At 39.0% G+C, this 144,179-nt stretch overlaps 1 protein-coding gene across 1 annotated transcript; it reads right to left on the reverse strand.

Annotated features, from left to right (window-relative positions):
- Positions 1–8,475: 8,475 nt before the first annotated feature.
- Positions 8,476–107,138, reverse strand: sfrp5 (secreted frizzled-related protein 5). Its single transcript, XM_028795657.2, has 3 exons — positions 106,336–107,138; positions 81,200–81,277; positions 8,476–10,031 (listed from the first exon to the last, which is right to left on the reverse strand). Exons 1-3 carry the CDS (start codon positions 106,868–106,870, stop codon positions 9,703–9,705), a joined length of 942 nt encoding a protein of 313 aa, XP_028651490.1. The 5' UTR covers positions 106,871–107,138; the 3' UTR covers positions 8,476–9,702.
- Between the last annotated feature and the right edge of the window lie 37,041 nt (positions 107,139–144,179).

Here is a 144,179-nt window from a genome sequence, read left to right on the forward strand (position 1 = left end):
CTCTTACATGATTATGATGTCACAGAGTAGATAATTTAGTCAGGGGTCAAAAGAGCTCTGAAGGAATACACTGGTGAGGGTGTGGATGTGAACATTTAGAGACCCGTACATTAAAGCTGTAGAGTTTCCATTGACTAAGCACTCCTCCCTTAACACCAAACTGTGATGTTTTGTTTTAAACATTCTACTGAAAGAGCATATATCATATGGAGTAGTATGTTTACATGCTGGTCCTCCCAAAATATGTCCAGTGTAAAACAATTTCCATTACTGCTTTCAGAGTCATGCATATCCATAGAAGATTATCACGGCAGCAAAAACAAGGCAGGGATTCAATCCGGGAGGGCAGCATGCAAATTCATCACACACAATCCTACTTTAGGTCATTCAAAGTCACCAAGTAACTTTACCTCAGAGGAGATCAATATGAAAAGAAAAGCAAATGTGATTGTCTCATAAAAGACCTTGCCTTATATCATGGTCTGCCCTTGTGACCAAAAAAACATGATAACAATGAATACTGTTGAGAGGAAGAATATAAAGACAAGCTGGTGCATCATCACAGGATTCAAATGAGGAGAGCACTAATCCAATGTTCAATGATGTAATGATGCTATTTTTAATATAACAAACTGGCTTAACTTTCTTTGGCCATGGTGTTTCTTTATACTTCCTTCTGAACATTCATTCATTTTCCATTGCTCATCTGAACAGTCTTAGCAGTGAGGCCTACACATCCTTTTCCCCCAGCCACACTTGCCAACTGTGGAATCCCAAGGTGTTCCCAGGCCATGTGGAAGACATAATCCTCCCAGCAAGCCCTGGGTCTTCCCTAGCGTCTCTTCCCAACTGGTTTTGCCCATAAAACCTCCAAATGGAGAGGTCCGGGAGACATCCATATCAGATGCCTGAACCTCAATTGGCTCTTCTTAATGGAGAGGGTCAGTTGCTCTACTTAGAGACTCTCCCAAATGTCAGCGCTTCTCACTCTATCTCTAAAGGAGAGTCCAGCAACCCTGCAGGGAAAGCTCATTTCGGCCACATGTACCCGTGATCTCATTCTTGCAGTCATTACCCAAAGCTCATGCCAATAGATGAGGGTAGGGAGGTAGATCAACTCGTAAATTGAGAGCTTCACCTTCTGACTCGGCTCCTTCTTCACCAGTACAGATCAGTACAGCAACTGTATAACTGTGCAACCAGGCCTTGCTCAAAAATATAAACTATTATGACAACTGAATTTATCTATTTAGTCAAGGGTTGAATTAAACTGGGATGAAAATCATTGAGGGCCAATGAATAACAGGACTAAGAATGGAAAAGCTCTTCTAATGAGAAACAACACTTGCCCTAAAGATATAATAAGAGTTACAATAATTAAAATAAACTAAAATAATAAAACAAATATCAAAATCTACCCATTCATTTTGTGTTTCTATTCATGTTGTGTTTAATTTGGAAATTAATTTTGAGATTATTATGTGATGTGCTAAGAGACGTATGGAGTGTAATATGGAAAATATCCTTTACGTCCAGTGTAGTGTAAGGTTTCACTGCCCTGACAGTGTCGAGTATGAGGAAGGACTTGCGTCAAAAGGAATGTTGGACTATCACAGGACACATACTTTGCAGAACAGGTTTTTAAATGATTTGGCATGGGAACCTAGCATCACTAGAATTAAGTGACATGTCAGAACACTGACTTAATGAATGGAGGATGATACGAAAAAATAAATAATACACCCACACGGTATATTTACTCAGAAAGAGAAACAACTAAAAGTGATTGAGCATGCAAGACAAGACTGTGCTCACATACAGTAAAAATTATCACATTTCTCAGAAAGTTGCAAGGAGCTTTAATTAAAGGTGATGGAAGGTGAGAAAATCAAATCAGAAAATTAGCCAAACAAAATAAATCATGAAAATAAAAACATATATAAAAGTACACATTTTACAGAATATTTTTCAGTTACATTTACATGTGAAACTGAAACCTCTAAAAACTTGTGTCTACAAGTGGATTCCAAAAACACTATTTTTATCATTTTCGTGTATTTAAGTTGTGGCATGTGGTGAGTAAACACACCCCAATAAGTCTTAAAATGGTTGTTTTACTGCAGATCTGCAGTTTTTTCATGCATGGTTTTAATTTAACAATGACAAATGTAAGCAAAGTATTATTAATCTATTTTTGTTTTCTAGTTTTAAGGTGTTATTTTTTCATCAACACATAATATGCAATGTTTGTACAAATGCAGACATGTTCAGGATTGCTTATTCTGCTGTTTGTTTATGCATTCTTTAAGATGTCATCCATCAATCTACTTTCAATAGTCTCAAGAAACTATTTTTCTAACTTGATATATGATATGATCTTGTAATGGTAATTTTAATAGATTGGTTTTCATTGATTTAATATGCTTTTAAATTCTTTATGCATTGTCATGTGAGAAACGTAACATGCTTACAGTGTATATTCATTCAGCCATGTTTAGGACAGCATTTCCATTACAGACTCCTGGGAAGCTGGAGTTTCCTGGTACCACGGGGTGAAAGTCAGCTGTAAATGTAAGGCCAGTACATTGCTGTGTACTCTGAGTTATCTATTTGTGCAACTGGAGATCCTGAAGAAAACACAAGTGGATATGAAGAGAAGGTACTCCATCCACGCAAACAGTCAACAGTTCATCACTTGAACCCCGGTCAGTGGGGCTATGAGGCCACAGTACTAAGCACTGAGCCAAGATCTTGTCCTCCTGAGTAAATGTTAGAAAAATATTAACAACATTGATCAGTGCTGTTTGATTGAAAAAAGGTTTTTATTAACTTTCCAGCCAGTCAGAAAGATCTTAGATTCAGTTTGTCTTTGGTGAGAAGAAACAACAGTAGCTACTGCCTTGTCTTTCATTTAAAAATAGTTTAACAAGTAAATTTTAATGCATGACAAATCAGAACTCTAGACAAGCAGGCTGAATAATTCTAGTTACAATGCAGATCAAAGGAAACTGAAAATTTTTTCCCATGAAGCAAATCAGGAGAAGAGTTTTCTGTGTCTTCTGTAGCAGGTCATGCTTGTATGCAACAACTTGTGTGAATGAGTTTTTGTTACATTTTCTTCTAATATTTTTTATAAACGTAAGTTAGTGCTTCATGTAGACACATTTATGCAAGAAAACCTGATTAGTCCAACTTCATTGTCAGGATGTAGACTGAACATTTTACTTGTTAAGAAGTTGTCTGTCAAGAGAATAGTTCCAGGCAGTGATATTAAAATAATATCAAGAAGGACATAAATATTCCATTTGTAAGCCATATTTTTACAACATGATGCAAAGAGTTCAAATTAACTTTACCAACTTAGACTAGATTCCTAAACACCTGAAAAGTTTCTTTCTCTGAAAGTTGTTTCCTTTCAAGATGGGTACTGCATCCTCTGGATGAATTGTGACAAAAAAATTGTGTAGGGTGGCAGCAGTCAAGTAAGCCATGGAAAAGTGGCCGGCCCCGAGTGAGCAGAATGGCGGCAGCAGCAGCAGCAGCAGCATGTGTGAAGCTGACCTACCATTTACTTCATGAGATTGTCACATCTCTGGCATCATTTGAAAACATTGAAGTTCATAATAGCAGTGTGGCATGTCACCTTCTTTTCACTTTTTTCTTGTTGGGCCATTCCAAGAAGCCAGTTTCCATTCTTAACCACAGCTTAGTAGCTACAATGCGCTGTGCTGCACAGATAAACACCAGTGGACACTAGACATGCCTTTAATGCCAAGTGTAAATATAATCTGGCTAAATTATATACATGTACTATACATATAAAGCATAGATCTACAGTATATGTATATAATTTATGTATGGATACTTTATACAGTATATATATGCATCGCACGTTAAAGGGGTGTTTGAAGACACTAATCATCACAACCAGTAGGTATCATGTTTTGAATATTGATAAAGCAGAACACTTTAAAAAGGTTTGAGATATGCTATTGATGCAGTCATAACATAGTGAGCAGCTTTACATATTAAAATGTATACACAGATTACTGCCCTGTCAAGGACAGCTGCCCAATCCAAGGGTTGTTCCTGCTTTGCAGTTGATACTTTTGTGATGGGACCACAATGCTGATTTGGATTACGCAAGTTAAATAATAAATGGATGGATTGGCTATTCTACAGTATGTTAAGGCACAACTGCATCTTCGTCTGTGATGTCATCCTTTGTAGATAAGATTCAGATGTATACACCAGGATATTGCTTTGTTAATTGTTTAGGAAAGTAGTAAAATTCCCTAATGCACATTTTTATTGGGGACTATCTTGACTCCATTATTGAGAACATTGGGAGTATAGAAGGTACATAAGAGGTCAGTGACCACCAACATTGGAATAGTTTTTGATATCTGTTTATAATCCAGCTTCATTTTTCACTCTCCTCCCCTTAACTAGGTCCTTTGTAATTTACTTACACATTACATTTCTTCCACTTGGATGCAGACCAGATATGCAATTTCAGAGTTTATCCAATTTACATTTATTTTTTTAAGGTGACTAAACAAACAGTTTTTAAATTATACCCTTACTTGAAAATGTTAAAGTTAATTGCAGACTTGTCTGTTGATTGACTGAAATTAATATGACTGTCTGTCCTGTGTACTTTCACTGGTAATTGTATGTCTTTTGACTAATAGCAGAAGTTAGCTTCTTGGCTAGGCTGCCAGTTGAGGTTCTCCTTTATTCTTTTGGAGTGGATGAAGTAGCACATCAACATTGACCTTGTGCTTCACCCAAAGTGCTAATCCTATGTTATTTGTCATTCCACCTAGTTTAGTATTATTAGCAAACGTAACTAGCTTGTTTATATTGTTATCAAGATTATGAATGCACACCTGTTTACCAGATGTTAGTAGAGGTAGCAGGGTTACAGGTAGTGGGAGAATCGAAACAGAAGTAAGGAGTACATCAGGTAAGCTGATTCTGTTAATTACACTGAAGTTCATTATTTTAATGCATCTTGTTAATTTGCACAACATACATTTTTATTTATTCATTTATCAAATGATTTATTAATTGGCTGTGGTATTTTCCTGTGAGTATGCATCCTTGTTTTTTATGTTTCTGTTTTTGTTAGCTGCTATATACATCCTTCATAATTAATAAAGTTTATCTAAACTAATCATTTTGCTGAGGAGTGGTGAAGCCCTGTTCGTTGAACATGCAATTAAGAATTTCATTATACTCTGTACACAAGGCAGTATAAATGCTACCACTTCTACAAATAAAAAAAATAATCAGAAATGTTAGTATCCTTAAAGTCATGCAAGGTCTGGCCCTGGCAAACGCAAGTCATGTTTCCTAATATATCAAATATGGCTTTCAATAGCAAATGCTTGGGATATATTTGGAAGGTATCTACTGGCAGTACAACACAATATTAGGCCTAACAACAAATCACGGTAACAATTTTAAATCAGTTTGACTCATATTGGTTCTTAACAAACTGAATTAATTACATTTAGGCAGGTCAGTAACTCCTCATAACATTTCTAAAATTAACTGTTTGAATTTTCCCAAATAAACATATGGCGTTAAAAGTGGCAATATGTTGTGTTAATTTTCTTGAAGTGTCAGGTGGTAGCAAATCGTCAAGTTCTAAAAGGACAGACATTGCACACAGACCGCTTGGTACCATGTTATTCTCAGAATAAATGTTAAGTAACTGAAAACTAGTACACCACGAATTTTCCTCTAACTACCTTAAAAAAATAGACTAGATACAAATATTATTTATTATGTGTGACAGGATCAGACAAACATTATCTCATTTGTTTATCAGCTGTCTGACCACAGTGTGCTTGCCATGGCTTAATAATCATTAAGAAAACCCGAAACAAGCTGTGTCTTATTACATCAAAAAAAACATAACAAATCTGATTGACACCTTAGGCCCTGTCCACACTACAACATTAGTCTCCATTTCCGTATTACCACACCATTTTCATCCCCCAAAAAATGAAGACTTTTGAAAATGCTCTCCAGAGCCGCATACTTCTGAAAACGCAGCCTCAGCATTGTAATATGGACTGCTAAAATGCAGGTTTTTGAAAACGCACTCCGATAGTACTCTGACTGGTTCATGCCTATTATGTGGCCCTTCCCTGATTGGATCCTCATCATTACAATGTCTCATTCCCTGATTGGTCATCCTTCATGGAAGAGAACCATACAGTAATCCCTCGCTATATCGCGCTTCGCCTTTCGCGGCTTCACTCCATCGCGGATTTTATACAGATAGATAGATAGATAGATAGATAGATACTTTATTAATCCCAGGGGGAAATTCACATACTCCAGCAGCAAAAAATATTAAATTAAAGAGTAATAAAAAATGCAGGTAAAAAAACAGACAATAACTTGAATAATGTTCAACGTTTACCCCCTCTGGTGGAATTGAAGAGTCGCATAGTTTGGGGGAGGAATGATCTTCTCAGTCTGTCAGTGGAGCAGGACAGTGACAGCAGTCTGTCGCTGAAACTGCTCCTCTGTCTGGAGATGACACTGTTTAATGGATGTAGTGGATTCTCCATAATTGATAGGAGCCTGCTGAGTGCCTGTTGCTCTGCTACGGATGTCAAACCGTCCAGCTCTATGCCAACAATAGAGCCTGCCTTCCTCACCAGTTTGTCCAGGCGTGAGGCATCCTTCTTCTTAATGCTGCCTCCCCAGCACACCACTGCGTAGAAGAGGGCACTCGCCACAACCATCTGATAGAACATCTGCAGCATCTTACTGCAGATGTTGAAGGATGCCAGTCTTCTAAGGAAGTACAGGCGGCTCTGTCCTTTCTTGCACAGAGAATCAGTATTGGCAGTCCAGTCCAATTTATCGTCCAGCTGCACTCCCAGGTATTTATAGGTCTGCACCCTCTGCACACAGTCACCTCTGATGATCACGGGGTCCATGAGGGGCCTGGGTCTCCTAAAATCCACCACCATATATGTAAATATGTAAGCAGATTTTTTGCTGGTTCGCGGATTTCTGCGGACAATGGGTCTTTTAATTTCTGGTACATGCTTCCTCAGTTGGTTTGCCCAGTTGATTTCGTACAAGGGACGCTATTGGCAGATGGCTGAGAAGCTACCCAACTTACTTTTCTCTCTCTCTCTCTTGCGCTGACTTTCTCTGATCCTGACGTAGGGGGATTGAGCAGGGGGGCTGTTCGCACACCTAGACGATACGGACACTCTTCTAAAAATGCTGAAAGATTATCTTCATATTGATACCTTCTGTGCAGCTGCTTCGTGAAGCGACATGCTGCACGGTGCTTCGCATACTTAAAAGCACGAAGGGCACGTATTGATTTTCGATTGTTTGTTTTTCTCTGTCTCTCTCTATCTCTGCTCCTGACGGAGGGGGTGTGAGCTGCCGCCTTCAACAGCTTTGTGCCGTGGTGCTTCGCATAAACAGCCCTATTGATTTGTTTGCTTTTCTCTATCTCTCTGACATTATCTGCTCCTGATGCGCACTCCTTTGAAGAGGAAGATATGTTTGCATTCTTTTAATTGTGAGACGGAACTGTCATCTCTGTCTTGTCATGGAGCACAGTTTAAACTTTTGAAAAAGAGACAAATGTTTGTTTGCAGTGTTTGAATAACGTTCCTGTCTCTCTACAACCTCCTGTGTTTCTGCGCAAATCTGTGACCCAAGCATGACAATATAAAAATAACCATATAAACATATGGTTTCTACTTTGCGGATTTTCTTATTTCGCGGGTGGCTCTGGAACGCAACCCCCGCGATGGAGGAGGGATTACTGTATTCCAAAACAGCAGGCATAGAAGAGTTGCTGTTCATTGCGCTTCTTGTGTTGCTTACCTGTATACCTCTAAATTGCATTTTCTACAGTTTGAATACTTGCATACTTGCGCAAAAGGCGAATAATTTACCAGTTGTTTTAATTTTCTTATAAACCCTGTAGAAGTTGGCGTTACCACTCCTTCAAGGATTTTTCTGCTTATGCGTGCATGGCCAATATACTGTAAGCGAACGTCTACATCATATGCATTTTTGGTCATTCTAATGTTGACAAAAATTCTTTTGTAAACAATGTGAAAATACTGGTATGGATGGAGATCGTTTTCATTTCAAAATGGTGTTTTATAATAAAAACATAGTGTGGACATCTCAAGAGTGAAAAATAGTTATCAGTGCCCAACCGAAGAATCCACCTCATTCATATCTGATTGATCAAAAATCAGTTGCAACATGGTGGTCAATTCCAGAGTTAAGGAATAACAAGAGAAGTGTCTTTTTTCCTATCAAATATACCTTGTAAGAAAGAAGAATGTATCAAAAAGCAGCCAGACATCATTTTATGAAGTACAGACAGGACAGCTTTGGCAGGTACAGCAGACTGGCAGGTTTGATGGAATGTTAAAATACTAACGATGGAAAGAATTCAGAAAGATGGCCTAGTTTATATAATGTTATCTTTGACAGATCATTTTATTTATTTTAATGAAAAGATCAGAACACATAAATTTTTAATAGGCAAACACTGAAACAGCCCAGCATCCTGATAAACTACGTGCAAGCAGTCAAATAGCAAAAATATACTCAGTATAAAAATCTCCAGTTTATTTACTTATTATTATTTTTTTAAACTCATTCCTTGGTAACATATCTAGATACAAGTTTACTGATCAATACAAAGAAGTTAAATTCTTCATTATTATTGTGTCATTGTATGAGGATGCTATGACTGTAACTTTTTTATACCTAAAAATTAAAAAAAAAAAAAAAAATAATAATGAAAAATAAAACACAGGACTGTAGGGCTTCCAAAGCATGTCAGTATCCCTTGTTGGCAGCAGCCCAATATCTGTCTCTGGATGGACAACCTCCATCCGTTCCTCTGCTTCAAAGGCAATGAAACGTCCTCCATTTGATGGCAGAGAGCTGCATCCCACTGTTGTCCCTGGGGATGGCTGTCCTTCACTACAGGTGGGAGGAAAATCAGTTGAGTCAGGAGTGTGCACAATTCAAAAATGGATCTCATACTTTGAAAATGACTCTCATTCAGAAAATAGTTTTCCTTTTTTTTTTCTTAATGAGACATAATTTTTTGCTACCTACAGAACATACCAGTCCTTCAAGCCCAAACCGGGTTTTGGGCTCTCTTTACGCTCGATGGTAATCCTCTTTTCCATTTACATTCACTTTTCCTCCCCTGATTGCCTCCCCCTCTCTTATTGACATTCATAAACTGATTATTTTTCTTAAGCTCCTCTCTGTTTCTTTTGGGTTTCTTATGTGTATAGTCCCACACACTGTCGCACAGTCTCACATCAAAATCATTCTACAGATCCATATAGTTTGTTTCTCTTGTTTCTCTTAAATAATAATTTTTAAAGTCCTTTTTTTCTGGATTGAATCAGTTTAAGAAAGAAAGAAAGAGAGAAAGAAAGAAGTGAAAGAAATGAACAGGCCATTTGGAAGGGTGAGCGTGGATACAATTATTCATATTAATAACATGATCATTACCACTTATTATTAGCGTTAATAGGTACACTATTATTAATCAAAGGGAAAATGAAAGCAAGTGTCAGAGTGTGCTGTTTGACAAGTTTCTCTTTTTCTTTTTGCGTGTTTCTGCACAGATGTTTCTGCCGTGTTCATGAGAAGCGGGTGACTGCTGGGTCACTGGAAGACGGTATGGTAGGTGGGACACTGATACGACTTCATGTACTTGACGGCAAATCTCAGCTCCTTGCTCTTCTTCTCCCACTTGTAGATGGACATAAGCAACAGCTGCTGGTCCAGCTTGCGGCCCATGATGAGAAAGTTGGTATTGAGGTTGTCAAGCTGGTGGCAGGGGCAGTTGGCGCCATTCTTGATATACACCACTAACTTCTTCAAGTCTTTTTTGCGGAGAGGTCCCATTTTTAAAATTTTCTTCTTCTTCTGAGCTGCAATAACTTTGCGGTCTCCTAATTCTCGCTTTACCTCTTTGATTTTCATTTTTAGAACTGGGGAAATACAAAAGAGAGAAAAATTGATAAATAACAATTTTCAGGAATAACATTCCACTATTAGAACTACAACAAAAAGTAGAAAGTGCTGTTAAACAGCTGGTGAACTAGCCTAAAGACTCAAATGGCATCTGATATTGTTCCTGTGAACAAAATTGGTAATGTCACCTAAAACATCTTCTCTCCCTACACCTTGAGTGATCAGCCTTTGGCAGGTCACGGTTACTGTCGCTGCTTAGTGAGCTGCAGTGCCATCGTAGTTATCTGACATAAATGCAGCTTTGATGTGTTTTTGTCATGGTATTCTTTGAAATACGAATTTTCCAAGACACTGCTCTTGGGGCGGGTAGTTTAGTTGGATTGACTGCTTCACACTGGCTGGGTGTGCGTGAGTTGGTCTGCCTTATAGTGCAGCACGATGTTGTCAACGTTTGTTTCCCTGCTTTGTGCCTGATGCAGCTGGCATACACTCCAGGTCCATTATCACCTTGTCTTGCAATAAACTGATAAGGAAGATGAACTGCTGGACTATTCATTTTTGCAATGATTGAATGAAACTCTTAAAGAAAAATACTGTGCTTCAAATGATGGCTCTTAAATAATCCACATCTGATATGTCATCAGTTCACACAACAGTGTGTACAAAAACTAGGAAGTATTGTTGGATACAAAACTCAATATGGCTACAAACAAAACAACAGGAACAAATGGCAAAAGTATTTTTAAAAGAAAAAAAATGTGGAAGACTTTTTAAAACAGGAACGAAAATCACAGTAAATCTACTGAAGATTCTGACACTTTTCATTTGGGAAATTGTTTACCATGTTCATTAATTTGACAAGAGCTTTGTTTTAAGTGTATTTTTGGCTGTTTATTAAAGTATGAGCTCCAGTATGCTAAAAATGTTGTCAGCGTATCTCTTCACCCAGAAGGCCTTCAGAGAACCATTGCATCCTTACACTAGACCTATTCGTGGATGGGTCAGGAAATCAACACCTCCAAGAAGCTCTCCCTGCAAACTGCCTTCCAATACTCAGATCTTCCAACAGATTGACAGTCCAGCACTGGGCAAAACACAAAGGTTTCTCTAATAACCAATTAGCCAATAACATGTCTAATTAAGGATAAGTTAAGGGAGTTGACCATTAGAAAAACTGAAGGAACTGCTGCTGAAAATGGGGCCTTGCAGTCATATGTGAACAATAAATTAAAAATCAGTCATTTCAAGCAGTAATAGCCATTATACACAAAGGTAATGCCTTGGCTATATATTTAAATTAATTTAATGGTATCTTGATAATAAAATGTATCAATTTCTGTCAAAAACATGAAAATTTTATGTGACCACAAACTTTTGAATGGTAGTGTATGGGAAAGATTGAATAGAATACCGTATATTCTCGCGGATAAGTTCTGCTGCAGTTAAGTCGGTACTTGATTTTGCAGTATAATTTCTGGTATTTTATAATGTCGGCTGTATAAGTTGAATGCGGAAAACTCACTATTGGTACAAGGGATTATGATATGCTAACACCCACCTGAGAGAGTAACCACAGAGCACCCTGCCTTTTTTTTTCTATGTGGGTGCAGCAATGCGCTGTATCAGCGGGTACTCCTAACCTCTCTCTCTTACTCTATTGTGCTTACGTGACCACACGGTAATACCCGAATGATTCCAAAGCAAAGTTTGCACTGATTTGTGTTTTTTGTATCTCACACCTTCATACACTTTTATTGTAAGAGCATCCCTTATCTATGATGGAGCGTTCGATCAGAAGAAAATATGAAGCTGGTTTTAAATTAAACATCGTTCAAGTAGCGAAAGAAATTGGTAACTGCACTGCAGCAACAAAATTCGATGTGTCTGAGAAACTGATGCGAGATTGGAGGAGGCAAGAAGATGTAAAAAAAAAATAAAATAAAAATAAATGTCGCATTTGTGAACAGGCATATAAGTTGGGGTCTGATTTAATGATCGATTTTTTGGGTTTCAAGAAAACATGAGCATATACGGTAATTGTGATTTGTAAAACTCTGTTATTCAAAGCTTATCATGTCCTGGAAAAAACTGCATGTGCAGCTGGATAGAAAATTGTCAGCCACAATGAACATTAAATATTGTGAAGAACCCAATATTTTCACTCTTCCAGTTATTGCTTTGTCTACAATACATGATTAAACAATAATTCAGCCATTCATGCCGCAGTGGAGAAATGGGCACTAGAGGAATCACAGAAAAGTGTAAGCACTGTATTTACAAGGTTAGAACATTAGAATGATTTTGATGAGAACATTCAACTCAACAAGCTATGCTAATCCTATTTGCCCAGATTTTTTCAAAATAACGTTGAGTTGGGTGTTGAAAGCCTCTAAAGTCATTCTGTTTGCCACACTACTTAGTAGTTTATTCCGTGTGTCTATGGATCTCTGTGTGGAAAAAAGAAGCATTTTAATGTTTTTGCAATCCTTCTGTGCCCCAGTGTTCTTATTGAAGAATGTAATTTAAAGTAACAACTGGAGCCCACTAATTCGTTGTACTGTATAATTGTAAAACCTTCAATCATGTCACTCTTAACTTCAGCTTGCATGAAGTGAAAAGGTTCAGCTCTTTCAGTCTTTCTTCATAGCTCATACCTCTCAGTTCTGGAATCAGCTTTGCGGCTCTTCTCTGGACCTCCTTCTAGCAGTACTTTGTCTTTTTTTGTAATATAATATAAATAATATGGAAACCAAAAATGCAAATGGTACTCCTGGTGAGGCCTCACTACAGCCGTGCATACATTAAGCATACTTTCTCTTGACTTATACTTTAGTATGTATTGTAATATAACCTAACATCCCATTACCTTTCTTAATGGCTTCTGTACACTGAAAGGATTTAGATAATGGCGAATCCACTATTACTACTATTTCCTTTTCATCAGATGTATTTTCATGTCCGGTGTACGTGTAACACTTTATTACTTACATAAAATGTAATCTGCCACATATCTGCTCATATGTGTATTCAGTCTAGATCCCTGTAAAATGATTTGGCTGATTAATACATTTCTGCCATTCCACTTAGTTTGGCATCATCTGTAAACTTAACCAGCTTTTTTTTAATATACTTATTTAGATCATTTATATACTTTATATTAAAAAGCACATTGCCCCAGCATTGATCCTTGAAGGACAACATCACCTAATTCTCAAAAGATCCTTGAACCATAACCATTTGTTCCTGGGGCATAATCCAATTTGGCCCACATCTACTCACTGCACCTTGAATTCCCACTTCTTTCAGTTTAATATTAAACATTACAGGTTATTATATCAAAAGCTTTCTGAAAATCCAGGTAAATAATACCATTTGCACCTCTCTGATCTGATGTCTAAAGAAATATAATTAAGTCACACAGAAGAATCAGCACAGAGACCTGATCTTAATGTCACAAGTAAAGCATAAAAAACTAGACTAGGCAATGATCAATGACACCAACAACAAACAGGCCTAGCTTCATGAGCTGAAATAAATGTGGAAAGTAGTGTCTCTAATAAGTGTAATTTGATTAATATATTAATTTACCAAACCCACTTAATTCTACACAGGAATACAGGGAGTCAGAGCTTAACCTGGCAGCAGCAGGGCAAGGAGGGATCTCACTCTGAATTGAAGATGCACTTACACAAGGCCATTTTACAGTCAATGTGCTTAACTGGAACATCCTTAGAAATGATTGAGGAACTTAGATGGAAACTTAAGAGAAGACTTTGTACAAAAGTAAGACATTTTTTGCTTCACCAAAGGAGAACAGACACAGTTAAACGGTAGTGTGGTAGCGAGTAGGGCTTTGGGGGCCTTCAAATCTCAACTTGATGTTATTGTGGACAGTCTTAGTGAATAAGAAGGATAAGATTTTTGGCCTGTTCTTGTCACAATTGTTCTGATATTCTGACAATGGGCCCAGGTTGGGATTTGATATCAGAATGCTGGAGATGTAAGTTAGCAGCAATTGTTACATCCAATGTAAATAATTAAAATGTATAAATTTTTATGCTGTACCTTATTTGTTTTCAAACCTTACACCTAAAACTAGTGATCTGTGATTGCTGAATGTAGCTCATATAACTTTTAATAATAATATTATTGAAGAGTGTTCATAAGAGATGTCATGCTGCCCTTTATTCTTCCCATTGCTTAACTCAGCTTTAGGACCTAACACCAGATCAACCAATCTTTGGGGGTTTCATAAAAATGAAATAAAGGAAAATCTGGTTGCTCAATACAACTCCTCATGCTTCAAAACTGAAATAAATAATTTGAAGAACTTTATAGATCAATGAATGGTTATCTCATTCGATTCTTGCTTTATACATGTTACACACTAACAGACAGATTGAGTCCAATAGTATATTTTTAGAATGTACTAAAAAAATCCCTCACTGTAATTTATACACAAAATAACAACCCACTTCACACGCTGAACATTAAGCTGGCTGCCTTTCAACATCAGGACATGGCACTAGCCATAATAACAGGCCTGAGATGTAAACATTTACCTTTTTTACACTCTCTTCATTTCAACTGACTGACAGAAGGATGGTGGTGTTGAACAATTAAACTGCTCGCCTTTGGTCTTTGTGAAATCTCCCACACCCTAATCACCGATAAACAGCTCTTGTTAACCACTTAGCAGGGCTGTAGAACTCCAAGCCTACACACTTTGTGGATCACCCGGCTCCCAGGTGATAAGCCTCTGGAAGTTCCCCATTAAAACATAAAGGAACAGAGAAACAGTTTTAACAGTTCCAAGAAGTCCCATAAATCATCATTCTGTGTCTTGGCCAACATTTTCCATCCAGGGGAGATGCACCCTGCCAGTAAAAATATCCCTAAATGATAGAGGTTATGAAGTAGACTAATCAAAGGGTAAAATTGCCTTGCAAAAGTTAGCTCCCACGTGCCGAATTGGGGATCCCCAACATGCACTAGGGATACCATAAGGTTCGCAGCTTTCAAAAAAAAAAAAGCATGTATATAGCCTACATCATAAAAAAGACCTGCACAGGCAGCTGCTAAATAGATTATAACGCTGGAATGGAGTTCAAAAAATTTTTAGCACTTTTAGCCTGGCAGTGGAAAGGGAACAGTAAACCTTAAAAGGATGTTTTAATAGGAGACCACCACCGTTTTTCTGCTCCTGAAGGTTTTAAGAGTATTACATTTCTAGTAAGACTAACACAATATCTGGGGTTTTAATAAGTGAGAAGGCTGTTTTAATCAATAGCTAACAATGTGTCCATCCATTTTCTGACTGGCTTATCCTGTTGATCGTCTCAAGGAGCAGGAATGGACAAGAAGAAAGAAGTCAGCTTGTATGATATGCCAGTCTGTCATAAGGTGCATAAACACCAATTCCTAGCAAACCAGTCTGGAATGGCAAACTGCTTGCCGGCATGTTTTCGAGTTGTGGTAGCAAACTGGGGTGCTCAAATAAAGACATAAAAACATTTACAAAGAATGTGCTGGCCTAGATACACTTCCAGGTGTTTGCAAAAGAAGTTAACACAAGCTCTGCAGGGAATACATTTAAGCTTGAATTTTAATATATAAAATGTGGCATGTGCAATTGTTCGGGCACCCTATCAGCTAGTAATGTTTTATGTACATTTTATTGTCTGGTGTCACTTTATTGTCATTGGTTGATGAACTCTGTTCAGCCAGGCTGTTACCATGATGCTTCTGGTGCATTGCAGCAAGTTAGAACATGGTGGCCTTTTTATTTTTGGAAGAGTTGTGTGCTAAACAGCTTACCTGAACCTCTTTGTTTAAATAAAGGAAAGCCTCTTATAAAAGAATATCTTTAGCCATTCTGTTTTAAACAGGTTCATGTTTTGATCGTTTTACTGCTCAAGTAACGAAGACACATTTACAGTATATATTCAGTGTGCCGACTTCTCTGGCCATCATTCGCCTTTAAAAGGAATTTCTACCCCTCAGAAAAGACTGAAACCTTGTTACATCAGTTCATTTGTCTGGAAAAGAGCTAAACAGTTATGACGCACATGGCATAAACAACCGTACAAGCCTTTGTAGACAATAGGGAGTGCTCACAATCCAACTCTAACACAAAATAGATGCCAAAAGGCTAAAATTATAAGAATGTTATTTTAGTAATCACAAAATGTGCAATAGGTAAAGAGAGACATGAGCAATAATAACATGTAAAAGAGAACAAACACAAATAAAACCCTTCTTACACCACTGGACCTAACCTTACAGGAACTATATCTGTCCGTGGGTGGGTAGGTAGGTAGGTAGGTAGGTAGGTAGGTAGGTAGGTAGGTAGGTAGGTAGATAGATAGATCCTTATTTATCCCCAGGTCAGAAATTTGGCTTTTTACAGAATCTCTTTAAACAAATAAATACATAAATAGGTAGATAAAGTAAGTAACACACACCGGAATGACTATAAAGCAAGAAAATTCAAAAGGAAGAAAAGTTCTGACTTGGCAGCCCCAGTCCCAGTGAGGCATTATGTAGGCATATTGCTGTTGGTATAAAGGAGCCCAGTAGCGTTTCAGCTGAATAATGTGTTGGTTGAAAGTCCTCAGTATTAGTGTGTCAGAGAGAGAATGTGCAGCATTGTTCATAATGACACTCAATTTTGTTTTAATTCCCTTGTTTTCTAAGACCTCCAAGGTGTGCAGAGTGCATCCTATAATTGAGCCTGCACTTTTAATTAGCTTGTTGATACGGTGGGCCTTTCTATATATAATACCAAAAATGCTCCTCTTCTTTAACTTCTGTATCTTTACTGATCCCTGGCCTACATTCCTTCTTCCAATTAAATGTTTTTCCAAAAATGTCACCAGAGTGACATATGAAAGCTTATTAGGGTACAGAGAAAAAAAAGTAGGCACACAGTGGGGAAAAAAGCATGAAATGTCAACTTTAATCTCGATATTTCTACTTTAATCACGTAGTTTATTATGTCATTAAAGTAGAACATCATAAACTTTATCTTAAAATCGTTTAATTTACTAGTTTCTCAATCCCATCGTAACTAAAGTAGCACGTTAAATGCTTTGTTTTGTATTTGATCTTCTATGTGCTCTATGTGTGTGTATCACTACGTGCTTTCAGGCTTTCTCTTCCTAAGGACACAGAATCCATTACATTCGTGATATTACAGCTCTCTGAATAATTAAAATACTGAGATGTATACGTGATATCATTTTCATGATGATAGGAGTTAAAGCACGTTATTAAACATGGGAACACGGTGGCGCAGTGATTGTTCCTGCCTCACGCAAGATGCTTGCTGCACCATGCGCGACCTCTGATGAAATAATTTATTTTAGCAGTATTGTCTCTTTCAAACGTACTAACCTCCAATTCCTGTCCTTACTTTTCTTTCTCCAAATACCCAATCGCCACACAATCAGCTCTGTAATAGATGTTAAGCCATCTGTAAGCTTAGAACGCCGATTCTTCAAAATTTTAAGGAACATCGAAATATCTTCATAGTATGTGTTTGATTATTCTATCCATCTATCCTTCCAGTGTCACATCAGCACCAGCAAAAATACAGCGCGAGGCAGGAACAATCCGTGAATGGAGTGCCAGCGGCTTGCTAGTGCTACGGCACCGTGTAGTTAAAGTTAAAGTTTTATCTGATTAATATAATAAACATATTTTGCTGCATTTCATCTTAAAAATGATATCGTTATCATATGTATATATGCTCTTTATAAAGTGGCTCAGGTTGTACAATATTATAACTGTATCGCAAGTTTACAGTGAGGTAATTGTACTTATAAGTACAAACAGTTCTACAAGGAGCACTTGATGGACTGATTGAGTGCGTTTAGAGTTCTTGGGATGAAACTGTTTCTGAACTGCGAGGTCAGTACAGGAAAGGCTCTGAAGCGTTTGTCATATGAGAGCAGTTCAATAGACAGCATGGCTGAGGCAGCGTGTGCTTGATGCTGTATCCCGATAATTCTCTTTCCGATCAGCTGCTGTACAGCTGCGATTCACACTCAGATACAGTGATATAAATACTCCAAGTGGTGCAGTGAGAGTAATATGTAAAAAGATGATCCACTGTGGCAACACCTAATGGGAGCAGCTGAAAGAAGAAGAAGGTGCAGTGAGAGTAACAACGCTAAAGCAGTTATGGTATTTGGAATAGTTTGACCATTCTGTGGACCATTATATTGTTACAAGTTAATTACAATCAGATGCCTTAAACTAATAAACAATATGTGGTTAATTTCAGTGTATTTATATAGCCACGTCAGGGATGTGGATCTAAAAAAGAAAGGATAACCACACAGGAACGGTAGCACTGCTTTGATGCTGGGTGCCGCCAGTCTGCAAAACTGAGCAGAGAACTTGCGTATGACAGGGTATGAGCTACCGTGGAAATGTGCGTGGCTTTTTGCCAAGTTTAGGTTTTATACATCGCAATTTGAACATGGAAATGTTCTTACGCAACATTTTTGTGTATGCACACTGTTTATACATGAGGCCCCTGGTGTGCAACAGTGGCTGCAAGTTTTCATTCTAACCATCTTCTTAATCAGTGAGCTGTTTTTGCTGCTGATTAACTTGTTTTGCCTTCATTTTAATTGATGTGACTCAGACACCTAAGTTGTTTCTTTTTCCTTAATGAGCAGCCACACTATAACGAGAAACAAAACAAGCTAACCAGCTAACCGGCAAAATAAAAAATGGTGAAGGTCTCGGTCATGTTGGTCTGCTCAGGTCACCAAAACATCTTGACAGTGGTCTTAGAAAAAAAAGAAAATCAGCAGTCCACTCTGGCAGAATGAGAGTAGCAACAAGTCATGACATTCAATAATGGCTTTAATTAACAGCAAGAATTGGCTTTTCATTAAGAAACTGATTGGACTGAAATTGGCTGGAGTTTGACGCTCCAGTTTAACTGGTCATCTGTTGGCTCGTTTCACATCTCATTTCTCTTTGGCTCCCATTTAATGAAGAAATTAATCACGGATTGAATCCTTAAAAACAGGGCTATTAAAATGAAGGGAAAAGGATTAGCAGTGAAAACTGCTTTCTAATTAGGAAAGGGGTTAGAATGAAAACCTGCAGCCACTGCGGCCCACCAGGACCGAAGGAGGACACCCCTGATATAGCTGGACTTGACAAAGACCTTAGGAGAACCTCAAGCTGAAATGAAAACAAGGGAAAAAAGGTGGGTCTTTAATTTAGATTTAAACTCATCAATAGTAAGGCAAGACTTAACGTTTGACAGGAAACTATTCCAAAGTCTAGGGGCAGCTACAGAGAAGGCATGGTTGCCTTTGGTTTTAAAATGTGAGTAAGGAACTGAGAGGTGCTGTTGTGAGGATGACCTAAGTGACCGGAGCGTTGAATATGGAAATAGCTGATTTGAAATGTATTGTGGAGCTAATCCATTGAGTGCTTTAAGAAGAAATAGCAAAATTTTAAAATCAACTCTGTATTTCACATGCAACCAGTGCAAATGAGCTAGAATAGAATAAAATAATAACTTTTGTTTGTACTAGTTAAAAGTCTAGTGGCTGAATTTTGAATCATTTGAATCCTATAAAGTGCAGAACGGGTCAGCCCCATATACTGTACAGGGAATTACAGCAGTCAAGTTGAGAGGTGATAAAAGCGTGGAGAACTATGTCAGATTCAGTGCTATGCAATACTCTAAAGGGAGACTGGAATTTCTCAAAGACTTGTTCAAGTAGGAGGAGATCTGGGAGAATGCAATTTTTTTCCAATATCTTGGAAATAAATGGTAGCTTGAAGATTGGCCTGTAGTTTTTATGGTTACTGGGGTCTAGGTTAGGTTTCTTTAATAGAGGTTGCACGATTACGCATTTAAAACTGGAAGGCACGACTCTGCTAGTCAATGAGCAATTAATTATAGCCACAATAACAGAGCAGATTCTAATAAAAACTTCTTCAAAAAACATGATGGCATAAAGTCTAAGGCCCAGTAAGTGGCATTCATTTGTGAGACCACCTCAGAGTGCTGGGCAGACGACACTGGCTAAAATTGCTGGAGATAGCTCATTGGATGATATGGCTCTAAGAAATCCATGTCTAGGGGTGAAATGTTAGATCTTACATTGTTCACGTAGTCAATAAAGAAATTCAAAAACTTCTCACAGGTTTCAGTAGTAGAAGCAAAGGTAACAGCAGCAGCACGAGGATTTAAGGTGGAGTGAATTGTGCCTAATAGTATTTTAGGTCTGTGAGCATTTTTATTGATTGCTTCAGTCTAATATTGTGCCTTATCTGTCTTAACAGAGCTTTGGTAAAGCTTTAAACAATCTCTTAAAATTTCACTTGAGACCTGACATTTGCTCTTTTCCACTTACACTCTGCCCTTCTGAAGTCTAGTCTAAGAGCACAAGTGAAGTCATTCAACCAGGGCATGCCAACATTCTTTACCTTGGGTCTTTAAAGTTTTAAAGGATTACAATCCAGAATGTGAGAGCACCCCACCTTCCTTAAGTTATTTTTTTAATTACAGGAATGTCTACCTCTGGTGTCGTTGCATTATTAAGTGAAGTAACTCACTCTCTAATGGTCAATCTCTTATAATAGCATGGCCAGTGAACCTCTTGCTGAGGCATCCAAAAGCCCACCTCCAATTCTGCGTAGCCTGAATAGGCTGCAGTCCCTTTTTCAAGCAGGTGTGACTTAACTCAAAATGTTAGGTATTAGTGTGTGTTTATATGTTTTGTTGCTGTTTTTATTCCCTTTGTATTACTATCTATCATATTTTTATGTAACTTCTGCTGATTTTGTTTATTAGATAGATAGATAGATAGATAGATAGATAGATAGATAGATAGATAGATAGATAGATAGATAGATAGATAGATAGATAGATAGATAGATAGATAGATAGATAGATAGATAGATAGATAGATAGATAGATAGATAGATACTTTATTAATCCCAAGGGGAAATTCACATACTCCAGCAGAAGCATACTGATAAAGAACAATATTAAATTAAAGAGTGATAACAATGCCGATAACAATGCAGGTATACAGACAGACAATAACTTTGTATAATTAAAGAGTAGTAAAAAAGTGTCCAGGGAACTAGTCCACATAAAAGAAAGTGGTAGGAGTTGACAGTGAAATAGAGAAAAATACAGAAAAAAGGTAAAAAGATAAAGTCATACACGGAGCTGGTATTATTGGTTAATTGTGTATTGCCTCTTTAAGTTTACTTTTACTGTTTGTGGGTTGAACCCCAGGAGGTGAGACCATCTTGATGTCAACACTTCTAAGCCCTCCTGAGGTTATTTAAGTCAGTCAAAATGGCTCTGGAGTTAAGAGATAAAGCGGAGATCTGTGAGTGAATCTGCTACTTTCCCTGGGTTTATTGGCTTTTGACGCTTTCATTCTCTGTTTTAAGGTTCTAAATTCTAGATTGTGCTATTGGACTTGTTTGCTATAAAATGCCTTTTAAGCAGATTTTTTTTCTCTTTTTGCTTATTAGAGCTCTTTCCTGCATTCCTCTATTTATGGTATTTAAATCTTCAATTTATAAAAATTCTTTGTTTGCCCATTCTAATACAAGCCAAGGGTTTACAAGGCAGAATTGAAAAGTTCTAAGCTTGACTAAGAAGAGAATGACTTGGAGCCATGAGACTTACAAGTTATTCCACATATTCACCCTGAAGTTCAACACACTTGGCACCTCCTGTCTGAAGTTTCTGTAACCCTTCCAAAAAAATTCTGATTCTCCAAATCTCCATGCTGAATGTTTGCACACTACTTCTTCACAGTTGAGTATGATGGGCACTTGTCATTTCTACTGCAGGAATAGGAATTTCAGAATGGATTGGAGTTCCACAGTGGAAAATTCCACACTTTTTCTTGATATGGTACACTCGATGATGTGAAACAATATCAGAACATAGCATTACAATAATGCAAATTTGCACTTTACAAAATAAAATAACACTCTTTTCACCTACAGTGGCAAAATATCACTTGAATTTAGGAAGTTGAATGGGCTTAAAACTTTTCTGTATGCCCTCATATGGGTATGGTCATCCCTCCTCTTGTGTAACTTTTGTTATATTTTTTTACATTTGAGATCTTTTGTCAGCTCCTCATTTTTGGGACATGCTGTAGAAGGTAAGATCTGGGGCCTGGCTGGGTTAAGATGAAAATCCTGGTCTGTCTTTTGTGGAGCTGTCTAGGCTTCACACACATTTTTTCTTGGTGGGAGACCTCACTTGATTACAAAATTATCTCCAACTCATGAGCCTTTACGGTTAAGTTAAATAGCCTGAGGGAGGTCTCATGAGTGGTAATGTCAGGGTGCCATAGACTCTGGGGACTTCTTCCACAAAGAACTAACAGCATAAGTAAACATTACGAAACATCAAACTGTTAACCAATAAAAAATGCAATCAACAGAAATAACATAAAATATAACAGGTAATAATAGAAAGGCAACAAAAATAGCAATAAACACATGTTAATGCATAACACTAAACACTTGTCTAGGGAAAAGAAGCTAACCATAATTAGCCCTTAAATCAGCTTGATCGTGCATAGTTGGTGTGAGCACCTACTTTCTTTAGCTAACTTCTAAAGAGCACTAGAAAAGCTTTAATGCAAAGCCACAAGAAAGTAGCACTGCAGTAGCAATGTCCAATTATAATGTGCAAAAAGAGATTCCATTAATAGGGCCTTGTTGACCCAAGTGATCATGCTCACTCTGGATATCACAATGCCATTGTCAGCCTTAATGATGAAGAGCAACAGAAGATTGACACTCATATAAAACAGCATAGGCAACAAAGAAACAAAGAGTATTAGTTATCACACAATGCTACGTCTTGGTTCTGCTTAATACCCTGTATGTCTCTTTTGCTTGTAAGTTGTACATTGATGGATTAAAAGCCAGAAGTCTGCATGACTATCGTCATCAAGTCCTTCCATGAGAATCCTAAATACAAAGAGGACTGTTTCATTTATGTTAGGTAGAATGCCCAGAGGGTTTTTTTTTTGTTTTGTTTTTTCTGTCCTCCCTTGCCATTGGACCTTACTCTTATTCTATGTTAATTAATGTTGTTTTATTTTAATTCTTATTTTGTCTTTTATTTTTCTTTTCTTCATCATTTAAAGCACTTTGAGCTACATTATTTGTATGAAAATGAGCTATATAAATAAATGTTGTTGTTGTTGTAAGATGCTTGCAACTTTTTTCCCCCTGTCACTTAGATACTCCCATCTTCTAATGACAGACAATATAAAGTTGTCTTAAGCAGATTAAGATCTGAACACCACCAAAAGTATACTTTTATGAGATGCTCATCTACTACTGGGATTCTTCTCTGGAGAAGGAGACCAAACTTTAATAGGTCTAGTCAAAGTAACAAAATAAGGTCAAAACTGGTAACGTACCCAAATAGCTGTGTACCCAAATAACTAAGCCCAAATGTGTAAAGTAAAATTTGATTTGAAAAGAATATGTGCAAGTCAGACTTCCTAAAGATCCTTTTTTCACTGCCTGATACTGTAAGAGACTGTCATTCAATCATAGATCCAGTACTGTGGACACTGACTGCAATGAGCTGCCATCTTAACTAATGATTAATGATGTTATGCAATGTAACTCTTGGGGGTAATGCGGTGGCATCAGAGCCTCGTTGTTATCAGCAAAAGAAACACAAATAACATTAAGAATGTATAATACCAAACAAATCTAAGAGATACAAAATTATAAATTATAATACCAGAAGATTTAAAATTATAACATACTGTATATATATGTTTGGTTTATAGGATTTAGCTGATAGAATTTATAACTTCATATTTCTCTTTCATCTGTCAATTCAGTTGTTCCTGTGAAATGTCCAGACATCTCCAAATGAACACTGAAAGTTTTCAATGTATTCTATTCCTCTCTTCCTGAACATAAATGAATAAAGTGTGCTTGGCAACCTTCTTGATTTGTAAGCAAAATCTCAAGTTTGTAATTTTACATACTTCATATTTGTATATATACATATGCCAAGGCCAATTTGTTAGTTACATATACTTTTCCGTTGTAATTGACTGTTCAAACAGTGACAGATTCATACAGTAGTACAGGTAATGTTATTTAGAGCAGCTAGGCTAGTAAGAAAATATTGCGTACATACAACTCGACGAAAAAATGGACAAGTCTAAAGATTTAGGTGCTGTTGAACACAACATTATAGAGGAAGCCAGACACATCAAATAAGTGTTTAGGAACAGAAACATTGCTGCTTTTTTATGTATAAGAATGTCAGGGGTCTAGTGAAAATTCATACAATCAAAAAAGGGCTATGTCTTTTATGGATTTGTGGGTATGTTATTACACTCCATACTTATTATTTAGACGGATAAATAGATTTATATTGAACCTTCCTAAGTACTCAAAACACTTTACATAGACAATAGGGAGCCACGTCAACCATCACAAATGTCCAACACCCACCTGGATGATATGATGGCAGCCATTTTTACGCCAGTATGCTCACTGCATCTTAACTATTAGGAGGTGAAAGGATGGAAGAGATAGTTAGCCAGTTAGAGACAGGGGATGATTAGGGGGCCAGAATGGACAAATCCGCGATGGGCAATTTGGCTAGAATATCAGGGTTCACCTACTCTTTTCAAGAGATGCCCAAGAATCTTTTATGACCACGGAGAGTAATGATCTCGCTTTTACATCTCATTTGAAAGATGGTGCCATATTTACAGCACAGTGTTACCATCACTGCACTGGTGCACTGGGATACATACACAGACCATAGGGTGAGCGCCTAAGTAATGGCCACATCCAAACATGCTTAGCTTCATGTGGATGACCTACATGTGTTATGGCTGCTAAACATTATGTGAATTCTTTATCGTGAAATGTACTCTCAAATTAATTTTCTCATTTTCATTTATTTCTAAAGTAAAATTCCACATGTAATAATTACACTGAAAGCAATTTCAGACATATTGCAGATATTCCAACTGAAAAAGAACATGTGCCATTGAGGAATTTCTTAAAAAGAGAACTACATGTAATACCTTTGAGGTATATTTTGTGCAATACAAGAATGCTACAGAGACCATTAGGCCATCTGCCCAACAGCCCCCTCCCCAGAGCACCCATCTCCATTTTTTGCTGATATCCTGCTGTCTGTTCTTATCTGCTTTGTGCCAGTACTTTTTCTGTTTTCCCATCCTTAATTAGTCCTAACTTTCTGTAACATGTGAGCTACTAACCCAAGTAAGTTAGCCCCATCCAAATGTCTGTACTCTTGGCAGAATTCAAGCTTTTATCTATATTTTAAATGCATTTTTTAAGGTTTCAGATCTCCTGAAAGGAAAAAGGCTAGTCTAAATATTTAATGTGGTGTGTAGTATCTCAGAATGTGCTTAGATTTTATCTACACTCATTTGTATAGTGATCTCTCACAACCAAGTACCAACAAATATTCATAATAATCAGATGAAAACAAGAGACATTCCAGCACTGTAACATTTTCCAGACTATAACAGCTGATACAATACGGGTAGAATTTAATTAAACATTTTAATATGATTTTAATGAATGACTTCCATTCAAATACCTCCAGACTGAAAATTGTCAAAATCAACTGGAAAACTGTCCAACATTTCCACATCTGTCATCTTGGAATCAGTGGTGTATAACAAAGACAAATATTGAAGTGAGTGCTAATGGAGCATTAGCATATGTTTTAGAATAAAGAGCTGACAAAAATGAAGTTCTGCTTATGATCATAGTAAGTGCAGAGCCACCTATCCTTATAATCACATACATGTAGCTGAACACCATCTTCTTCTGTCGTGTTTATCAGAGCATGGGTAATTAGAAATACAGGGTAACAAGTTTTCATCATGTTTGCCCCAGAATGACCCCCTCTGAGATGTGAATGCCATGTGCTTTTGCTTTAAAGCCCTCCAACTGTGCAAAAAATTGAACAACTCATGCCTGATTTATTAATGAGAACCTGAAATTAGAAATACATGCATCCAAATGGTGAGTAAGACATTGTGCAATGCACATCTCTAAAATTTTTAAACTCAGTAGAGTGTCATAAAGCATGATATCCTCACTTAAGAAGACAAGATTGCATATCATACCCTCACAACTGAAATTTTTGATTATAGGATAATACAGTGGTTCTCAAACTGTGGGGTGCACCCCCCTAGTGAAGTAGGTAGTAACAAAAAAGGGGGCGCGAATGTTGCCATATGTGGTGTAATTTCGCTAATCGTAGGGAAATTTTAAACTTGTAGCACTGTATCGGCAGCAAAAAATATAGGAATAAATGTTATTAAGGTTTCAAAAAATGTTAGGGGGGCGCGATTAAAACTGTTATGAAAACTCAGGTTGCAAATACTTAAAGGTTGAGAAACGCTGGCATAATAGATGTATTTTTGGCTAATTCTTACTTAATAGTTTTAGTTATACAGGATGCGTGTCTGCCGAAGAGGTGCATAAATGAGAATTTGTCTTGTGGGATGCATTTGGTTGCTTAGGACACTTGTTTCTGTTTATCTCCATGGTTCAAGTATCATAAAACTCAATTAGTAAATCACTAGCAATTTGAAAAACTGACACTAAATTTCTTTTTGTAGGCAATATCGCAATTGCAAAACACAAAACTCACAAAAAGTGCTTCGGTATATAAAAGTTTTTTTGTTTGGTTGGAAAACAAGAAGTACTACTTCCTGAAGTTTCTTTCACACTTCTGTGTTTACTTGTGTTCTCTTCTGCAGCTGTGTATCTTATGTAATCCGTACCACACCGGTCAAATCAGGTCTGTTTACTCATCTCATTGACTATAAACAGCTCAGCCATTGGGATAGCAGTGTCATTTGAGTTTCTGGACACTGTGCTGTCACAAAACATTAAGTGGGATGATACCATCACATGTATTATTACAAGAGCCCATCAGAGAATATTCTTGTTGCGTCAGCTGAGGAAATTCAATCTCCCTCAGGCAATATTGGTCCAATTCTACACAGCCATCATTGAGTCCATTCTGACCTCATCTATAACTGTCTGGTTTGCTGCTACCTCTGATCAGACTAAGGAGAATCTGCAGCACATCATCAAAGCCTGTGAGAGGATCATAGGCTGTAATTTGTGAATTTCCCATTGGGATTAATAAAGTATCTATCTATCTATCTATCTATCTATCTATCTATCTATCTATCTATCTATCTATCTATCTATCTATCTATCTATCTATCTATCTATCTATCTATCTATCTATCTATCTATCTATCTATCTACCACACATTAGAGTCCAATATGAGTAACAAAGTGGGCCACAAAGATTCCACTTGCTGAATTGCTGATCCAACTTACACAGGGCATCACCTCTTCCAAAGACTTCCCCAGCAAATGCCTTTGTGCAGTGAAAGCTAAAACACCATGTCACCTAAACAGTTTTTTTTCCATGTGCAGTTATTCTTACTAATAAGGTCTGAGCTTCCACTCCGTATTTATGTAAATCTGAACATTAGACTGCCTGGACAGTTTAATCCTACTATCTATTTATTTTTTGTATTGCCCTTGTATGCTGCATATTTTTTCATTTTATATTTTATCTTCTTATAGCTATTTTTTGTGTTCTGTGTTGTCCGTGTGTGTTGCACCAGTACTATCAAGACAAATTCCTAGTACACATTAGTGTACCTGACCAATAAAGCGAATTCTGAATCTGATTACAATGGACGAGTATATTAAAAAAAAAATAAGTGACATACTGTATATTTTCTACACAAGCACACACCACAACATACCATCAGGCTTATTACTGTGGTTATCTACTGTCACACATGTGTGTTGGAGGACCTCCTGACGGGCTTGATCAAGGTATGTGATAACCCACTGGGGCAACAGGGTGTGCTGTCACTGATGTGCTCTTCTTCTTCTCTTCCTGCAGCTCCGTGAAAAACCTCCAATGAGGGCACTTAGCCTAGGCCCTTCCAGGACACGCCGCCATAAGGAGCCCACTGCCCGGAAGGAGTCATTTTTTTTCCTGAGAGCAAAGCTGCCAGATCGAGTTCCCGAATGATTGACCCATTCTTTAAAAGAAGCTGCCAGGGCACAGTCTGTTATTTTCAGCCAGAGTGGCCATCTGATTTGTTTGATTTTCATGACTCTATTTGTGTTGAACTCCCTTAAGTAAACGGGACAACCCGGTTAGTGTCCCAGCCTTTTCCTGTTGTCCATCCTGTCTTTCTGCACCCAGCCACACTACCAGCCGCCTTATCCTAGTGGTGATTGTTTTTTTCATTCTTGATATTAATTAAATACTAAAAGGACAGGAAGTTGTTTGCACAATTAATGAATATAAATTCTTCAAGATGGGAAATGTGACAGGTGGCCACGACCATTACCTGGCTGGGACACCAGCTTTATGGAAAGAATGGGAGAGAGGACATCTGCAAGGCACTACCTCCCCAAGGACGTTAGAGGGCAGCCCTCCTGGGTGGCAGTGGCACCATGGATTCCCACAGGGCACACTGGGAGTTGGAGTTTAGCACAGCCCTGTTGGGTTCCATGGGGGCCACCAGGGGGAGCTGCAGAACCTTACTTTGGCTATCACCACACCTGGGAGTGATTCCAGGTCTAATTAATGAGCCACCTGGAACAACCCCAGGACCAGCTTAAAAGGAGCAGCCTCACTCCACTCAAGGAACCAGCCGGGTGGAAGAGGACAAAGCTTGCTGGAGGAGGAGTGGAGGAGTAAGGAAAGGAAAGGAAAGGAAAGAAAAGGAAAGAGTGTTGAGTGTGTTTTAAACTGTGCTGTACTTTGTGGAGCAAGGAAGAAGCCAGCTGAAAATAAACGTGTGCTGTGTTGAACTTGCCCTCTGAGTCTGTCTGTGTCAGGTTAGAGCAGCTGTACACGCCCCGGGGGTCCACAGAAGCAAACACCTTTATGCCTGAATGAATGGCCCAAATTTTACTAGAAGTGAAACACAATTTATTTAGCAATTTTTTGTGAAGTGAAACGCTGAATTTTGCCTCAAATTCAATTTCATGCGAATCATTTCACTCATCACTAGTATTCAGTCAGACCAAAAGCTGAGTTGGAGATAACTGTACTTCAAATTGTAATTTAATTGTGAAATGCAGTGAATAATTTATATCCTTGTAGCTTTTATTTATGTTATATTTTATGGTATGTGTACAATATTTTAATTTTAAATAAAGTTCTTAAAATACTAGCGATTTGCATCTGTTTTAACTAGAATAAGTATAAATGCTCAGAAATTTAAAAGTGTTGTACTCTCCACTTCTCATCAGAGCAATCCCGAGCTTTCATGAACTGTTTTAGCCTACTCTTCTTCATTGTCAGGTTGGAGACTTCGGTCATATTTTGTTACACGAGGGCTGGAAACCCAAGGAATAGAAATATTTGAGAAAGAAAATGAATTTTCTGAATGAAACATGAATGCATGCAAGTTTTTCAAAATGTATGGTGACCTACCACTTGTCAGTGTTTCTGAATATGTAATGCCACCTTTGCACGTTTAGAATATTATTTTTATGTTTAGATTCCTTTTAATTTATTTTTAATGTTATTTTTGTTGCATCTCCGATGATGTTATATTGGACACATTCCTGCAGTAGGGCTGTTGTGGTGTGGGTGCTGACCAGTGACATGGTGTTCACCGGTTTATTTAAGAGTGAATTTTGAATTTATTAAAAGAATAGCTCAAGTAATAAATTCAATTTTAAGAATTTCAGGTTTACAGGCACCCTGCCCAGGATTGGTTCCTGCCTTGTGCCCTGTGTTGGCTGGGATTGGCTCCAGCAGACCCCCGTGACCCTGTGTTCGGATTCAGCGGGTTGGAAAATGGATGGATGGAGGTTTACAGGTTAGCTCCCTCAGTTTTGTCCACTTAAGATAGTTTGCCAAATCAAGGGATGCAAGCTTTTCTTTTACATTTTGGTTTAGTTTAGCATTCTTAACGTGTGCCTTCAACTCAAAAAATAAGAAACCAACAGCATACATTTTTATGACTAGATAGATAGATAGATAGATTCTTTATTAATCCCAAGGGGAAATTCACATTCACTAGGCATGCATACTGGTTGTAGTTGGGAACTCAAAGGTAGAAATTAAGATTTTTTTGTGCAAAAATGGCTAATATACAGGCACTTACACGTTGGTAGGTGTTCGTGAGCATCAAAAGTTACTAGGAGCTGCAACTTAACAATTCTATCAGCAGTGTGACCTCTTAAGCAATTCGTTTTGTTTTTGTTTTTTTTTGTGTATGTGTCTAAAACACAGCTGAAGCGGCCAAATAATATTCTTTTTTCTCACAATCACTATTGGACATCTGTTTTTCAGTCTAAATCTATGCACTTTTTATCATGCCGGTCACAACTTCATCATGTTTTCTGTTATGGTTTGGAACTCAAAATAACGTACTACATCCCCTTGCCACTGTTCTGCATGAATCAGATGGATGGCAGATGTTAAGTGCTCATCTTAATATATTAAAAAAATGTTTTTTATACTTTACTGTCATGTTGGAGAATGGATTGTCATTTGAAAAAATTAAGAGCTTTCAACATGCTCTCTTTAAAATCCTTACTCTATACAGCAGGCACTATATAACTAGGTATACTATATAACTGAACCTATACATAGCACTTTTTTGAATTTTTGAAAATTATGCCAACTCCGGTTTTTAATACATTTTTTTACAGGTACAGTAGAGTTATAGCGAGCCTGAGAGTCAGCATTAAGGTTCTGGCGGTCGTGTTCTGACTAATCAACGTTGTGGGTTTGGCAGTTATTCTCTTCAAACCATTCAGCTGTCTTGTGCATAACGAGAAATCTTGAAATGATTAAAGTCTTACAATTAAGTGATATACTGTGACAGCTAATCTTGGTGCAAAACAACACCCTGAAGGGGTTCATGCTCCCAGCCACTGTAGGACAAGAGCCGCTGCCTGTGTATTCCAGTTGGAGAGAAATCAAGACTGAGAATCTTGCCTTTCAACTTTGGACTTCAATCATAAGCCATATTGCTGTGTGTATTTCTGTCGGGACTGGAAATCAGCAAACCTTAGTAAAGAACCAGAAGAAAAACATTCAACGTTTTTCCTTTCTTATTTTTTCCATCTATGGCGTCTGCAGTCGTGTGTGTGTGTGTGTGTGTGTATGTGTGTGTCTCGGGGTCTGAACAGGTCTGGGAAGTGTCCCTGTGACAGTTGGATCCCTGCTCTTAAACAAGGACCCTTTAACCAGGACCTTAGAGTAAGGGAGGGTGGGGGGTCAGTAAGGGGAGAGGAGCTGTCACTTTGAAAGAATGCAGAGCTTCCGTGGAAATTTGCTCAAATGCACCCTACCAATCTCAATTCAGAGCCATTAAGACAACCTCAGGTCACCCCCTCCTCTGCAGCTCACCAATGCCTGTGGAGCATGGAAAGTAATGAATGTTCTTCTTCTCCATAACACTCCATTCAATTGATTAGTGCCCTGTGGAACCCACCCATTCCCCAAATTACACATTTCCTAATCACAGAGCATTTTTAGAGAAAAAAGGTGAAGCCTGGGCACAGGCTCCAAGCTCCAGTATTGTATTTATGCAGCATCCATCACACACCGAATGATTTCAAGAAGAAGATCATGTCTGTTTGTCAATCAACCCAGTCTCAGGGTAGGTGGCAGATGCAGACTGGCTGTTTTGGCTAAACTTCTTTATTTACTGTATAACTGGAAGAACAATGCATTGATCAATAGCACTCCAACCTAAACACCTTGGTTTTAAATATTTTTGCTTTTGTCAGCTTTCTTTGCATTTCTGTTTGCATCAGTAAATAAAAAGAAACATTCTGGGGGCCTTTTTGTTAAGCAGTAATATACAGTAAGTTAAGCTGTGCTAGGACATCAATGATCTGACTGTTTCTAAGGTTCCTCTTTTCTGTGTCACTTTGTGAGACACCTTCAGCTTTAATGAATTTCTTGATGTTTCTTCACTAAAGGTCTTATTGTAATGTGTGCTGCCAACCATTAACTCTAATGTACAATCCCCGCAGACAGAGCTTTTTCAAGATTCATTGAGACACTCTTCATATTTTCTCGAAATGAATCCATTCATTCATCCATCCATCCATCTGACCATCCATATTAGGGCAGGGAGAAGACATTGTAGCCAAGAGTGGAACTTTAGTACAAGTGCTGTGAGGCTGAAACTCCTCCTCTTGATTTATCCTGGATTGTAATTATTTTATAAATGTCATATTATAATTGCCATTAATGATATCTATGTCATAATGGAATCCAGTTAGTGCATAATATATTTGTATATATAACCTTATTAGGATGTAGTCTGTGAAAAGCACAGTAGAGAACAAACTGATCAACTGATATAATGGTCTGTTCAACACAGCTAGGCAGGCAAAAATGTAAATACCACTAAACAATTTAAAACTGAAGTCATCATTCAAGTAGATTGAATAAGACAACAAAATTCTGGTAGCATATGTTGACAATGTCTTTATCTTGCAGAACTGATGTATTTTCTCAAAACAGAAGACGCTGCTCATAAACAGTTCAATTCTCTGTGTTAATCAAGCAGTCTCAACATCATGCACTTACTATACATTAATACTGCAAGAGTTAATTTAAATTGTGTAGGCAACAAGACAATGTTTACGAGAGGCTAATGTAAGACGTGTGTTACCAATTCCATTACCGACCAACAGTTTAAAAATGCAATAGGCAAGTTGTGATTCTTCAACTTGAGTTTGAGTATTAGGACTTAAAGAGCATCTCATCTTAAAAAGAACAGAGCACAGAAAATGAAATCAAGGGATTTTATTTATGTGTATGGACTTCATCCCAATATTTATCAATGGAAATTCAATGACTATGTGCTTGATTTCAGGCACCTGATAACAATGGGTGAGGTTGAAACACAGGAACTCAATAATTTGAAGGGGGATTTCAGTATTTTTCTAGCTTCTCCACATAGTTTTAGACATATAGTATAAATCAATAGGTTTCACCCTCTTTGTTTTTGAAAAATTATTACACTTTATGCTGTCAAATGTACAGACTGTACAATACTGGAACTTTGCAATAGTCTGCCATGAAGCAACATGGCTCCAAAAGCCTTATTTAAAACAATCCAACATTGTATCTCTGTCTAAACCTGTGGTCTCAGTGCAATGCTTTGTTGATGTAATTTGAATAAATTTGTTATAAAAGCAAGGCTTGAGCCTGACATATGATCTCACATAGAGAATAATTATGAAAAAATAAGACATACAGTCCATTGTCAATTTAACTACATTATATAAACCAAACAAGAAATCATAAATCAAAGTGCACTAAGCCCAAAAGGGCCATTTTAGCAAAGTGACAAACATAAGAAAATAAACCAAATGTCATAAAATTATTTATGTCTGCTCATTTTTGAGCCTGAATTGCTGCCTTGCCCGTGCTGAATGCCTGGTGACTTGTCATACAGTCAGTTAGTATATGGAAACAACTAAATATGTCAAAAATAGGTTTATAATTCTAAAAAACAGATAGGGGATGATCAACGAATGACAACTAATAAAGCATCCATCCATCCATCCATTTTCCAATCCGCTGAATCCGAACACAGGGTCACGGGGGTCTGCTGGAGCCAATCCCAGCCAACACAGGGCACAAGGCAGGAACCAATCCTGGGCAGGGTGCCAACCCACCACAGTAATAAAGCTTCATAGTAATAATTAGAAGGTAAAACGACAACACCAGACCTGTTTATCACAGATGACTCTGTTTAACTATTCAGAAAAATCGAGAGCTCTTACCTATCGGGATTTTTATATTTGGGAACTTTCTTGTACATTTTTTTTATTATTTAGTCATTTTTTTCTTTTGTTTGTCTTTGGATCTCATTGAATTATATTTAATAATGCAATTTGGTGTGCTGCAGATTGGTACAACTCCAAGGCAGTGGAAGAAAGAAAGAAAGATTCTTTTGTTTTAATAATGAAATTGACTTTGGGACAAAAATTACAGATTCTTCTATAGCTCCAGATCACAAAATGGATAGATGCACGATCTACATTACTTATTCTATGTCAATCAAATCATCTCAAATATTTCTGCAGTCATTAAAGAAACCTAGATTGCTGCATTACTAGGTTTTGGGCCACTTGCCCTGCACATTATACAGTAGGTTTTAAAGGGCTCTTCTGCTGCCATCTGTCCGCTGAGGGTTGCAGTGCCCGATTTCTATTCATCTTCATCTCAGACACACGTTGCTCTCTAGAGCAGTGTTGCTCAATCTTTACCCAGTTTTACCTTTTTAAGTTTATTGATGATCCACAATGAATTGAGCTTGAATGTAGTAGTGGTGGTCCCTCTTGGAAAATGGAATATTAATATAAGACTGGGGGAGTAAGGGGGGGGGGTGTTGTTTCACCCTTTGTGACTCAAGATTGAATGGAAGGGGAGGTGACTCCCAACATCCCCAGATACAAACAGAGATAAATATCGTGCAATACTGTCAATCACTTAGGCAACCCAATGGAACCCACTGCAACAGAAACTTGCAACCAGTGATGGCATCCTTTGACCTATTGGATCCAGCATGAGACTGACATATGGGCCATGACCTAATGGTTGAGATACACTGTTCTAGGGATTCTATCTCCTCTTAATGGCCCCTCTAGTTATCAATATGACCTAGATCCACTCATTGCCCCTTGCCTTTCTAGTACCACTTCCACCCTTGGCAGCTCATCACATGATCTGTGTACCAAATGTGCTTCATGTTTCTTTTCTTATGAATTGCAGGCTATGTTCCAACAGCACAGCCATTCACATAGAGTGGAAACTTGTGGTTACACCTAAGTAGCACTGACTGTTAATCAGAGATCTAGACAGAGTCACCACTTTTCCCAGAAGCCCCGTTGCCTCTTCCTTGGCTTTAACAAGAATATTAAGAGTTGGCCACCCAGATGGATGCCTTCTATTTCACAATAGTTTCTTCATACTGAATTTGGATGTGTGCAACCTAATTTTCCTAAATAATTCCTTATGAAGCTGTGATCCATTAAAAGCACTTGAGATAAAGAGGGAGAGAAAGGGGAAAAGGCTCAAACCTATTGATCACTGAAGAATTGTAATGTCATCCCCTAAATCGCAGGCAGAATAATATGTTACATACAGACTAAAGGCCTCTTCATTTTTTAACACAGGAACATGATATAACGTTTCAAAATGTTATCAAAAAAAAAAAAAGAAAAGAAAAAAAACTAGAATAAGAATAATTTTACTCCAGTGAGACTGGAGTAAACATCTTTAATTGAACTCTTATTTAAAGGTATTTTAAAGGCAACAATGACAGAAAAAATAAATAAACAAAGGGTAATGTGGCCAAATGAAACACTTTCACAATTTGAACTTCATTATGGGCATTAATATGAAATGTTTCAAAGAAATTCTTTCCACCAATTCATCTGATATCAACTGTGCTCGCTGTTATTCAGAGTTGAGGGTATTAGAGCCAATCATGGCAGCATCAGACGTGACCTTAGATTAGGAACCTGCACTAAGAAACTGGTAAATGTATTTATTAGTAAATTTAGTGGAAATGAACACTTCATAAACCTGTAAAGCTGTACTTCTTAGTTTTAGGTTGACACACAACATCACACACACACAGATACAATAATTATTTATATATTGTGCTCAATAGGGTACATCTCGCACCCCAAAACCAGTACCAAGTTGTAAGTTCAAAAATGATTGTTTATTTTCGCATTGAACTTCACAAACACATGTTTTCTTTCTCAACGACACTATTCTTAATCCTTTTCCTCCTCCACTCCAGGTGAACTTTCGCCCTACTCTACTCCTGACTCTGACCTGAGGAATAGAGTTTTCTTGTATTGCTGACCTGAGAATACTTCTTTAATGTCACAGGGTAGGGAAGCCCCCTCCCAGTAGCACCCACCAGTAGCTCCAGAGGTCATTTACAGAACTGTTCCCTCCAAGTTCATTTCCCATAAAACCCTATTAGAGCTCAAAGGAAACAGAGTGGTTCAGCAGGCAGTCCTCCACTGCAGATCCCATTTAGGAAAAGTACAACCATCCACTGCAGCCAGGTCTCCACTACTATACACACACTTATCACAATATATATATATATATATATATATATATATATATATATATATTTCCACCGAGGGAGGACCCAGGAGTTGAGCCAGCTCTCTTTGATGCAGCAGTGCTACCACTGTGCTATTGTACTTCCCCACAAAGTTATTTATATTTTGAGGAATGTTTATAACAAAGGAAATTTAAGGCATATTCACCCTAAATCTCATTAGCATACCTCTCCACCAGGGAGTGGTAACACTCCGGATTACTGTTATACCCTGATAATAGATTCTTACTGTCTGCTACCCCGCTCTCAACTTGCATAGTCAGATCATCTCTCAGCAACCCTGTTTCCAGCTTGAAGGCTGGGAGTTTTTTTATCAGATCTGTGTCATAATATGGTTTTGGGAGGGTCAAGAAATCTAGTGTTTTTATTAATAATAGTGTTTTTATTAATAATTTTTCTTTATTGTGTTAAAAACAATACATGTTCTTCCACAGCGCTGTCTTGCGCTCTTTTTGGAAGCTGCCATGTTGGAGACTGGCTACTAGGATGCAACTTGGCAAGACTGCACTTTTGGGAGAAGGATTTCAGAGGATTTGAGTCATGACATCACTAAAACGATGTTTTAAAAAGCTGGTGCCATGCATACCTAATTAATATAAGATTGTATTCCTAAAAGAAAAAACTTTGTACCATTTTGTATTATTAGTTTTTGATTCTTCTGTTTACACCATTTAATTCTGTTCTCTAATTAAGGTTTACGTCATGTTTCTTACACTGGTTACACATACCATTTTTGACTTATGATTTACTACTCTATTTTCTGACTACAAGTCTGGCTACACGTATGGAGCTTTATTTTATAATTATATTCATGGGTATGACTTCTCCGTGCAATCTCCTGTTTCTGTTTTCAGTCTAAACTGCCATTGCCTTGCACAGGCAGTTCAACCTTAATGCATTAGCAACTGTTGAAACCAGGTTCATCCAGAAATATATGCCTATGAAAACAAACTGCATGCTTCTTATTAGGAAATAGTGGTATTCAAAATGTATTGAAGGCTTTCTGCAGTGCATGTCAGGCTGTCAAAATAGAAACATTCAGTTAAATAATTAAATTTGCTAAATGACCATATGGAGTTGTGATGTAATTGAACTTTGGCAGGGTTTATAGATGTTTATGAAGTACAAAGTAAAGTCTAATCCAATTGCATCCACATTTTCTCTCCCTAATAAACTTAATGCTTTCAGTGCTCCCTTTGGTTGTGATAATAAACTATGTTAAGTGTAGTTATCTGTAGCGCTGTCTAATTCACCCTTCTGTGCTTCTGTGGATGAATTAAGGATGACCTTTAAACAAGTCAACATTCATAAGGCATGTGCTCCTCAATGGAAAGTATGAACACATTTTAATAACCTGTAGTGAGCAATTAGCTGCCATGCTCAATGATGTCTTTAATACATCATGTCTCACTGAGGGAGCCTGTAGTCTCCAACCTGTTCCAGACAATTAGCCCTGTGCCAAAGAAAACATAAGACACACTGGGGTGGTGATTATTACACCCCATTATAGTGTTCAAGAGAATGTAGAATTGTAATATTCTGGTTGTAATGGTATACAGTAGACCCCCGCGAAGTCATGGCAATACTGTGCTGTAGAGAGAACAGGAAGCAACCACTGAGGGAAACGCGGTTTGGGATGGTGAAAGTAGCCAATCCGAAAGTGTTATTCATTTCTCCTTGCTGCTGATTGACTGCTGCTCTGTGACGTGTCTCCAGGTGAATGGGTTTACCACCGCTGAGGGAAACGCGGTTTGGGATGGTGAAAGTAGCCAATCTGAGAGCGTTATTCACTTCTCCTTGATGCTGATTGATTGCTGCCCTGTGATGCGTCTCCAGCTCAATGTCCTCGTGTTTTCCACTTTGTTATTGTATTCATTTTGTTATTCTTAAATGAACAAGATGAAGCCGAAACGCTGTGCACCTTCTAAGGCTTCTGGCACTGAGCCTAAGCGCCAGAAAAAGTTTAAAACACTCCAGGAGAAGGATGAAATACTGGATTTGCTCCAGGAACTAAAAAGTTATGCTGCAGTAGCACGACACTATGGCATTAATGAAAGCACTGCACGCTACATAAAGAAGAACGAAGCAATGATCTGGAATACCGTATCTGTAAGTTTCTGTGACAGTGCCAAAAAGGTAACGACCATAAGGAGTAAAAATATCGTCAGGATGGAATCTGCCTTGGCATTGTGGATCACCGACTGCAGGAAGAAGAACATCCCCTTGGATGGTAACATAATCCGTGAGAAAGCACAGAAATTGTACCAACAGTTCGCTACAGGAGACAATGTAGCAACTTCCCATCACAATGTTCCTGAAACCTATAAAGAAAAGCCAGCACAAAACCCCACCAGAAGAAGACCCGTCCAAAGATACAACTCCTCCTGAAGCACCTGAAGAAGAGGCGCCACCCGAGGAGTTTAAAATCCTCTGCATTGTACTGCACAGCTACTTCATCATCATCATCAATATCATTCGTCATTGGTGATTACCCGTACATTTTACTGTATTTTAATTAAATGAAATTATTATGCATTTACTCTACTTATGCAAAGTATATTACTTTACTTACACCAAAGAAAACGCGCTTGCATGAATTACAGTATGTATAGCGGTAACATCTGTATTTTACATTCTAGCACCGTGGGAGACATAGCAGTACAGTACTGTACAGTATACGGGTTTAACTTTACATTCTGTTTTTAGGTAATGTATTAAGGTCATTTTTTAGGAAATGTATTAATGTATTAAGCTGAGTTTGCAATGAAATTAAAGTGCTTTGGGGGCATACTGTATTTAGGGTTTAAACTATAAAAATTGGAATTTAAAAGGCATTTTTTAACCACATCCAAAAGTCGCAGTTTTTCACAATTCGCGGGTGCTCTAGGAACGTAACCCCTGCGAATTTTGGGGGTGTACTGTCATAAATTTCTGCTAAGATTTTCTGCTGAGATTTTTCATGACAGAATTTTTGAGGTAAGGTAATGCTACTCACCAATCATGGCACCACAGAGTGATCACATGTTGCATGTTGATTTGCACATGCAAGTAATCATTTTATTGTACTCTGGACATGTGACCAAATGACACTACAAACATATAAATCCATATAAACACACACACGCACATTATATATATATATATATATATATATATATATATATATATATATATATATATATATACAGTATATATGTTCCATTCATGTATGATATTGTGCTTATGTTGTGTCATTTTATGTGTCATTTACACATAAAAACGAATTTTAATTGAAGCGAACATACACAAAACACAAACCTTTGAACGTAAAAAATGTAAAGTTCTCTAATTTCAAAGTATTTTATTCCCAAGACAAGGTACTGCAAAATAAGATTTATCACTGAGTAACTACGTATAATAAATTCTCTTGAATATGGCAGAGATTCTAGATGTCAGTGGAAGTGCTTTTATATCTGGGCCAAATTTTTTTTTTTTGGGACTGATGATTTACAGATCATGAACTTGATAAAATTAATACTGCAATGAGGAAAAATGGCTTGCTGGAATGAGTCTCTGTAATCCTGGAGCCCACAACCTCACCGGATCAAGAAACACTTACAGTGTCTTGTGCTTCCGACAAGGATGCCTTCTGCTCACCTACCACAAACTGGACGAGCCACGGCTGACAGCTGCTAAAATTCTCCAGGGAGATTTGGAGTCAGTTGCTTGCCTGCTCTGCTTAGTGTCAGAAATAATTTGTAACATCATCCTTTTATTTATTTCTTATTTATTTTTCTGTCCTTTTTCATTATTTAAGCTGAAATCACAATGCTTTATTATATTGTTTAGATTTTTTGTTTTGACATTTAATCTTCATGTGGTAATAATAATGTTGTTATTTTACCATCTTGGATGCTGGTGACTATAAGATTAATTGTCGATGAGGGAGTGAAGTCTGAAGGGGTGTGGCTACATGTGCATGTGACATCATGACGGCCATCACATTTGAAAGTGAGCCGTGTGCTCTAACATTGTCTGAAGTTTATTTACAAATACAAGGAATGTTTCATGAAAGAATATTATTTAGCAATTAATTTATTATGCAATTAATTTCAATTCAACTTCTGGTTTGAATCCTCTCCTGCCTAGTTATTTATTTAAGTTTTTCTGGCCTTCTTCTTTAGATCATTCTTAAATCTCTCCTAGTGAAATAAACCTGCCTACATATGGACTAGTTCCTATCTAATGCACTCACCAGAAAGCACTAAAGCTGCAGTTTTTAGACTCCTTTTAGGAAAGATCTAAACACGCACAACACTTAGCTTTTTGCCCCATGACCACCACTAGAACAAGTAATCTAGAAAATGGATAAATGGTTTTTTAAGTGTGAAACAGTACTGTGATTTCCATAATACTGTATGTGTCCAAGGTGACTCTAAAGTAAAATGTTACTGTTGTTCCTCAAATACAACTGGAGTTCAATCAAGTCCAACCTTCAACAAGTCCAATTTAGAGTTAGCTTCTTTCACCATGAAGAAGGGGCACTGTTCTGTCAGCGAACTAGCGAGTGAACTTTTTAAGGAAGGCCGGAAGATGCAAGTAGGAAAATGAAAAAAAAGGTTGAGAACAAAAGGACACCAAATCCAAGACATGAGATCAAAATTTGATATTGAGAGAGCAAGCATGAGGTAAAAACCGAAAGTTTACACAAGGCTTTTTGAGTTCTGGTGTCTGCAGAACGGATAAGGAAATGAATCCCTAGCCATCCTTTATAAAGGGTTGCAATGTTTAAGCAAAGGATACAACCTTAGAGGCCACTCCACTACAAACATGAGGAAACTGACCTAACAACAGGACCTCAAGATGGAGGCGAATGAGAACCTAAAATAACATCCATGATGTTGCAAAACAAAACACAACATCTAAACCATTAATAATCTCAAGCAAATAATAAAAAGACCAGAGTCCTCGACATCACCAATCCTAATACAAGTATAAAATTATACTAAATAATTAGCCGAAAACCAAACTGTGACAGGGACACGATTTACATTTTTAAATTACAGATTGAAATAAAATGGCTTACTTAAGAATTTAAATGATAAATGATTTTTACACAAAAGCTCATTAGACTTTACATGCATTTTTGCACATTTGTTTTTCTACAAACAAGGGATTCTGCGTGCTTTTTATAGGACTTTCTGGTTTATCATGTCTAAGCCAAGTTTCAGTCTGAATCATTGAAGATAAAAGATTTTGTGCTAACAGCAAAAACCCAAAAATGTGGAATTTACATTGAAATAAAATATGATATGCAAGAGATGCTTCTTGGAGTCTAAATGATTATGCAGGGTACACTTAGGACAAATGACAAGGACAAGACCCTAGGTTCCCACTAACGTCTGTTTTTAATTGGACTCCTAATCTGACTAATATAATACAATACAATTTATTTTTGTATAGCCCAAAATCACAACTAGCCAAGCTTTTATTTGCCAGTTTTTTTGTTCTGGGGTCAAAGTAGAAATTGTAAAACTAAGTCTGTTAATTTTTTTATTTGAACGTACCAAGCAGTTTTGTATGTCACACAGAGAAAATGTAGTGGGTTTTTTTTTCACAGTCATAATTTTTATTGCACTTTTCCAGGTGCTCTGGCTATCTAATCCCTCATTTACTAATGTGCATGTTAATGGGTGTGACATGGAAGTAGTTGCAGCCTTTCAGCCTTCAGTGTCGTTTGACTGGTTGTCTGCTCTGCTCATTGTTAAATGCCATTATTAGGATAAAATTAAGAGAGCAAATTACACAGAAGAATAGTAGATCAATAAGAAAATAACAAAGGAGTGTTAATCAATTAAAGCTATAGCAAAAATACACACATTTCTAAATGTCTTATAAATGCAAAAATCACACCACTGTGCTTTCCTCAATGCAGATTAAGAAAAGAGAAAAGGAGAAAAATGAGAGGTAAAATGACTCACTGGTTGTCAGATTGGTGGGAACAAAAAATGGCACCCACAGGGGTCCATAGGACCTAGTTTGAAAACCACCAGAGTAGAAACTCCATCATGGTTTCTCTTAGTGAAGCTTTAAGCCCCTTTTTCACTAATCACTTTTGGTTCAAGGACTGGGTTAAACCAGACCTTCTTCTACAGTGTGATCCCAACTTTTAAAATGAAGTGAAGAAAACCACATAAGGAACAAAGCTTATATCAAATCTAAAAGAAAAAAAGTCCTAACATTCATTTTAAATATCTGTAAAGTAATGTAAGTAAGTTTGTTTGGTGTTTCATATATTATGAACATACTAGCATTTTGTAGGGGACTATGTAACAATAAGAAGTGTAACAGTAATAATCTTTTTAACAGTAACTGACATATTCAAGCTGTATTCTGAGCAGCATTCGGGGCAAAATTTCACTAATGTGCATTATTTTCATAAAATTCAAGTAATTGTTTCAGATTTAGAGCATTTTTAAGGTGGACAGCATCACAAAATGATCTGCATGTTATGTAATGGTCAACCTCTTAACAGATTTATACATTTCTGGCAGATTCAGAAATTTAAACAAGCAAAGTCACACAAGGTAGCTGTCCTGAGGTCTTACCCAGGATGCCAGTAGTTTCCAGTATGGCTTTGCAGACTGTGGGCCTCACTGTCTAACTGTAGTAGTATCCAGCCACAGATTAGCATCAGTAAAGATATATGACAGATTAATGAACCATTAAGGGAAAGAAGGGGAGGAGGAGTGTACATTAAAGATGATGTGGGTAAAATCCCAATTAGGCATTCTATATGCTTCCATAATATCATTGCAGGTTGTTGTGTTCTCCTTTAAAATGTTACCAGTAAGTGTGGAAGCATTTAAAAGTATAAGTACATAATAAAAGGTTACTCTGTGAGTGCATGAGTGTCTGTTCCATCCTTCTGAGCAATCTGATTGGTTTGTTTGGTTTTGGTCTGATTGTGCAGTTTGACATTGGTGACTCAGTGGTAGGGATGATGACGTGATATTGTAGGGTTTTCGAAGTTCAATTTATTTTTACAAAAAAGGAGTTGAAATGGAGAATTTCGATGACAGCAAAGTGAATGACGTACCAAGTGAAGTCAAGTGGCTAAATAATAACGAGGTATGACAAATTGCCTTCAAAGATGGGAAATATTTGCAAGAATACGAATGATGTTATCAAAGCGGGTAATGAAGGCCTGCCTACCAAAATGCAGACAGGAGGTGAATGAGGTGCCTCAAAATGACAGAATCTTAGAAGCAAAGTTTATGGGAATGCAATCGAGAAAGGAAACATCAGGCAAGAGAGGGTCAGCCACACATGGATACTAAACAAAAACATTGGAGGCATGCTGAAAATACATGTAGGGCTGGAAATATTAAATATCAATCATTTTAAAATGTATTCTATTGCCTGACAGGGAACACTGCTAGTATTAATTAAGCATATTTTTTAGCTCTTGTTTGGGCTGTTTTTGAATATAACAGTCTTCACATTGTTTTATCAAATGCTCATAGTTGGGCTACACATACAGTAGATTGCATAGACTATGTGCTCTGCATCAGTGATTCAATAAACTGAACGTCATTAAACTGGGACTTTAGTATAATTCAGTAGCTCATACTGTTTATCTTTTCTCATAGTTTATGTGTGTCTGGTTTTATAAACATAGCAAAGTGCTTTGAAAGCTCCTGTAGTTTTTACTTGGCTTCTGATAGGCACTACAATGTTCGCAATAAAAATTATCATTAAAGATAATATTCTGAAGAAGTTTATCAGCCTTTACAGAGACATTATAGGTTTACTGGATCATCTTTCTATTCACTTTTAAGGCCATCCACTGTACAGCCAGCTTACTCCAATTCAGTGATCCCTGGGATACAGTGTCTATCATGGTAGGTTTGATTGCAAAGCAGTGTACAGTCCAAGATGGGAACCCAATCACGCTCAATTAATGCAGATCTGCATTTGCCTCTTTGTTTTATATTCTGATTTGATGCTCGCATTTCCTAGTATCCCTGAAGTGATTCTTTAATGCACCAATATCATTGTGTCTGTGGGGGTGAGTACGTCTTACAGTGGAGTGGTGCTGGTTCCTGCCTTGCACTCAGTGTTGCTCGGATAGGGTCAAGCTCCCATGATATGTTATTTTTATACTAAACCTAACTCTGACCTTTATTTATGCCCTTGTGTGTGATTTGTGTCATACAGTATGCCATGGATGCACATAAAACTTAGGTCTTAGGTTAATTTACTACTCTTAACTGGTCTAGTATTAGTGCATGGGCCTGTATCATGGGCCTGTGTCATGTGCTCTGTGATGAGCTGGTGTCCCGCTCCAAATGTTACCAAGATAGACTGCAGTCTGTTGACACTGAGTTGGATAAGGTGGGTAAGGATGATGGATGGATGACTAATTGTGATTAACTCCTTTTTTAGGACATTGGCGTATGGATATTCATACACTTGCTACCTTGGTCACATTGAGCAAAGATAAATATGTGAGGATCAAGCCATCTAACAAGCAATATGCACTAAACACACTTAATTAAATTCAGACTTGTGGGAAAACAGAGCCTATCCTGGAAACATCATGTCTGAGATGTCTGAGACAAGAACCAAACTCGGAAGAAGTGCTAGTCTCTCAAAAGGCATCCTCACACACACACCCACAATTACATGGACTAAATGTTGATCTACCAATCAAGCTAACATTGCACATTCTTGTGAATATCCAAGAAAATTTTAAATAACTAGAGAAAAAAAAACACTCAAACATGGCAGGAACATGCAAACTAAACACAGACCAAAAACCAGATATGAGATCTGAACCCCAGGCGCTCAATTTGAAAGGTGGCAGTGCTAACCACTGAACAACCATGCTGCCTACATTTGTAATTTATGTATGCTAAATTTAATTTTTGTTCTTATTTTTATGTTTTTTGCTGTCACATGTTGCTAACATTATTTTTTGCACTACATTATTTCTTCACCTTTGGTATGTATGCACTTGCCAATGTCTTATTTAGTTGATAGTAGCAATTTTAGGAACATATATACATATAAATATATATATATATATATAAAATATATGCTAAGCAGCATGGTTCTTATTTGAAATGCCTGACTTTAGGCTTGTGGTTTCTGACTTTCTGATCCTTACTGAGTGCTCAAATTTTATTTCTCCTTTTTGTTGTGTAACAGAAACATCTGTATATAATCTTAGCCTGGCAGGCTACAATTATTTCTAAAAGTGATAGATGTGCTCTATCTCTGCCACCTCAATATAAAAGAAATATCTTTGGAGAGATGATTGCTAAAAATAAACATGGATTGTCTCTCCAAAATACAACAAAAACAACAGGACGTATCAAACCACCCTTGTTCTCTGCACACTTTTTCCATTACAGGGTTGTGGGGGAAACAAAGACCATCCTGGTAACACTGTAAGCAACACAGAAAGTGCTGGATGAGACATATCAGACCAATTTACAACACTATGATGTACATCTCTGGAAGAAGGAAAACAAGGAAAACCCAACATACACAGCCAGAAAATGTATGCATTTCATACAGTTGGTGACCGGGTTGGAATTAAGACCTGTGCCTCTGTAGATATAAAATAGTCATGCTAATCACTATGTCATTGGGCCAAACTGAAGGCCATAAAACTTGTTCTTATTTCCCTCTCTCTGACTTTCTCTCTCTAGACATTGTTCTGGTTTACAAAATGAAAATCAGCATAAAGCTACATGAGAGTGATAATTTCTAATTAAATGTATTTGTGGGATTTGTCAATTTGAACTTTTATGATAACTAAAAGGAATCCATCCCAGCAGGAGCACTAGCATTGGTTCCAATTAATATAATGTTACTGTTCCTGGAAGGTTTATAAAGGCAGATGGTTACAAAGAGAAGTGCAGGAGGGGACTCAAAGAGTGAGTGGGGTGAAGCACCCTAGAGGTGTTCAAATGACACTGTCATGTATGGGTGTTTAGAACTTCTCTCACTCAAGGCCACATGCCAAGAAAGTAGTTTACAGTTTACTGTGGACCGTGACACCTTATTAGGTATACAATAACATGATTTACCCTGTCTCTCTATTGGTAAAAATCTTGTGTTGTAAAGACAAAAATAATTATCAATTAAGCTGCATGTCATGTTTCAAGGCCAACAGTTCCATTCCAATTGGTCGTCAAATGAAAATGATCACCAGGAGAGAAGCTAGAAATGAGTCATATTTCAGAACCCTTCCAAAATTCTTTTATTGTGTCCATTATGGGTTTTTCCACCAAATCTCTGTTATTAAGCAGGCAGTGTGGTATAGTGGGTAATGTATTGAACTTCAAACCATGAGGTTGTGGGTTCAAATCTTGCTACTGACACCGTGTGACCATGAGTAAGACACTTGACCTGCATGTGCTCCAATTGGAAACCAAAAGAAATGTAACCAATGGTATCATAAATGTTGTAAGTTGCCTTGGATAAAGGCGTCAGGCAAATAAGTCAATGTAAATTGGGTTCTCACCCCTTTATGTATGTTGCAGGCTTGTGGTGTAATTTGGCTAGGAACTGACAGATCCTGAAGAACCTGGGTCTACGTCTTTAACCTAAGGCATCTTAAAGTTATGGGAGCAGCAGAGGACCTTTATTTATACACAGCCTATGTACAAAAGTCTAATGATGTGGTGGTTGTGTGAAAGTTAATGCCTCTGCCTTAAGCTGAAGACCCTAAAGGTAATGTAGCCGGAAGCCCAATCAGTGACAGCAGTCATTTTGAAGTGGTTGGTGAATTTATATGTTTATAAGGTTTGTAATGACATGTTTATAGAGTACTGTGAAATTCTTATATGCATGTGCCTATCAACATACAACAGATCACCATTCTCTGGCACGTGATTAGTGATGTAGGTGTGTAGGAAGGTCTATAGGTGGGAGCTTCACTGGGGGGTAACTTGGTAGGTTTCCTCAGGAGAATAGATGGCAAACATCTAAAGTTTGAATAGGGTTGCCTTCAAGAGACTTCAAGAGTTTGTTGTGTTTTTCGGTTTTGCTGTATGCATTTATCCTTTCTTGTTATCATTTGACTAATAGATCTTTTTTGATGTTATTCTGGCCTGTGGCATTTTTCTTAGTTTGGAATGTTTCATAAGAGCAGTATTTGCTGCATTTTAAAATATTTATCACTGATCTAAGTGATAATAATTTTCTCCCTCTTTCTCAGACATGTCCTATTTAAGAACTGTACTTTTGACTGGTATGCATTTAAATACAAACTTTATCGTATAGGAAGATTTCTCCTTGCCTTATTTCATACTACGAATAGCCCAATTTTATCATTTATCTTTAAAATATTCTGAAGTATCTCATCCATTATTCCCCATATTATTGATCTGTTTTATTCATACTGGGCACTTTGATTAAAGACTTGTGCTTCCCTTAAATGCCCTTCTGTTGTATATTACTGTAAACAGGTATACTGTAAGCACATGGCTTCCTATCACTACAGTTCCCGGTTCCCAACACTGGCTGAAGTGATGTGGCCAGTAAAGTTTCAGAAGGATAGAAGAGAGTTGATTTTCAATATAGAGGCCTTTTTAACAACCCCTCCCGACTCCCAAAATCCCAACAACTCGATGAAGCGGTTGACTGTAGCACAGAAATAAAGAGAGAGAAATACCACACTGCATTAAACGACCCAGTGTCTGCACGCTGTACTCACTTAGAGGATCTGTGCAAAACTTTTTAAAAACCTGGTAGGATCTAATTAATAATATTTTAGAATAAGCATTTAAATTGAGAAAGTGGATTATCTTCCCCTTTTTTCTATTTACTTACTTATTTACTTACTTACTTATCTTTTCTACAACTGAAGTTTCACTATGTTGGCCTAGCTCTCTTTCTCATGGGTGGGGTTGACTTGATTTGAACCTAATTTTGTAAAATCTGACTTTCTTGTATGGAATGTTGTTTGATTTCAATATATTCAATAAAATTTAAAAAAAAGTATAAAAAGTATGATCAACTCTCTGTTAAGGAGTCATGTCACCCATGGACCTGTGGGGATCTTAAACTGGCCTTGCATCTACTAAACATGATAACTAGGCAGAAAATGCGGTTTGTTCTATGAGCATGCCCTAAAAAATTCTGATATAAAAGCCAGTGAGAATGTGTTGGGGGCAGACATAAAAAAGATCTGCGCAAAGTGGAACCCAGATTTGCAGAGTAATGTGGAGTCATGGGCTCCCTGACAGATTCAAAGAGCTAATCTCTGATTCACCTCTTACCGAGACAGCTCTGTCTCCAGTTGCCTTCATGTACAGTAAGCAGATTCCATTACTCTTAAACAACCACAATTTGCAGATAACATATACTGTATATTGCACTCTCTGGAGAACTTACACATCACAATTTCTTTAAGTGAATAGGCCCATATTGCGAGTGACTGCATCATTGGTGGACACGTAAGCGTGTTGACAAAAGAAAATTTGGCTGATGTGCCCTTGTCTTTCTTTTCTTTATACAGTATAACTATATTGGCGATGGTATGCATCGTACCTTCTTTCTTCCTGCGTGTATCTCTTTGCAAATATTTTCTCCTTTTGTTTTCTCTACCAATTTAATCCTTGCAAATCTAATTTTTCCTCATCTCTTGCTTCTACCACTAGTCATTTGCCAACATCAGCAGTTCTCTTAGCATATCAGCATTTTAAATTTTCAACTCAATAGTTAAAAGAAGGTATTTAATACAGAGATACCGTCAGTTAAATGTATTGATCTAATAGGATAGATGTAGCACCAATAAGCAGATATATTTATAGTTATTAGGAAGGTATTTACTTAGTAGGGAGTAAGTTCAGTACAAAAAATTACTAAGTCCATGCTTTCAAATTCACTTGAAATGACCAAAGGCCAAATCATGAAATTTTGGCTTTATTTATTTTTAAATACTCAAGAAATAATTGTCTTCTTAAGAAGCCTTCTATATCATTTTAAAACAAAGTTTTACTAGTTCTTCTTCATATTCTTGCCCAAAAAAGAAATGACTGCCATGGAGCAGCACACCAACATGTGCACACACACCCTTCTAGAATTGATGCTGCGTCACTAGTAATGGCTTTTGCAAACAATGAAACTATCTATGTTGTCGGCACTTGATATCAGTCAAAAACATTGCACAATTAAAATAAAGTATTGCTAAATTATAAATGTACAGAAATAAAAAAATGAAAAAGAAAAATAACATGAATCAAATCCAACAAGTGACAATGGGCTTTTTCCATTACATCTGGATTCTTCACTCTCACCCAGCAGAGCGTGGCAGAGGTAGCAGCTTTATTTTCAGTCATTGAACATTTCTAAGAGATATTTCTTAACATATTTTTTACTCTATTGGAAAATATCATGTCTAGGACGAGAGATCCAGATAGAAGGCCCTCTGCCTGTGTAAACTCTAGGAGGTGGTCTTTGACTACGCTCTACAGGTCATCAGTTCACGCAACCAGATTTTGGCCATTGAGGGTGCATTTCTGACGTAAGGCTTCTGCTATTTAATATGTCTGAGGTGTTAGGAACCAACCAAAATGGAAAGGGAAGGTTTGCCAATAAACAAAAACATAAATAAATAAGGCACTTTTAAAGCAAGGAACACATGATGTTCTGGAAAGGAGCATTACCTTGGATATTAATTATAATATTGTTATTCTTTTAAAAAATGACATGATTCTAAATATTTGCATTTAATACTATGTAATAAATTGAAGAACACAAAGTGCTTTTGTTATTTTAATTTTCATTCTTTGAAATATATCAAGGCTTGGAGACTACCACTGAGTATTTACAACTGCAGTAATCATTTTACATTTTCTGAAATATTTTAATGAGGATAACATTAGTTATGATTTTCAGATGTTAGTTTTAAGTTATAGGACAGATAGCACTATTTAGAATTATCTGCTAGTTTCAGAGATGTACTGTAAAATAACAACAAAGCATATCATACCATAACGTTCCTCAAAAATGCTTAATCCAGTTTGAGGTCCCAGGAAACTGGAGCCTTTCATGGTAGCATTGGATGTAAGTCCATCACAGGGCCTACTTAAGCAAACACAAACTGCCATTCTCACACAGAACCACACAAAGACAAGGGAACATGAGAGAAAAACAAATGTACCTGGAGGAAAACCCACAAAAAAGCAGGGAGAACATGCATACCTCACATGGACAACATCTAAGCACAGGATTCGCCCATAAATGAGGTCACGGCATTAGCCTTTGCACCACAATGGCACCCTATTACTGCTTAAAGTAATTAAAAATATATTCTCTTCAAAGGCACTTTGATTATTATGTTTCAAAATATAATTCTACGCCACATGAATTGCTTATTTTATTACATAGTGTACTTGCCCTCTGTATCCGGCTTACTGATTTTTGCCACGTTTAATAACAAGGCAGAGGGCCGATGACTTAAAGCTGCTGCAGTCAAACATGGAGCTTTATTACTTTACTTAAAGGCAACTTTTCTCAGAATGCATTGGCATAGCTTTTGCAAGTAACCAAAAATAAGGACATTATAATGTCCCAGTGTTCTAAATTTTAACACATATTGGAAAGTAAGAATCAAGTTGTTAAACAAAAAAATATATAGGCCACAAATACGCTTTTGTGCTTATTTTGTACATGTCTTCAAGAAGCTAGAGAGTAAAGCCATTCAGATATGTGCACAAGACGGGAGCCAACTCTGGATAGGACACCAGTTCATTGCAGGACCTGCCCAGGCCCAGTGGCATCATATTAAAGTTTCCAATGAACCTAACAGCAACATCCATGAGATATGGGAAGAAAATCAGAGCACCCAGAGTTAATGTCACACAGACACCGCAAAATATGCAAACTCCCATAAACAGCAACTGGGCAGGAATCGGACCACAGAATTTGGGAAATGTGAGGCAACTAATTCTACTTCTATTGCAACTGCAACCATGCCGTGACAAGGAAACTGAATAAATTGATGGTCCTGGAAAGTTTGCTTTTTTATTCACTTGCCTTATTATAAAAATCACATCTCAGTAAAATTTTGAACCACCATACTGCTACAATTCAGTGAAAAATGCAAACCACACATACATTCAGTCATTAAATTAAGTTATTCTTTATATTCCTTAAGCATCTGTGCGTGCGTGCGCATGTGTGTGTGTGCTCTGGAATTGCCATGATGTTGAGGACTGACTCCAGCTTTATTTATGTTGTGCCTTGGACAGGATCAGCCTCTTCACTAGAAATATGAGGTTTAGATTGTAACTTAATGCTCTGATAAATTAAGCTGAATATTGATTTTGTATTTGCCAAATGCAAAAAAATTATTGATTGATAAATGTTGACTTTGTAATTACCAAATACAAAACAATTTATAAAAAGCCCATATTGAAGCAGTTTTGTGTTTCCTAAAGCCGTACTTGTTAGACTTCTTCCTATATGAAGTTGTGGTGTTATGTAGGATCTCTTCAGGTCTGGCTACTCCAAAGCCATATTTAGTGTCTTTAACTTTCCAGCATGGTTACTTATATTCCTCAAGTGATTAGAGAAAGAGGGGAATTTGTGAACTCTCATGTTTTACTGCTGTTATGGGACCAATCCAGCTGCCTGCTGAGAAGCAAGAGGGTGTAATGGAAAGCAAGAAAGAACTGCTCCCACGGACTGCTGGTAAAAGGCTTAAATGTTCATTCAGACAGTTTATTTAGAAATAGCAAACAAATGTGCAACTTTGTTATTAAAGTAACATGTACCTTGACTGACGTCAGCTTTTCGGTCGTATTTTCTGATAATTGTCAGTTTTGTGTAAGGGCATAAGATAAAACTTAAGTTTTTAATATTCAGAACACTAATGGCTTCTTATTAAAGCACATTACAATAGCTTACCTTGTAATGATTGTTATTATTGTAACTACTCTGCATGAACTTGCCTATTTACAGTGGTCATCCTATGAGCACCTAGTTATTTCATCATTTGGTCGAATTACACTGAGTCAGTGGGGGTATTGGGGGGTCACAGACTTTCCCAGAAGCATCTGGCACAAGGCAAAGAGCCATCCCAGGACAGGGCAACAGTCAACCACAAGACAGTTTAACACTCAGTCAGATCAATTGGCAATCAACCTAACATACACATCAAGATGAAAACTGACACAGATATTAGACCAACATGCAGACTACACACAGACATAGGATAACCTTGGGATTCAAACTTAGAAGGGGGCATCCATGAAACACTGATGCTATTAATGTGCATTGGAGTTAGCTCATTGAAGAGCAGAAAGAAGACTTCCAGTACTGTTACATCCATCCATCCATTTTCCAACCCGCTGAATCCGAACACAGGGTCACGGGGGTCTACTGGAGCCAATCCCAGCCAACACAGGGCACAAGGCAGGAATCAATCCCGGGCAGGGTGCCAACCCACCGCAGGACACACACAAACACACACACACACCAAGCACACTCTCGGGCCAATTTAGAATCGCCAATCCACCTAACCTGCATGTCTTTGGACTGTGGGAGGAAACCGGAGTGCCCGGAGGAAACCCACGCAGACACGGGGAGAACATGCAAACTCCACGCAGGGTGGACACGGGAAGTGAACCCAGGTCTCCTAACTGCGAGGCAATGGGTTGTCTAGATTGAGCATAATACCCCTTTATTTATTTTCAACAGTTGTTACAATATTCCCTAATGTTTTATTTGCCATTTTAATTGTTTCTTCACATTGCTTAGATGTTGAAAATGTTGTATCAACATAAACCTCTAAATCCTTTTTAGAGGTTGTTTCCTTTAGGTCAGTCTTCCACTGTATTCCCTTAAAATACTTTTTACGTTACTGAAAAGATTGCTCTGCAGGCAGTATGGTATAGTTCCTAAGACAATGGACTTTGCACCACTATGTTGCTGGTTCAATCCCATCACACACTTAAATTACTTGAGCTCCAATTGTAAAAACAATGTAAGCAAACAGTTGTAATTAGCACTGATCATCAAAGTTATTTCAGATAAAGCTGTCACCCAGATATCTAATACTAACAGTAATCAACATCCACACCATCGACTCTAATTCCCTCAGATTTAGATGAGACGCCCATGCAAACATTGATCATGAACTGGACTCTACAGTCCAAACAAAGGTAATGAATGAATGAATTAATTAATTATGTCTTTGGTGAATACTCTTGATTAGTTTTCTTTAGTCCAATTGCACTAATTCAAGATGGAAGCCAATATAGACAATTATCAAATCCAAACTTCATATACCTAAAGCATTACTACAGTATGTCATCTTTTAAAAAAGCAAATTGCTGCTACATTGCAAAATACATCTAGTGGACAACCAAGTGGACTAAAGAATCCCTTTTTGTTTGCAAATTTTCTTAATTTTCAAATTCACTGTGGTATACAAAGTCCAATTGTGTTTCCATTATTAAACGCTTTTAAACCTGTACTAGATCAAAGGTGCCAGGTAATGGCAGAGTTCATCTACCTGGTTGTTTTTTTTTAAATACACATGAAAATTAGGAAAGTATGCAAACTCAATACTAAAATGTCCCATGACGAGTACTAACCTGAAATCATGGAGCTGTCAAACAGTAAAGCCCTCTCAATGTGCTACCAGGCTGCCTTCTTTGTAATGGTATTATTTACTTTATTTACTGACAAAGCAATGTCAGAATAATTTAATTTGATTTGCTTTGATGAAACTCATAAAAAAATCAACATAAACCTTCAATGCAAGAGCACAAATACTCATGATTCCCAACATTGGCAAAAGAAACTTTCCTCTTCTGTAAGTCTTACTGCGATGAGGGGTAAAAATGGGAGGATGGACTGCATGGGGGCCCATAAAGAGCCTTGCTTATTATGTAGTGACTGTGAGTGTCTCCCGGTCACAGCAGAATAAAGAACAGCACTCTTTCTTCAAGGGGGATGGCTGTAAGTACAACGCTGACTGAGGTATATTGCCACAGGGCTAAAAAACTAGTTTTGCATACGCACCTCAAACCAGCCCTTCCTGGGACCATAAACTAGAAAATGAATGAATAATTCATATAGTAAATGCATTGATCAAAGTCAAAGTGAATCAGATTATAGTTCATATAACATCATTCATGCTACTGCCATCTCAGTATTGCACAGCCACATATAGAACAATACATCATCTTCCATTTGAGATACAGGTGGGCTACTAAATTAACTGTAACCATAGATTAAGTTGAAGCCATTTACAGCTGGACAGCAATGATTATGTTTGGGATAGTATTACAGATAAAAAATGTCTCTCATCCTCCCAGATCTATTTTAACCAAAAACATTGTGAATATGGAATTTCTGTCTTCCTCTCCCCTGTTTTCACTCTTTTCTTTTTTGTAATTCTTGTGTGTGTTTTAGGGAGTTGTTGTTTGTTATATTGTTAAGTGGAGTTGTTCGAAAGTCAGGGATGAAGCGCATTATTTAGAAACTGTTTCTGCTGTGATTTATTTATGGGAGTCACAATAATTTTTCTCTCTCTAAATACATGTCAACCTTAGCAAAGCCTACTTCTTCTTCTGTAAGCCAACAGTAAATAAGTAATGCCGCCAGTAGGAGGCCACATCTACTTCACTCTGTCCGGTATTTGGGCCTTGACTTGACAGCTATGTACATACAGTAACTATCTCTGGGGTCTGAAACCTGGTTTATCTAGCACAGGGTCAAAAGGAGTTAGAACCTATCCAAGCAGCATTGACTGAAAGGCAGGAGTGGACCATAGCTCACTGTGTTTAGTATAAAGCAGTGTTTTATGTGTTTATCAAATGACTTATATGTAGAATATGCAGAGAGACTCTCTTTGAAATGTTAGCACATCACAGTGTGTGCTGCAAATTAACAGTGTGGTGAAACATTGGCAGCTAAAGCAAATGCCTGGAATAACCAACGGGTGAAAAGCACTTAAAATGGCATAGACGAGAGAGGTGAGGAGGTCAAAGTAGGCTGCTGAGTTCCAGGAGTGCAAAACAGCATGTAATTTATTCAGTCATCAATCATACTATCAGACCATTAAATAAACACTGAAAAAAAACCGCAGCAGTAATTAAAAAGAGGGGAATGAACGGTCATTCCAACTTTATCACCCGACTGCTTTTAAACATACCAAAGATGCCCATGCTATAAACAGCCTTGCCACCTCATCATAGATCTTCCTGCTAAAGCTCTTTGGGGGTGACGTGTTTCCCATTTACATCTGATGGGTGTGATCAGAGGAGTCAGGTTAAGTCAAATAAGCCCGAGCTCACCTTGCACCCCAGCCTTGTAGGCACATTTAAAGAATGATGTGCCACTCACAATATGTTTCCTCTGTCTCATCCCTAAATGTATCTCTTCTCTAAGTTTCTCATATCTCACTTTTCCAAACTTTAATAAGCTCTAGAATAATTGGATTATACAATGTGGCCACCTTGTGCCAATACTGTGTTCTTTCTGGCATGGCCAAGCAACAAAAGAACCACCTTATAACCAGACATAACAAGTTTAACATTACAAATTTCAAGTGTTCTGTAAGAAAGATTACTTAGAAACACACAGATAAATGTTAATTTTGTCTCTATGAGCAGTGATGTCTGGTAACTGAAGCATTCATCTCTAAATCAGAAGTTTGCCAGTTCATGTCCTCTTCTCTCCGTCCATGTGACATGTGTGTATCCTGTCTATACAAATATGGATAGAAATGAAAGTTTTTTTGGATAGCATATGCTAAATAACTTCAACCGGCTACTTACTCTACCTAATGTTTCCCTTGTAGAGTTCTGACAGCAGTGTGTGCAAAATAGGAACCAATACCACTTGGGACACCAGTTTATCACAGGGTTACATTCCCATATACTCCCTCCATGCCAGTTCGGATTAACCAATTAATAATAACTAATAAATTAATAACTGGCATCCCATCCAGGAATGTTAATGCCGTGTGCCCTATGCTGCCCATGATATTTGGAACCCCATAATGTAAAAAACAAGAGCAGAAAATGAATGGGTGAATGGAATGAATGTAATCTGCATGTTCAGGAGGTTTGGGCATAGTGGTGCATGTTCGGCTGATACCTCCAGACAACCAGGTTCAAATCCTGGCTTGATCACTATCTGTATGGAGTTTGAATGTGACTCTTCACAGGGTGCAACATTTCCCTACTATGTTCCAAATTTGTACAGGCTAGATTAATTAACTCCTCCAAATCAACTCTTGGAACCTATAATTGGAATATGTGAGTCCAGAAAATGGGTGAAAGAAGTAACCAGGTGTTTGAGATGTGAGAGGTACCTGTAATGATGAAATGTGTATCTCTGTATTATGTGGGGTCACTGTCTCCATCTGAGGCAACAATGCTAACCTCTGAATCACCATGTCGTCCTGCACAAACACTACCATCCATTTCTGAACCTGTTTTTTTTTGGTTCAGGCTTGCAGGGAGTCAGAGACTATCTTGACCACATTGGGCGCATGGCAGGGAGCATCCCTGGATGGGACAACAGTCCATCACAGGACACATTCATGCACACACCATATTTAATGTGACCAATTTATATAAACTGAATGTCTTTGGGATTGCAAGAAGGAAACCAGGATACTAAGAACAACAGCCATGTGGGCATACTGTAGTTTGAATAAGTAGCTTATGTGACTAGAACCTTGAAGAAGCAACACTGTTATGTAGTAGTAGTACTGTCACATGTATAATTAACGGCTTTAATGGCTTCTTATAGTGCATCTGTTAGACACCTATCGCATGTGACTCCATCAAGGATTTTTTAAAGTTTTGTTATATAGCAGTTAGTGACTAGTAGATGCACCTCAGCAGCCTGAAAGGTGTTACCCATTAGCTACCCTACCATATAAAATGTCCTCCTCAGCAGGTGCTTAGTTACTCTTTTGTATGGATCACATATGACTCCCGTTTATTCTGTATATTTTATGTAATTACGTAAGTCCAGTTCTTTTTTATGCAGGCACTAGTTTGCTTTAAATCTTACCATACTTTATATGTTGAATTCTGGTATGAACTATAAGGGGGTAGAAAGCACATTTGTGTATTTCATTTGATTGTTCAAATTAGCGACCATGCTTGCCAATGCATTGTTGCCAACTGTGCTTTTAGAAGAAATGGAAAACTGTTTAGTCACCTTGCAGGAGGCAGACAGAGGGTGGGAGCAACTGTATTAGTCTTAAATGGGGTCACCGGACACCATGAGGTCCAGTCAAAATGTCACAGTCACTTCCAATGAGCCAGAGAATCTGTAAAACAAGCGGCTGCTTTTCATCAATTATTTTGGCTGATGACAAGAGTTTGAAATGTTGGAAAGAATGAATCAGGACCAAGGTTCTCTTACTCTCTCTCTAGGTGTAACCTCCATCATCCAGAATTCGCTTCTACTTGGCAAGGTGAGGTGATTATAATGTGAAACGGCCGCTGAATTGGAGCACACAGCTCTGTTTGGCCCAAGCATCTAAGCTGCAAAACCTGGGTATATGGAGAGGACAGCCATTTTTATTGTAAGAAATTAGGTCTCTGCTCAAGCCACCAGTTGGTTTGTCTGTCCCTCTGTCCGTAGTCCTCATACTGTTGCGCTTGCAGCCTGTTATGAGGTCAGACTTTCACTATGTCTCGCTGTCAGCGCCATGTCTGTTTAATATCACTGTCAGCTGCTGCTTTGTTCTCGGTGGCAGCTTAACGACAAGGGCATACAGAATTCTTGGAAACAGTCAGAAAACGCTCAGGCTTTTTTTTTCCAGGGTCAAAAGGCCTTGCTGCTTGGAAAGCCATTCCATTCTCTTTTTTTGAGAAGCTAATGTCAAAGAAATTGCATTTTTTTTACTTATTGAATATTTCTTTTGGTAGAATGTTCAGATATATGTTTGAGAATTGATTCTGTAGCACAGCAGTTTACCTCACAAGGACATGGGTTCAGTCATAATAATATGTATTAAATCTGCATATCCTCCTTTGGTGTACTATGTTTTTCTCCGTCGACTTTGTTTTGAGAACTCTAAATAGTCCCACTGTGCATGAGTGTGACTGTGACTGTGATCTTATTTAGATTGACTCTCCATGTTGCACTCTGTGTTGCTGGCTCATCACAATCCTTCAATAATTTTAGCAATTCTGGTATTCACCAAAAAATGTACCTTAATTTAATGCTTTTGTAATGTGATTCCTATCCACTCAAAATGTAGTAAAAAATTGTTCAGCTTTACACTAATGGAAACCAAATTAAAATAAAGACTTGGATGTGTTTGCAAAGGCTAATATCCTGCCAGGATTTTGTCCCTGTAATTCACGAGGTCAGGAGGTGTAACATCTGCCAGTCGTAACACAACATCAGCAAGGCTAGTCCAAGAGAATAGCGTTCCGTAACAATAAAATTAAATAAAGATATAAATAACATATTCACTGCAAATTACAATTAAAAAAATTGCCAGGTTGCCTCATTTGCTCACAATGTTAGAGAGTTTGACTGTAAGAGCCACTTCCAGTATTATTACAGTATGGAGCTAGAGAGGAAAAAATGAAGGAATAATTAAAACAATAGCTACTTTCAACTTAACATTTTGTTTCTGAATAAACACCATTGATTTGAAGAAGATAAATAAGTGGAAAAGGTGACCAATAATCTCTGTACTTTTGTGTCCAGAAGGTATTCTGGGTAAAACTAAAAAGGGCAACATAGGAAAATAGTTGAAGCTGAAGGTATTTGGTCAGAGACTATGGCAGTCATGCATGTGACAGAGAGGGACAGAAACTGAATAAGAGAAAATAAGCAACAGAATGAGAGACCAATAGAACCTGCCATGTCTACCAGCCCTTGCATGGTCTCCCCTCTTAAGAGCTTTACCAATTAAGCAGTAGTACATTGGTCACCTTGGGCGCAACCACATGCATGAGAAGTCACATCAGAAATTAAGCAGAATTACAAAGACTAAGAAGATAAAAGTAGTATGAGATTGGGGCTGAGGGTAAATCACAAATAGTGATGACCTCTGACCAGTGATGGCAATAGATGACTTCTTCTGCACATTCCCTCATCAAACTTGGTTGTTTATTAATCACAGTGCCAAGATGGCCTGTTAGTAAGTAACTAGTTAGTAAGGATACTAACAGGACCATATGAAGTTTCTTAAACAAGAGGATACCGTTCATTCCATCCATCCATCCAGTATCCAACCCGCTGAATCCGAACACAGGGTCACGGGGGTCTGCTGGAGCCAATCCCAGCCAACATAGGGCACAAGGCAGAAACCAATCCCGGGCAGGGTGCCAACCCACCGCAGACCATTCATTCCATTAAACCTATTTTGTTGCCAGTGATTACTCTGAATGAGCATTCTTGGAGCTAAAGGCCTCTGTTTCATTATTATTGAGGATTTTCTATTATTATTTCCATTATTGTTTTTATAACAACGACAACAACAATGTATTTCTTGTATAGCCCAAAATCACATATGGAATGCCTCATGGGGCTTTAACAGGGCCTAATGGGTATGTCACTCCTACTGAACATTTTGAGGAGCAAGAGTGACCAATGGCTTTGAGGGTCGTCTCATGGATGCCAAGTGATGGTGCTGGGATGATAGAGTCAGGCTTTGGGTGTCCCAGCTGAGGTGGCTGGAACAAAAGCCGATGATGGTTGACTACGCTTGGTGGCGTCGGCATCTACTAAGCAAACCCAAAGTGTGAGCACAGGAGATGGGAGAGACAGACACACTTGTCCTCAGAGAGAGACAGACAACCCAACTTTAATGCAGTGATTTTATTCTTGATTTTGACATGTTCTTTTGACTTATGTATTTATTGATTTTGTCACTCACAAAGACAGTTGTTTTTATGGATTATTTGTTGAAGAATTTGCACTTTCTGGAACACTGCCTTGTTTGAATAAACTACACTAAGCCCTTTTCAGTCTTCTGTCATCATTGCACTAGTCCATACTCGGTACATGACCATTAATGCCCCAGGAAACAGGAGATGCCAAGGCTGCAGGCACCCTGGGGCATCACATTCAGGTTTAAAGCACAAGCTGACAAGAGAATGGAGGAATATTACAAAAAAAAAGGATTGTAAAATCATTTTCTTTGAAAATGTGACTGTTTCCGTACTGGACCCATTATCTGTAACTCGCAGAAGACCTTCTCTAATATGGATTTAATGAGGCTACATAATAGGACATGACTCTTAACTTGGACAGCCCAACAGCTGTTATGGTTGACGGAGAAAAACTACACATGGCTGACACTTTCGCTTATCTGGGCAGCATATTAAGATATGCTAGAAGAGCAGGCAGTGACATCAAAAGTGGATTGTGCAAAGCAAGCAATGCCTTTTGGATCCTCAACAATGGGTGGAAATCCCCGCACTAAAGTACAGTATCCACACTAAGCTAAGGCTGTATCAAAGCCGTGTTTTATCATCTGTTCTAAATGGATCTGAGTGTTAGTGGATGACAGATGGTGATATGACCAAGCTGGCCACATTCCACAGAAAAAACCTACAAAGATTCCTATGTATTTTCTGGCCAAACGCCAATGTAGAATTGCTTGCTCAGTGCTATCAAGAAAGTATGACCATCATTGTGATGAGGAGATGGTGAGGATAAACTGGCCATAGTATCAGACATGAAGGCAGCTTTATCACCAAAAATGCCTTCCAATGGACTCCTGAAGAGGAGCGCAAGAGAGATTGACGCAGGACTACATGGTGATGTACTGTGAAGGTGGAAATTATGAACCATAGTTGGGGCTCCATTGAGAGCTGGCCCAAGGCATAAAGCAGTGGTAAGGCTTTGTTGCTGCCCTACATGTCAAAGAGTCATGACAAGTAGTAGTAGTTCTAGTACATAGTTTTTAGTTTAGTATTGCTCATGGCAGAGTAGCCTGGTTTTTGCCTTGTCTTAATTAAAACCACATCACATTCTTAAATAGAGAAATTAATTCTGAAACTAAATAGATATTTCTCAAAACTGAATGGAAAATAAGGATAAATAACTACAGAGCATTTCATATTAGAAGAATTCTTCTGTTATTGTTCTTCACAAACACATTTATGGTGTCCTCCACTCTTTGCTATTGTAGGTTTGACAGGACAACTGCCTTTCAATTTTGACAAGTCATTTGGCCTGGTTGTTTATGGACTGTGGCCGTAGAATAGAAAAATTCAACGTGGCTAACTAACTTCACATTCTGAATGCTTTTTAAATTTCCAAAAACTGGAATTGGTCCCAACTCCAGAAATATGGAGAGGGCTGGTGTCAGAAAAGGCATCCAGCTGCAAAAGTCACACTAAACCCTTTACTGTTGCAGTCTAGTAAAAAAAAAAATAGCAACCCCATGCAAAAATGGGAATATCTATGGAAGAAGAAGAAGAAGAAGAAGAAGAAGAAGAAGAAGAAGAAGAAGAAGAAGAAGAAGAAGAAGAAGAAGAAGAAGAAGAAGAAGAAGAAGAAGAAGAAGAAGAAGAATTTTACCAATGCTAGTGTAGTCTTCTCTCACATTAGCACTGGCATCTTCCAGTTCATCTGAGTTTGACACTGCTGAACATTGAAGGAGATTTTCAGTTTTGTTATTTTACTGAAACTTACAAATCCACCCATTGTGATGGTCTCTTTTGTGTAATTCAATCATTAGTACCGCAAGTATGTGGAGTTGTTCCTCCACCAGGACAATACGCGCCGGAAATAGCACGGCCTGCACACAATTATGGACTTTAAAAGCAAATCCAAAGCAGCTGCAAATGTCAACTCTGTGTTTGCCAATAAACATGCTGCGTTTTATGCTAGAGACAGCTATAGCCTGTTGACGGAGCACAGTGACATCATCACAATCAGTTAGCGCAACGTGCGCAGGGTGCTGCGGTGGGTCAACATCAGGAAAGTGCAGGGGCCGAACAGCATCTCTGGGTGCCTGCTGCACTGACCAGCTAACCGGAGTCTTCACATCTATCTTCATCGAGTTTCTGGCTCAGTCTATTGTCCCTACATGCTTTAAAAAGTCCATTATTGTCCCGGTGCCAAAGAACAAAAAGCCCTTGTGCCTGATGACTACCAACTTGTTGCACTGACCTCGGTAGTCATGAAGGCTCATTAAAGTCTTAATTACAGCAACCACTTCCAGCTCCACAGACCCATTCCAGTTTGCCTACCACTCCAATAGATCAATGTCCTGCATACCACTTTCAGCCATGTGGAAATGAAGCAGAGGAACTATGTGAGATTGCTGTTCATTGATTACAGTTCAACTTTCAATACAATTGTGCCCATAAACTGTTCACCAAGATGAAAGACCTGGGACTGAACAGCTGTCTGTGTGCCTGAGTTTTCAACTTTCTCACAGGGATACCACCGTTGGTGAGAGTTAGTGGTTGTGCCTTCAGCATCATCACACTCAATATGGGAGCACCACAAGGCTGTGTACTCAGCCCTCTGCTCTATGCCCTTTACACTCACAACTGCTTGGACACACACGCCTCCAACTCCATCATCAAATGTGCTGATGACAAAGTGGTGCTGGGCTTCATCTCCCACAATGATAAAACAGCATACATGGAGGAAGTGGAGAACCTGGCATTGTGGTGTCAGAAGAACTGCCTCCAATTGAATGTAAGCAAATCCAAGGAGTTGGTGGTAGACTTCTGTAAGAGACAGCAGTGGTCCTACACTCCGCTCAACATCTATGGGATTGCAGTGGACAGGGTGTGCAGCTTCAAATATCAGAGGATTTGACATGGACTGATCATATTCATGCTCAGTCCAAAATGGCAAGGTAGTGTCTTTACAATCTTAGACAGCTGAGGAAGTTTCAGGTTTCTCCAGTTATCCTCAGGACTTTTTACTCTGGTGCTGTAGAAAGTGTCTTGACTCAGAACATCACTTTTTGGTTTGGGAACAGCTGTGTAGAGAACACTAAGGAACTACAGAGAGTGATCTGGGTGGCGGAACGTTGCACCAGATCTGATCTACCATTTCTGCAGAATATTTATACCAGGAGATGCAGGACCAGAGCAACTAGGATCATCAGAGACTCATCTCATGCCAGTAACTATCTGTTTGAACTGCAAAAAATCAGGCAAATGGTTTAGGAGTATTATGGCCAGAACAGAGAGGCTCAGGAGGAGCTTCTATCCACAGGCTATAAGACTTGTTAACCTGGACATGTCGCCACAAATTTTTTCAAATGTTCATTAACACAAACCGAATTCTCTGCCTTATTGTTTCTCACCTGCTGCCATGCCATTTAAGTCTATTTTAACCAGCAAACTAGCACACTGCACTTTACAATACATACATATTCTATTCTGTTACATTTGCACACAGTTCAGATCTTTGTCATGCTTTGGGTAAATATTTTTTTCCCTATATATTGTATCACCTCAGTTTTACCCTTTTAAGTTTCTTTTTATTAAATTAAATTTCTTCTTTCTTTTTTTAAAATTTTAATTTAATTTAATTTAAATTATCTATTTGTTAACATGGGCCGATTCAGGGCACATTTCACTACTTGTGACAAATAAAGAATCCTGAATCTTGAACTTGAACTTGAACTAAGACAAAATGTTTCTACAATAAACACAAGAAAGCACACAATTTTTTAAAATTTGTACTTAAGGATTATGTTGATTGAATGATTATTATTTAATCATAGGCTTTGATTAAAAAAGGGTTCCAATGAATTGCATTTTTTCATTCACAATTATTTAAAAATATTTGCTTTATTAATTTCTTCTTGAATATGTTACTTTTGTCACATGTGTATTTGCATAGTGTGGACTTCCATTTTTCTGGGTGACACTTAAACCATACATAAGCTAACACTGCCATTGCCTGACAGATACAAATTCCTCATGGGAGGATGCTGAAACTTTTCCTAAACCTTTCTCTCAGTGCTACTCCATAAGATGGAATGCAAAAAGGTGGGGGTGGACTTTGTCATATGATGACATGTAATCTTGGTGTTCCCTCTGCCAAGAAGGAGACATGAATTCTATGTCTTGTGAGTAAAGAGATGATTTCACCCTTCCTGAGTTTCCTACATGCAATCATAACAATGAAATAAAGCCCCCTTGGCAGCTATAACACTTCTTCACACTCTAGGCCTCTATACACGTGTCAATGATGACTCTCTAAACTTATAAGCCCAATAACTGTTTTCCTTGTTGGTCGGATAAATACAATACAAGGAGAAATTAAGACAAAATACCATCACTTTATTTTAATAAGCAATAACAGAGTCCATTGTGAGGTGTTTCACTATTTCTGTTTCATTTTGTCTCACTTCCCTCCTGTTCCATGGACTAACTCAATGTTCACACTTAACATGTTTCCCACGGTCCAAATATACACCAACTTTGTACCGAATGTTATCCCTAAAAATGTTTTCTAATCTGTGTCCAATGCTGCTCTGTAAGGCCCCAAAATAGAAACAATAATCAGAAAATGGATGGATGAATTGCTATTTATTTACAAAATCTCAACATACTTCTTCAGTCAATGTCCTCATGATCAGTAATTTCTAAAATCTAACCAAAAGACAAGCTGTTTTGATTTGCTAATCGTCGATGTGAGTTTTTCCTTTCCTTACCTAATTATTTTCTGCTACTTCAGTCCTCTACAGGAGCGGTTTATTATTTAACTGTCTAACTGTGAGAGGATCTTCTGAATGGGCAGCTTCAAGCCTTACAAGTGTGAATTGGTCACCTGCAGTGAGGCTTTTAGTGGAACCATTTAAGTTGAAAACGTGAAAGGAGTTTTAGGAAGAAGGAGCTTGAAAACAAACCAAACAGCTATAGCCTGCATTCCAGTTGTTTTTCCTCCTAATGTAAGCATTTAAACTGACTTATCCTTTTGTAGTGCCTCATGTGACAAAGAGTTGGTGATCAAAATCCATAACAGGATTGCTTTGCTAACACCAAACCAACTTAACAGAAATGGCTTTGGGATGTGAGAAAAAAAAGCAGAGAGTGTAGACAAAAACCCACACAGGGAGAATGTTCAAACTGCATGCCAGCAACTACCATGCCGAAATTTAAACCCAACCTCTTAGAGCTGGGAGGCAATGCCATTAATATACAGGAAAATTAACAATAGTACAAACAGATGAATCATTTTATATAGCATCCAAATCATGTGTATGCCACAGGGTTACACAGGTAAACGAGACTGATTTTACAAGAGTGACATCAAAGCGAGGGCAACAGAGTGGTTGAGGCGACTGCTTTAAGGATCCAACATTTTGGGTGTATTTTTCATGACCATGTGGAGTTTGTATGTTCTCCTACATCTCTAAAGATGTGCAAGAGAAATAGTGTCACTAAATATGCCCCTTTGTGGATGGGTGGATGTCTGTGCCCTGTGATGAAGTGACATCCTATCCAGGGTTGATTCCTACCTTACACCTGATGTGGCCAGGATAGGCCCTTAAGACAATGAATCAGATTATGTTACTTGGAGAAAATGTGAAAGTATGCAAACACATGAAATGCGAGGAAAGTTAGCCTTCCAAACCATGAGGGTTTGCAGACTGGTGCTCTTTGCCAGTTAACACCAGTTCTGTCCCAATTACGTCTGGTTGAGGTCCAAAAAGTATTTTGATGAGAGCCAACTATTTTTGTGAAATAATGCAAACAGCACCCATCCATCAATAATTGTACAGTTCAGAGTCATAAGGAGCCTGGGCCTATTATGTTGGCATTGGGTGCAAAGCAGGAGTCAGTTGTGAAAAGGGCAGCCATACATCGCTGAGCACTCTCATACATGCCTTAACAATTTCATGTTGCTAGTTACCAGCAAGCACGATGTATTGGAGAAAAAAGCAAAACATATTATCCATCCATCCATCCATCCATCCATTTTCCAACCTGCTGAATCCGAACACAGGGTCACGGGGTTCTGCTGGAGCCAATCCAAGCCAACACAGGGCACAAGGCAGGAACCAATCCCGGGCAGGGTGCCAACCTACCGCAGGACACACACAAACACACCAAGCACACACTAGGGCCAATTTAGAATCACCAATCCACCTAACCTGCATGTCTTTGGACTGTGGGAGGAAACCGGAGCGCCTGGAGGAAACCCACGCAGACACGGGGAGAACATGCAAACTCCACGCAGGAAAACATATTATAGATAATGGAAATATGTGAAAAATGTTGACCATCCGGATTTAAGTTCAGTCTCATAGGACTGTGAGACAGTGGGGCTATATGCTGTACCATTAGAGTAGTAGTAGTAGTAGTAATTGTAGTATTGTCAAGTGTACAGATTCATTGTACAAATGCATTTACAGCCATCAAACTATTTCAGAGAGCTTGCAAATTCCACACACATTGTGCCCAAGCACAGAACTGTGGAGCTCTGATCCAGCAGTGCTCATCACCATCAAACAAACCAACACAACTTTGTAGAACATTTTCCTACAGTATATAGATGGCCATCTCAAGACACTTTACATTACAGAGTAATATATCTGTTGTTGTTGTTGTATATTCTCTTACTTTTGGAGAACTAACAGGTTGTCAGGATCTCTCAATATGTCAACTCACAACCTTCTGATTTACATCTTTAACTTTTATGCCATTATCCAGTGGCTTCATTATATATATGAATGATACATGTTGTGTGTAGATCAGATATGAAAGTAAGAAATTTAAAGAACTTTCACTATAAACTTGATTAGATTTGAATTGACATGTATGGTGGCCTCTATCTTTTCAGGTGAATTTGGGGAGGTGTGGCATGATGTGGCCAGAGGCCGCCTGGTGGGATTAATACCAGATGATGAATGGGTTTGGCCTGGCAGTACATATTAGGTTAAAGTGGGATTCTAAACTGGTTTGGAATGAGTGAGTGTGATGGATGATGTGTGATGGATAGACACCCTTCACCAAACTGCCTGGACCTTGGTGTTGGCTCTCCTAGACCATGTGCACTATAGGACAAATAAGGTTTGAAAATTAACCAATAATGAAAGAATCTAATTCTAATTGATTTCTGATATTAATAAAAACTACACATGACTGTGACCCTGAAACCTACGACACGAACAAAATGAACCACACCAAATTAATTGAACTGATTTAATGGGGAGGGTGAACAGCTTTTGTTGTTTTGTTATAAGCAGTGGGATTGCTGGTGCTGCTGCCTTACTACTTCAGGAGACTAGACTGTTGGGGTTGGTTTCTATAGGCACTTTCTCACTGCAGTAACTTTGTTTTCAGGAACAAATGAGTTCCTTTACAATGTAGGCCCTGAGCCACTTATCTCTGACCACGTTTTTGTGTTGCATTCCCACTGCACAAGAGGAACTGTCACCTCTATTTAAAATAAGTGACATGGAAAGAAGAGTGATGCTATGTGAATTGAAGTGTGCTCTGGAGTTCATGGGGGTATCCCTGCACCTTATTGCCTCAAAGCCATAGTGACTTCACGGGAGAGATCACTGCTTCAATGTCGTGTATCATGCAGTGTACCAGGGAAGCAGCTAGGAAGAGTTATGCAGTGCAAAATGTGGCGTGATCAGGAGTTTGCAGGGGACTCCTGCACCTTATTGCTTCAAAGCCATTGCAACTTCATGGGGATGATTACTGCTTTAGTGCGGTACATGGCACAGCACCCAGCGGGGCAGCTATGAAGTGTGATGCGTGATCAGGAGTTCATCCCTGCACTTTATTGCTTTGAAGCAAACACAATGTGCATGGTGCGGCACATGGCAAGGCACACTAAGGAGGTCGCTATGAAGAGTGATGCAGTGCTAAGCGTGGCACTCCATCTTCACCAATAACTCTAAAAAGTCCAGACTATTAACAGATTTGTAAGATGGCACCAGTGCTTATGGTCAACCAATCATGATAGTTCCTGGCTGAACAAAAAGTACATGCCCTGCAGTAGGAAATAAAGAAGTACCTGGAACTACCTACCAGAAACTACAAAGGCCTGAGTTCCTGCAATGGGATTACTACAAATGTTCGAGAGTTTCAAAAAGTTCCTGGTTCCTGAAAAAGTCCCCTCAGTGGGAAAGCACTTGATGTGGAGTCTGCATGTTCTCACTTTCCCTGTGTGGGTTTTCTGTGAGTTTCATTTTTATCTCCGTCATCCTAAATACGCTTGTGGTATTGACTTGTATACTGTCATAGGCTCTACCACTATGGCATCTTATACTAGGATCGTTGTATGAATAGATGGACAACATTTCACATATCATGGAATTACATTCCCAAAGATACGCTTTTCTTTTTTTTTTTCCTCCACAGATATCACACACCCAGTTGTTGTTGTTCCATTAAACACAACATTAAAGCTGACACTATTTCATCGTGTGCTCTTGCAGATTTATAGAGCAGTCCGCATTTTTCCTAGAGACATCAGCCTCTCTGAACTCATAAAACCGCTTGTAAAACAGACTCATTAGTCGGGACGTGAAATCCCACTTGAATATTTCGAGCACTTCGGCAGACTCATTGCAACTGAGGCTTTGTATTTGCCTGCATATAGACGGTTTGTCTGGCCACACAGCAAACAAATAAAGGAAGGGATGAGGCAGACTGTTTGTGACTTGCTTAAGCTCATTCAAAATGAGTCCCGGGATAAGATATTCTGCTGTTCATAACCTTGTCAGAGCAATAAAGTGTCCATAAAGCAGGCTTTTGAAACCACATGCAAGGATTAACTGCAGCCACACGTTTATTAAAGTGCCCTGAGGGTGTGGCTCTCTGATTTTTATACTCTTAATAAAGGCATAAATTATTGATTATTAACTCGGTTTATCAAAGAAAGCCGTGAAATGTCCTCACAGATTCAGCTTCTCTAGTTGTTTAGTACAGCAGCTGCTAATTACTGTCTCACCATATTGTTGAGGGGTAAGTCTGCTTAAACAGTAAGCGTCCAGCACGTTCATGTACTGAAGGCTGTCAAGGTTTTACAGCTTAGTCATATTTCAGAAAACCTCAGCATTTACCTTGACAGCTCAGCTCTTGTTGGCTCCAAATGTTGTTTATTGTATTTTTTCCTGATTTGATATTCTTACTGGTAAATACCATGGGTATTGAGGAAGGCCCTATAAAATAAATGTATGTTACCACAGCTGTGAAGCAGAATGCATCCAATTGTATTGATTCTAAAAGGCCTGGTTCTGTGATTTCCTGAATGCTGTTCTAAGTGTGAGACTGACTCAGTAGATATGGAATGTGAGGACACAGTGACCAGATGGCCTCATCACAAATTCAGTTTAACTATTTTAACTACAGTGTCTGTCCAGAGTGACTACAGGCAGGCAGTGCACTGGAATGTGAGTTCTAAGGCTGTTGGGTCAATGGCCACCTATCATTCATGGCGTTACCCTGATCTAGTCACTTGACTTGCCAGTGCTCCAATTGTAAAGTATATACATTTAGCTGACAGGCATGATGACACAGTATTTAGCTCTGCTGCTCCACAAATCCCCTCTTCTGGGTTTCAGTCTTGTTCCTGGTTGTTTGCACTGATTGTGGTTTTTTTTCAGGTATTCTGGTTTTCATCACACGTTCCAAAACACATGAGGTAAATTTAATGTGGGGCTCTAAATTGGCCCCAGTGTCAGTGATTACGGATGTGCATGCGAGTATGTGGTGCAATGGGCTGGTGCACTCTGTAGCTTAACTACCGATATGCTCTGTCCTCCATATATCCCTAAAATAGATAAAGCTGCTCTGTGAATATAAGTACATACAGCTATGAAACTGGACTTGTAAAATGCTTTGCAGGAGTGTCCTATGTGAAGCCACTATATTGTATGAAGGCTACTTGTGCTGCAGTGACATACTGTATATGAATTCTTTACTATGATTTGAACACAAAGCATCTTGGCGTTCCAGTTCTGCTTTTTTCTCCATTCAGGTTATTCTAGATGATTGGAGTGCTCCATGCATTCTATTATTGGTAAATTCTTAACAATAATCTACTGTACATGGAGGTCTCTTCAGTTATAAACACAATCAAAAAAAAAGCTTCATCTGTAATGTATACATAATAGATTGTGCATATTTAGATCCATCCATTTTCCAACCTGCTGAATCCGAACACAGGGTCACGGGGGTCTGCTGGAGCCAATCCCAGCCAACACAGGGCACAAGGCAGGGAACAATCCTGGGAAGGGTGCCAACCCACCGCAGTATTTAGATCTATCTGTGTATTTTTAATAGAACTAAAATATAATATGATTCTAAGTAGCCTTTACTTGACTTAAACTGAAACAAGCAGCAAATGATCAAAAGTGTAGGTAAAAACTATAGTGCATTACTGATGGTATAAAGCATAATAGAAAATGAAAGAACTTTGCTTGACTTTTTGGACCCTAAAAATGATTGAGAACTAAATAAGAATCCCTGAGCTTAGCTTCAGCAGACGTAACCTGCCTGTTAATAACATTCTTATCAAGATGATTTACATCGTTTAAAAAGAGCCGTGGCCCCTGAGCTACTAGCTGAATGATACCACATTTAACATCACAGAAAGCAGAAAAAGTTTCTTGCACCATTCTTTTTTTGCTATCTGGAGCTTATTCTAGCATCATCAAGAACAAGGCAGTAACTACAAAAGAGTTACAGCACATGAAGTGATGTTTATATACATGACTGAGGAATCTGCTTAGCACTACACTTCTTACAGGCACACTAATATTTACAAAGTGTATAGTATATATGCATACATTCACTTAGAAATTTCAGCTTCCACTTCACAGTCATATGAACAAAAATATTCCTGCTGGCATCAGTGGGAACACCAATACATTCACACATTCCTTCTCTCTCATTCTGAGAACATTTAGACACAAACTATCTAAAAGCACATTTGTGTAACTTGGAAAGAAATTGGTGCACCTTCAAGAAAACTGATAAGAACACCGCATGAATGAGTAGACACCACAGCAACAAAGAACAGGCTGCTAATTGAAATCCTTAGCCAGGGAGCTGTGAGGCTACAAGCCTGTATGATCTCCAAATATATACACAGATATGCACTGTATCTATGCATCCATACATTTGAAGTCGCTTTACCTAATACAGGATTACAAAATGGTGGAGTACCTTGTTTACTAAACATTAATGTATATTAACATATGTGTGTGCATATACTAAATATACTGGCAGACACCAAACTTAGGAAAAAAAGGGTGGAAGACTAAAGGTGTTGCACTGTCACTAATATGTGTTTCTTTTCCATTCCTAGACGTGTGACTTGTGCTGCAATTTCTGGGACGCCTTGAGCTCCACCCCTTCCAGTTTCACTGATACTTAAAACAACAACAAACCAGAGGTCAGTGTTCAGGGTTAGACCAGCTTCTCAGTAGAATAGAGTTCAATTCCCAGAAATATTATTTTTCTGATGTGTCTACTGCAACCATTTTTTGCTTTGGACAAAGGTGTTTTCTTTTTTCCCTTTTGACATTAAGAATAAACAGGGCACCCTCCGAGTCCCCATACCTTTGTTTAACCCTTATCGTATGTTTCACAATTCATAGATAGATAGATAGATAGATAGATAGATAGATAGATAGATAGATAGATAGATAGATAGATAGATAGATAGATAGATAGATAGATAGATAGATAGATAGATAGATAGATAGATAGATAGATATTCCCATAAGCCCACTGTGGTCACAGGGCACATGAGGGATGCATGTAGTCTGAAAACTTTTCAGTCAACCCTCAAATCTCTATATATATAAAATCCAACGTCTGCGTCTGTCTTTCCGCTTTTCACGAGAGAAGTACTTAATGGATTCAGATTGGGTTTGCTTCTATAATTTGCTTGAACATTCTGGTTGATTTTGCAACTTCTCTCATCATGGTAATTATCATAGTTCACTTGCAGGAGCGATTCATTTACGGTAATTTGAGACAAGGCTGTGGGCCGAGGTTAGGGGGAAGCATGACATCAGGAGTGGGGGGCAGGCGGTTTACCTCTCAGCACATTTTGGAGCGTACCTTGCCTCTGCTTAGCTAGTGATACCTGTTTGTTTATTTATTTTTAAAGTTTGTCCTGTTTCACTACTACATCTATATATACTGAAATTTGAATATGCACATCTAAAACAAGTTACTGGTAGTAAATTTTTTGTGTAAAAACACATGAGCTGTGCTGGCTTCAGAGATTTTTTTTCTCATCATATATACACATACTGTATGGTGTTCCTATTCTTAATAACAAATAATTTATGGCAAAATAAAAGGGTGTAACAAACATTAGATTGCTGAGATAAATAATGTAATATTTCAGGAAATATTACATTTGGTTCAAAGTGTAAAAAGATGCAATAGATGAAGAAGAAGGAGAAACAAGAGACTGAAAGTTGCTAATAGTGGTAAAGCAGGAAACAGACTTATCATAAAGTGACATTCTAAAAAATAGATAGAATTGATGAATAAAGCACGTGTAAAGTAAAGAAAAAAGACAAGTAGAGGTTTCTTTCAAATGTATGCCTATACCTGAATACCAGGAAATTAACTTTCCTGCTTATACAAATGTTGTTTTCAATGATAACCTATTCAGTAGTACAAGATGATTATTTGTGTAGTGAATTCTTCTTTATTATTAGTTAAAATATGGCCCAGTGGTTGCAAACAGTAGCTGGGTTTTACTTGATGATTTTCTCTTAAACGAAAGAATTTGAACTGATGTCTAATAAATATTTAAAACAGGGCATCTGAACATCTTTGGAGTGGACCCTCAGTACCCCAGCCTCCATGCCTATGGCATTACTCTTCCATTTCTTGAATGCTTCTTATTTTTAACCATATCTCACAAGGCACCATGGTGTAGTAGTAGGCTATTGGCCCTTCAAATTTATTCCAGGGAAAATCATATGTAATTATAAACACATTCAAAACACATCATGACACAAACACACACATACATTTACCAGCCAAAAATCTGAGGACTGACAGTCTTTATCAATCCTCTTTGTATTCTAAGGTAGTGTTACAGCTGCCTCAGCATCCCCCATCCCATCTATTTTACTTTTATTATGGCCATGAATACTATCCCCATGACTGAAAAATTAAAATCTAAACAGCTAGTGACATAAATTATGTGCATTTGAACTGCTCAGCCATTACAGTCTTTTTCATTACTCAGAGTATATTCTATGAATGAAGTGGTGCTGCTAAAACCCAAAAGAGTCAAGAGCTGTTCAGAGGCCTCCTTATCACCACTGTGTCCTGGACTGCTCAGCCTACTATATTTTCTGAAGGACTACATTCCTTAGCATTCAAACTATTACATGGAAGCATGGGACACGAAGCATGCAGTCCATACACCAGATGCGTTCAGAATAACGCTGACTCAGCTATGGAATGGCCAACAGGGGGACGCAGCTTGATGGTCAAGGTCCCCAGTACTCTGAACAAATCCAAATCGCATTATGTGATATCATCTACTGTTGAATTCTGCTCTGTACTTGTAATATTTCTATTGCACTATTGTATTGTATTGTAGATTACTTGTGTTCTGCTCTGTGAATTGTATTGTATTTACCCCCCTTTTTTCTGACACCCACTGCAAGCCTAACCTACCCGGAAAGGGGTCTCTCTTTCAAATGCCTTTCCCATGGTTTCTTCCATTTTACCTCTACATAGGTTTTGTTTTTTTTGGGCATTTTTCCTTGTCTTTTTAGAGAGTCAAGGCTGGGGCTAAACAAAAATAAATTGTATTGTATTGTATTGTAATAACATAGCAGTGGAGGCTGACTGATACTGTAGGATGTGACCATTTATTCTATTCCTCCAAACTTTACTAATAGAAAATTCTTTATTATAGATAATATGACTCATAATAAAGTTCCTTTAAACATATAAGATGCATTTGTCTCACTATTAAAAAAAAACCATATAACTAATTATGATGGGAAGAGAGACTTATTATGATCTTACATGCCTTTAGGCAGCATGTGGTAGAGATGATTGGTCAGTATGGCGTTTGAAAGGGGGCATGTGGCTATAATTACAAAAGAGCATTAGGAATCTCAAGGAGATAGTCTGTTCTTAGAAAGATAATCAGGCTCACGTAAAGGGGAGTTTAATTTACCACTGCATAGTCAGGGTGATAGTCAGTCCTATACAAAGCAGCCCACTTTTTCTTTAAATCTGCATGTAACAATGTTAATAATTCAGCTTTAATTTTCCATTCACTGTGTGACTCTGAGTAAGTCATTCAATCTATCTGAACTTTAATTTTAAAAGTATATGTGGAAAAAATGTAAACATACGTTGAACTTGAATGTGGCAAGGGATATATTTGCTTCTCAAATACTTAGAAATAGTTATAAAAATAATAAAAATGGGGCAGCAGTATAATAACACAGTGGTTAACACTGCTTTTTCATACTTCTGCATTCCTTAGTTAAAATTCTGGCCTTTCCTCTTGCTGTCATATGTGGCCGTGGCATTTACTTGTTCTCAACATACTCACATGGTGCACCTTCTGGCTACTCCCAGTGTTAAGCTGATAGGCAACTCTAAATATATCCGGTAAGTGTGTTGTGTGTTGTACAATGGCCCAGCATTCCCTGGTTCCTGCTTTATATCCAATGCAGGTGTGAATAACCTTTGGCTTTCCATAACCCTAAACTTGGATTGAGCAGGTTTCAATATAGATAATAATCACATAACCTTGACAATACACAATCCAGTTACCACATGTTGTTAGCAAAGCCATTCATTTGTAATCGAACCCATGTTCATTTAATTAAGTTTGTTACAGAAGATAAGTCAGGAGCTATTCTACCAGCACTAAACTGAAGACAACTGGAAGAGAGTGCCAGTTCTTTGTATAGTAAACATGTGCAAGTTAGAATAATTAGTTGATCTAACATGCACATCTTTGGAATGCGGGAGGGAAATGAGAGTGTCCAAAGTAAAACCCATGAAGAACCAGCCAGAACGTGCATACTGCATGCAGACCGGATTCAAACCCAGGACTTTGGAGCTGTGAGGTATAAACATTGACCACTGCATCACTGCGGTCCCCATCTGAAACTGTTCAATTTTTGGTATTAGATACTACAGGTGTCTCATTAGGCACACAGGTTGCATCCCTAGTTGGAGACATCCTTGAGGTGACTTTGTTATAATTAGGGTTATGACAATTATTTATTAATCTGACAATTATGCAAAATGATGCACACTTTATAAAGTCAAAGTTTCACAGTACTGTAATCCCTTTAGGGCACTGGCAGGTTTAATGACTTATTCATGGTTACACAAATTGTTCACATTATTCTCCTTTTTAATGCACTGTCTCTCTCTCTCTCTGATGTCACACGTTTCACTGTATTGCCTGTCTAACCAGCATGGAGGCAGAATGAACCTTGTGAATGACAGTCCATTGCCACTTAGTTACTTTGCCTGTTTATTATACTGCCACACTATCACATAATGATTTTTTACTTCCAGCTTCTAAATATTATCTTTCGCAAACTGACATTTTGCTTGCTTGCTAAATTACTTTTCTTAACAATAAACAAATTCCTTTTCAGTTATTTACAGTATGTATCACTTTGCTGCTAAAGCAATGCTTCTCGTGGAAATTCTGCGCAACTGTTGTTTTCAAGCTGAAACTGGGCATCCTCATATTGTGTTGTTAATCTTTTTATTCTTTCATGTAATAATGCACTCGAGGGTGTGGATTATGCTGAGATCACCTCGTGCCTTATGTCTGACACTGGGGGATTACGCTATCCCAACATAACACAGAGTCTTTTTGCTATTATTAAAAGGTTCCATAGCAATGAAGGAAGCCAGGAGTCATGTATTTTTCCATTGGGTTACCATCAACTCATCCATTTATCACCATGCCAGAAAAGCTGTACATCTTTAGAATTTAAAGTTTTAATGCTATATGAAGTCCAATATATATTGTGCTTATTATCAGGGGGTGCTGGATCAGTGAAGGGTAACACAATAATGAAATGGAATCCAGATGGAAGAATCCAAGATGCAGGCCAAGCAAGGCAGCATGTAAGATACAGAAGAACTGGCAAGAGATGTACTTAAAGCAACAAGATATATTTTTATATATAAATTTGTTTCCTAGAAGGAGAATTCAGAAGGAAGTGATTTATTGAGAGAAGTGCATTGTGTGGCCTGAAATTGGGTAAATGTTAGGAGATTTTTCCTTGTGTGGACACCTGCAATAACCACAAGGGTCCTAATGGAATCTTTTTGGCTGAATGTTGGAATTGCCTTCCAATAATTTTGCTCTTTAAAGGATATTTTTTAATTCAATGTTATTTCTTCACAATCATGCACGTATATACATTATTATTTTGCCACATAAAATGGTATTCTAAAGTGAAGCGTTTTTTATAAATTTGAAAAATTCCTTTTTTGTTCTTGTAGCTTACAATGGGACTAATGGGTACATGGATCCATAGGTGAATAAAAAAGCCTTAAAAATGACCAAATACATCCACTATGAAGCAGCAAAGGTTTCCACTTAAGAAAAGATGCTTCCCGTGTTTATCAGTCATCCCTGTGATAAAGAAATTAAACTTGACATAATTATTTTATGACAGATTCTTGGTCCTGTTTTTTTTGAGGTTAGAATACATTTCCTGTTTGCTTGTCTGCTCACAGCTGCTGTTGTGGGTGGAGTTACGACAACCCCAACAAGCCCCCAGCACCAAGCTATACTCAGCTTATTGGTGATGTGACACAAACCAGTTATCAACTGTTCTAATGCACAAGTAGTCGCTGTTGATGAGGATCTGTTAATAAAAAGAACTGAGGACAACGTATTTGATTGAGTAAACTCACTGACATTCACTGATACCTATTAATCTATAATTACATGGGAAGAACATATAAAATTCAGACAGATGTTGGTATGGTGAGGCAGGAATGACAGCTTACCGGGAGAAGCTGGCATAAAAGAAACTGTGTAAGTGGAGGCATCAGCAGTGTCATGGTTTGGGGGCCAAGGTCTAGGAGCAATGGGTCAATGGGGTGCATGTACAGTTAGAGCACTTGTTGACCCAATAAATTATCACTTTGTTTGGAGGTTCTATTAACTGAACCTCACATGACAGATCACTAATACTGTACAGTTTGCATGTTTGGTAGAAAAATGCTGACTCAAATTGTGTTTCTTATGTGTAGCTGCCAGAAAGGAACCAGGGATGAGAGCGGCATACGGGTTGCCTCTGACCCTAGGTGAGTAGAGTGAGGAGGGAGCAGGTGTTTCCGTGTGGTGGAAGCGGCTGCTGAAATAATTAAACAAGCTTCCATACTCTGAAATAGAATAAGCGATTATAATTGTGCCTTATTATTATTATTACCAAACTATCTACAGAACAGAGACAGCAGTTCATATCTTGGCATCAATATTCAGTGTCAGTAACAGTGGTTGGTGATGAATTTTAGAAGTGATTCCATTTACCTCAGTCTGAAAGATGCCACTGAGGAAGATGAGCGGTGGATTACAGTGCACAATCGCCTCTTAATATGGCTGAATGTCTTGCAGTACTTCTTTATATTCCCTGCTCCGTGCTCCAGTAAATGCAAATTATTGTCAATACACTAATAATCCAATTGTGCTTCATTCACTCAGAATATGGAACCAATGCAGGAAGCACTTTAAGCCACAGAAGATTTTATCGGTTGCACCTCTACATGACAACTATTTTTTTTCACTCTGTCAAACATACAAATTATTTAATGTATAGAAAATGTCTGGGATTAAAACATTTAGTGACTTGTACATTGATAATGTTTTTGCATCCTACAAGCAATTAAGCTTCAAATTTAACTTCTCATCAACACTATTCTTCCACTACTTTCAAGCTAGATGCTTTGCTAAACAGAACCTACCCAGTTCTTCTCCATCTTCCAATTACTTCTGTTCCAGAAGAAATATTGATCAGTCTTGAAAACTCACATAGCATCTCTACAATTTATAAAAACATTTTAAAGTTTCTTCCTTTCAAAGATCCCAGGGTACAATGAGGACAGGATCTGTCACTTAACATTTCAGAAAAGGAGTGGAAGGTAGCCTTGTGCTGAATACACTATAGCTCCACATGCGCAAAGCACTCAATCATTCAACTTAAAATCTTCGATCGAGTGCAATTATTTATGTTAAAACTATCCAAAATATTTCCAGGGTAAGATTCAGCCTGTGAATGTTGCAATCTAGCTCCAGCTTTGGACAAAAGTCTTTAAATGTTGATCAGACAGCCTTGGTGTCACAATCTCTCCTAATCCATTAACAGCTGTGTTTGGTGGACTCCCAGATGGCTTAAAGTGGAGAAGGAGAAGCAAACTGTAATTGCCTTTACCTCACTACTAGCACATAGACTTATTTTGCTCAACTGGAACAATCCCAGCCCACCTATTTTAAGTCAGTGGATAACTGATAATCTATTTTATATGAAATTGGAAAAAATCTATTTCTCACTCAAAGGATCTGTCTTACTTTCTTGTATACGTAGTATAGAGAAAGTATAGGAATCGTGAAAAAATTCGACCTTGAGATTTTGATGAATCTTGACGTTTTAGACCTTCCTGGGTCTGAAAATAACATTTTTGAAATTATGTATGTCTGTGTGTCTTTGTGTAAACAGGATAACTTGAAAACGCTTTGACCTAAGTCAATGAGATTTTGTACATCATCTTTATAGAAAAAATAAGGAATGCTATCAACTTTTGGTCCACTTCCAGAGAATGGAAGTGGTACTTTCCCTGAACGCATTTCAGATTTTTTCAAGTAAACTATGGCTATAAATAAAGATATATGATTAAAATTTTGTGTGGATATTAGAAATGACAAAAAAATAAGTAGGTATGAAATTTGAGAAAAATCGTGCAATTGGAAGTGGTACTAACTGAAAACTTTCTTGAATTTTCAAGTAAACTATGGTTATAATTAGAGACAGATGATTCAGATTTTGTATAGATATTTATAATGATAAAAAGCAAAAAGATATGAAATTTGAAAGAAATTACTCAACTGAAAGTAGTATTTGATTTAAACAACCATCTGAATTTTTTGTATCATGGAAATATAAAGGTGTACACGATATTAAAAACTGTATTCAGTATAACATATATTCTTTCAATAACTATTATTAATTTTATTTTAATTATACATCATCAGTTTAACAATAACGTGTAAACATTGAACGTGCCATGTAAATATAAAGATGTAATGGGAACAATAAGCTGCCACGTCCCCGTCGTGTTCCTGGTAATACATTAAATTTTATATATTTTTTTAATTTCCACCATCATTATCATAATTAAAGTAGCTAAATGAAGTTTTACCTATAGCAATTTATTGCAACAAATATTATATAATACTAACTCTTTTTCTATGTTTGTAGGTAACTAAAACTCTTTTTCCATTACACATAATCTAGGTAATGCATATGTAATCGTGAAAAAAATTCCACCACCATTTTCGACCTCCCTAAGTGCGAAAATAACATTTTAAATAAGGTTTGATTATAAATAGAGATAAATGATTGTGTATCGATATTGATAATTAGTTATGATGAGAAACAAATAGATATGATAGTTGAGAAATATTGCGCAACTAGAAGTGGTTCTGATGACCTTTTCCTCTATTTCAGTATACGAGAAATTTGAGGGGAGCACATTCCTGATTTTTTAAAATATGGCAGGATCTAATCAATAGCATTTTAGAATAAGCTTCTATATCCGGGAAAAGGATACTCTTCCTTGCTTCTTTCAAAGATTTGCTCTGGTCATTGGCTCTCCTCTCTTTCTTTTGGGTCGGGGTTGAATTTTGGTTTGTTAAGTTTTATTTGATTTTATAGATTGTTATTTGCTTTTAATTAAAAGTAATAAAATAAAAAATAACATTATCCTTTCCATATGTATATAATGTCAAGATCCAAAACATACTCAGTAACACTGGGCAAGTTGTAAGGCTTCTTCTTTCAACTATGGACATGTGAAGCCCCATTGTAAGACGCAGGAATACACAAGGAATTTTAAATTTTATTAAAAAAACACTTCCCATTAGAACACAATTTATGTGTCAAATTGATATATACCATGATTGTGAAGAAATAACTTTGACTTGAAAAATACCAAACTTATCCTTTTAATAGAAAAATTGAGCAGAAGTGTAGTATAGTTGCTTTAAACATTTTTGGAGTGATCTCCAACCTGAGTTACACTATCATATGATATGGAGGAAGTACAAAGGATCTAAGACAGAGTACTTTGGCAAGTGAGTTGAGACAAAAGGAAAGTTAAGCTAGTTAATAAAGGGGCTGGTACACGTGACACAAAAACATTTTATGCAGTAAGTGACAACGTGAGCACCGGTGATAGATAAAGAGTGTTAATTTTCCCAACACATGTTGAGTCCTCTAGCCCTGTTACTCACTGGCCTCTCCAATGGGTACTCCAACGTTCCTTTTCTATTCTATGAATAAAAAAAGTCTTAAGGCCCAGTGGTGGGACAAATGAAATCTTATTGTATTAGTTGGGGCTTTTAGCCTTAGGCACAGTATGTGTTGAAAAAGAAAAAGAAACTTTGGAGATTTTACATTCTATCTGGACCAGGGCTTAAAACAGAAAATCAGTGATTCTGCTTTATTAGCAATACACCACAGATGTTCGATAAACATAAAAACTATAAAATTTCAACTTTTAAGAATATTGTTTTTACTTAAGCTGAAGAAAAACCAAAATATTCAGATTTCTAATTATTCTGAACAAAGATTGCCTGGTTGTTATTGAATGGAGAGCACAAAGAAAATGGCGACTTTATAGACAAGCTACATTCAAAAACTAAAGAGCCCACTCAAGTGGGAAAGGAGCGGCTTAAACTTGCTGTAGTCATATTTGCCCTAAAGTATTAATTAGGACGGTCAAAGCAGGTGGGGTACTTACCAAAATCACTAGCGCAGAAATGCTCCATAATGATGTCAGCCTTCAGCTCATTGTCACATGGTGGGCAAACTTTAGGAACTAAAAGAAACACAAAAAAGTCATAATGTAGTCTGGCTAATTCAGCAATTTCAGCTTTAAAGGCAAAAATAAAAAAACACATTCTAAAAAGGCCTAATTTGGAGCAGGCTTTCAGAATGCCACTTTGTTCTTTAGTTTTGTTCTGAGTATCCTGCCATCTTTATTACTTAAAGCAATGCATTTATGAATTAGCATATGGTGCTTAGCATTCATTAAAATAAAATTAAACACCTGCAATTTTTAAAAAACATTTGTCCACTTAAATGAAAAAACAGAATGAAATAGATTGTGATAAATAATTTAAACTCAACAGGTGTCAAGAATCATGATGCATTCACTCTGCTTTGGTCCCAGCAATTTGTAGTAAGCTGTGAGTAAGGGGTATGTGAATGAGTGGGCTCTGCAGTGGACTGGCACCCTGGTAGTGGTTGGTTTTTGAATCCATGAATTGGATTAAGTGGCTTTTGGAATGTTGTGTATGATACGGTATGTTATGGTATGCTACCTTTCATAGGAGATGCTAAACAAATTTGTTTTCACTCAATGCAAAACATGTAAACGTATCATAGTCAGGGTCACACAGTAAACTGTGAATGTCCTTAAGGAGTTGAGCGCAGCACCTTGACTGCTAACCTTAAATGCCATAATTAAGCAAAAGTGGGTAGGGATTGAACTTTTATAACAACCCCTACTGAATCTGCTCTAAAACACTACCACAAAGTGGTCCAATGTGTTAAATAAATCCATCTTTCATCCGGGTACTAAGCCAGGGGTTTCCAATTTCAGTCATTTAGTACCACTGTGGCTACAGGCTTTCATTCCAACAGTTTCACAAATCAGTGGGTTACTCTTAACGTCTCATCAATCTAATTTTTTACTTGAACTATTTATCTTTTCTTATTCTGCATTTAGAAAAGTGCTCTAGCATATTTGTATTTAGGAGAAATTCAAAAATGTGTTTTTTTGTGGCTATAGCTTTAAACACTTAACTTTCTTTTACCATTTTAATTTCAATTCCCCTTATTTCTGTGGAGTTCACTCCTTAAATCGTAAATACAAATCCAGAAATTTAGTAATGAAGGAGCAGTGCAGGTACTAATACACTGAATTTTAAAGCAGAGTCGCTACTTCAATGTTCCCTTCATTTGTGAGGTAATTAGTAATAAAAGACTTAACTAAGGGGTCCTCTAGTTCAGTTCTGTGGACCACCATAACTACGCGACCACCTTCTACTTTTAACTGGACTCCTGCCTTTATTAAACAAGCTGCTGTTTCTCACTTTCTTCCTTTGGATATGTCAATCCAGAAGTTATAAAAATGGGTTTGTGGAATTTTTAGGGGAATGTAGCAAGCATTTAATTTTTGTTTTGTTTTTTCTTGCTTTTTAAGATATTGCTCTTCTTTATGTCCTCATCATTTAAACATTTTCTTATTAATTAGCTCACAAGTGAGTTTTATACTAAAGTAGCTGGTTCCATTTAGTATTCAGTGTTATTTGCATCTTTTTCTGCACTACTCAGCACTTATCATCAGTATTTGGATACAATTAAGGGATTGAACTCCAAAGGAAATGGTGAACTAAAAAGAATATGGTAAAAGAAAATTAATTTTGAAAAATATGGAAAAAAATGCAAATTTTGCCTACATGTACATATACTAGCACACATTTCAGAATGCAAAATAAAAGACACAAAAGGCTAATTAAACAATTAGATCAATTAGAAGTAACACTGATCCATTCATTTGTAAAACTGGTTGGAATGAAAACCCATGGTCACAAAACCTCTTCTAACCCACTGATCCATTTCAGGGCTACAAGAAACCAATGCCTGCCCCAGAGCACACTGGGTAAGGGTAGAGTGCTTAATTAGTCTTGTATGGACGTGTTTAGGATGTGCAGACCTAAAGAGAGCTAGCAAATTCCACACAAGCAGTGCCTGGGTCTGGAACTGAAGCTCCGGGCACTTGAATTGTGAGGCAGCAGCGCCATGTTGCCTTTCATGGGCCAAATTTTCAATATATTGTATCACTTTTGAAAAGTGCACCTCACTGCAGATTGCCAATCTTTTATTTTGAAGACTGCAAAGTAGTGGCAGGGGAAAGTGTAGTTAAGCAGCATAGGATGGTGGTCTGTAGGATGACGTTGGAGATCAAGAAGAAGAAGAAGAAGAGAGTGAGGACAGAGCCAAGGATCAAATGGTGGAAGTTTGAAAAAGGAAGATTGCAAGGTTGTGTTTAGGTGAGAAGGTGAGACAGGCACTGGGTGGCAGTGAAGAGTTACCAGACAGTTGGAAAACTACAGCAGATGTAGCACCCTTCTACAGCAAGAAGGGTGCTTGGCGTGACATCTGGACAGAGGAAGGAGGAAAAGGAAACATGGTAGTGGAATGAAGAAATACAGGAGAGTATACAGAGGAAGAGAATGGCAAAGAAGAAGTGGGATAGTCAGAGAGATGCAGAAAGTAGACAAGAGTATACGGAGATAAGGCGCAAGGTGAAGAGAGAGGTGGCAAAGGCTAAAGAAAAGGCGTATGATGAGTTGTATGAGAAGATGGACACTAAGGAGGGAGAAAGGGACCTGTACCAATTGGCTAGACAGAGGGACCGAGCTAGGAAAGATGTGCAGCAGGTTAGGGTAATAAAGGAAATAGATGCAAACGTACTCACAAGTGAGGAGAGCGTGTTGAACAGATGGAAAGAGTACTTTGAAAGGTTTATGAATGAAGAGAATGAGAGAGAGAAGAGGTTGGATGATGTGGAGATAGTGAATCAGGAAGTGCAACGGATTACCAAGGAGGAAGTAAGGACAGCTATGGAGAGGATGAAGAATGGAAATGCCGTTGGTCCAGGTGACATACTGTACTTGTGGAAGCATGGAGGTGTTTAGGAGAGATGGAAGTGGAGTTTTTAACCAGATTGTTTAATGGAATCTTGGAAAGTGAGAGGATGCCTGAGGAGTGGAGAAGAAGTGTACTGGTGCCGATATTTAAGAATAAGGGGGAATGTGCAGAACTGTAGTAAATACAGGGGGATTAAATTGATGAACCACAGCATGAAGTTATGGGAAAGAGTAGTGGAAGCTAGGTTAAAAAGTGAGGTGATGATTAGTGATCAGCAGTATGGTTTCGTGCCTAGAAAGAGCACGACAGATGCTATGTTTGCTCTGAGTGTGTTGATGGAGAAGTATAGAGAAGGCCAGAAGGAGTTGCATTGTGTGTTTGTGGACCTGGAGAAAGCATATGACAGGGTGCCTCGAGAGGAGTTGTGGTATTGTATAAGGAAGTTGGGAGTGACAGAGAAGTATGTAAGAGTTGTACAGGATATGTATGAGGGAAGTGTGACTGTGGTGAGGTCTGTGGTAGGAGCGACGGATGCATTCAAGGTGGAGGTGGGATTACATCAGGGATCGCCTCTGAGCCCTTTCTTATTTGCAATGATGATGGACAGGTTGACAGACGAGATTAGACAGGAGTCCCCGTGGACTATGATGTTTGCTGATGACATTGTGATCTGTAGCGATAGTAGTGAGCAGGTTGAGGAGACCCTGGAGAGGTGGCGATATGCTCTAGAGAGGAAAGGAATGAAGGTCAGTAGGAACAAGACAGAATACATGTGTGTACATGAGAGGGAGGTCAGTGGAATGGTGAGGATGCAAGAACTAGAGTTGGTGAAGGTGGATGAGTTTAAATACTTGGGATCAACAGTACAGAGTAATGGGGATTGTGGAAGAGAAGTGGAAAAGAGAGTTCAGGCAGGGTGGAATGGGTGGAGAAGAGTGTCAGGAGTGATTTGTGATAGACGGATATCAGCAAGAGTGAAAGGGAAGGTCTACAGGACGGTAGTGAGACCAGCTATGTTATATGGGTTGGAGACGGTGGCACTGACCAGAAAGCAAGAGACACAGCTGGAGGTAGCAGAGTTAATGATGCTAAGATTTGCATTGGGGGTGACAAGGATGGATAGGATTAGAAATGAGTACATTAGAGGGTCAGCTCAAGTTGGACGGTTGGGAGACAAAGTCAGAGATGCAAGATTACGTTGGTTTGGACATGTGCAGAGGAGAGATGCTGAGTATATTGGGAGAAGGATGCTAAGGATAGAGTTGCCAGGCAAGAGAAAAAGAGGAAGGCCCAAGAGAAGGTTGTGGTTATGGATGTGGTGAGAGAGAACATGCAGGTGATGGGTGTAACAGAACAAGATGCAGAGGACAGAAAGATATGGAAGAAGATGATCCGCTGTGGCGACCCCAAACGGGAGCAGCCGAAAGAAGAAGAAGAAGGTGTCTTTCACAGAGAGAACCATAAAAAGCACATAATAACAAGCAGCACATGATAACAATGAATAATACGAGCTAAACGACAAGAAACTAACTACCAACCAAAATTTCCATCCATCCATTTTCCAACCTGGTGAATCCAAACACAGGGTCACGGGGGTCTGCTGGAGCCAACTCCGGCCAACACAGGGCACAAGGCAGGAACCAATCCTGGGCAGGGTGCCAACCCACCCCAGACCAACCAAAATTTGATTTCACTAAATACAAAGTGGTTACAAGCAACTTGCCTAAGGTCGTCCAGTGAGCCAAAGGTAGCACATGGAGACCTGAACCAAAGGCGCCCAGCATCTTAATTACTAAACCACAATGGCAGAACAGGCAGCTCTAGCTGACATGACAGCAGCACTTTGTTACAATAAAGCCAACCTCAGTGAGGGCCACACTTTTAAAAACAGCCCTCCCTATCTGAATTTGCTCTAAAATACTTTGACAAAATGATTTGATATTTCGAATATTCAATATAATATATAACATGTGAAAAACAAACCTCACTGCAAATCATGAATTGATTATTATTGATAGTGCCTGCCACCACGAGCACCATCAAAAGCACACAAAAACAACATTTAGAATGTTAAATAAAATTGATGATTAAGGGAGAGAGGAGAACTTTTGGGTGTACGATTAGAAGCCCAACACTGAACAGCCTAGGCAAAGATTCAGTGGTTCTGCGTCTGAACCAGTGGTGCCCACCAGTGAGAGACCAGTCTGCTTTGCAGTGCAGTGAGCTTCCTTCAGCTGAAAAAATTTAAATTCAGGTAACAGCTCAATTTATATTGCACATTTTGAAACTGACGGGACGTACTTTTACAATTTATTTTTATTTCTGCATCTCTGATGTCCTGTCATATTCAACGCGTTACTTACCACCCTAGAACTATTATTTATGCTTTGGTTCATCACAGTAATCTAACTTGCTGCCTAACCGTGGGTGTTGCGGTTATCTTTATACTATTTAGACATGTCCTTCAGGGGATCAGTGTAACACAAATGAGTGCAGTGACTAGATCAGCAGGGCGGAGCATTAATGATGTCTGTACCAGCCAGACAGACGTTCTACGGCCACCATTTGCTGAGTCATACACTGCTTGATTCATCTTGTACTGCAATATTATTCCTTTGACTACTATGCTGTGAATTCCATTGAAAGGCTCTGTGAAATGCTCTATAAACAAAAAGATCAACAGATCAACTGAGTTATTTTAAGTTCTACCTAAAGCCGTTACCTTGCTCTGTTACTTTGTGTTCATCTCGCCTGTTCTCTTGTGGGCTTTGTAAAGCTCCAAGTGACAGTGCTGTTTGTGAAAGATGATATACTGTATAAATAAAAAACTTAATTGATTAATTTTATTTTTTAAAAACAGATAGATTCATATATTCATCTTTAGAATGATTCTGTGCTGTAGTCTTCATTTTTTAAAAACAGATAGATTCATATATTCATCTTTAGAATGATTCTGTGCTGTAGTCTTCACTTAGGTACTTTATATCCTTCAGCTTTGCACCACAAACATTTGTGGTTTTGATTCTTAAAATAACTGACAGAGTGACAACTTCATCCTCTTTCTGTAATTAAGCTTCCCAATGTGCAGATCCACAAATATCAGGCCTATGGTTTTTTACAACGTTGCTTAAAACGACTAGGAAACTTGACAAAACCAGGCATCTAATTTTCTTTTCACCACTTTCTGCATATGTTTAATTGAGATGGAAACAGACAGTCAGGAAATAAAGTGTATGCATCTAGGCCGTATTAATATTTACCTTCTGGTGTTTGATTTAAAAAAAACAAAAACTCTCTGGGGTAAAACAGTAAGTGGAGACAAAAAAGAAGTATGACATTTTAAACAGGCTATTAAAGTCAGCCTGCTCCACACCTGATTTGTGGCCGACTCCTGCGCAAGTTCCCACCGAGTCTTTGTTGTGCGAGCTCGCCCCCTGCTGGTAATGAACTGTCTGACAACTTGGCAGACCAAAAGCAACAGGCAGCTCCTTGACATGACTGTCGGAGGCCCAAGGGGTGAAAGGTTGGTGCTAATAGAGGTTAATCCCCAGCTTTGAAAAGGAGGTCTGTGGGGGGTGGATTCTTGGCAGTTCAAGATGTCTGACTTTTGTCACAAATGTGATGTAGAATCTACATATGATGAAAACTTGGGATGCATGACAAGTGCAATATTTCAGTGAAGTTGTTTTTGATGTTCTTGTGCTTGATTTAGGAGAAAGCAAAGTCTGTGTGCATTTGGAACAATGCAATCATTAGGTTATGTGGTACCTTTAAGTTATATATTATAAGTAGTGTAGCTTTAAATTTTTTTGGATCCAGAATGGCAGTAAAGCCTTGTATTAAATAATAGCAATTCACCAGCACTTTCAATTCTTGCCATGTCCAATAAACACTCAGATATAGGATCTGACAATTTAACAAACCCTCAGTCCACCAGACACACTTATGTTGGTCTTTACCTAAATTATAATGAGCTTAATAGTTGTCACTGTAGCCTAGTACTAAAGGAATTTGGCTTAAAGCAATGGAGTTATTGATTCAAATTCCACCACTGGCTGATAGTGTGACCGTAAAGTATTGGAATATTAAATCATATAATTATATTTTATTTATTGTAGTAATATATCCATCCATCCATCCATTTTCCAACCCGCTGAATCCAAACACAGGGTCACGGGGGTCTGCTGGATCCAATCCCAGCCAACACAGGGCACAAGGCAGGAAACAATCCTGGGCAGGGTGCCAACCCACCGCAGTGTAGTAATATATTATTAATTAATTAATTATCTAAGCAATTAATTAATAATATCGTATTTGTGAAATGCTGATGAACAGTGACTATCGTTTCTAGAGTTCTCTGCAAGAAAGGATAATTAAGTAGCTTTTTAATAAATACATATATTCCATCCATCCATCCAACCAGCTATATCCTAACTACAGGGTCATGGGGGTCTACTGGAGCCAATCACAGCCAACACAAGGTGCAAGGCAGGAAACAAACCCCGGGCAGGGCACCAGCCCACCGCAGGGAGCACAAACACGGGACAATTTAGAATCACCAGTGCACCTAACCTGCATGTCTTTGGACTGTGGGAGGAAACCCACGCAGACACGGGGAGAACATGCAAACTCCACACAGGGAGGACCTGGGAAGCGAACCCGGGTCTCCTAACTGCAAGGCAGCAGCGCTACCACTGTGCCACTGTGCCGCCCTATGTATATTCCAAATAACTAAAATGTAATTTTCTGTTCAAACATTGATAAAGGACTTGGTGTACTAAAAGCTAGGTGATAGATAGATAGATAGATAGATAGATAGATAGATAGATAGATAGATAGATAGATAGATAGATAGATAGATAGATAGATAGATAGATAGATAGATAGATAAGCACTATATTGAATGAAAGATAAATCCAGTTGTTACTTCTGCGTTGCTTTTCCAGATAGATAGACAAATAAACAGATAGGTAGAAAAATATTTTATTTAAGGACAGATCAATCCTGGAGTTACTTTATCTAGCATTTCATAAATAGATGTGGAAGGTGCTATATCCTATGGTTATCTATTTGTAACAAGCTTTTTATAAAATAAGAAAAGGGGATTGATGGACACATATAAACAGCAAAAATAAGAAAAAAACAGATCAATATCAAAATGGTACATAACATATTGACCAGTTAATCAAACTTATCTAAATTTACACTTTTGGAGCTATACTCTATTAACTCCAAGAATCGACTATATTATTATAATTGTTCGAACACTGCCTCTCTCAGAAAAAAAAAAATCCTGTTGTTTTGTTTGCCTTTTTAAAAATGAATTTTAAAATCCATAACCTTCAATATTCACACAAGGTAAATGTAAGCATTTGTATTGACAAGATTTTCAAGGCGGTTTCAATTTTTTCTCCTCTTCCTGTAAAATGAGGATGGATGTGGTTGACAGCTTTTGTCCTTGAGGTGGTGCTTTTGTTTTTGCGATTTATTCTTGCAGTAATAGCAAATTGTTAAAAAGGCACTGACGGACGTTTGTAGATGTAAGGATCTCAAGAATGTATGGTGTGTCTTATCTGACAGTAAAAAACAAAGCACTCACAAAACGTCAGCCCATCCATCCACTACTGAAATTGCTTCATCCAGCTTAGGGTCAGGGGACTGCAGTCTGCCCTATCAGTCTTGGGCACGAGGAAGGAGCCAACTCTGGATGAGGAGCCAATAAATCACAGGGCACGCTGAAGGACAAACCCGCACTCACTAACACAGGGCTAATTCATCTCAACATACACTGCACAATATTTGGGATATCTTTAAGGGGAAATTCAGAGCTGACAGAGAAAACCCCACAAGAAGAACAGACAAACTTTATATGGAGAGTAATCAGGCCAGGGATGGAATAGAAAACACTGGAGTGTTGTGGCAGCAGTGTATAATGACTGTGTCATCGGGCCGTGCATTTGATTATGGTTCTTGCAAATAGAAGAACGATAGTATTTTTTATGCCTCTTTGAAGTACAGTTCATTGTTTTGATTTTTTTCCATTTGTAGTTTTATCTGCTATTTTGCATAATTGACACACTTTATAATACACCATGTCACAGAAGCGTGTCTTTGAAATAGTGTTCAATACAGAAGGTCCTATTTAAAAAATGATAGATTGATTGATCATAATAACTGTATTGAATGAGAAATAATTGACAAGTGAATTACAACATTGACCCCTTTTTGAGTGTTGCATGTGGTTTTCTAATAGGCACATTACAGTATGTGCACAATGACCGCCATAAAAAGACTTTAGGTTTCATTAAGGCTACTAAGAGACGCAAACTCCAAGCTGTAGAATGCCCGAACTGCGTGAAGGGAAGGGTCCCAATAAAGAGGAAAGTTGTGCTGCTGTGCCAGGAAGCTGTCTGTCCAAAACAGGTGACGCGGCCTACAGCAGGAAACAGTGGTCACAAAGGATGACTGATTATCTAAGCAGTGCACTAAATGTTCCGAGCTATGAAATGGAATTAATCTGTCTTATTGTTTGCAATACAACACCTTTCATGTTGCTGCTCACTTGCTCGGTATAATACAACATGCATGTCCTCAGGTACACATATAATCTCACACAAGGTGCTAGCTGTGAGATCTTTAGTGCTGATATTGGGACTTCAAGGCCAACTTCTCAGCTATTCAACGATCTTGCCAGCCTAGAAAATACAGATGAGTTGACTCTGAGATGTGGTTGTTAACCACCGGGTGGTTACAATCATTTCCAGAGACTTCTGACCTCCATTAGAATAAAAAGGAGGCCCTCAGGCTGTGACCAATTCATTATGGACCTGGGAAGAGGAAAATGTGACCTGACTGACCCCCGTGTCTCTGCATATAAAGCAATCTGACGTGGTTTTCGCAGTGGAAGGTGCTATATAAAATAAAGATTGAATGAAAACATAGTGTAAATCAAAATAATATCTAATTCGTATTTCATTTGATTGTTTATTCTTTAAGTGAATGTCAAAAAGGATAGATGGTTAACTATCTCTACATAGTTACTCATCTATACAAACATATTTTAAACCTTCTAAATTCTAATTAATATTATTGTTTTAGGCTAAAAAAAACACTCATTTGTTCTTAGTATTCAATTTAATTGCGTCACAACCACTGGGCATTCACAATGTGTATGCACACTAAAAAAAATTCATGACAAACTTAAAACGCGACAAAGAACTGCCAGTCGAATATGAGATGATGCTACTGCCTACAACATTAAGTCCATTTTCAAAACAATTGAAAAAAGAAATCTTGCATATAATGTCAGCCAATACATATACATGGAAATAGATGCATCAAATATAAAAAATAAAGTTCACTTTTCGAGTAGAGATATTTTTTTTTTAAAGGCTGGAACACCTGCAAGCCACTTACAATAATAAAACTACAATTAATCATTTTTAGACTTGCAAACAAGGAACAGTTGATTTTGTATTACCGTGATGATGTCATCATAGTGCAAATTTTATGGAACATTTAAGCATGTATTACCAAGATTACTAGACTTCGTGTAACATCTGCACTCAACGATTTTTATTCCTAGCCTTTGGGAAGCATTCGTGTTAAATCTCAGAAAATGCTGAACAATCGACTGCATATTCGGGTTCGAAAATGAATGGATGGATGGATGAAGTGACGTGAGGCTTCAGCATTTCTTTATTACTTTTCGAATCCGTTTTTTTTATTGCAGAACTTCACGCGGTTCTGTCCGTAACAATGCTGGAGTCCCCGTGACCAGCGCAGCACATACATGTGCGCCCGTGCGTGCGTGAGGCACTTGCCGTGTTTCGAGTGGGGGGTTGGTGAGAACTAAAACAAGTGAATGCAGTTGCAGAAAATGAGAAGAATGAATTGAAATGCCGTCTTTGTAAACCAAGTCTTTTGTGCTGATCTCAAATGCCTTTCTAGGAAAGGTCTAAGCTTCTAGATGGCGCCTGATGGCAGTGTTTTCTCCCTCGGTCTGGTCACTTACAAACACTCGGTGGGCTTGTTCACAGCGAACCCGCTGGCATCCTGAGCGGTCTTAAGCAGATGCGGACATTATGCTGCCCAATTAGCAGCTTGCGCTTATCTACCAGTCACTATTTTGTTGGGGACACACAATGCAGCTCTAATGGGACACTTGTTAGCTGGGCATCTAAACGCTCTTGTTTTTTGTTTTAATCTTGCCAGGCTCCTTCTTGCTCTTCCAAGTGTCTGCAAATGCGCTTAAGGCATCTACTCTCACAAGAATACTTCGCTATAGTAAAAATCACTTATTTTGTTTTGACGACACCACCCAGGAATTATGCGCAAAAATCTCCTACAGACAAATGTGCAACCTTAATGTATTTATCTATACTTTAAAGTTACAAGACCTATTCTCTGAACGTATAGAAACGGGAACGCTCGGAGCTGTCAGTGCACTTTTTTGGGCTCTTGGATTGGATTCCCTTGGCGCGTTTATAAAATTATCGATTACCTAAATGACTTTACTTACCGCGCATCAAACACGTTTAATTCTTTGTGTGTATGCAGTGCTTAAAGTGGGCCGGCACTTCTCGATTTTGTTGTTCGGAGTATCAAGAGTTTTTCCAAGCTTGCCGGAAGCGCCTGTAGTCAGCCGGTACTCTCAGTTCTCACAAAGTGTCGGTTCAATATTTCGCGCTTGCCCGGTGTGCAACCTTGACATGTGTCTCCCTCCACTGTTGGCTGACCATACAGAAACGTCTTGCGTGCCGCTTCAACCCCTGCGTGCATGTGACAGCTAATTTATGCTGTACTTTTCAATATAAGAATCGCCACAGAGGCAGTAGGTGGCGGGGAAAGAGTTGTGGTCTTATTATATGTAATTTGCTTTTTGTTTCACTACGCTGTTGGCTTTTATGTGGCTTTCAGTTAAAAGCAGAATAGTGTCTGTAAAAGTCCTTTCTGATAGTAATCTCAGATCCTGACCGCGGTAGACGGTAGTTTTATGGATATGGCAGTAGAGGCAGACACGTCAGAGGAGGACTAATAACTGACGACGAATAATGTACAACAGTTAAAATAAAAAGCAAAGAAAAAAAGTCTCTGTCATCCGCTATGTTTCGCTGCCGAGACGGAAGGGGCGCCAAAGACAGATACAATAAAAAAAGCCCACCAACCTTCAACTCTGCTACAGTTTTATGCGGAGTCAGTATCGGAGCCTATCTCTGCAGCATCGAATGCAAGGCAGGACTAACGCAGAGAGAGGCACCGGTCTATCACTGAGCATGCGCACGCGGAAAACCGTTTAAGGTCGACAACTAACGGAACACGCACGTCACTAGGACAAAAGCTGTGGTACTCGGAGAATAGGCCAAGGGAAGCTCGTCCAGATATTAAATAGCAGGACTGTGAAAACGTGATATTAAACACAATCCACTCCAGGAAGAGCAGTTACAGCAAAAGGTTTGAGCGCTAGAGAAGTTGGAAGAAGCTTGGCAGGAGGGACACACGCCACGACAGAGGAGTCTGGGTTTATAAATGATGAGCCTTTAAGACAAGCAGTCCTATAACTTTCAATGCACTTTTGTTGGGAAAACTGAAAACCGAAAATGACGAAAAAAAATAGAAATTGATAGAGGGCCAGTGTAGCCTAGCTGTGTGGGGTGTTGTATCAGGTGTTTGTGAAAACTACAATTTTATATACATTTTTTTTTTAAAAAAAGGTTCTTTAATGGTACTATACGTTTTTTTTCTGTCGTTCTTCCTAGACCCATTGCCTGACTAATTAAAATTTATTCTGTGAAGGGTTCTTGCTCTTTTAAAAACGCCTTAAGATGTGACCACCCCCGAAAACTCTAACATATGGTAGGGTGGCTAGCAAGACACTAACAGAATTAGAAAACCTGACCTTGGCCTTGGTGTTACTGGGCGTATGCAGAAAGGCTCCTTTTAAAATCATGACCCATTGGTATTTCACAAATTTGCTGTTTCTGGTTGTTGACTGGATGAAGCCTGTTACAGATCTAAATAAATAAAGGCTCTTTATGGAACCTTCATGTGGATGAGTCTTGATCCCCAACAGACAAATGTGTTATCTTTATTTATCTGTAGTTTAAAGTTAAAGTCCTATTCAGTGCTTGACTATGCTGAACTTCTAGAAATCGGAATGCTCTGAGCTGTCAGTGCATCGCTCTGAAGAACCAATCTGGCACCTTTGTTTTTAAGAGTGTAGCTTCAAAAAATAAAATTATCTTCTATATCTGTAAATCTTTTAATCCCACACAAATTACTGTATATATAGCACAATAAATGCACTTTATTTGTACACAAGTATGTTTTCTTGGTCATCAAACTGAGACATATTCTACCAAGAAACAATAGGCATGGACACCCTAATATATTCTCATGTACAACTCAGGTAACTTGCAGATAAAGTTACATGTCTAACACATGACTGCTCCTCACAGTTATATTGCGCTTAGTTTGGGTTTAGCATGAATCCTACTAAGTGTAATGTCTTTGAATTTGCAGAGTGGAAAGCACACAATGTTTTAAACCAAAAATTAAAAAGGTAACACTTGCAAATGGCAATCATGCAACCAGTCTTGTTGCCTCCAAAAAGCATCAAGTGTAGCTGCCTCATCCACATGAGCAGCAGTAAAAGAGAATGCTAGTAATGAGCTCGCCTACAGGGCAGATGACATGTGTCCAGGAGTTAACACAGTCCCCCACAGTGTAACACACTTTACTCAAGAATAGCATACTTTCCTGTGCTTTACATCTCTTGGGGGTGTTTGGACACGGCGGTAAAGGAGGTGTGAGGATGAGATGGATTTTTACTTCACTCTGTGTCAGACAGTAAAATAGAAATAAAGCAGTGGAGAAATCATAAAGCGCACAATGTCACCACCCATGAAACTGAACAGCCCAGGCTTCCATCTGTTAAAGTGATTGCAGATGATTTCTGAGAAAATCCAACCAGGAGGAGAAATTTGGCAAATGTGCTAAGAGGGATTGTATTTAGAAATATTGCCTGTGTGTGTCTCTTCCTTTTGCAAGGCACATCAGTTTATTGAGGTCACATAATCCAATATGCCAATCACATGGAGCTCAAGAACAAGGCAGGTTAACACTGGGCAGATATACTTTGCAGGGCACACTTCTGCACGCATCCTCACTCAGTCATAACCAGGCCAAATTAGGGCTGCCATTTAACATGTGCATATTTGGATTGTGACAGGAAAACCAGTGGAGAAATCAAAATGATGTAAATGAGCAGACCATGTAGTGCATCAGACAGTCATGATTAAGGGACAATAAATACACTTATAACAACAACAACATTTATTTATATAGCACATTTTCATACAAAAAGTAGCTCAAAATGCTTTACATAATGAAGAAAAGAAAAATAAAAGACAAAATAAGAAATTAAAATAAGACAACATTAGTTAACATAGAAAAGGAGTAAGGTCCGATGGCCAGGGTGGACAGAAAAAAAAAAAAAACTCCAGAAAGCTGGAGAAAAAAATAAAATCTGTAGGGGTTCCAGACCACGAGACCGTCCAGTCCCCTCTGAGCATTCTACCTAACATAAATGAAATAGTCCTCTTTGTAGTTAGGGTTCTCATGGAGTCACTTGATGCTGATGGTCATACAGACTTCTGGCTTTTAATCCATCAATCATTGTTGGAACATCATGGTGCTTTGGGTAGACTTACTAAATTCTTTATTATGTTGTTTCTCATATTAATATCCAGAATATAAAGGATGAGGCACTAAAACAACATTGGCAGAGAAAATCTTTAATGAGACTGATCCGTCCATCATTCTAACCTGCATATTCTGGGAAAAGTTGCAAAACAGCTGGATCAATCTATCCCTGAAATAATAGGATGCAAGGCCTGAGCAATCGGCACATCACAGGGCAGAGACACAACCCACCCACACTTTAAAGGGATGTTTTATTCTACTGTACTGCACTGTACTGTAGAGCCAGGCTTCCTGCCCCAGAACAGTTCTTGTAAATTGTCTTCTGTGAGGTCAGGCAGTATATTAGTTATTGCTCTTTGGATGATTTAAAGCCTTAAATAATGTTAAATAATGTCACTCCATCTTATATTTCGGAATGTCTTACACTTTACACTCCAAATCGTAACCTTAGATCTTCAAATGAGGGTCTGCTTAGAATTCCAAGAGCTAAACTTAAAAGAAGTGGTGAGGCGGCCTTCTGCTGTTATGCACCTAAAATCTGGAATAGCTTGCCAATAGGAATTCGCCAGGCTAATACAGTGGAGCACTTTAAAAAACTGCTAAAAACACATTACTTTAACATGGCTTTCTCATAGCTTCATCTTGGTTAATTCCTGATGCTCTGTATATTCAATTAATTATCGTTATTATTCATGGTGGCTCCAAAATCCGTACTAACCCCTACTCTCTCTTCTGTTCTTTATCCGGTTTTCTGTGGTGGCGATCTGCACCACCACCACCTAATCAAAGCACCGTGATGTTCCTACATTGATGAACTAAAGGCCAGAAGTCCACATGACCGTCATCATCAAATTCTTCCATGAGAACCCTGAATACCATGAGGACTGATTGAGGTCATTGATGTTAGGTAGAATGTCTAGAGGGGGCTGGGTGGTCTCGTGGCCTGGAACCCCTGCAGATTTTTTTTTTTTTCTCCAGCTGTCTGGAGTTTTTTTTGTTTTTTCTATCCTCCCTGGCCATCGGACCTTACTTTTATTCTAATTTAACTAATGTTCCCTAATTTTAAATATTTATTTTCTTTTTTTTCTTTCTTCATCATGTAAAGCACGTTGAGCTACATTGTTATTATGAAAATGTGCTATAGAAATAAATGTTGTTGTTGTTTTCAATCAGTTTAATTAATTTCAAGACAGATGTCACCGTCGCAATTGGACCCCACCTTTTTAGAGCAGATTTAATTACAGACAAAACCCACTTTAAGACAGATGCCAGTTTAATATAGTATAAGATCTCCTGCACTTTTGCACTAGTCTCATATCTCACAGTAACAAACATCTCTATAGCTGGTTAATTGCCTATACAATCAGTTCACTTCCTGGCCAGCTCTTCTCTTTAACAGGCATGCAGTGCTTGTGGTCCTACCAAGATGCAGCTTGATAGTGCTGAAGGAGACACGTTTGAATTCTTTTAATTCTGAGGAACTCCTGACTGGAGTCAAACGAGTGAAGAAGTTGATCACATTTTCTGTGTGTCTTTAAAGGACTCCAAAGTTGTTATTTGAAGTTCAATGATAAAATGTGTTTAAAAGGACTTTTCTGAGTGTTAAACCCAATACAGTACACAACAAGTGATACCAGACGTTGTATAGGAGACATTTGCTAAACTGCAGTATCTGTGTGAAAGTGTGTTTTCTCTGTAATTGAATCAGCTGTAAAAATAGAAATTACTGCAACTGCTCACTATATATATATATATATATATATATATATATATATATATATATATATATATAAAATGTGTGTGTGTTTCTGCATACATACAGTACATAAATATACATATATATACGTTTATATATATATATATACCATGCCAGTGTAATCTGCATCAATTTACTGTGTTCTTATTTACAGCCTACAAAATTCCAGTTTAGCAGCTAGTGTGGTAGAGGTGCTGACCGAATAGTTTTTTAGATACAACATTTTGAAATGCAGGAAATGTTTTCTGGAAACCAAATACATTGTAATGTTCTTATCAGTTTTTCTATTTAATTAATTACCCATAATTCTGAGGATGCATTTCTGTTTGCTGACTCTGCGGTATAATTTATTCACAGGCCTAACCAGTCTAGTGATTAATAGAAAATATATGGCTGTGAAAAAGTGCACATTCTGACTAAGCCACTTACCTGCTTCTTTCTTTCTTTCTTTCTCTTTCTTTCTCTCTTTCTTTCTAGGATGGTATTTAATAATTTTGATGAAATGTGCAAAACTAGTATCTAACTGCAACCTCTGACTTTGTTAATATGTACTTAAATCAATCCATTAATCCTTTAATACAATACTGTACTTTGAATTTTCCTGGCTGCTTGTCTTTTTAACAAAGAAAATTTCTGAATGCCAAAATTATATACAGTAGTTGACAATGAATAGTGGATTGTGAAAGCAACATTTGTTGCAGATTTGTCACTCTGTAGACTGAACTGTTAGGCCAGTGCAAGTATAACAGACCACTTTGCCTGTGATTCTCCTATAAAGGCCAATAGTTTTCTGAAAGCAACAAATAAGAGGGCGGCAGTGCATAGTGGTTAAAACTTAATGCTTCTAATGCAAAAGCATGTGAAAAAGATATCTGCGTATGAAGAGCTTTAGCGTTGTAAACCAGACAATTAAGTGTGGGCTAGAAGGTAAGGCTTGTAGCCTGAAAGTTCAGACCTCACTAGTGACTCAGTGTTTGTCCACCATCAAGCCCTTCATCTATAGGGCTCTATGAAGCTGCAATATTATTTAAGTGTTTGCTCTTCCTTCCCAGTAAACTCAAACTCCAGCAGCCACACCAGTGTCTGGTTTGTCTTTCAGATTAGATTTTAAGACTGACCAAAGCCATATAAAGAGGTGTAGATATAGTACAACAAATAAAACTGAAAGTTAACAAAAAAAAAAAACTGTTCAGGTTTTTAAATGGACAAAAGAATCCCTTTCACATTTTCAATATAAAGGCAGGGAGTGGGTAGTAATTGGAAAAATAAACGTTTATATTTAAATATTTAAGCACCAGAGTTCCTGAAAGTATAATTTGTATCCAGTGAACACAACAAATAAGCTGAACGGTTCCTCTTGTTCTGATCCCTTTTAACACTGTTGGCAGATCGGGTTAAAAAAACATTAAATTGTTCTTTTTTTCCTGTAAATGAAACATCAAAGTACATAGATTATCAGGTCGTCACTGGATGCAGCGGCATGCGATAGATAACGAGAGATTAAAGTTCAGAAGCGAAATCAGAAGTCACAGTTGCAACAAAAGCGCTGCGCAGAGGGAGCTGCACCTCCGGAGACCTCCCGCAATCTTTATTAGTAGATCCCCAAGCTTTACGTGCTGTTCCTGTGGTATAAATGGAGTTTTGTGCCGAAAAAAAGTAGATGCTCAACTTGCTCTCCACTAAAAGAAACTAAACCGGTACCACAGTATTTAAATATGAATATTTTTTTAGTAAAGGGAAAACAGATCGGCAATACATTTCCTAGTGGAGCTTTCCAGTAGCCCGATTGGACCGACTGTGGTATTTTGTGCGGACTGAAGTATGAGGAGAGAGAAGCGCCGTCTTTCCTGTACTTTGCTACTTATTTCGTGCACTTTGAAGCTAAGCAGTCCGCAGACACCTAGCAGGTAGGGAGGGCTTCACGAGGCTATAAGAGGCTCCTGATGTTCATAATTACCATTTGTCCTGGAGCGCCTACAGAATAACTTAATGTGTAGAAGGCACAATACTGCATGGCACGCTGCTGTTCTGATTTTTTTTTTTGTAAGAAGTGAGCGGGGATGTCCAGGTGTTCCTCGAAGCAGTCTTCCTAGGAAGAATCAGAAGTTACCTGCTATAGCGTCCAAAGATAGTGCATTGAAAAGCGACTCGATTATTTTTACGGCTTCAAACGTAATGATTAGTTATTAATTTAGTTTCTGTTTATTTCATTGCTGGGTCGTCATGGTCAGGGACCAGGGAACACTGTGACAGTTCTGGGTTGCCAAAAATACAAATGTATGGCAAGGGGTCTGGGGAGGAAATCAGGTTAACTCGACTAGATCTGAACCTGTGCCTGTGGAGCTGTGAGGTCTTAACTCTAAGCAATGCGACATCCCTTTTAGGAATTGTAACACATTCTCATTAATTCATTTGATAATCCGATAATATGGAATTTAATTATTAAAGTAGTGGGGCAACACAGTCATAATGTATTTAACCTTTGCCTATTTAGGACACACCATATGGGTTGAAGCCGTCTGATCTAAGGTTAAGATGACAGCTTTGCGGATCAACTGGCCGTGCGTCCGTTGCATTGATTCACCGTTTACAACGAGGCCCACATCTAAAATTAAACAATAAGCTCTTCAGAGTGCAATCGCACACACGTGCAAACTTTACACGGAACAAAATGGTAGGTACCACCAGGGCCGGATTTATATGAAAAGAGGCCCTAGGCTATTCCACTTATGAGGCCCTTTCACCTTCCATTTTTAAGTTTGTAAATTACATGAGAGATAATAAAATTTTGCTAACAATTTGAATGTAGGCCCCTCTTGATCTTGAGGCCCTAGGCTGAAGCCTAGTTAGCCTATAGGAAAATCCGGCCCTGGGTACCACACACCACACCAGGTTGTACAGAGTTTCTAAATGTGACATTCACGCCTTAGATTGTAAAGGATTCATTTAAATTTTTAACGGATAGCGGGGTCGATCATACTGGACTGCAGAGAGCACACGCGAACTTCACCTTCAGTTACGGGTTCAGACGTGACCTCCAGATGAAAGCGAAGCGCGACGACTGAGCAAATGCCGAGACAAAAAGAGAAAAAATAAAAATACAACATGCAATAACGAATTCATTTAGTGAAAAAGATGGGGGGGGGGGGGGGGGGCTATGGGTTAGGGGTTATGTAGATAAGAGGGACGTTCAAAAAGTTTCCGCACTTTTTAAAACTCTATTTATTAAGAATCTCATAAACAAACATAGTCACCTTCGTTTGCGATGCAATTTTCCCATCGACGTAGCAGTTTTTTAATGCCCAATTACTACTGCTCCAGCCATCACCGTTCTCAACGAAAAAATAAAAGTGCGGAAACTATTTGAACGTCCCTCGTAGTTATGCTCCAGGCAATTCAATGCCCTGTCTAACTTGGCGCAGGCGCACAAAGGTGTGGTTAAGGTGAGATCATGTGATCCGTTTAACGGGCCGCAGATATCTTCATAACAGTGGACTTTCTGTTATGCACACCCATCTACAAAGGTTCAAGATTGCTTGTTACTCTATTAATTCAACTGATGTGGTTCGCTTTTTAAAATTTTTACTGATTAGCGCAAGAGGCTTGGATTACTATCACGCTTATTCAGTGCATCCATCCACTTTCTAAAGTATCTTTCTCTGTTTAAACTTATGAGAAAAGAGGGAATATAGCAGAAACTAGCTATAGATGGGATGGCAGATGATGGCATAGAACAACACACACATTTTTAAATCAAACTGATATGATTTCTTCACATTTGCAGTGCATTTGATTAGTCCCCTTTGGAAAACTACAGAACGAGAACAACCTGGTAAGTAACTTTGATTCAAATTGTAAGAGGCCGCAGCACAACTTATGGGATTGTTTAAATCTTTTGTTTTTTACAGTATTATAAGGTTTTAATACTTTCTTGACCAGCTTTATCAGTGTTCTGAGCTTACTTAATTTATTAATCAATAATAGTGTCATCTTTACTAGATCAAATTACACTTTCATACAAACTGAAACAGTTTGCACTTTTCATGCTAAAAAAATCATGTTGTAATTTTAGCCAAATGTTTTTCTATTTGTTATAATTTATCTTAGTGTACATATATAACTTTCACCCTATCTAGAGATTGTTCCTGCCTTGCGGCCGATGATTGGTAGGATATGCTCCAGCTGCTCGTATCCCTGTCCTGGATAACCGAGTTAGGAAGATGGATGAATGGATATATAACATTTTGGTCACTACTGCTTACTCATATCACTTAATGAGAAATATGAACTCCTTGTCCCTTAACTGCAGTTATTGTAATTTGCTCAGAGTTACTCATTTAGCTGGCAGTGGAAAACGTAAGGTTTCAAGCCCAGAGGTGGCTACAGAGGTGCAGCCACCTGTCCACATACTTTACCAAACAGATTAACATATGAGAGCTGACTCTTGCACCCAATCACAAATTTGGCTTTCTAACTTTGGCCTCCCTTTCCAGTGGTCTGCACAATATTTCAGGATGATAGATGTGGCTGTTTGTTCATTCTATTATTTATAACTAGATTTGGTTATGTGGGATGAACTTTACCACTGCCAAAATAGCTATTTAATGGCCAATTTCAAATATAATCAGTGTCACTTGGAGAGTGGTGCATTGAGCAGCACGGCTGCCTCATGAGTCCTGCTTTTGAATTCTGCTCCTTCCATTTCCCCAAAGACATGCTGCTCAAGCTGATTGATGATTCCAAGGTGCTTCTGTGTGAATGTGGTTGTGGGCATGAGCGGGCTCTGCTATGGACTGACACTTTGTGTAGGAAATAGGGCCTGGCCCAGACGACCTGGAATTTGATTAAGCAGGATTCCAGAATGTTACTCCCTTGAACCTTACAGTGCATTACCAAAGATACATGTTATTTACAGTTTGCTACCCTGGAAGACAACTCTTTTATTTTAAATTCTGAAGCTTACTCATGCATGTCAGTGACAGGTCTGCTGTTTGTCTGGGGAGAGGTTGTGACACATGAGGGCAATGGCCAAGTCTTTTTTGGTCTTACTAATTTGGACTCAAAGTAGCAGGCATGCTACGGTGTGCTGCTGAAAATTATTAGAGCTTACACTTCATATTCATGTAGATGCTTCAATATTTTGCAATGCTTCAATGGATTGCATAGCTGCCAATTAATAAGAACTCTTGTCAGTCATTTTGTTCAATTGGTTAATCTTTACATTTTGAAATCGGGTAGCATCAGTGTGTCGGCAAAAAAAAAAAAAAGACAAAAGATTATTCCAAGCTGAAAAGTAAGAAGAAGCAAGTTAGACAACACAAGGTCTTGGCCGTGGAACACCAAAAAGACAGCTCCTTTGCCAAAATGTCATGCGCCTAAATTTCTTTTTTTTATTTTTCAGTGAGGAATTGACTTTGATCTTTTGCCCCCTTTATTTACCGTAGAGGCTTTCACAGACAGCACCCTGACAAAGAATTTACGTGAACAATTGAAGGGCTTAACTGAAACTCCATTCAAATCAATCTGGAGAAAATATCTTTTATTTTTTCAAAATTATGTGTGGTATTCCTAATCCAAATTATGTAAATGGGACAGTTCAGTGTTTGACATGAAATATACAAATTATGGTAAATGGTAGTGACCCATCTGATAATAGTTCTCATTTTAACTAAAAAAGGGAGTTAGCAGGTCCTTGAAGTGCTCTTTGAATCTGGCTATTCTAATTATAAAGTGGTCAAAGAGTGGATAACAAGGAGTCAATATGGGCAGGCCAGGTGAATATACAGTAGCTCCTTGTGAAGAGCTATGGGGGAGAATTTTGCAAAACCCAAAAATAAAGAGCTGAAGTTTAAGAAGGTGAGCATTTAAGTATCGGGAATGAAGAAAGGCCAGAAAAAGTTATAAAAATAATATTTATCAGGTGGTATATCTGAGCAGCTGTACACATTACTTATAATAGTTTTTACTTGCCATTGTTCTATCTATCTATCTATCTATCTATCTATCTATCTATCTATCTATCTATCTATCTATCTATCTATCTATCTATCTATCTATCTATCTATTTTTTTCTGTGTGTCTTATTATTACTGCAGGTATTCTTCCATGCTGTTAGGCTTAAGAGTTAACAGTGATGCCAGCTGCAGCCAGATGCATACCACCAAATAAAGTTGCCAAGTCCAAAGCTGGTAGTTTCAACTCTAAGCATGAGAGAAAAGCAATTCCCATCCCCCGGGGTTTGATGGATGCTGTGCCTGCAAGCTGGTTTTTTTTTTGTCTTTATTTTTGTTTTCTTTGGATTTTTCGGCCGAGAGGTATTATAATGAGTATATCATCTCATCCCTGGAAGGTGGTGGTGGGGAGGGGGTGGCATAGATTGTCTAGCTAGATGCTCCACAACGTTGACCCACAAAGTGCAAATGGTAACCCAGTATTAGAATTTCAGCTGTTCACATGCTGATGAAGCCAAGGGCGCTTTGGTCAACAAATACAAATTTAAAATATCAATTGGGCCTGTCTGAATTTTTTTTTAATTCCAGTGCTGTAGAGTTTTGCAAGATGCCATTTACATTCAAAGCTGCAAGCTTGTTTCACTTTTAAATTTTCCTTGGACTTTAATTTTTTCATTCTCGTTTTTCAAACCACACACCTTAATGGTAATTTCTGTAGAACATTTTTAAAAAGTGTAGACTTCAACAGTCCCGAAGCAGTTTGTTTTGAAGTAACAAAAAAGGCGGCGCAAATGTTGCCATATGTGGCGTAATTTCGCTATTTGTAGGGAAATTTTAAACTTGTAGCGGTGTATCGGCAGGAAAAAAATATAGGAATAAATTTTATCAGGGTTTCAAAAAAACGTTAGGGGGGCGCGATTAAAACTGTTATGAAAACTCGGGTCGCAAATACTTAAAGGTTGAGAGAAGCTGGTTTAGAAAATGTGATTCAATGCTGTATACTACATACATTTAGCTAGCTAAGAATCTTTAGCTTATATAGTTCTTTACATTGATAATATATTTTTTTCTTTTAATGCATGTAAACATATTTGATTTTAATGGGACCCTCTTCATTTCTATGTGGGCTCTTCTCCCACAATACCAGAGGTGTGCAGGTTAGGTTAGATGACGTCTTTGAACTGGCCCGGTGTCTGTATATGTGAGCCCTGCAGCCATACAGCCCTAGTGACCTATCTAGGGTTCATACCTACCTTATACTTGATGTTTCTGGGAATAGGCTACCAATCCTATTGACCTTGAAAGGGATTCTGCCAGTTTGATAATGACTGTATAGAGTGATGGAATGGTGGTTATTGTAAGTACGTGATTTAGTTAATACATTTTGTGTAATTTTGATCACAGATTTTGGGTCAACTTCATAGCCTTAATGTCATTAATGGAAAGCATGTATCTTCCTTCTCCTTATTTCCACATATGGCAGTTTATATGTTAGTACAGTTTTGTTTTTTTATACCATTTTTACATTTTTACTGTATAAAATTTTTAAGTGGTAAATATTTTATATTCGGACAAGCAGGTATGGCAATTGAATTGCTCTGAGAGCTCTGTAGCTGCCAGTCTAGCACCCTAAACACTAACACATGCACCAGCTGAATAAGAGCAATCTAAAAATGGAAGTGTGTATATATGAATCTGTTTGGCTATAGTGTATTTTTAATAAACGTGTTTTATTATGTTTTGAGGCATTATTGTTAATTGAACAGAGCAGAAAGTAAGCAGCACCTTTGTAAGTTTGATTCCAAATTTTTATACTTGCAGATTAAATGAGTCACCCAGTTGGTCAAGTGTGAAATGATAGCCATGTGCTTTCTAGTTGATACAGTGAGAAAAACAGCAAGGAAGCAGGTCAACAAGACCTTAACAATAATAGAGTGTTAATATCAAAAAGAAAATTGTGTCTGGATCTGAAACAATGCCTCACATCCATGCTACAGGTGACCTGAATATAACACATACAACACCATTGGAATCCCCAGGTTTTCCTCTGAGTGATGGCAACCAGCTTCTGTGTGCAGGGAACACTCAGTACAGGCATACAACCTAAGTGTCGTGTGATGTGGTTGAACATAGCAGAGTGACGAGTTTACATTTTTTAAGCTGACAAGACCCAGTGCTATGTGTTTTACTTACTAGCCTCATCTTCTTAGTTTACTATACTGTGACAACTGACAAATAGTTAATAAAAAGGCACATTGCCACCGTAAAATTGCATAAAGTGGTTTCACCACATGGATGAAGGCTCATAGCCTTTTTGTTCTGTTAACAAGCGCAGATTTATAGACAATCTCAGGTTGGACACCCACCAAGTTGTGCAGCAGCACACTTTGTTGGACACCTTAGCCACTCATACACATTAACTACTGCTGGTCAGCTACGTTATGAGAAAAACGAAAATATGACTTTAAGCTATTACAAATTGGCTAAAAAGAAAGTTTTGACATATTTTTGGGGACCCCACCATACATACACCAACTCCTACTTGGCCCGGCATGGTACAGCCCCCTGTTTATACAGATAGAAGTTTTGGATTATGTGCACCTGCATGCAATAAAATCTCTCCCGCTCTAAGGCCAACTTTCAAACTGCAGCCAGGCCTGAGTACAGCAAACTGAATAATTCAAGTAGCCGAGTTTATGTGCAGTCACATGCACACAGAGTGCAGGCAAGTTTGTGCCCCCAAGAAGGTTTTATAATTCATGAAGCAATAATGGAAAAAAAGACAAAAATAACATAACAACAGATTACCTGGTGCCACTGTGGCCTGGTTGCTTGAGAACTGCGTGGGAATGCAGAGGTCATTGTCGATTGGAAATTGCTCACACTGAAGCATCTCAGGCCAAGGAAAGCCATAGGTCTCCATAATGGGGGCACAGCTGTCTCTCACTGCCTCACACAGGGAGCGGCAGGGGTAAATGGGCCGGTCGAGGCAGATGGGTGCAAAGAGAGAGCAAAGGAAGACCTGTGTGTCAGCATGGCAGCGCTTAGCCAAAAGTGGCACCCAGCTGCCTGCCTGCTGCCTCACCTCAGGCATGGACTCATGGTCCAGAAGATTAGGCAGGCGCATCTTTTTGTAGCCCACAGTATAGCAGAGACGAAGGTCTGCCGGGATGTCAATGCACTGCGCCGCTTTTGGGTAGACGCGGCTGTTCGGATTGTTGTCAGACTGCCAACTGTAGTAGTCATATTCCTCTGCAGATACAGCTGAGGGGAGAGCAAAGAGCAGTCCCAACACCATGGCTACCAGTTTTTGTGGCAGAAGCCTTTTTCCATATTGCTCCATCCTCTGCTGCAAGAAGTGATGATTACAAAAAAAATAAAAAATTAAAAAAAAGATGGAATAGTCCTAAAATAAAGTTGCTTGCAAGTCAAATTTCTGCCTTAAAATCATATGGTTGGCTCCTGTTCACTCTCCTTCCTCCTGGGTTTCTTGAGACCCCTTCAGCTCTTCTAAGTAGTTCTTTAAGAAGAGAGAGAGAAACTTTTGTTTCACTCTTCTGCTCTCCTGAGGTGCACCTTAGTGCTTAAGAGGCTGTGGATCATTGAGCTCTGCCACTCTCCAGCCCCTCTGTAGGCTGCATCTCCTGGGCTCCTCCCATGGGCGTTTCCTTAGCCCCAGCAGCAGGCAGGAGCCAATTAGAATGTCAGGTCACCTCCTCTTTCATCTAAGAGACACACCCATCACACAGATTCCATTCCCTCCCCCTTTCCATTTAATTCTGGTCCTTTTATGTCACTGACAGACTTGACTCCAGGAGCTGGCAGAGCAGGCAGGCTTTAGAAAATCCCGTTGAGGAACATGCAAAGAGAGAGAGAGAGAAAAAAGACAATTCCTGCTACGCCAAAAGTAAAAGATTGGCTTAATACTAAAGACAAATGGCATGAGTACAAGTAATTACCAGTAAACAATAGGATTTGTTAAAGCAAACTGCATGATGAATCAGGAAATATCTTGATTAATTCTTTCTGAACTCTACAGTTAAGTTATATAGCTCCCTTCTGTAGTCATAAAAACAGTCTTTGTTTAAATCAATACAAATGTTAAAGACTGTGAAGAGTGAGAGAAGTAGACTTTCGTATGGTTTCGCTTCATTTGATAAGCTTGTTTTTGTTTCTTTTGTAAATCAATCATTATTTTATAAAGTACCTCTCACCCTAATCATTGCTTTCAAATGGAGATCCTTTGTTAAACTGAATGCAAGAAATGTGAAGCACTTTGTTAAGTTCAGATTGAGACTGAGTTTGCTTAAATGTCCCAGCTTTTAATTTACCATATTTATAGACTTTCATAGCCATGCAGTATTCATAGAGACAGCGTTTTTAAAACTTAATAAATCCATCATTCTTTTTCTGAACCTAAATACATTATAAATTCATAAGCATAGCCTTAGTAATGTGAATAATATTAAAAACAAATGTGATTTTCAGTAAGACTCTGAATGTTTCTTTTTATTGTAATATAGCATCTTTCACAGTATTAAGACTGTTAAACTAAATACCCTAAAGAGTGCCTAGGGACTCTGCACTGTGGTCATTTCCAGAGGGAGGAATATAAGAGGCATTCTAACCGCTTGCACAAACCACCTTAACTAGTCCCTCACAGCCCTGAGAAGCAACAGTTCTACTCCAAGCTCCTCCTGTATTGCTGAGCTCCCTACCATGTCTGAAGAGTGAGTGCAGCAACCTTCTGCAGTAACCTTATTTCCACCTCTTGTACTTGAAATCTCATTCTTTCAGGCTCTACCCCAATTTCATGTCCATAGCTGAGGAGGAGGCTGTAGACCAACCAGACAGCCATGCTTGGGAGGAGCAGCTCTCCTGATGTGAATTCGAGACATTCATTTTTACTTGCTTTCTGCACTAGTTGTGTATTATCCACAAGAAATATCAATATCAAACACTAGGCTGCACATATGTATAACTACTAATGGAATATTGGGACAATAGTCAATGATGGACTCTATAGTCATGTCATTTGATTTGAGGCCATATGTTTTAAAAACTTGGGTAAAGAGAGATACTAAGCTGTCAAGTGATCACCACTTGGTAGTGAACTGGCTCAGATGGTTGGAGAACCGGCTAAATAGATATGAAAATCCCAAACAAGTTGTGAAGATGAGATGGGCATGACTAGAGCAGAGCTTCTCATGCATCTCAGTAGAGTTCAAGGACATAGTGTCTGAATGAAGCTTGTTAGAGACCTTAATGGTGAAGACAGTTTCAAGGATCTGACCAAAGGGTTTCTGCTACCAATCTTTACGGCAGCCCAAGTAGTCAGCACATGTAGAAGGAAGCTGGGAAGATGAAGAAAGAGGCCTTTCATGCAATGTTAGATGGACAGTCAGAGAAGAAAAGGCAGGCCACGAAGATGCCAACTGTGGCAGTGACCAAAGCGAAGACCAATGTATACAGTAGGTGGAGTTTGGTGAGGCCGTAGATAATAACTTCCAGACAGTATCTAAGAGGTTCTGGTGCACCATTCAACAACATAGGAAGAGAAGTTGAGACGTTGCTCAGACTATTCTCAAGCAAGGGTGGAGAAACATTGACTTCAACAGTGGATATCATTGGAAGGAGCACTTTGAAGAACGTCTCTGGATATATCCTCCTTGAGTTAGGCTGTGCCAGAGGAAATTGTTGGGGTTAAGTTAATCTCTTTGGCTGGTATGATTAAAAGCTCCATAGTGGCAAAGGTGCGGGGCTGGGAGAGATGCAACTGGAAATGCTAAAAGCACTTGATGTTGTGTTTGTGATTTGGCTTTCATTAGGAGTGCTTTGGCCCTGGAAGAGTGTGGTAGCGGTCCACATTTTTAAAAAAGGAGAACAAGAGGGTGTGTTCCCGTTACTGAGGAATGACATTCCTCTGTCTGACTAGGAAAGCAAGAGTACCAAATGTCATTCAATTAATAATCTCTGTGATTGTTAATCATATTCAGGAGAAGGAATGGGGAGTGAATAAGGTACCATCTCTTTGTCTTCTTATAGAAATTTTAGCAGTTATGAATATACATTTTAGGCTTAAAAAAGGCTACTTGTAAGACCATTGTATGCACTGTGAAAGACACCATATAAAGTAATAATTTGTTTGCATTAAAAACAGTGAAGCAAACTCTTCCACCTGCCACTAATGTCATTCATCAAACTTTTTAGCATGAATTTGATTTTCTTCAACAATGTCTTTTATGAGGCTGTGAAGGTGCTATATAAAAATAACTTTATTTTTTCAGAAAACCTCAATTCAACAAAACCACATAAAATAAACTTGTAAAACGCCCACTAATGCAATTCCTCACACGACTCCTTCTGTCAGTTTTCTGTCCATGGTTGGACCTACCTTGAAGCCAGTGTTGTCAGGGCAGCCTCAGGCCACTGTGACCCTGATTTGGATTACAGCAGATTGATAATGGTTGGTTAAGACAATTAATTTTGTGAGCCAGTTCTGTTCTTAGGAAGATTTAATTGGGATATCTGAGACGGGCACTGGTTACCTTTGACCCTAAGATGGGTGAGCAGGTGAACGGCTTTCTGAGTCAAGTGACAAGTCATTGCTGAGTTATACGCATGACAACATGATGGACGAGAGTTTAGGAGGATCAAATTGATTTGGTTTAGCTGTACATATACATACAGTGTATTATTCTGAATAAATAATAAATTTATATGGCACATCATTCCACATCCATAAGATAGCTTCTTCTAAAAATGATTCTTTCCTGAATGAAATAACTTGCAGTTTGAGAAGGATTATTTCATTTTTACTGTCATATGTTCGGTTAATCAGTCATTTTTAATTCCTTTTCTATCACTGCCCATTGCTATAAATAATATATGTAGTGAATTCTAACAAGCTCACACATTATAATAGAAAACGTTGGCATTTATGAAGACTTCCCGAGGTATTTGCTGCTGTAGATTATCACTTTTTGCTAGAATCACATGGAAGTTATTTTATGGGTTATTAAGAAGCAAGTTTTTATTTTTTTTAATCACCTAGCAGCTGCACCTCAGGAACAACAATAAAACCGAAACCTTGCCAGTGTTGCACATTTACATCATTTAGTTTTTCATACTGTTCATGAAAATCAGGTGCTGTAAAGTCAACAACATAAATCTGAGCCCAATAACTATTGTGTGGCATCCAGTGTATCTAAGCCCAAGATATAGAAATATTTCATTCAAGTGCTTACAACCTTTTCTTATCTAAGAGCTACCCAGAACTTATACTTACTGCATAGATGTGTTATATAGTACCTTTCCTTCTGAATGATACATGTTACCGTTAGAATAGCATGTAATACTACATCCATAAACATAATCAATCACCAGAAAAACAAAACTGACATCTAAGTGCAGAAAAAACTCTTTTGACTGTCTTCCCTAATTTTAAGACCTCATAGTTTATTTTATTTTAAGGGTCTAAGAGGTTCTGGCACACCATTCTACAACATAGGAAGGGAAGCTGAGATGTTGCTCAGACTATTCTCAAGCAAGCGTGGAGAAACATTGACTTCAACTGATACAGCGCATTGCCGCACCACCCAGATTGTGACCCAAATGTAGCCATGCAATGGATGATAATCTATAATAATGTTATTGGGTTCCAAACCCACTTCCACCAAAACTATTCACAGGTACTGATTTTGAGATTTTTTTTTTGTATTATTATTTTCCTTCATGCTGCTCTCTCCTAATACTTGGTGGCAGGCTTAAATTCTCTGCTGTGGAGTTTCCATGTTCTCCCAGTGTTTTTGTGCTTTTCACTCCACTGTTTGAAGGCACGTAGTTAGGGCAGCAGTGCGGGTCCTGTGATTGACTGGTAGCTGCCAGCCTTACTTCTTTGTTGTTGGAATATGCTTGGTTCTCTCCCACTGGTATCAAATGAATTCATAAAATCAATTAAAAGCAGAAGATGAGCTAGTTCAAACAAAGCTGGATTAAGCTGAATGACTGTGTGATACAGCAGATACCTTTAAAACGTCTTATTATTTGGGCCCGTGTTCAGATCTTACTAGGGTTCCCTGTGTAAAGCTTGCATGTTCTGCCTTTGGAATTCCCATGTGAACTCTTTTTTTCCTTCCAAAGTTTTCCTGTTTGACTGAAATTAAAGGATGAACTGGCATCCCTGCTACTGCTGAGACAGTTTGCAACAAGCCTCTCTGTGACTGATTGGGTAATGAAGATGAAGGACTGGAATTTATTTCAGCACAGGCAGTGATCTAAAACGTATTAATTGTAAAGCAAATTAAACCAGGCAGCTGCGGGCAGCCATATAGTATTTAGACCAGGGTTCAAGTCCATGCCGGGATACCTTCTGTAAGAACTGTATGTAATTTCCTTGTGTTTTTATCTTTTTGTGTGTGAATTTTCCCTTACAGATTTGCTTGTTTATTTTTATGTTCGAATGCTTTGTAATCAACTGTTGTCAACCCAGAAATGGGTAAGCAGGTAAACAGCTTTCTCAGCGTGCGCAGTGCAACATGATGGATGAGAGTTTAGAAGGATCAAATTGATTTGGATTTGTCTAGAATTCAATCCAACCCTTTTGTCATTTGCTGTCAGAACAAACACTAGAGGGTGGCATGGTGGCACAGTGGTAGCGCTGCTGCCTCGCAGTAAGGAGACCAGGGTTTGTGTCCCAGGTCCTCCCTGCATGGAGTTCATGTCCTCTCCATGTCTGCATGGGTTTCCTTCAGGTGGTCCGGTTTCCTCTCACTGTCCAAAGACATGCAGATTAGGTGAATTGGCAACACTAAATTGACTCTTGTGTGCAGAGGCGGCCTTAGTGGTGTGCGGGGCCTAAGGCTGACCAAACCCACGTGCGGCTAGTTATGTCAAATGCTGTTACCGGTATGTGTGGTAACGCGAATATAATAAGAATAATGTTAACATGCACTAGATTTTCTCATTACAGTATTCAGCTAAATTTTTGCAAGATAACACGTGGACTTTATCAGAATATAAGTGGAGAATATAACTTGACAAATTTGCTCGAACAGGACACGCGGACCTCAAAAGCAGGGCCCCCTTAGGCGCCCCACTTGCCACCCCCAAACGCCACTCTTGCTTGTGTGTGTTTGGTGTGTGTGTGTGTGTGTGTGTGTGTGTGTGTGTGCGTGTGTGTGTGTGTTCACCCTGCACTAGACTGGAACCTGTCCAGGGTTTGTACCTGCCTTGCTCCAGCCATCTCAGAGACCCTGGTCTGAATTAAGTGGGTTAGAAATTGACATGACATGACAAACACTAGAACATTTTAACTTGAAAAAAGTAGGGAAACAAAAGAGATGGAATATTTTAAAATTATATTTTTTGTGACTATTATGAACTTGAAATAACTTTTCGCAGCACCATTTGTTACCTCCTTGCCAAGGAGACACCACAGTTTGTAAACTTTGCATGTTCTTCCTTTGCTCCTATGCCAATTTCCAAAAAGCAAAACACAGTTTTATGCAGGTCATCCTGATGGCATTAGCATAGATACAGGTCTCTGTTTTAAGCATTTCTCCCAACAATAAGGCTTCCTGTGACCTATGAACTCTGTGTATCTCCACCATAATGTCTGAATTATCATGTGGATTAACTTGTGTCTCTTTCCCTTATTGGCGTGCCCAAAAGCCATATGTGGCAGCGCAGCCTCTTTTGCTACTGATTAAGCTCCAGGCACTTGCATTTCTTATACTGTGCGTCTATCTGTCCATTCTTTAGCCTGCCCAAAGTGCCTAAGCCAGCAGCACGAGGCTGAAGGTAGGAACTCACCCTGAATGTATGTCTATTGCAGGGCACACTCACTCAAACTGAGCCAATTAAGTTAAAGTTCATATCTTTGAATTGTGGTAGAAAAACTCATTTATCAGCAGGAAAACCAATGCGGACATAGATAGAATGTGAAAACTCCACACAGACAGTATCTTATGTGTGATCCTGCGAACCACCTCTGCTGATACACTCATTCGACAGATGCCCAGTGATTATATTTACCATATATACTGCTGCAGTTTATAGCACCTTTTCTATTTTCTTTTGAATGACACATGGCATTAAAAAAGAAAAATAAATTACCACTAGAGGGACCAGATAGAAGAACTCAACTGAAATTTGAACAGGAAAGCAGCCTCTTGAACTCTCTTCACTTATTATAAGATTGCATAGTTTCTGTTGTCCTAGGAGTCTGGCAGTGGTGTAAAATAAATCCACTCCTGAAAAAGGTTATCGGAAGCAGTGTTTGTCTGAAGTAAAAATTAACCAAGTCATTAAGGATAAACTAGAGCACTGAAAGCCTTCACTATGGGATGAATTGCAGACATCTACTGATTTGTATGCAAGAAAGTGGCCTGTCCAGAAGCTGCTCAGGTGTGTCCAGCTAGGACTATCCAAACTGGCATTGTTTAACTCCAATTGTTCTTTTACATCCATCCATCCATCCATTATCCAACCTGCTATATCCTAACTACAGGGTCATGGGGGTCTGCTGGAGCCAATCCCAGCCAACACAGGGCACAAGGCAGGAAACAAACTCCGGGCAGGGCACCAGCCCACCGCAGGGCACACACACACACACACACACACACACACACACACACACACCAGAGACAATTTAGACTCACCAATCCACCTAACCTGCATGTCATTGGACTGTGGGAGGAAACCGGAGCACTCGGAGGAAACCCACGCAGACACGGGGAGAACATGCAAACTCCACAAAGGGAGAACCCGGGAAACAAACCTCCTTACTGCGAGGCAGCGCCACTTCTTTTACAATAACAGCTCAAAAACACAATCTTTAGATATTCAAGTCTATGATTCAATTTTTAATTAAAAACTAATTATTTTATCCAATATCTTTTAGTGATCAGCATGAGTTACGTTTACACCCCTAATTCCATGACCATTTTGAGATAATCAGATTATGGCATTCATGCAATAAATACACAAACATATAACACATATCAGAAACCAAGATCATGCACATGTTTTATTTTGTATAGTGCCATTAAATAATTTAAACTGTTTTGCTTTACTCCTCTGCTCCTCGTCCATTTCAGGAAAACTAGTTTATTGTATGCTACTTATATAATAAACGCACACACTTAGATACAAAAAGCCAAGATTCAGCCATTGATTATGAACGTTTAATATAGTGCCTTTCATTGAAGCATTGCATTAGTTTATATCCCTGGTCCTTGTTTGTCTGAAGAAGATCAGATCATTGCAATTTTATAGTGAATTACTAGAGAGACAAAACTTTAGATGATCAACATCCTTAATTTTATATAGTGCCACTCAATACTGCATACTCTCCTGAGGTGATATAAAATGTGTCATTATTATTTTTCAAGTTGAGCAATATCAAGTTAAGCAACTCATTCAGGGTTATTCAGTAATAGATGGGTCAGGATGAATTCAGCAGTCTGTCCAAAATCTAAGTAACTAAAGAATGACACGAGGGCCACATGAGGACTTTGGTATTCATACATTGATACACACAGCAGGACCAATGTCAGACCCAAGATGACTTTGGCATTTGTACAACATGTTAATGCTATTTAGCATCCTTGTGTAACTGGACAGTAGTGGGTGAGGTGAATGTTTCTTATTATACTCTTCAAATTAATTTCCTATTTTCTGGAACAAAATAAAAGAGGCTGATCTGGCTGTGCAGACTTTAAGGCAGAATCAACCAATCACGTGTTAAACAAACCCATGGCTGGGCACACTCTCACATTTGATCAACTAATCCATCAGTTTTCATCTTATATAGCACCTTTCAGTGCACAGCCCATAAAAGTGTCTTTTATAGACTGTATGGGTCAAGCAGTCAAGGAGAGATGGAAGCATGGTCACACTAGGAAACAGATTAAGGCTCAAACCGGGGAGTGTGTCAAACAATTAAAGCGTAGCTTTATAAATAAAAATATTTAAGGGTGTCTGTCCATGTTGTTTAGGCCTTATTATGTCATTTCATTCTTTCAGGGCGTCCACTGCTTGTTGAAATTCAAAATGTGGACACTCCTTGGCTTGTGTTCCCCAAGCCATAGCTCTAAAATGAATGGCACAAATCATCATTTATGTACAATAAGTCTTTAAAATCTTGCTGTAGTCATTGTCCAGTTCTTTATGTCTTTGCCATTGTGTATTCTGTCTCTGTTGTCTGTAGACCCCTCTTTTCTTTTACCACGTAAAGCTCTTGGTGGGAGTGCTGTCAATGAAAAATAATACATAAAGATCCTCTGTGAAAGGTGCTATATTACATACTGCAGATATTGGTGTCTTCAGAAAGGCCAAAACCACCAATTCCAAGCACTGTCCAGCACAGATTGCAAAAAAGCAAACATGTAATTTATAACCAAAGCCTCACAAGCCTGCAGAGAGAGTCCTTTTTTTGAATTTTAACTGCTGGTATCGCCAAGGTTTAGCCATTACTGACAGAGTGTGGCAGCCCTTCAACCTTTGCACCTAATCAATAATGAGAGCAGTGATCACCAGAATACATTAATCTTCTCTCTCAGACGTGAGCCGTTCTTTGAGACACGGCAGTGAAACTTCAATCAATTTCAAGGTTGGCAGACAAATACGCATTTCATAAATGTCTTCATTGTGTCCTGAAGCATTACAACAAACGCAGGATTCTCTTTACCAGTCACCTGTGAAAAGGTAGAGTGGCAATCAAAGGGCCGCATAATGTCATCTGCGCAAAGATGAAAGGGGGGCCTGCGAAAGTGGAAGAGTGAAAAATACAGCAACAAATCTGATAATGTGCGACTCCATCAAATAAAAACACATTCAAGTTCTTTGTAGCGCCCAGACTTTGTGTGTCTTTCTTTTTCTTCTCTGCACTTTTGAATTCTGTTATTGACCTGAACTCCACAGAGTTTTTGTTACGTTTTCACATCTCGAAGCCCTTTAATCAGCTGCTTCTCCATTTAATGCCAGGCTCTGTCTTTACAGAGTTTCTTCACTATTTTACAGGAGGGAATTCTGTCCATCTTGCTCTTCTGTGCTTCTTCTTTGAAAATGTTTAATCTAATTCTGATGGTAACCTCACTATCAGGAAATACATGTGACATAAAATACATAGAATAAGTAGCACTAAAACAAACCTTTGTAATATATGGTGGTCCCTCAACCAAGCATAGACAAACACACAATAAAATATACATGCAAAACAAAATGAAATGAATGATATGATGCAAGTAGTGTAGTGGACAGGAGTTCTTTGGGAACGTGAGAAGACACAAAAGGTAAATTAAAATTTGACAAACTGTGGGGGCTTCAATGGCTTTTTTCCCATCTAAACTTTGTCATAATATCACTCTTTTCACTAACACACTAATTATTTATGGTACAGTAAACACAATAACACTCATTCATGCACAGTATTACACTCATATACTGTAAGGCACATACACACTATACAGTAAGATACTCACTACTACAGTACATTTACTGAATGTGACACTCACATAAACTAGCACACACACTATGAATGACCCTGACAGCTCTCATATGTAACACAATAATGCAAAAGTACACCTTCTGAAGCCAGCATACATAAGGTACACATAAATTTAAGAAAATATACATAACCAGTAACGGCGTACTGCATGATAACGTGCAGTGAATACACTTGACTCTTTCTTTCTCTGTACGTTTTGCATTCGTTTGCTCAGAGGTTGATGCGCTTGCTGCTTCATGAGCAGCTCTTGTTTTCTTCCAGTTCTTCTCTTTTTCCATCGCCATCTTTTTGCATTAAAACTGATTAATTCAGTTTTTGTGTTGCAATTACTTAGTACGTTTTTAATTTGGTACTGCCTCAAGAATAATTTAAGATATGAAGAGGTAGTGGAAGTGACAGCGAAGGTGGTAGGGATGAGAATGGCATCCGTACGCATGCACCCCACGGCTGCCCTGCTGCACGCTGCCGAGAGTTGATTCTACAATAAAATAAAATAAAAATACAAAGAGTAATAAAAATCATCACTCTGAAAGTGGACAGTAGAGGTTACGTAGTATATGTGTGCCAAATTTCAGGTCAATTGGTGAAACGGTTTGCAAGCTACAGGTGATTTAAAATTCTGGACAGACAAACGAACAGCCACGGTAGGTCCTAAAGAACCTTGCATCCACAATGGAGGAAAAACAATCTTTTACCAATGCCCTTTCACCACCAATATCTAATCACCCTTGGATGACTGCCTTTGTTCAAGAAGGTGCTACAGTTACCAGGAGCAACTCCACACCATCAGAGAAAGGCCAGCTGTGCTTAGCACGTGACTGGAAACTGCTGGTAGATATTGGCCAACAGTTGGTGTTTCCCCCGGAGATTGCCACTACTACCTTGAGACCTGACATGGTGCTCTGGTCCACTTCCTTAAGGAAGGGTTACATTATCGAGCTCACCGTACCCTGAGAGGATTCCGTGGATGAGGCATACAAGCGGAAATATCTACGCTATGCTGTTAGCTGCTGAAGCGCAACATCGTGGCTGGACCATGGAAGTTCGCCCAGTGGAAGTTGGATGCAGAGGGTTTGTGGCAACATCTACCATCAAACTGCTGAGAGACCTGGGAATTAGGGGCCAGAGCCAATGCGCAGCCATCATAGCTGCAATAGAAGCAGCGGAGAGAAGTAGCCAGTGGCTTTGGATGAAGAGGTATGCCCTCTGCTGGGCCCCCAAAACTTAAGCTGCCATACATAGGTTCATGAGATGTCAGTCATTTGACACCAAAGAGACTCTCATGACTAATTGGGAATGGGACGCAAGCTTAGGGCTGATCACCCTATAGCTGGCCGCCTCTGGTGAGGGTGTATAGTGTGAGAGGCCGAAACACCCCATGAGCCAGAGGGACACTACTGATGATGTGTCCCAATATTCTACAAACTTCTCCAAGTCTACCATTCACCATTCACCGACAAGCGTAACTGAACCTATTGTACGTGCTTGCACAAGGATAGTAACATCTCATTCTGTGTTTCATAATCTTATATAAGAAGATTAGGGCGCAATAAATCACAATAACACATAAATACACAGTATATTATATAATATTGCTGTAATTTTATGAAAGTAAATAACATAGTTATAACATATACAACATTGGCCATTTAGATTAGAAAATAGCACCATGTCAGGAGGGCAGATATTAATCCACAAGAAGATGTACATACTAATACACCATAATATACACATAATTAGGACACTATAAAACACAAACATGCAGCAATAAACAATTCTGTATTTGTATAATGCAGACAAATGAATGTTAACAAGCTAGCATTATGGGATGGACAGTGTATATGGGGTGGGCATCCCGAGAGGGATGAGGCAAAGTTGCTGACCTGGATGGGAAGCCAGCCCTTTAGAAGCAAGAAAAATAAGGCAAAAATTGTGTTGTCTCGGCCAGAAGACAGGCAGGCGATGCCAGTGCAGCAGTGGGCATGCTGGAGTCCCAGCAGGGTTGGACCAAAGAACAATACCCGGAACAAGGGGAGACAACCTGTCAGAAATACATGCTCCCCCAATACTCTAGGTGGCAGCATCCTGGGGCAACGTTACGTGTACAGAAACCTGCAAAGCATGCTGGGAACTGTAGTCTTTTGGAGCAGCCTTTTCAGGTTCTGTTTGTGTTGCCAAGGGGTGCTGCAGGGTTCCATGATCCCTACTTTTTGGGGCTGCCATTTAATCCAGAAGCTGTTCCAACAGACTATGCACAAAGCATTGGGAGTACTCCTGGGTCCAGGATGAAAGAAGCTGCTTGACCTCATCCAGGCTTGGCAGAGTTGGGTAGAAGAGGACAAAGCTTTCCTAGAGGAGTGGAAAGAGAAGAAAAGGAGTACTGTATTATTGTCATTTGTAAAGCTTTTTGTAAGGTATATTGTGACAATAGATTTTTTATTGTACCAGGACTTGTGTTGGTGAGGTTGCGTCTGGGGTTTGGAGTGCTGCAGTGTCCCCTACTGGTCACAATATGTTAACTCCAATCATATGCTCATGCACCAGTATTAGACTAACACACAATAATGCTGAAATAATCACAATATTACATAGAACTATACAATATTATACTCACACAGTGCTAAACAATTGACATGCAGAACACACAATAACACTCTTTCAAGTTAGCAGACACATAAGTTAGCATACATCAACCCACAACAACACACACATTATTATTCAATGTTACACTTTTATAAAGATACTGTATGTGTACATGCACCTCATATGATAACACATGGAGAAGCTACCACATGTCATCTGACAGTCACATGCACATAAATGAGTATTACGCTAACACACAATATTACTTATCCAACTAGGCTATAGAAAATCACAAAAAAGAGATTTGAACATCCATTATCCAACCCGCAATATCCTAACTACAGGGTTACAGGGGTCTGCTGGAGCCAATCCCAGCCAGCACAAGGCTCAAGGCAGGAAAAAAACCCTGGGCAGGGCGCTAGCCCACCAAAGGGCACACACACACACTAGGGCCAATTTAGAATTGCCAATGTACCTAACCTGCATGTCTTTGGACTGTGGGAGGAAACTGGAGCACCCGGAGGAAACCCACGCAGACACGGGGAGAACATGCAAACTCCACGCAGGGAGGATCTGGGAAGTGAACCCAGGCCTCCTAACTGCGAGGCAGCAGTGCTACCCACTGCGCCACCGTGCCGCCCACTCATAACCATCCAATATTAAACTTTTACGGTATTTAATAATTCATATGCACATCACAAAATAGCACATTCAGTAGGGCCTGCTGATAACAAAATACACATTCATTAGCACACAGTAACACACACACACAGTAACAATAACAGTGTCACACTATACAACTCACAGACAGGACGCACTTTAAAATATCCATATGCACGTGAAAAGTGACATATGGTAACTTAACAATAGAAGACACACATGAACTCGCAGTGAAACACATTAAAGAGAATGATGCATTAATGAATAGTACTGTACATCCTAACATGACAATGTAAACACAGGCACATAATAACACACACACATAGAACAACACATATACATTCCACAAAAGCAAGGCCATGTGTACACTAACCTCTATGAAAATAGAAATCCATCCATCAATTCATTTTCTACATAGATATCATCACGCAATCATGCAGACATCAACTCAGAACAATAGCCACAAACACAACATGAAGTAACTAACCTGCTAATACACTAAAATATTCAAAGACAAGCAGATGCTAATAATAGAAGAAACACACAAACAAACACCCAAACACAAACCACATGTCCTATAACATCTGTCCATCCATGCATTTCTGGACTCACTTAATCTACGTCAAATAGGAGCCATTTCCTTTCTGGTGTGAGGCCTGAACCGCCTTTCAAAATCAATTGCATAATAGTATGTACACATAATGATAAGTATAAATGGACAATTGCTCTGATACTCAAACACAACCATATGCAGTCCAACTGCTGTCAGAAATAGATGTAACTGTAAGAAATAGGTCCAGTATTTGGAAGGCTAGGAAGCTCTGGAGCTACAGTATGTGGGATGTTAAGAGACGCTAGAAATCAGTCATCTGGAATTCTGCATGTGGCTGACATTTTAAAAACAAAAGCATTAGCCAAGACTCCTTTGTAATAGCAAATGACAAAAGATGCACTCACACATAAATAACTAGCACACCACTCGATCTTTTGCAGCAGTTTACTCTTCTTGGTAGACAGCGTGATCCAGGTATTTTGGGACATCTTTGCTTTAAAAATAAAGTTTTCATTTTATGGAAACTTGGAATACACAGAAGAAGACCGTCTCCACAGAGTTCTTAACTGTCGAGATTCAAAATTCCCATGTTTGTGTTTCTAGTGTGGTGCTGAGGTACCACTCATTGCATGGCTGCACTCGGATCTTAATCTGGATCCTGAGTTGGTTTGTCGTGTGGTGGGTGCAGCAATGCACTGTATCAGTGCGTGCTCCTCACCTTATCCTTATCCTTAAATCGAGAAGACATATAGACTGCCCTCTACTGGCCTTCACTGTCAGTTACACTGGAATTAGCAGACAGTTTAGCACTGATCCACCCAGGCCTGAGAAGTCCTTCAATGAACAAGGTTGTGATTAAATTTAAAGACAACACTCTCATCTTCTTTCTCCTGGAATAAAACAAAAATTGCACAATGAAAATGAGGCATAAGTTCATCAGTCACTACAAGCAAATATGATGGCTATCAAGTCATGCATGAAGATATAAAAAAAAACTACCAATCATTGTTATTATTACTGATTTATCAAGCACCTTTTTCCAAGGTGATTTACATCTGCAGAATAAAGTGCAAATGTCTACCTGAATCGTTTTTTTCCAAACAGAGTTATGCCAGATCAAGTGATTTGTTCAGGGTCACACAATGAGTTACCAGAGTGCAATGACTGGGCAGTTTTTTGGTTTACGGTCCAGGCCCCTACACATAACATCATGTAGAGCAAGCTATGATGGACGTTCAGTTGGTTTGGGGGTAAACAAAGTAAGTACACATCATTTTCTGTCAAAGTATTCACAGGGCCTCTTGGTGATGTAAACTACATTGTTTATTGGATAGCAATGTGTCCATGTTGTTGGCAGCCAATCATAAATGGATCTCCCTCTGTTAAATATCCTATTATATACTGCTGATGGTGAGAAGTCCAAAATGCCCTCCTTTACCCAGAGAGTCATGACACATAGAACACTTGATGGGGATAAAAGCAGAAACTTTAATGAAGATAGTCTGCTCTAGTGCCCAAGAAGTGGAGCTAAAGCCAAAGCAACATGAACACAGATTCAATTCATGCTGTGTGCTCCATGTACAAAATGGATACTTGAACTCAAACATTAACCACCTGTGTGTCATAATTTACATATAAAAGATTATAGATTTGCACTCACTGAGTAAAATATTAAAAACACCTATGTACCTGATTATCCATGCAATTATCTATTCAGCCAATCATGTGGCAGCTCTGCAATGCATAAAATCAGTCAGATATAGATCAGGTTCACATTAAACACCAGAATGGGGAAAAATGTGATCTCAGTGATTTTGACCGAGGCATGATTGTTGGTGCCAGATGGGATGGTCTTGAATATTTCTGCAGATCTTCTGGGATTTTCATTTACAACAGTCTCTAACATTTGCTCAAAATGGTATGAAAAACAAAATACATCCAGTGAGCTGCAGTTCTACAGATGGAAATGCTTTGTTGATGAGAAAGGTCAGAAGACAACGGCCAGACTGGATTGAGCTGACAGAGAGGCTATGGTAACTCATCACTCAGTACAAAAGTGGTGAGGAGAAAGGTACCTCAGAATTTACAACACGGCAAACCTTAAAGTGGATGGACTATAACAGTAGAAGGCCAAATCATATTCCACTCTTGTCAGGCAAAAACATAAAATGGAGGCGGCAGTGGGCACAGGCTCAACAATACTGGATAGCTGAAAACTGGAAACACATAGCCTGATCTGATGAATCTCGATTTCTCCTGAGGCACATTGATGGTAGGATCAGAATTCAGTGCCAACAGCATGAATCCATGTGCTCAGCCTGCCTTAAGTCAAACGATTCAAGATTCTTTATAGATAGATAGATAGATAGATAGATAGATAGATAGATAGAAATTAGTAGAATTAAATGTTAAGGTGCAATAGTACCGTGATTATTGTGCAAAACCAAAGTTAGACAGGTGCATAGTTAAAGGAGAGACCAGTTCCAAAACAAGGCAAGGGTAGACGTCATGGTCCAGTCTAAGTATGTGGCGGGTCATGGATGAGATGGCATGTTCTAATTTAACAGACTTATGCCTTGAGGATAGAAACTCCTTCTGAGTCTCTCTGTCCTGGCCAGGATGCTACAAAACCTTTTGCCCAATTTTAACAGATGAAACAGGCTATTGCTAGGATGAGATGTGTCTTTGATAATCCTGAGAGCTCTGGTCCTGCATCTTCTGGTGTAAATGTCCTGCATAAATGGTAGTGCTGACCTGCAGCAGCGTTCTGCTGCACGGATCACTCTCTGTAGAGCTTTATGGTCCTGAACACTGCAGTTTCCAAACCAGGATGTAATGTTCTGTGTCAGGATACTTTCCACAGCGCCAGAGTAGAAAGTCTTTAGAATCCCTGAAGAGACCCCAAACTTCCTAAGCTGTCTGAGATGGTAGATTCTCCGCTTTGCCCTTTTGGTCTGACCTTGGATATGTTCAGACCATGTCAGGTCCTCAAAGATGTGAACCCCCAGGTATTTAAAACTGTTCACTCTTTCCACTGGAGTCCCGTTAATGATGAGGGGCTTATAGTCCCGCTGCTGTCTCCTGCTGTAGTCTACCACCAGCTCCTTGGTTTTGCTGACTTTGAGCTGGAGGCAGTTTTCCTGACACCACAATGTCAGGTTCGCAACTTCATCCATGTAAGCCGTGTCATTGTTGTTTGTGATGAAGCCCAGTACCACCGTGTCATCTGCAAACTTCACGATAGTGTTGGAGGAATACGTGGCCGTGCAGTCTTGGGTGTAAAGGGAGTACAGCAGGGGGCTAAGAACACACCCTTGTGGAGCCCCTGTGTTGATGGTGATGGTGTTGGAAACACAGTTATAAACCCTCACTGCCTGTGTTCTGCCTGTGAGGAAGTCCAGCACCCACGCACACAAGCGGCTGTTGAGTCCTAAGTCCCTCAGTTTCGCAAACAGTCTACAGGGTATTATTGTATTGAATGCTGAACTATAGTCAATGAACAACAGTCTCACATAGTTCCCCTGTTTCTTGTCCAAATGGCTGAGGGTGGTGTGCAGTACATGGGAAATGGCGTCCTCCATCGATCTGTTAGGACGGTAGATGAACTTGAGTGGGTCAACGGTGCTTGGGATGGAGGATGAGATGATGTCTTTCAGTAGCCTCTCGAACACCTTCATGACTACTGATGTCAGTGCAACAGGTTGGTAATCATTCAGGCACGTGGGCTTATTGTTCTTTTGAACAGGAATGATTGTGGATCTTTTGAAGCACATAGGAACCACAGACTGCACTAGAGACTTGTTGAAGATGGTGGTGAGTACTCCAGCTAGTTGGTCAGCGCAGCAACGCAGCAGGCATCCAGAAATGCCATCTGGTCCCGCCACCTTCCTGATGTTTACTCGCTTCAGTGCTGCACGCACATCATGCTCTGCAATGCTGATGATGTCACTGTCCTCCATAGTCAGGCAGTAGTTAGCGCTAGCTGCGTAACCAGCCTCAAAACGGGCGTAAAATGCGTTGAGTTCATTAGTAAATTCAAATGCAGAGTCTGCGCTTACTGTGAGATTTTCCATTGCTGTCCGTGATGGTATGCAGTCCGTGCCACATGCTCCATATGTTGCCCTGTTGAAAGTGCAGCTCTACTCGCTCCTGATACCGATGTTTGGTGTCTTTCACCGCACGTCGAACGCCATATGAAGCCGCTTTGTAGGTGCTCCTATCACCAGTAGGTTTGAGTCCAAGCCAAGTCACTGTCCATGAGGAGTCTGTATGTTCTTGTCACATCAGCTTAGTTCCAAACATGTGCAGGTTATGTTTAAGGTGGTGTCCTTTTGGTCATTATGGGTAAACAGGTTTTGTGATGGACTTGCAGCCTGTCAGGGTTCAGTTTCAAATGTTGCTAGGATAAGATGGACGACAGACATCATAAGAAATAAAGGTTGATTTAAATCACCACAACAGGTTCATACTGGAACTCTGAGCAAGTCACTTCAGCTGCCAGTACTACACTTGACAGTACTGTGGACAGGAGTTTCATTTGTACAGGAGCTGACCAGAGCTCAGATCATGTACCTCTGATTTTGAATCCTCAGATGTGATTCAGGACTCCAAAATCCATTAAAGTTGCACCAATCTGTTTTTTGATTGGCTGAAAAAAACTGCATCAAAATAGTGGAAACTGCACAAATCAAAATAAATCATCAGGTAAGTGAATGTTGAAATGAGAGATAAAAGCAATGAGGACAGAGAGTTCCATTAAGCCATCCCTGAGCACAAACAAGACTTGAAGAAGACAAAAATATACAACACAGGATTTTATTAGTAGGAAGGTTAAACTCAACAGGATGAACAAAGTACAATCAGAAGGAATAGAAACCAAACCTAGCGTCGCAAGTGCAGACTTGATGCTGAATCAAGAAAACACATCAGGGGACGACCTGTTAAAAGGTGAATAGCGGCAAAATCCTGTTCTGCAAAGGCTACACTCACAGGGCTTCTTCCTAAAACACCCGTCCCCAATTTCATCAGTCCGTGCAATTTAAACTGCCACTGAGGTTTCGGGGAGAGAGCAAAAGATACTAAACAAAAGACCTGACGCTGAGAAAAAATAAAGAGATAAAATTAATATTACCCATTGTCGCAGGTGGCTGGGTGCGGTCAGCAATCAGCCGCCTAGTTAAGGAGCCGCCTCCCTGCAATCAAGGCTGGAGTCGGGTGAGGAGGAAGACGAGGTCGGTGCAGAGGAGGCGAAGAGATGCCTGACGTGAGAGAGAAGAGAGAGAGAGAGAGAAAGAGAAGAGGCTAGTGAGAGCCTGGACATTGGGAGACTGTGGGGCTAGGTGGCGGTACACTTAGTGACTTTGCACATAGTAGTGTTGTGAATAAACGTGGTGATGAGTGGAAACGTGTCCTCCTGTGTGTGTCCGGGCCGTCCTATTTCGCACCATTCTCATGCACGTGCGATTAGGGGACAGTGAAAAGGCTCGATGGCATGTGAAAGGCTAAGAGAGGAGGAACTGGAACGGGGCACTAATGCTTTTCTCTCCTTCCATCCACAGAAAAATCCCAGAGTAAAAATATTCCTACCCGACATGACGCTTCAATATCCACCACCGTTCCAACAAAATAAGAAGACCCCTTCCGATGTCCTTAGTTCCATCCCTCTGATACTGACGTCATCTCCAGCCACTACCTTCTACGACACCAGCCGCTGATCTCATTTCCTTTTCTTTGTTAATTGTACTTCCCGTATAGCCACCATATAAGTCAGAGCATTTTCTGTTGTTTTGCCAAATGTTTGAGTTGATTTGTCTGTACTGGAACCTGAAACCAGTATACAGGGAGGCTCCCCAACACTTAACCCGTGTCTAAATGCTTTTTGCTTATCACACCATTCAGGAGTTCAGTAGCACAAGTTTATTGAAGGTTAAAAATTATGTTTCATTTTGTTATGAGAGCTGCAACAGTACAGGCAGGCAGGCAGGCAGACAGATGCAGACTGCCGCACTACTGGGCTTCACAAGTTTGAGAAATTGCTCTGTGTGCTACTCTCTGTCATGTTATTTTATTTATTTATTTTTTGTGATCTTTTATTGAATTTATTAAAAACATATAACATTCCATACAATCAAGTCAAAACTTAAAAAAACTAAATTCAATTCAACCCCCACCCATGAGAAATTAAGGAAGGCCAAACAGCCACAGTAAAACTTTTGAAAGTAGTAAAAAGAGAAAGGAGTCTTTTCTCCCAATATAAATGCTTATTCTAAAATATTATTGATTAGATCCTGATAGATTTAAAAAAAGTTTTGAACAGATCCTGTAAATGAGAATTTGATTTTTTATCATTTCAAATGGTAAATAACATCAGTTACCCACTGACTTAAAAGAGGTGGGCTAGAATTTCTTCCAGTTGAGCACGACAAGTCTAAGTGCTAGTAGTGTAGTAAAGGCAATTACAGATTGTTTGTCCTTCTCCACTTTAAGCCCATCTGGAAAGTACACCAAACACAGCTGTTAATGGGTTAGGAGGAATTGTGACACCAAGGCTGTCTGATAGGTGTTAAAAATTTTGGTCCAGAATGATGTTAATTTGGTGCAGGCCCAAAACATATGGCCCAATGAGGCTGGAGCTCGATTGTAACGTTTACAGGTTGTATCTTGCTCTGGAAATATTTTGGACAATTTTACTCTCTGTCATTTTAACTATTGCATCACGATGTGGCATAGTAACAGCACTGAGTTTGGATAAGCATTATGGCCTATAGATATACAACATATTAAAACACTGTTGCTATTTTGCCATGGCATATTTATATTTCCAATTAGACAATAATGTTACATTTCTCCAGTTATTCATTTAGACATGCAGTCAGAAGGTGAGAGTTGCACAGCCTCATCTGTGCATCTACTGGTGTTTTAGGCATATTTGTTGATTTGGGTGTCTTGAGTACTGAAATCTGCATGTCCCATGGCTCTTCATTATCAGCTCTTTTAATGTTAGACCTTTTGATGGAGTGTGACACATCGTTTACTTCAAATACAGTAATCCCTCCTCCATCGCGGGGGTTGCGTTCCAGAGCCACCCGCGAAATAAGAAAATCCGCGAAGTAGAAACCATATGTTTATATGGTTATTTTTAGATTGTCATGCTTGGGTCACAGATTTGCGCAGAAACACAGGAGGTTGTAGAGAGACAGGAACGTTATTCAAACACTGCAAACAAACATTTGTCTCTTTTTCAAAAGTCTAAACTGTGCTCCATGACAAGACAGAGATGACAGTTCTGTCTCACAATTAAAAGAATGCAAACATATCTTCCTCTTCAAAGGAGTGCGTGTCAGGAGCACAGAATGTCACATAGATAGAGAAAACAATCTCTAGCAAACAAATCAATAGGGCTGTTTGGCTTTTAAGTATGCGAAGCACCCCGGCACAAAGCTGTTGAAGGCGGCAGCTCACACCGCCTCCGTCAGGAGCAGGGAGAGAGAGAGACAGAGAGAGAGAGACAGAGTTTGTTTTTCAGTCAAAAATCAATACGTGCCCTTCAAGCTTTTAAGTATGCGAAGCACCGTGCAGCATGTCGTTTCAGGAAGCAGCTGCACAAAAGATAGCAACGTGAAGATAATCTTTCAGCATTTTTAGACGAGCGTCCGTATCGTCTAGGTGTGCGAACAGCCCCCCTGCTCAATCCCCCTACATCAGGATCAGAGAAAGTCAGCGCAAGACAGAGAGAAAAGTAAGCAATCTAGCTTCTCAGCCATCTGCCAATAGAGTCCCTTGTATGAAATCAACTGGGCAAACCAACTGAGGAAGCATGTACCAGAAATTAAAAGACCCATTGTCCGCAGAAATCCGCGAACCAGCAAAAAATCCGTGATATATATTTAAATATGCTTACATATAAAATCCGCGATGGAGTGAAGCCGCGAAAGGCGAAGCACGATATAGCGAGGGATCACTGTACATTTTTTGCAGCTCATATTTTCATGAACAAAGTTGTCAATTCTTTCAAGCTTTCATTGACTATAACACTATCATTTTAACTGAACAACAAAGAGCACACACAATGACAATGTATCATTCATGTTTACTATTTGTCCATTGATGCTGTTGAATGCCAATGTATAATCTGATGCAACAGAAAAGTTTTTCTCTTATTATATATTTTTAAAATGTGCAATGTGCTCTCTGCACACATGACACACAATTATATGTCTAATAGGGTTTTTTCGACTGTAGAACCTTGCTCTCTGTTGGACCAGGTTAATAAGAGTAAATTTGATCTTTACAGTTCAAAGTTGCCTTCATGAGGCATTGGATTGGTTCAGAAATGTGACACTAAGTGATCTGTGTAATTGTTCTCACCCAGTTTAAAGCAAAATTCACTTATGGGGCCTGTCTATATATGAGGTGCTCCTAAATGTACTGTGAAGTGACATCCCCTGTTCTCACAAATACAGTAATGCATAAAACACTCCTTGCTCATCTTCCTTTACCAACTCCTTTTCCACACCCTGGCTTCCACCTGAAGCCTTACCTTAGTCCAGAGAATATTGACTAGGCTTATACTGGGACTGAGAGTTTTGAGGTGTGAGTAGAGATTGAAGGAGTTGAACCAGTTCAGTTTAAGCAAAAATAGATTAAGGGGTGACATGATTGAAGTGTTTTAAATTATGAAAGGAATTACTGCAGTGGATCCATACTGCTACTTTAAAATGAGTTCAACAAGAACATGGGGATACAGCTGGAAACATGTTAAGGGTAAATTTCACAGAAATAAATTGCCAAATAGTCTGTTTAAGAGTCTTACTTTAAGGACCTTTAAAACTCAATTTGATGTTTTGTGGAGAAATTAGCTGGTTAGGATTGGTGAGCTTTGCTGGGCTGAATTGCCTCTTTTTGTCCATATATTTGTAATGTTTTCTAAAACACTCAGTTCCCAATTCAATGGCCATTTGGCCAAAAGGGGATTTTAACCTCCATGCATGATTTACTTCCTGTTTACTTCTGGGGTCCTGGGTGCTATGTAGAAACTGTGGTTCTGTGTATCTCCAGTAGAGCTACCTCTTCTGAACCCAAATGCTTCTGCAGTTCCATGCTGCATCCACTACAGAATGTTAGTGGTGAACCTCAAAAAGTCTGTTCTTCCCAGAATTGGTGGAGTGCAAACAAGATGTCAAGGAGCTCCAGTTTGAGGGGATCCACACTACACTAATGGGTGTTTCCCATTGCTTTAACCTTTCATTCACAATACATAACATTGGGCATAGTCCACTTTGTACTAATTCTGTAGTTATGTGTCACTTCAGTTATCAAACTATAAAGTCAACCATTTGCTTTTCTCAGTGCTCACAAACACTGCAGTAGTCTCTATGATCCTGGCATCACACTCAACTCAAGTTTTTAACTCAAGTGGCAGGTTAAACCTAAAATAAAGCAAGACTGTGAGAGCTGAAAAACTCCCTCCACCTGCTTATCATCCATCCATCCATTATCCAAACCGCTATATCCTAACTACAGGGTCACTGGGGTCTGCTGGAGCCAATCCCAGCCAACACAGGGCGCAAGGCAAGAAACAAACCCCGGGCAGGGCGCCAGCCCACCGCATCCTGCTTATCATTCCATTATTAATTTAGCCATCTTGTGATAAAACACACAGTACATGCCATGTGTTTTTAAGTGGTGTTAATTATAAAGGGCACTATATGCAGCAAATCTTAATTTATTATGGCTTACATACCAACTCTGAATTATATTGTAAGCAAGCATAACTGATCTTAATAAGTAACATTCTGAAATTCACTTAATGCAATTCTTAGAGAGGTTAAGCTTGAGCCTATCCATGCAGCACTGGGCACAAGGTAGGAATTAATCCTAGGTTAAGATGTAAGTCTTTTATAGGGAGCAATCATGCACACACACACACATTAACGATGCAAGGTAGGTACAGTCATGGCCGAAATTATCGGCACCCCTGGAATTTTCCCAGAAAATGCACCATAGCTGTCAGCACTCCCACATTGCCCACACTTTCTCCCACATACAGTCATGACTGAAATTATTGGCACCCCTGGAATTTTCCTTGAAAATGCACCATTTCTCCCAGAAAATTATTGCAATTACAAATGTTTTTGTATATACATGTTTATTTCCTTTATGTGCATTGGAACAACACAAAAAAACAGAGAAAAAAAGCCAAATCTGACATCGTGTCACACAGAACTCCAAAAATGGGCCAGACAAAATTATTGGCACCTTTTCAAAATTGTGGGTAAATCGTTTTATTTCAAGCATATGATGCTCGTTTGAACTCACCTGTGGCAAGAAACAGGTGCTGGCAATATAGCAATCACACCTGAAGCCAGTTAAAATGGAGAAAAGTTGACTCAACCTTTCTGTTGTGTGTCTGAGTGTGCCACACTAAGCATGGAGAACAGAAAGAAGAGCAGAGAATTGTCTGAGGACTTGAGAACAAAAATTGTGGAAAAATATCAACAATCTCAAGGCTACAAGTCCATCTCCAGAGATCTTCACGTTCCTTTGTCCACTGTGCGCAACATAATCAAGAAGTTCACAACACATGGCACTGTAGCTAATCTCCCTGGACGTGGACGGAAGAGAAAAATTGATAAAAGACTGCAACGAAGGATAGACCGAATGGTGGATAAACAACCCCAATCAACTTCAAAACATATTCAAGCTGTTCTGCAGACTCAGGGTGCAACAGTGTCAGCTCGAACTATCCATCAACATCTGAACGAAATGAAACGCTATGGCAGGAGAGCCAGGAGGACCCCACTGCTGACACAAAAAACATAAAAAAGCCAGACTGGAGTTTGCCAAAAAGTACTTGAGGAAGCCAAAATCCTTCTATGCGAACGTCTTGTGGACAGATGAGACCAAGGTAGAGCTTTTTGGTAAAGCTCATCTTTCTACTGTTTACAGAAAATGGAATGAGGCCTACGAAGAAAAGAACACAGTACCTACAGTCAAACATGGTGGAGGTTCTAAGATGTTTTGGGGATGTTTTGCTGCCTCTGGCACTGGATGCCTTGACTGTGTGCAAGGCATCATGAAATCTGAAGACTACCAAAAGATATTGGGGCGCAATGTAGGGCCCAGTGTCAGAAAGTTGGGTCTGCGTCAGAGGTCATGGGTGTTCCAGCAGGACAATGAGCCCAAACATACCTCTAAAAGCACTCAGAAATGGTTGAAGACAAAGTGCTGGAGAGTTCTGAAGTGGCCAGCAATGAGTCCAGATCTAAATCCGATTGAACACTTATGGAGAGATCTCAAAATTGCTGTTGGGAGAAGGTGCCCTTCAAATCTGAGAAACTTTGAGCAGTTTGCAAAAGAAGAGTGGTCGGAAATTCCAGTTGAGAGGTGTAATAAGCTTGTTGATGGTTATAGGAAGCGCTTGATTTTCAGTTATTTTTTCCAAAGGGCGTGCAACCAAATATTAAGTAGAGGGTGCCAATAATTTTGTCCAGCCCGGTTTTTGAGTTTTGTGTGAAATGATGTCAGATTTGGCTTTTTTCTGTTTTTTTGTGTTGTTTCAATGCACATAAAGGAAATAAACATGTGTATACCAAAACATTTGTAATTGCAACAATTTTCTGGGAGAAACGGTGCATTTTCAAGGAAAATTCCAGCGGTGCCAATAATTTCGGCCATGACTGTATGTGGGAGAAAGTGTGGGGAATGTGGGAGTGCTGACAGCTAAAATGCTGCTTTGAGAACCCTTTCCTCCTTAAGTTTTAGCCCGGTGTCTCTGGAGCAAATAAAAAGTCAGCCCTGACCCCAAAGTTGACCCTGATGAAGGACCAAAGGTGCCTCTGTGCCAGAGAAGAAATGAAGAATTAGGAGGAGACGAGGGAAGGACTCAGCTAACTGAAAATACAGAGCTAAGGGTCAGAGAGAGAGACAGGAGATCAAGGAAGTGCTTTTAGCACAGCACTAGTGTGTAGATGGGCAAGCCACCCTACCTGATAGGAAGAGGTTCAAAACTCTGTTCAAAGTATAGTACTGTGCAATAGCTTTAGGCACATGTAAAAAAGCACTGTAAAGCAAAAATGCTTTTGAAAATGCAATGTTTCTTAATATCAAAAAATATTCTATAAAGGGCAATAAACAGTACAAAAGTTATCCCAATCAATATTTGGTGTGACCACCCTTTGTCCTTTGCATCAGTTCTCTTAGGTACATTGTTTTATAAGAAAATCAGATGGTAGTTTATTCTAAGCATCTTTGAAGAACCGTGGTAATCTCCAACAAAAAAATAAATAAATAAAAATAGCAAGGAGTTCTGAAACAGGTGGTATGGCCTCCACAAACCCCTGAATCTCAACATCATTATGGCTGTCTTGCTTGCTTTAGCATCTCCAGTTAATACTGGACAACCTTGATGGTGTTGAGATCAGGGCTTTGGAGGTTATACCTTATGTTGCAGAACCATTTGCTATTCTTTTTGCTGAAGAGAGCTTTTTTTCGACCTAGGCTGTGTTTTTGAGATCATTGACCTACTGCATCATGAATTTGGGACTGATCAGATGCCTCCCTGATTAGAATTGCGTGATGGAGAATTAGCTTGTATCTCTCAACATTGAGGGTTCCATTAATTCCTATTAGATCACTCAATTCCAGTTGCAAAAATGCAGCAGGAAACCACCACCATGCTTCACTGTTAGGCTGCCAACACACTTATACATGTAGCGTTCTCTAGCTCTTTTATAAAAGAAATTGCCTTCTGTCTGAGCCAAAAATTTCAAATCAGTCAATCTGGAGCTCTTACTGCCATTCTGCTGCACCCAAGTCTAGGTAGGTGTGTAGGTGTGTCTCTTAACTTTGTTTCCGCTTTAGAAGAATAGATTTTTGTCAGCAACTCTTTCATGAAAAACATGCCTGACAGGACTAGGGTGTTGAAGGGTGTACTTGGGTTCCAGTGGTTTCTGTCAGTTTGATTCATCTCTCGCATCTGCTGCAGTCAGTTTCCATGGCTGTTTGCTGAATTTTTACTGTCAGCCTTTCCTTGTGCTTTTCCAGAAGAGCTTGGGCAGCACACCTTGGAACTCTCAGCTGCCATGAAATTTTTGCTTGGGGGAGGAATTGCTGATGCAAGGTGACCACCTTGTGTCTTGACGATCTGCTCACTCTTGTCATGGTAGAGATAACTGATGATATGAAATTTAAACTGTCATATCTGCCACAACCTCACTTTTTTGTCTGGTTGTCCTTTACCCAGTTATATTCCCCCTAACAGCTGTTTCTATTTCAGTTGATCAGTTTGGTTCAGTTATCACATTATGTCACTGCTCAATAGCACCTGTTTGTTATCTTTGTTTAATGATGCACTGGGCTAAAGACCTACAAAGTTATAAGGTTTTTATCTGAAAAGTGTTCTTGTACTTAATGTTGCTGTCTTAAATACAAAAAGTTCTCTGAAAAATTAAATGTAGAAAATGAACGCTTGAAACACTAATGTAGAAGAAAAAAAATAAAGACAACTTTACATTAAAAAATTAGTGCGCCTAAAAGTTTGACAAAGTAGTGTAAGCCCAGTTTAGGTTATGTTCCTTTTTTTATTTTCATCTCTTTGGTGTATCCCTTTATATATCAAAGGTGGAAGTTTTTATTAGCCTTTTGCCTCCAGGTCACTGGTCTGAGTGTGAAAAGCTGCTAAGTGACTGCTTATGTCCTACAGTAGTGGTTTTAAGGAAACCTTCCTAGATAGCTTAATAAGATAAGTGGTTTTCTATCATTTTGCTTTTAAAAGTGGTTTGATATTGCTAAGTGGGCCTGTTGAGCAATGTCATTGCATACTGCACAAGCTGTATAGTAACTATGTGTATGGAGCCCATCTCAATTCTATATCTTATCACAAGTTACTTCTCCACCTTTAAAGAAAGCCAGTTCAATAGTAAGTCAATCTGGTCGGGCACTTGAGTGACCCTGTTAGCCATTATTTATCTCACTAGAAAGCTCTATTATATACATCATCCAAGAGATATGACTCAGGCGCAGTCGTGATTGGCAGCCATTCCAGCAGCTCCGTGTATGACTTTATTTTTCTACCTTTTTCTCTATTGCACTGTTCACTGTTCATTTTCCCCTTGGGATTAATAAAGTATCTATCTATCTATCTATCTATCTATCTATCTATCTATCTATCTATCTATCTATCTATCTATCTATCTATCTACTCCTATCTACTCTACTCTTTTATGTGGACTCGTTCCCTGGACACTTTTTACTTTTTACTACTTGGACATGGATTTTTACACACCGAGACTCGTCTATTGAAGTAGTCAACTTCAAGCGCTGAGAACAAATGCCAGCACCGGTGTGGTTCCCTATTTACCTGACGAGGTAAGAAGGCGGTATCGCGGCAGCAGAGCCGGTGCTAAGATAAAAGCCAAGCGTTTAGCGAGAAAGTGGCTCTACAAACCTTCAGTGCCTTCTGTGATCCTGGGAAATGTGAACTCACTACCAAATAATATCGATGAACTGGCTCTGCTGGTGAAAAATGTCAGGACCTACAGAGAATGCAGTTTGTTGTGTTTTAGTGAAACGTGGCTAACAACTAACATCCCAGATGCTAACGTGGAGCTACCTGGGTTTAGCACAGTTAGAGCGGACAGAGACGCAAGTACCTGCGGGGAGCACAAAGGAGGAGGACTTGCACTCTATGTCAATACAAGATGGTGCAACTCTGGACATGTTAACGTTAAAATCTCCACTTGCTGCAGGGACATTGAACTGTTGGCCGTACGTCTGCGTCCCTATTACTTGCCCAGAGAGTTTGGACACGTCATTGTTGCTATTGTTTACATCCCTCCTCGAGCGAATGTGGAGATAGCGCGTGACCTCATCCATTCTGCTGTTGCTAAACTGCAAACGCAGCACCCCGAGGCGCTTGTGCTAATCGCTGGAGACTTTAACCATGTAACGCTGGACAAAACATTACCTGCCTTCTCCCAGTATGTGGATTGTAACACCCGGGGAAATAGGACTATTGACCTACTTTATGCAAACGTTAAAGATGCATACAGCGCCACTCTGCTGCCTGCGTTTGGGAAAGCAGATCATTACCTGGTTCTGCTTCAGCCTCACTACAAACCAAGAGTGAGGGTCCTACCTACAACCACACGCTCATTCACGAAGTGGTCTCCACTGAGGCAGAGCAGGTTCTGAGAGACTGCTTTGGAACTACGGACTGGAATATCCTGCAGGGATCATATAGTGAGAACATTGAGGAGGTTGTTGACTGCACTACTGACTATATCAACTTCTGTATGGACATTGTAGTTCCAGTAAGAACAGTACGCTGCTATGCTAACAACAAGCCATGGATTACAAGTGACATCAAGGGCCTTTTGAACCAGAACAAAAGGGCTTTTAAAGGCGGTGATCAGCATTAGCTCAAGCGCGTGCAGAAGGAACTCCGAGTCCAGCTCAGGGTGGCGAAGGAGTAGTACAGAAGAAAGCTGGAGTAGAAGTTGCAGAATAACAGCATGAAGGAAGTGTGGGATGGGATGAAGATCATCACTGGCTGCAGCTCGAAGCGGGGTGCCACCATCGAGAGAACAAACCAGATGAACAACTTTTTTTAACAGGTTTGACCACCATAACCCACTCTCACCTCGGAGTACTGCACCCTCCACCCATCCTTCTGCTAATACCAGCATAGGAGAGAGTCTACCCCAACCCACAATTATAGCAGCCCAGGTAAGCAGAGAGCTGAGGAGACTTTGTGCCAGCAAAGCAGCGGGTCCAGATGGAGTATCGCCACGACCGCTGAAGGCCTGTGCGTTGGAGCTGAGGAGTCCTCTACAGTGCATCTTCAACCTGAGCTTTGAACAGGGGAGAGACCCGAGGCTTTGGAAAACATCTTGCATCACCCCAGTCCCAAAGGTATCACGTCCAGGTGAGCTGAATGACTTACGGCCTGTCACTCTGACGTCACATGTGATGAATACCATGGAGCGGCTGCTGCTTCACCACCTGAGCCCACAAGTCCACCACGCCCTCAACCCTCTGCAGTTCGCATACCAGGAGAAGGTGGGAGCGGAGGATGCCATCATCTATATGCTACACCGATCCCTCTCCCACTTGGACAGAGACAGTGGTGCTGTAAGAATTATGTTTCTGGACTTCTCTAGCGCCTTCAACACCATCCAACCTCTGCTCCTTAGGGTCAAGCTGACAGAGATGGGAGTGGATTCATACCCGGTAGCATGGATCATGGACTATCTTAAAGACAGACCTCAGTATGTGCGTCTCGGGGCCATCGGGAACAGCAGGTCTGACATTGTGGTCAGCAACACAGAAGCGCCGCAGGGGACTGTACTTTCTCCGGTCCTGTTCAGCCTATATACAGTACATCGGACTTCCAATACAACTCAGAGTCCTGCCATGTCCAAAAGTTCGCTGACGACACTGTTATCGTGGGCTGCATCAGGAGTGGGCAGGAGGAGGAGTACAGGAACCTAATCAAGGACTTTGTTAAATGGTGCGACTCAAACCACCTACAACTGAACACCAGCAAAACCAAGGAGCTGGTGGTGAATTTTAGGAGGCCCAGGCCCCTCATGGACCCTGTGATCATCAGAGGTGACTGTGTACAGAGGGTGCAGACCTATAAATACCTGGGAGTGCAGCTGGATGATAAATTGGACTGGACTGCCAATACTGGCGTCCTTCAACATCTGCAATAAGATGCTGCAGATGTTCTATCAGACGGTTGTGGTGAGCACCCTCTTCCACGCGGTGGTGTGCTGGGGAGACAGCATAAAGAAGAGAGACGCCTCACGCCTGGACAAACTGGTGTGGAAGGCAGGCTCTATTGTAGGAATGGAGCTGGACAGTTTGATATCTTTGGCGGAGTGACGGGCACTGAGCAGGCTCTTGTCAATCATTGAGAATCCACTGTATCCACTAAACAGTATCATCTCCAGACAGAGAAGCAGTTTCAGCAACAGACTGCTGTCACTGTCCTGCTACACTGACAGACTGAGGAGATCGTTCCTCCCCCACACTATGCGACTCTTCAATTCCACCCGGGGTGGGGGGTAAACGTTAACATTATACAAAGTTATTGTCTGTCTTTATACCTGCATTGTTATCACTCTTTATTTTAATATTGTCTTTATCAGTATGCTGCTGCTGGAGTATGTGAATTTCCCCTTGGGATTAATAAAGTATCTATCTATCTATCTATCTATCTATCTATCTATCTATCTATCTATCTATCTATCTATCTATCTATCTATCTATCTATCTATCTATCTATCTATCTATCTATCTATCTATCACCTCAAATGAATTCTCCACAGCGCACAAAGACATAGGAATTGTATACTATTCAAAAAAATTAAAAGAACACTTTTTAATCAGAGTATAGCATCAAGTCAGTGCAACTTCTGGGCTATTGATCTGGTCAGTTAAGTAGCAGAGGGGGTTGTTAATCAGTTTCAGCTGCTTTGGTGTTAATGAAATTACCAACAGGTGCACTAGAGGGGCAACAATGAGACAACCCCTAAAACAGGAATGGTTCAACAGGTGGAGGCCACTGACATTTTTCCCTACTCATCTTTTCTGACTGTTTTTTCACGGGTTTTGCATTTGGCTATGGTCAGTGTCACTACTGGTAGCATGAGGCGATACCTTGACCCTATAGAGGTTGCACAGGTAGTCCAACTTCTCCAGGATGGCACATCAATAGTTGCCATTGCTAGAAGGTTTGCTGTGTCTCACAGCACAGTCTCAAGGGCATGGAGGAGATTTCAGGAGATAGGCAGTTACTCTAGGATAGCTGGACAGGGCCATAGAAGGTTCTTAACCCATCAGCAGGACCGGTATCTGCTCCATTGGGCAAGGAGGAACAGGATGAGCACTGCCAGAGCCTTACAAAATGACCTCCAGCAGGCCACTGATGTGAATGTCTCTGACCAAACAATCAGAAACAGACTTCATGAGGGTGGCCTGAGGGCCCAACGTCTTCTAGTGGGCCCTGTGCTCACTGCCCGGCACTGTGGAGCTTGATTGGCATTTGCAATAGAATACCAGAATTGGCAGGTCCACCACTGGCACCCTATGCTTTTCACAGATGAGAGAAGGTTCACCCTGAACACATGTGAAATCAGTGATGGTCTAGGGAGGCATATCCATGGAGGGACGCACAGACCTCTACAGGCTAGACAACGGCACCCTGACTGCCATTCGGTATCAGGATGAAAATCTTGGATCCAATAGAACACCTCCGGGACATTATGTTTCGGTCCATCCGACCCCTCCAGATTGCACCTCAGACTGTCCAGGAGCTCAGTGATGCCCTGGTCCAGATCTGGGAGGAGATCTCCCAGGACACCATCCATCGTGTCTTCGGTGCCTTCTGTGATCGTGGGAAATGTGAACTCACTACCAAATAAGATCGACGAACTGGCTGCGCTGGTGAAAAATGTCAGGACCTACAGGGAATGCAGTTTGTTGTGTTTTTGCGAAACGTGGCTAACAAATAGCATCCCAGATGCTAACGTGGAGCTACCCGGGTTTAGCACAGTTAGAGCGGACAGAGACGCAAATACCGGCGGGAAGTGGAAAGGAGGAGGACTCGCTCTCTATGTGAACACAAGGTGGTGCAACTCTGGACATATAAACATCAAAATCTCCACTTGCTGCAGGGACATCGAACTGTTGGCCGTAAGTCTGCGTCCCTATTACTTGCACAGAGAGTTTGGACACATCATTGTTGTTATTGTTTACATCCCTCCTCGGGCGAACATGGAGATAGCGGGTGACATCATTCATTCTGCTGTTGCTAATTTACAAACACAGCACCCTGAGGCGCTTGTGCTAATCGCTGGAGATTTTAACCATGTGACGCTGGACAAAACATTACCTGCCTTCTCCCAGTATGTGGATTGTAACACCCGGGGAAATAGGACTTCTTTATTTTTTTTAATGTGAATTTCCCCTTGGGATTAATAAAGTATCTATCTATCTATCTATCTATCTATCTATCTATCTATCTATCTATCTATCTATCTATCTATCTATCTATCTATCTATCTATCTATCTATCTATCTATCTATCTATCTATCTATCTATCTATCTATCTATCTATTAGGAGCATGCCCTGACATTGTCAGGCATGCATACAAGCACGTGGGGGCCATACAATCTACTGAGTACGATTTTGAGTTGCTGCAATGAAATTCTGGCAAAATGGACTAGCCTGGCGCATCATTTTTTCACTGTGATTGTCGGGGTGTCTTTGATTTCAGCCCTCTGTAGGTTGATAATTTTCATTTCCATCAAATGATGTGGCATCCTTTCATTCCTAACACATTACCCAGTCCATATCAGTACACATATCCAGCATGATTTTTTTTTCCCATTGAGATCTGTTTTCAAAGTGTTCCTTTAATTTTTTTGAGCATTTTACAAATGCCATACAGAACATCCAGCAAAAAACTGAACCCTGATCCCTGGGGCAGGAGACAGTAACAATGACCATGCCACTCCATTAGCATGTAAGAGGCACAGACAAAAATCCCTTCTCATGTAGAATCCTCAATATAGGGACACATTCACAAGAGGCCAAACAGCTGTCATATGTGGTGTTAATTATTCTTGTAATATACATTTGGGTTTCATTTTTAATAAAAACATCCACATAAAATTAGAATAGCTTTATTTTCTTTTCTCCCATTACTACTCACATGTGGGTGGTATTCAACAATCACTCATCTATTTAAAGTTTATTTATATATTCAGATCTGTTTGATTTGCTATATATTTATTTTATTATTTTTTAGCTAAAAAAGTTAAAGATATTTGCATTTTTAATGTTAGATGTTTACATAGTACTACATTCTGATTGCTCCTCATTAAAACCCAAAGTCTTAACTGGACACCTGCCAGTTTTCCTTAATGTTATCCTTGTATTTCTTCATTTATGCGATCACTTAGGTTAGTGTTTGTGGATGTGTGGTGTTATTATGCTCCCCAAGGATGAATGATCGAGGCCTCTGGACCATTTCTCAATTGCTGGTGCTTGTTGCCAGAGCCTGCAATCCCTGTAGCTTATGATCATTTTGTCTAGCATCTCACTCTGTATAATATACCGGAATTGTGCTTAACTGTCCATAATGACAAATCATCTTGGATTAAAGAAAACAAAAAGGATTATTTTTTTTGGACTGTAGGAACATTTTACAATAAATTACTTTTACGGGTCTCGGAAAATTATTGGGCACACATTTTGCTTTTGAACGTTGCTTTTAATTTGGGTGAGGGCTCAGGTTTATGCTAGAAGCTTTTCAATGCCTTTGAAACTTTTCTAGCATTTAGCAATTGAAGATGCTTAACAGAATTCTTATTCTTATTGTTTTGGAATAGGTTATGTATGGACTACTTCGTTGATCCCCAGAATGGCCACTAGAGGCCACTGTTTCCTTGAAGCCCCTTTCAGAGGCCGTGACACATAAATTTGCTGTTTAAAAACAACTTCGCTGCACTAACGCCACCCTTGAAAAGAATGAAATATCATTGCAATGACTGAAACTTGTCTGGAAAATAATTTGTTAAAGTCAGAGCCAGTGCTGTGCTATTAACTTTTAGCCAAAATATCCCTGGGTAACTTAATGCTACGAAGACGTATATTCCCAAGTGAAATTTGGATCATACTAGTGTGTAGTTGGCATTAATGATTCTGTGTAAAGTTAAGTGGCTAAGTAGGTTATATTGATTTTTCAGGGGTAAAACAAGGCAGGAATGGGCAAAGTGCCTGGAACATGTTTGTGCGTACAGAGCCATTAATGTATGTTTGTGTGCTATGTTAGTGTGCGCCCTTGGAAGCATTTAGATATAATGAAGGGAACCACAGTGGAGACATGAAAGCTATGCCCACCTTCTGTATATTATCTGTGGTGGCTTTACCACACATCTCTTTTCAAAACTGAAAAGTGTGATATGTTCCTTTTTATGAAGGCTAAAGCTAGAGATTCCTAATGAGGTCAGATGAGGGAAGACTAGAATTACCTGCCCACATGCAGCTTAATTTGCTGGGAGGACCACTTGTCCAACTGATTTTGTATCTGAAGATTCCTGGCTAAGGTCATGCAGAGCTGATATCTGTACAAACAGCAAAGAGCACAAGTCAAGAAAAAGTCCTGGATAAGGTTCAAGGCATGTTTAGAAACACTCAAATTCATTTCAATCTGCAGGAGAAAACTGAAAATGTACATGAACACAGAGGGAACAAGGACGTTCCAAAAAGAAAATATCATCTGCGAATTGGGTCCATTTCTTATTCATTGAAAATATCTTGTACATGGACTACAATGTCTGCCATACTTTCTGGTACCACTGAAGTTATTATCCAATGATTTCATAGCTTTGGAAATATCCTTCTCCTACTAGTGAATGTGTTGTCCTATACTTCATCTTAGATGCTGTATCTGTTGCCCAATTCTGAAGGTAGTGTGGGTCTTCAGATTTCAATTATGAGGCCATAAACCAATATGACTAAAGAGCAATCCTTGAGTCAACTGTCAGCATATTCAGTTCATAACTGTCTAGTTTTTTTATCAACTTTATTGAGAAGAACAACTTTGATCTGACTTAATTTTTCCTATCCAGTCTATCCAATATGGGTTACGGGCAGTTTGTGTCTATCCCAACAGCACTGTTCACAAGGCAGGGTGGGGAACTGGATGGGGTGCCAGTTTATCATATGGCACACTCACACCCATACCCACAGTCAGTGACTGAAGACTAACCTGACTTATCCATCTGTGGGATGTGTGATAAAAACCAGTGTATCTGAAAAAATCTCGAGTAGGCATATAGATAACAAAATATTGAGAACATTGTCATATACATTTGTATGCACTGAATTATAATGGCCCAGCATTAAAGGAAATGGCAACTAGTGATCAGGAAACTAGATACAACAAAACATTGCGTTTTGCATCACAAGAAAATCTGCAAAGCAAATTATGTATTTCTTCCAGCGAAATGTGTGCTATTGACACAAGATGAAATGTGTTTAATCCTATTTGGAAGAATTGACATGAATTAATTATTCATGCTTTGGCCTGTCATTTAGTATTTAAATAAAGATATTTAGTGAAAAAATAAATTCCCGGTTTCAGTTCTTCTCATATGTAGACATTTTCTTGAGCCATCAGGCATGTTCTAATAGAATGATTCCCCACTTTTCTAATTATGATGACAATATCAGCAATCAGAGATTTACTCATCACTAGATGTTTTGTTGATTTTGGGCATTGTTTTTTTTTTTCAAGACTGGTGTTAAGTGAAAGAAACTACTGTATAGTCTTCTGATGTAGTAAAAATCAGAGAAAAAACATTGTGATGCAACTATTGCTGATTTCATAAAGACGCTCCATAGGAAAGTTTCTCCTAAATTCACATCCACAATGGAAATGCTGACTGCCTGCCTCAGTGAACCTTAGTGCATGCTGGACTGCAAAGTTTACACATAAAACTTCACAACCTAAGAAACTTGGCTCCTCATTAAATTCCGACTCTTGTAAAATGATCCCAGAGCCTTAAGGCTGCTGATACAGCCAACACTTCATTTTTGTCTAAGAAACATCTCTAGAGTCAAACCCTACCTCTGAAGATCAGATGCTGAAGTACTTTACCCTGCTTTTATCACTTCATGGTTGGACTGATATAATTCACATGTTTATGGTTTTCCTGCTTGAAGTATCAGAAGGTTACAACAAGTGCTTTTCCAAGTCAAATGCTATGACCATACTACTTGCCTGTACTAGCTCCCTGTCAGTGTCAACAAAAGGATGTTTCTAACTCATAAAAGTGGTTGCTATGCCCACTGCTATGACCATACAAAACTGTTGAGATCTTTTTTATAGGTGTTGGCCTTCTAACTGTTCCACAACCTTGCTACACAGCTCTGGGCAAACACTCACCTGGCTTTATGGCTTCTACTCTTTGTAACTGTCTTCGTGGGTCAATTTAGGAGGCTCTGACTGCCTTGATATTCAAATTCAAACTAAAGACTCTCCTGTTCTCTCTGTTATTTTAATGGGTGACTCTCCCTTATCTGTGGGCTTCCACAGTTCCTACTGTTCAATATGCTATCAAACTCAGATAACTGACTGCCAGTTTTATTTGTAATGGACTATTTGGGGAAGGAATAATCCACACATTTTCAGGTAGAGTCAATTTTTTATCTATTAATACTTGCTAATAATGGTGAAGGAAATTGGCAATGTGTTGCACGGTGTATATACTGTGCACAGAGAAAATAAATAGGACAATAAATTGGAACTGAAACTTGAACTTCATTTGAA

Source organism: Erpetoichthys calabaricus, chromosome 2 (genome assembly GCF_900747795.2).
Source record: "Erpetoichthys calabaricus chromosome 2, fErpCal1.3, whole genome shotgun sequence".
Lineage (NCBI taxonomy): Eukaryota > Metazoa > Chordata > Cladistia > Polypteriformes > Polypteridae > Erpetoichthys > Erpetoichthys calabaricus.

Excerpts from the sequence above, each read along its gene's own strand:
- sfrp5 (XM_028795657.2), bottom strand. The coding sequence starts at position 106,870 with ATGGAGCAATATGGAAAAAGGCTTCTGCCACAAAAACTGGTAGCCATG. Across the intron at positions 81,278-106,335 it reads CCAGGCCACAGTGGCACCAG|TTCCTAAAGTTTGCCCACCA; the intron begins GTAATCTGTTGT and ends TGTTTCTTTTAG. Across the intron at positions 10,032-81,199 it reads TTTCTGCGCTAGTGATTTTG|TTCTAAAAATGAAAATCAAA; the intron begins GTAAGTACCCCA and ends GTATTTCCCCAG.